The following is a 131604-nucleotide window of genomic DNA, read 5'->3' as shown; positions in this document are numbered from 1 at the left end:
ATTATTCAATTTACTTAATACAAAATCAATTCTTTAAATTGAAATGGGCTTTTGGGCGGGGGCGAAGTGATGGAAAAATCATGATACCATCATCATCGTCGCTTCATCATCATAACAATCAAAGAGCGCCATGTGGGTGAGTGTATTACACAATAAACATCATCATTAAATATAATTGCATGTAACAGTTACTCAGTTTCAGTTTGTATCGAAATTCTGCCGTCTAAGAGATGGGGAGTGGGCGTCCTGTGGTTTTTTCTGGGTGGTATTTCTCTGGTTGAACGAATGTGGAAAACCGCATTTGTTATGCAAACGCTCATTAAAATGTTTGCCGCGTTACGCATACGCATTGTTGGACGAAATGAAATCGCATACAGTTTACTTTTTCTCCCCGTTCAAATTCCATTCGATTTGTACGATTTTCATTTTCAGTTTTCCCTCTTTTGTCCCCTCCACTCCACAGCATGACCACTTTTCGTTTTAACTTTTCACAGTCCTAAAGAAGACATTTTCACCTGCTGTTCTGCACTTTCCACTTCAACTGCAGCAAGGCCAAGGAAGGTTGAGTTGTTGTGCACTGACACTCTGAATATTTCAGGAATTTCTTAATTGTTTAACTGGCAGCCGGAAAAAAACAAAACAATCCTTCCATGGCCACTTTTTCTGCAATCCTTGTGTCCATTTAATAATTCAAAATATAATCGTTTGTTTGCTTGCACTCAGGGAAAATATTGTTTATGTATTATTTTCGGCATACTAAATTTAAATATAATTTCGGGGAAATTGTTTTATTCTATTTTGCATTTGATCTTTTTTGCAAGTTGAGCTTATATATTTACAAGTGATATTATTGTACGCACTATACAGAATCTGTTTCAGTGTGCGCGTGCCTGTGCTTATATTTTATATTTGAAAAACAATTTTCCAGCAACGACAATGAAAATGTCGGCCAAGTTTGAACGGGGTGGTCCTGTTCTTGGTCCAGTTGACCGGGACAACTCAGCATGTGGCTCAAAGTGCCCGAAAAAAACTTGAAACGAAGCACTAGATGAAGCATAAGCAACACAGCGCGGAAAAAACCATAGAAGGCAAAAAGAAACACAGAGAAATAATAAAAGAAATTGGACAATAAAATACAACAATTTATGGCGTAGAGCAATCCTTTTTGGTGGCACTTCTTGGGGAAAAGGCGGAGGTGGCACCAAAAGTCGGGATAAGGCGGCAACATTGTTTGCGGTGGTGGTGGGTGGCAGGGTGGTTCAGTGGGTGGGTCAGCAAACCGTCATTGGAAACTAAACGAAAATGTTTAGTATGATTTTTTTATTTCACTTTGCTATTTTTCTTTCCGGCCCCACCCTCACTCACATCCTTCTTTTTTATATTTATTTATTATTGCTGAGGTTTTTTGCTTTCATATTTTTGGTACTTTCGGGGTTGGCAAGTCCAGATTTATTTTAAGAGGATTTCGAGTGGAACTAGTGCGCCAAGTATTTCGGGATGTCAAATCAAAATTAATGCCATAATAATTTAACAGGGTTGCCATTGTGTGTGGAAATTTAACTGAAAACAAAGTATTTGTAGAAAAGGGTAAGAGAATGAATAAAAAATATTTTCATAAACTATTGAGTGGAATAAAAAATCCATTTTAGCTTCAGTAAGTATCTGTATTTAACAGATTATTTTAAATATTTTTTTATGTAAGAGGACTTATCCCACTTCATCCACAGCCATAATACGTACTTGGCTTTCGTTTCGCTTCACTCTGGTTCGATTTATCCGCACTCGGTTTTTATTACTTTTATTAGTTTCCACTGGTAAGTGATGGCTGTTGGGGCTGCTGCCAGTGGTATGGCTGCTGCTGCTGCTGGTAACAAATGTTTAACAAAAGTTGTTGCCACCAGCTGCCAGCGAGATGATTTAAACGAGACGTGCGCTGCCAGCCCTCCGGCAATCGGGTCCTTTTAGTGCCAAGGACGAGTCCCGAAAACCGAAACTTTATTTCATTTAATTGAAATTTTATGTAAAACACACATTTCGTTTCGTTTGATGCATAGTTTTTTAACGCTCGCAGCGCACCCCCAACCCCCAATCACCCACCCCCAACTGCCTCGACCAGAAATGAAACAAATGTGAAATATTTGCAAGTTTTACGAGCATTGAGTTATGTGGTTTTGCGGCTAGCGGGATTCCAGCTGCTTGACCTTCGCCCCGAATAAAATAAAAAACCGAAAATGGAGATAAATTCCATGATTTCTCACTGTTTGAACTGTTTTGGCCACCAAAGCGCAAATAAATTACATTGGCAAGCACGGGAGTTTTATCTACCCCAGCTTAGGGCGTATAAAATGCGCTGATATAAACAAACTGGAACTGCAAATCCTTTTATTTTTACGTTCGAATTGACAAGCCAACCCCTGACAGAATTCAGACAGATAAATGGTTGGGGCAAGGACGAGGAATCCGAGTGCTGGCAGGATGTGTGTTTCGAGTGCTATCATCGCAATAAGAATATAACAAAAAACAATGGGAAGTGGAAGTGTGCTGGAAGTGTTGATGGTCGTTGAAGAGCTTCACTTACATCCACTGATTTCCTTAAGGGGAATGTGCGTTTTGCTTACCCAAAATATTCCAACAAGAATACATATTCCCTTGGTTAGTTTTATAATTTTTATGAATTTATTTATATTCCGTTTTGGTATTTTTCTGCCGGCCACTTACGACATCTTCCAATTTACACATATGAATTAATTTATTTATCCTTTGTTTGTTTTTGGTTATTTTCCAATTCACAACTTTCCATACAATTACAATTACTATTTGATCATTATTCATACAAATATTTACAGGGTGTTTAAACACTGTTCACGAAGTCAGCATTTTTCAAGTAATTTCCTATACGGTTACAGTTAAGTTTCTCACTTTATTTTAGGCTAATTTTAATCGATAAGTTGTAGTTGGTTTTCAATTTCCATCAGCAGTAAAAATGGTTGAATTTGTTTGTGATTTCGTTCTTGTCAGTTTTTGTATGTTGTTAAACATTAAATAATTATAGTTATATATAAGTAGTAATAATATAGATCTGTAATTTAATTTTAGTTTTGATCACATGTGTTATTCTTTGCCTTTTTGTTTTGTCCACCCCTCGCCCGGTTTATTCATTAAATATGTTTTGGATTTGGATCTATTTTTTCAACGTTTTCGCTTTTTATTTTCTAACAAAACATTTTAATTTAATTTATAAGTTGAGCTGCAAAAAGTTGGAGTTGGCCCTCTTTTTGTCTATGCAAATTTGATGACTAAATTAAAACAAAATATTTAAAGATACATATCTATACATGAGTGTGTGTGTGATATAGGTATGTGTAGGTATATGAGAGTTAAATGGTTCTTGAACAAACGCGCTTACAGGGTTTCCCATTTGCCTTCTATACAATTGCTATTTAATATTATTTCTCGCTTAATTGGTTTGCTTGTGAACTTATTTGCAATTTTGGCGGGTTGAATTTTGTATGGATCTATTAATTATACAATATGTTTACCGTTTCGCTGCTTTTTATTTTCATTTTCATTTGCAATTGCATCGCTTTACTTGAATATTGATTAAAAGATTGGTATTTAAGCCTTACAAATGATGCAAAAATGTGGTTATTTTCAATTCGTGCATTGAATTACATTCCTTTTTTCGGTTGTCCTCGATTTCGCATTAAACCTTGGCTAATTAAATGTTTAATGTTAATTAACTAATTAAATGGGAATTTCATTTAGGTTAATAACGAAATTAAAAACTCTTTAAACGCATAATGTATTATAATTCAATCGTTTTGCTGTGCGTGTGCCGGCTAATGAATTCAGATTAACGAACTGCATTCGCTATCTGATCCGCAAAGCCCAGCAAAAATCGCACATATGAATTCAACATTTACTTCATTAACTATTAGCTATATTCTTTGTAAACTTCAATAACTTTTTCATAGAAAAAATACACGATGAAAAATTAGATTTTCCCTCTGTACTAACATTGAGCTTGACTTTTGTGATTAGCCTCGGCTTTCCACTTCCTTGTCGCTTTATTAATTTCAGGCTAAATGTGCTTTACTTTCGCTATTATAGGCTTTACTTTCCCTAGCTTTTTGTGTGCTATGGTTTTTCCTGTTTCTCGTTCTTAATCTTCCGCTTGTCCTCCTTTCTTTTTCTCTCTTTTTTTGCCTGACTTAGAGCTAGAGCTAGAGATAAAAATAAACATGGCAATGATATTTACACAATGTTGGCCAGTTCGGGAATGTGGTGAAGAAGGGGGAAGAAGGGGTCTTTGGGGGGTTTTGTGGGTGGGTGGCGGTCTCCTCTTGCCACTTTGTATTTGTTTATGGGCAATGCCAGCTGTGCAAAAAGTTGTATGCACTGAGGAAAAACGTTTACAGAAGATTGGTACTCCAAAAAAATTATTTTAGTAATAAATATAAATGAATGAAAATTTTAGAGTTTTTTAAACTTAAAAAAATATTTTTAAAGACCGGATTGGACAACAACAAAATTTAAAAATATTTTCTTTAATATAATTTTGTGTTGGTAAGACCCTAAAAATAGTTTAATTATAATAACATTTAATAATATTTTTTCTCAGTGCTGCAACAGCAGTTGCCCAGCTGCTCGACGCTGAGCGATTGCAAAATGTCGGCGTTTTTTCCTCCGAATGTGTGCGTGTGGGCATGTGTTTGTGCAGCATCATGCCACACACACAAACGCACTCACAGGCACACAAACAATAACAAAAACAACAACAACAACAGTAGCAGGGAGGAGGAAAACTTTGTCAATTAACCTAAAACAAGTTTCACTTTACAACACGTACGCTTGACATAATTTTTTGCCATTTTCGCCACGGGGCTGCGATGAATGAAACGCTATGCTGATGGGGTGAAGGTGAACTTTACAAATGGAGAAATTATCACGTTCTTGGTCCTTGATAACGACAATAGGATCGGCCCATAATGTCTTCGGCTGGAATTGACTGATCAATGGGTGCCACTCGCAGGAGTTCCATCTGATCGCGCACCTGTAAGTGGATTGCAAGTATATTTTGATTTGATTAAAATACCATTAGCCATTAAATAATTATTTATGCATGCGTGGGTGAGTCAGTGGGTGAGTGGGTGTGTGTGGGAGTGACGACAGCTGCATTTGATTGATGAAAATTGATTGCATCGCGCCATTGCCAAGCTGGCACAACTTACAAAAGTTATTTAGCGTAATTGCCAAAGTTTTGTTTGAATTTTCAAATGCAGAAATCATTTCTTCGGAACTTCTCGTGTACTCTTCATATGGCATTAATATTGTTCGCAAGTTTTAGCGCGGCGCTTAGGCAACAAAATTGGACTTGGATATTAGTTGGGGTAAATACTCGCGGGGAAATTACCAAATGGATTTTACAGAATTTATTACGCGCTCTGTTGGGACTTTAAATCTGATTTATATTGATGTTTGAAAATTTAATTGTTGGGTTTTTGTTTATAAAATTCCTTACGACTTTAATCTAAAGGAGAGATGAGCAATATGAGCTTTTTTTAAACGCAATACATTTTTCTTCACTACAAAAATTAAGGAAATACTATTTTTTAATCAGGTTTCATATGTTTTTCAGCCAACCACTTAATGTCACAAACACATTTAGTCTTTTTGAAATATGTGACGACTTTAAAAACTTCCTGCAATTGACTCTCTTTAAGTGCTTGGGGAAATGCCGTCACCCGACACGAGAAACAGGAATACAAAGAGTCAAATGTTCATAGAGAAACCCCTTCCGCATGTCTAACTCACACTAGCACACATGGCATACGCACACAAGCGCCCTGAATCCTTAAAGAGAGGCCGAAATCTGAATGCCAAACAGGCAGCTCTTATTCCTGGCAAAAGTTGAAGCACATTTAATGCCACAAACACATAAAAAAGCGGCCAGAAAAGAGAGGAGGGTGGAAAAACGAAATAAAATGAGAGAAAATGTTTTGTTTTCAACACCAAACACCTTTTGAAGGGGGAGGTTCAGGGGGTTCGGAGGGCTTCGGTGAGGCCTAGGTCGGCTGGTCCCAATTCCTGGGTTTTGTTTGCCATACAACAATCGAATTTACGACTTTTTTATGAGGCTTTATGTGCGCCCTGCCACACAAACAACAATAAAACGTCAGCTTTGGCTCAGTCATTGCACTTTGTGTGCATGACCCACTCACACAATCACACAAACACACAAACAGTCCAAAACACAACAACTATGGAAACTTTGAGCCATTTGCCTTTTGGCTAGACTCTTCCGGCCTTTGAGCTGGATTTCCCCCACTCGTACCCCTCCATTCAGTGAAAATGAAAAGCCCAGTTTCACAGTTACAGTTTGAGTGAAGAGCTCAAAGCGGAAAATGAATTCCCACACCACCACAACGCAACGCATTTCCCAGCTAAAAGAACCCAAAGCCAAATCAATTGTAAGAAGGTCAGCGCCAACACTTTCACAATTTTCAGCACGCACACAAAAATAGCACACGAAAAGTTGAGATTATTTGGCTGAGATGATTTAAAGATAATTTAGATGGGGCTTACAATATTTGAAAGAAAATGTTAAAAAAATATAGCAATGAATCTAAAACAATACATTTTTTATATATTAAAAAAAAATGTATATACGTTTTTAGGAAAAAGATGAAATAATCCAGAATTGTATAATCTTTTTCAATCTTTATTTTTTCAGATATATTTAAGATATATTTTTTTTCAGTGCTTCCAGTAATAATAATTATCTTATAAATCAGAGAATTTTCCCTCCTTATTTACAACAAGATCAGATTGACCCCCATTTCAAATCACTTTATTTTGCAGTGCACACAAGGCCTGCAAAAGATATTTAAATGAATTTGTCTCGCACAAATTGCTGCCATTTGCCGGGGACATTTGCCCATCCCGAAGCCTCCGTCGCCGCCACTTGGGCGATGTGTCGTGCCAAATGCCGTTCTTCGCTCTCGCATTAGATATAAAAGGCTAAAATAAAAGATACATTTACACAAACACACTGAACACACAAGGGGAAAAAGGGACCCGGGGAAGGGGTCTCTCTGAAATCCTTGGCTTTTCTTTGCCCCCGACGAAGCTGCCTTTGTGTAGATAAAAACTGGCGTCGAGAAAATTATCATGTTCATGGGCTATGGCTATGGCTCTCGGATCCACAGATCCACTGGCCACCGCCTCCCACGCCCACAAATTTGCGGCCATCCCTGTTGTCCCTAATGTCCTTGGAAATGTGTTCCCAGAAACGGTTACTTTTGCTAAATCTGATCGGAGCTGGCTAGTTTTCCTCTGCTGCCTTAGAGATTTGCTCTAAGTTTTGAAATGTTTTAAAATTTATGGGGTCATAAACTTACTGTGACATATAAAATCATTTTAAAGTGATGACAATCTTTAAAGAGCGGTTTAAGGTTTGCAAGCAGAATGCATTAAACAACAAAAGTCTGAAAGTCTCGGGAAATTTGTTAAAAAATTTAAGGGTAACTTTAAAAATATTATAAAAATTTATTATTTAAAAAAATATATAATTTTCTTAAATTACAATTAAAGCTTACAGAAATATCTTTCACACAATTTTAAGCAAAAATCCGTAAAAATTTGGTTGAAAATTTCATCTTGTAGCTCTCTAGAATACGAAAACAAAAATAAACCAATTTGCCAGCCATTTCGTAAATCTCTAGAAATCCCCTCGAAAGAGATTACAAGAACGCGCCGCTTTGAATTTTGAGCGAGTGCGTGTCCAGCCTAAAAGGGTATTATATATGTGCTGGTCCCGGGCATATATATGGTATACATGTTCTTTGGAGCGTTTGTGCGAGAGATGGCAATCATTAAAATGGCCTTTTGCCTAATTTCTATGACTTGCTTAATTATCACAGCCATGACCGACCGAGTCCTCCCCTGGGTACAGAAACACACACACTCACCCAACCCAAAACAGCATTAAGCTTCTAATAATTGAACATTTGACCCGCTTTTCGTTATTATTTAATTGCATTACGAGCCGAGCTCTTGGCGACGTCCATAAGTAGGCTATAACGTATTTTATTTCGCCGCTCGTCGGAATTGAAATGGGTGGATGGGGATTGGGATCGGGGACTTCGAGTTCGGTTCAATGAACTGGAGACTCTGTGGGCCGAATGCAAAACAAAAGCAAATGTCATTCGGATAAGTATATGTATATGGCCTGGCTTAATTTCCAATGCTCTCGGCTTTTTGGGCAAAGATAAAAGGCGTTGGGTAACATTTTTAATTACTTTTTACCGCAAACAGCTGAAAAAAAGACGGAGGGGGAAAGCGAAAAAAATACAGAAACAAACAGAAACGTATTAAAATACAATTCTTAATGAGCATTATGGCCATGTAATAAACAGCAGTAACAAAAAAGGAAAAGAGTATATATTGTATATATGGTTGGCTGTGCTGAGTGCAAAGCGCAATAAAAGCCCTGCGATTTTAATCAGTCGCAAGGACTGCAAAGTAGGCAATACTTTTGTGGCCTTATTTTTATGTTGTTACCATTATTACGCGGATGGGAATGGCATAAGAGCGGCCTGTAATAACGGACATTAAGTATTTCTATGTATTATATAGACGCCCTCAACTAAAACTAATTACAATGTAGAGACTGCGGAGATGGCGCGAGAATATGATTAAAGTTTGCCGGGTCGTCGTCTCTCAGTCAGCGAGAGACAAGGGCTAAATTAAAAAATGCTGCGGCATCTCTTTCTTAACTTGGTCAAAAGGGGTGGTAGAGGGTTGTAGGGGTTGGTAGGGGAGGAGGTTTCCAAATGGGCGCAACTTGAAGGAGGTTTTTATAATCAGCTAGAGCAATAAAATCTACGAGCACGGCCAGTGTTCAGGGGGCGTATGATTTATTTTTGATATTAAATCTTTAAATTGGTTCTGCCGAAAGGAGCAACTGGGCTGTTTCCAAGATGAAAGGGGCAATTATTCAACTATTTTGATTTAGAGAGCACCGAATAATCTTCATATAAATGGGACTATCTACAGAAACTTATTAAGATAGCTATCTACGAAATGGAAAAATCACTTTTTTCGCTGCTACCTTTTATTTAAAAACGGTTAAACATTTTTAAGCGTTATACTGGAGATTTCTGACCATTTAATTACCATTCCACTTTGCCTATCAGTTAATTTGAAGTACATTTTTTATTTCCCCATTCGAAAGCAGTAAACACACATCCTTTGATGAGCAGTTTGGAGTGCTGTCTGCGTCGTTTAGCCGTACATCTATCTGCCCATTCATGCATCCAACTATCCAGCCATCCAACCATTGGACTGAAAAACAAACCCACTTGCAGCCTTTGAATGGCACTAGCCGCCGCTCGAGTGCCGTTCAATGCCGAGGAGTAGCTTCCTCGAGAGGGGCTCCGGCCCATCCCGTATTGATCTAAATTGAATGCTGCTTGAGCTTGGAGTGCCCAGACATTCTGCTAGTGGAGCAGTAAAAAGAAATCCCCAAGCCAAGCCAAGCCAAATCCCAATCCCATTCGCAGGACTATAAGCTGTATATATCCGAGCAACGGAGAGCAGACGGCAAACAAGCTGACCGCATCCTGCAAACAAACTAGAGACTGAAAAGCTGTTGCTTCGGCTGCCTCGATGGTCAGGCTCGTGTATAAATATCGGAATAAGCATTTGAAAATCCTTTTAAAATTATTTCACAACTTGCGTCTTTTCGACGTCAAGCCAATGTCCTGCCAGAGGACAGTCTTCCAGAGTCCAGCTACCAGCTCCTGTTTCCCCATTATCCTTCCATTCCAAGTATGTGCAAATTCCATTGCAAAGCCACATTATTCCTTTTATCCTTGCGAAAGGAATTTTCCAACTGCAATAACAACCGAGAGAGGGACAGAGAGAGAGCGAGACGGCGAGGATACCATACCAATGTCCTTTTTCCAACTTCTTTGTTTGTTTGCTGTGAAATGTGTGTTCAGTTCTGGGCACTGGCTTCGACTTTAAGTCGGTCAGGTACGCGCCTAATGCCAAGAAAAAATATCAAAAAAATAACAAGGCCTGGACAAAATATTTAATACTCTTGCAGCGTACTCAAAAGTCTATTTTCGAGAGGCTTAGAACCAATACTTCGAGTTTAAAAAATATGTGATGAAATATGAAACCTTTAAATATTTTTCTGGCACAACTAACTTAGAATTTGAATTTTATGTGCTATTCTCGGCATAAATATTTTCTTTCTATTAAACAAAGACCGTTCTAAAACCTTTGGAACTTTGTTATAAAACCTATGGATCACTCAAAAACACTAAGGTATACGTTTCCCTCTCAATTGTTTTGCTGTTTTGAAACTGACAGGCTTGAGAAAAAAACAAATACCCTTTTGTCAGAGTATCGAGCATCCTTCGGGGGCAGAATGTTGAACAATAGAAAAATGCCAGAGAAAAGTGAGCAATTTCGATGTGTTTTTTGTGCTGTGGACTCACCGCTTCGACTTTCTTGAATACACGTATTAGATTCCTGCCAGCCAACTTGGCAATATCCTCCTCCGACCATTTATCAGACTCGAGCAGGGCGGCAAAAAGATGCGGATATTTGGACACATCCTCCAGTCCTTTGGGCACTCTTAAGTGGAAAGCGGAGAGCAGCAGAGAGAAAGCGGAGAAAGTCGGGAAAATAGAGAGAAAGGGACCATAATTTGGCAAATGAAATGAAATGTAATTGAAGCCGCAGTGCATCGCTGGGCAAAAGTTGCCGTACTTACAAGTTGACTCCGTCGTAGCCAGCTCCAATGCCCACATGATCGATGCCGGCCACCTCCCTTATGTGGTTGATATGCGCTAAAGGGGCGGGCGAACGGGAAAAGCACAAGTTTAAAGATTAATAGTGCAAAGGGGCCGGGAAAGCCCCGCATGGAAAACCACCACCTACCCACAACATCGTGCAGTGTCGCCTGTCCCGAGCAGCTGACGAAATGCGGATAAAAGGCGACCATAACCAGACCGTCGTTTAGTGCCTGCATTGGATATGGAATGGGAATCGCAATTGGGGTATATGGATTAATGTGAGTGAGCCCCCGAAAATTAATGTCGCCTTAATGGACTCACAATGCGTTGCAGGACATGATCGGGAACGTTGCGGGAACTGTTGCAGATGGCGTGCGCCGAGGAGTGCGAGAATATTAGCGGGGCGCTCGAGGCCGCCAGAGCGTCCAGCATCGTGGGCACCGACACGTGCGACAGATCAACAATCATGCCCAGTCGGTTCATCTCCTTGACCACCAGCTGTTCGATAAATAATTGGGCATTTTTTAGTATTTCATGAACTATACTATCTTGGGGTGAAACTCTCACCTTGCCGAACTGCGAGAGGCCGCCTATGTGCGGGTACTTTCCCGGTTCGTCAACTTTGCAGCAGTCCGCCCTGAAAACGGAAAATAATAAATAAATTTAAAAATAAAATTAATTTATTTTGAAGGTTAGCATACTGATTTTTTAAGACGAAAAATACGGATTAAAATTTTTGTAAAAAATATATATTTTAAAGGTTTTTCACTCGGTACTTGGTCAAATCAGGATCTAAAAAGATAGGAACTACTGTTTTGAGCAGCTTACAACCTAAACTAAAGAAAAATAAATTTTTTTTACCAATTTTCCCATTTTTTGTAAGGGGTTCACAATCACAATTTTTTTCAAAAAATGCCAATAGGTTGTGAATTTAGTTACGAGATCATCGAGGTTTGACAATCCCTAAACTGATCTTTTTTTCGAAAATTTTCGGCAAAAAATATAGATTTAGACTGGAAATTAAGGATCTTAACAAATATTTTAAAGTAATTTTTCGATATTAATTTTTGTAGATATTTAATGATTTATTTTTCAATATTCTGCTGCACTTACCAAGGTGTATTGCAGGTGTGAGTGAGAGTCAAGTATCTGGCGCCCAGTTGGTAGAACATTCGCAGGACACTCAGACTGGTGCCGATGGCATGTCCGCCCTCCACGCCAATCAGACTGGCGATCTTCCCTGTCCGATGGGTCTGTTCGATGCCCGAGGCCGTGGTGACCAGCGCCATGTGATGCGGATAGAGGTTGACCAGTCGCCGGATCAGGTCGATCTGCTCCAGCGTCAGCTGCACTGCATCCAGATGCTGCGACGAGCAGGGGGCGTAGGCGGACCAGAACTGGGCCGAGACCATGCCCTCCTTCAGCCGGCGCAGATCCGTGTGACTCCAGGCACTCGACGACCAGGGAGCCAACTCGCGCAGGTCGCCGCCAAAGTGAAAGTCCTTCAGCTGGTTCTTCAGGAACTTGCGGATATTCCACGGCAGATCGTTGTGCCCGTCGATAAGGGGCACTTCCTTCAGGACATTCCGCACCCGCTGCATCCGGTAGTCGAAGTCGTCGGCGGTCTTCGAGCCCCCCCCTCCACCGGCACCGGACGCCCCTGCTGCCGCTCCGGCCGAGCATCGCAGGATGGGCAGGACGAGCGGGAAGTAGACAAAGGTCAAACAGTTGAGGCCACAAAGCACGAAGCCCTTTGGCAGCTTCCGCGATTTCATTGCCCCCGAGCGGCACGGAGCTCTAGTGGAAGAGCACACAATCCGCAGCACTCACATTGATGATGTTTCGCCTTCTAGCTGGAAAAAAAAAATAAGTAACATTTTTTGTTATTCATTTTTAGAAGGAAAATATATGTTACAGAATTTATTTTCTGCTTTGCTTTATTAAATATTTTAAATTAAAGGTCTCTTAAAAAGTAATTTCAAAATAAACAGGAAAACAATTGTAAAATCTTCACAAAAAAGATTAAATTAATATTCTATCAACTCTTTCGTTATTCAAGCACAAAGAACTTGCTAAATAATATCCACAAGCCGCAGCGACACTATTGAAATATTATTTTTAACCTTAAGCAATCTTAAATCTGCAAACTTTCGTTCTTTGCTTTCTAGAAAGGGGGTTCCATTTCCCCATATCATCTGGTGCTCAAAGGCGGGGAATTGGTTTAGCCTATTGCATGTGCGGGTGGCGTGATTGAGCTATTGAAAGTTGTTGGCAAACAAATGTCATAAATATAACGCCCACGGCTGTGCTACCGAATAACCCCGGCTCCTGACCCCGAACACAAACCGAGCCCCAAAGCCACGCCCCCTTTTGCCTCTCGCCTGGCTTTGCCGCCCCCCCACAAACATAAATAAAACTTTTCATATTTATTTCAGAGCCCAACTTCAAATCGAAATCGCGCACAAAATGCATAAAATGCACAATAAAAATGCAAAATTATTTATAGCAAAGTTTCCTCTACATTTATTCGTTTTTTTCGCTTTTTTAGCCAGCATATCACCGAACCCCAAAAAAGAAATCATAGAAAATTTAAATAGTTTCCCCTGCAGTTCGGTAGAAAAGTTCGAGGAGAGAAATACTTTATCCGTACGATTTTATTTTGGTTGTTTTTTATTCGCATACGACATAAACTTTGGCTTGAGCCTGGCAGGTGGCGGAAAACTAAGCGAAGAAGCCAGGGGAAAATCGAGAGAGCGAAGTTCTAAATATTTCCCCAAGAAATTGAAGCCCTGTTTGGTTTGGCGAAACGGGCCAAGTGGGTAAATATTTATATATTCTTTGTCCCAGAAAGTGAAATTAAAGTTTTGCCCCGAAACAGGGAAACTAAGCTAAACTACTTTAATAGTTTTCAACGCAAAACTCGGCCAAGAAGTGGAGCAATGTAATGGCCAAAACGAAATGGTAAGCTGGGCAAATGGAAATGCTTTGCCAACTTGGCAAAGTCGCACAGGTTAGGTAAATAAGTATAGGTAAGGGATGTGTTTCCCTTTGTCAACAATACTAGTAGTAATTATGATTTAGAAAAGTGGGAAAAAATCTATAAATATACAATTTATATTTCAAAATTTAATATTGCGCTTAAAAATTATAAAAAATGCCGTTAATGTAAAAAGCATTTTCCATATAAATTCCCAATAGACTACTTTATTTAATTATTGTAACCATAAAGTGAGCTTTAAAATCCCCTTCGCTCAAAGATTAAACAAGAAATTGTATACTTCTTGTGATTATGTTAGCACTTGGTTCCATTTTGAACTTTTTCCATTTTTTTGTCCCCTTATTTTTCCATTTTCATGTGCCAACTGTTGGTGTGCACTCTGCAGGTCACAAGGAAATAGGAGAAGAATTGCGAGCGAGGGGCCAGTGGCATCCGCATGTTGATTTTCATGCTCTGATGCCTGCGAACAAAATGAAAACATTCCACTACGGAGGGAACTGGGCTGATATCTCTTATCTGCTTCTACATTTCCTCCCATTTCTGCAACTGATTATGGATTCGGTTTCTTCGAGCTTCGATTTTCCGCCTCAGCATATACACACTTTTTGCCTTGTTTGGCACAATCCTTAAGCTATCTGGCCAAAGCAGAAATTATGCAAAAATCAACAGAGTCAACGATGAGCAGGAAATGACAACATTGACAAGGGCAACGCGCCACGAATATTTTGCGACATGCAAAACGTGACTGAAACGCAACGCACGAATTATTAATACAACAACAGCGGAGAGGAAGCCAAATTAGACCCAGTTGGGTTAACAGGAAGCAAAGGACGAAGGACGTCGAAGGACGACAAACAAAAGTCGAGTCGAGTCGAGTCGGGTCTGTGAAATCGAAAACGTTTGGCGCTTCATTAAACATTGATGCCTTAAAACAAGCGGCATGCAAACCGAAATTAAGAGCCACAACATGGGATATTTAATTTAATTGAAGAGGTCCTGCTTACAGCTGGGGAAAAGTCAAGCGAAAGGCTGAAGTGAAAATGTAATGTAATCCTGGGATCAGGCATCACTTAAAGTGCATTAAATATTTTATAAACGGAAGTTCATCATCGAATGTCTATGGTCTTAATAATAATGAGTGTTTTGTCCTTGATTGTTAGAAATATGGAGGTTACATTTTCTAAATATTATTGATTGGATTTAATAACCTTAACCAAAAATAAATTTAAATATATTTTAACATAGTTTATTGTACTTAGTACAAATAAGTTATATCAACCGATTTCAGAAGAATCGATAAATTGGATTTAGACACAGCTCGGCAAATCAGGTAGTGTGTAATTTAAGCCCTATTGAGGAATATTAAATATGACTGGTAAGTTAATAAATTGTATTCCTTGCTGTTCAACAGTGAGCGGCATACAATTGCAGAAGGAGGACAAAATGGGCGCAAGGATAACTGCGTGCAACGCTGCGTATGAGCAATGTGTGCGCCTGCCTTTATTTCATATATGCATTTCTTTTTTGTTGTTGAGTGGCATGCATGGGCGTAGGGATAGCGAACGGAACGAACAGCGGGGGTTCGGGGGAAATGGCATATACGTATAAGGGACTGAATCGTACATTTATTGCAACAGGAAACATTATTTTGTATGGCCTCAAAAAAATAACGAACGTAGGAAAGAAAAGGAAGCGCGGCGAAAGGGAAGTATGGGAAAAATGGGGGTGGGCTGGTTGGCTAGAAGAAGAAACCGGAGTGCGCGCGTTGGAAAATTGCAGTAAGGAAATGCGATGTCCTCGTTGCAGTTGGAATTTCCATGCAAAGTGGCAAGCAAATAAATATAAAAATGCTTTTCTTTTCTACATTAGTGCACCATTTAAGGAAGTCGCCACGCCCCCTTCGCCACAGCAGATATTGCACGGCGAGTTTGTCGTCTTTCATTTTCATTTCCATTTTCCCCCACAACTCCAGAAGCCGAAGCGGCAAAAAATAAAGGAAACGTGCCCGTAAACTACGGCAGACAATCAAAATGCATTCATGTGCGCTTACTTTACGTTATTTATAATCAAAGCCCCTGCCCCTCTTCCCTGCCAAAGTCCCTTTTCATTCAGCTCTAAATTCCATTCACTAGCGAATTGTAGCAAACAGTCAATGCGAAAAACACCCAACCACCCAAACAATTTTTTCTTCTTCCGAGGATTGGGTGTTCCAAGGGGTCTGGGGATTTGTGAGTGTGATAAGGTTTCCCACCCATAATGCTCAAGTTGCTTGAGGCCATACTGGAATTCTCTCCGGTTTATGCTTATTCAATTTTACAAGGATAATAAAACGTATCATTAGAAGTCTCGGTAGTAGCAACGGATCACATGACCAGACAAAGCCCCTTAAAAAAGGAGGGGGAAAAACATATTAATTCCTAGAAGATTATTTTCCAGAACTATGAGCAAGAAAATTACTGTTTACGGATACGGGAAAAATGGGATTACGTCTCATTAATTTTAGTGAGTATATTCTTTAAACAATTTACTTTTATGATCGTTGGAAATTTAAACAGGTGGAGGAAACTCTGTATCATATTTTACCACCATAGCAATTTTTAAGCCTTTCAATACAATTGACCCATTTATAAAGAAACTTAAAATTTATATTTTTCGCCATTTTTTTCCCACAGCCGTTAAGAGCATCAAAATACCACACTGTTAAAATGTTCATGATATGGAAACTTTTCCACATGCATATTTGCATAAATTAATAGAACGGACGCTTGGAGGCAAAATGGGACTCATATGGCGAAATAAAATTAAATTAGAAATACAAAAGGAATATAATCAAACTTTAACAAGGATCTCTGTGTTTGTTTCGGTATATTGTGTTTCTCTCGTTCTACGCACATTCCGGTTGGTCCGTAAACAAGCGAAACTGAACAGGGAAAATTCAATGGGATTTTTTCGAGGACCGGAAAAGCGGCAACAACAAACCGCACAAATACCCGTGCCAACGGAATGACAACCGGCCCAGAGGCATGCGGAATGGCCTTAGAATGAATTGAAATTATTTTACAACATTTTCATGTTTCTTGCCATTTGTTTGATTTGCCTCGACCTTCGCTTTCAGGTCTCCCATTTATTGTTTTTATTTCTCCTTTTCCTTTTTGTGTGCATAATTTATGCTCGAGTTGAAGCCAATTGCAGGCGTAAGAATCAAATGAAGCCCTTAAAAAAAGTTCTGACCCGAAAATAAAACGACATATGTTGTGGAATGCCACAAGTAATCAGCCAACGAATCGCACAACAGATGTCCAAATAATGAGAGGTAGAGCAAAAAATTAAAGAGCGATTTCTGTATTAAAATACTTTAAAAGCTTGAAATATAAATATAAAAAAATATAAAATAGTTCAATTACTTATATTAACAATAAAATTAAATAATCTGTTTTTACATTCAAGGCAATACTTTTCCAAAATGAAATATAAAAATAAATATTGTGGTCGTTTTCCCCAAAAACATTTTTGCCGAAAATTCCAATCAAATATCTTAGGAAATTGTGTAGAAAGTAATTAATTTCCAATCGCAAAGTGCGTCATAGAAATTACGTTCAGCATTTAATTGAACTCATTCTCGGAATAGCTTTGCCAATCTGGACTGACAAATACTCGGAAAACGCAATTTGTACCATTTCAAGAGAGATTCTTGGTCCAAGCCACAAAATTCAAACTGCCAGAGACCATAAACACTTTGTCCCAAGACCAAGACTAAAAATGAGACGAGCCAAAGGTAAGAAGCATTTATAAATGCCACAACAAAAGCTAGAGAAATGTGAGCCGGAGTCTGGGTTAAATTTTGGGTTTACGGATAGCCGTAGCTGTAGCTCCAGGGGCGTGGCCAAAGGGGGCAGGGGGTGTAAAGAGGACGGATAAAGTTCAAAGCAAATTGTTGCGGAAGGCAGGAATCAACATTATCATCAGCAGCCAGGATGCTGCTCAGTCGGTTATAGGATACTCATTCTCATTCTCATTTCGGGGCAAATGCAGATGAGGACGAGACAAAACACAGACACAAATCCAGAGGAGGGGGAGGATTTTCCGAGTGTGTGTATTGGAGGGCGGGAGTGGCAAGGGGGTGTGTTTTGTGTCGCCTGCCGCATATTAATGAGCCAAATGCCACAAAGCCAAGCTAAACGCGCTCTCATCAATTGCTCAATATTATGACTCTGGAGGGCAGAAATCTGCATATGAAACCCATATTCGTATGTACACTGAATACTCAGCAAAAGCCGGAAAAACTATTTTGCATTCTTAGCTGCACACATTCTTTCGCTTTTTTTGGGTACTTTCTAGTTGAAGATAAAAGGATCCTACATTTCTACTTAAATTTTAGATAGAAAATTCTGCTATGTTCAAGCAGATTTAAAGAGAAGAGAAATAAATACTTCTAAAACAAAATTTGAGTAAATTATATGAAAAAACATGATATTAAGGTCTGGTAACCTGCCATAAAAATCAGTCATGTAAAATCTTTCCAAAATTAATTATTAAATTACTTTGGTTACAAAAATGTAAGTGATTATATTGATTAAAAAATTTAATTTATTTCTTTTTATTGGTTGTTATTATAAAAACCTAAATTATGTTCCATTTCATATATATTATACTTTATTTTTTTGGAACAACTAAATTCATCATTAAATACAAATCATATAAAATACATACCCTTAAATGTTTCTGCTTAAAAACATTACCTAATTGAACTTAAATTTTCCTACAATCCTTAATATTAATAAAATCCTAGTCGTATTGAGTTTCTTACCAAAACTGGGCAAACAATTTATCATTCTTATGGCCCACAAGTTCACTCTATTTTTCCGTACTTTTTTTCAACAATTTAATATGAGTTAAATCACTGCTGGTGCTTGTGAAATTCTGGCTTTTTAGGCACTCTCCACTCTCCGGCTCACATAACTATAATAATCAGATATTATTTCGCCTTTGGCTGCACCACAATGCGTAACGTAACGTATACGCCGCGGTGTACGCGGGGTGTGACGCGAAGGAGACGCGCAGCGCAAGTGGAACGCAACACGTGTTGTTGGCGACAGGTGCCGAGCGTTTGGCACACAACTCGACCGGCCGACGCACGAATTCGAACTGAAAGCTGAACCAGAATCAGAATCCCCAAACGAAACTGGGAAGCGAGTGAGGCAGGCACCAAAAACCGAAACCGAATAAGGACGAAGGACGAAGCCACGAGGTGCTGAGAGCAAGGACAGCGAAGAGCACTTGGGCCAAGATTTCATTATTAGGTAAGAGCAGTTTGGTTAATTTCCATTAAATATTTCTTTGATTTTAGTTTGGGAAACTCTTATATCAAGTATCTATAAACTATTTGGAAATTCTCTAAAAATATTCCAAGGAGAAACCCTGATTTTCAGTCAACATTTTCATTCAGAAATCTGTGCCAAGTGCTAACTAAATTCAGAGCAAGTCCTTTTAAAGAGCATTTCGTTCTCTTTCGTTCGATAGAGAAATAATGGGATTTTTTCTCTAAGCAGGCGCTCTCAATCAGCTGTTTCGAGTGCCAGGGGGTTGAGTCCTTTAACATTGCAGGAGGTCAGGCATGGCGTGAAAGTCGCTTATCCTAGCTGCTGCTTCTGCCACCCTTCGTTTTTGTTGCGCTGCCTTTGGAACGCCTGATGCTGATGGTCACGAAAAATTCATTGACCGCTCCAAGTAAAGCAGGTCGCTAGTAATTAAGCGAAAAATACACCAAATTAATTATTCCTCTTCATTTTAAACTAGTAAATCGTTATAAGGGGAGTAAAATGCGGTTGACAAGCTATTTTAGGAAATATTTTGTTTAGATTGCTGTATTTTAATTAAATTTGAGATATAGAATAGAGAATATAAATAGAATTTCGTCACAGGTATTGTCGATCAATCGAGTCGATGAGATTAACCCAATATTATTTAATGAGATTAATTGAAAGGATTTCTTAAAATCAGATAATCAGATTTGTTTTCTAATTCCCTCAGTTAAAGTGTATGTACTTAAGATACGAATCTAATTTTTACTATTCTAAAAATAGTTTCCAACTCATTGGGCTTCTTATCATGAATATAATTTCTAGTTTTAGACGATTATAATAATGCTTCCTTGAAGCATTTCCCCAAAATAAAAATTTTAAAATTAAAACCGCGCAATCTAAAGCTAAAGCAGTTCAAAGCTATCCCCAAGTTGTAGCTTCTTTTATCATCATCCATAAGGTTTCTTCACCCACTAAAAGCTCCCCTTGCGAGCTTTATTTTGGATGCCTTCCGTTTGGGGATCTGGGAATTTTTAGCGCTTGGCTCAGTCGGTTGCCCAACACCGCCGGCGACGACCTCTAAACAACCTTTTGGGGTCTCGCTCGCCATGTCTCGCTTATTTCGCTTTGGAATTTCACGTTGACGGCGCCGTCGCAGTCGCAGTCAGCGGTAGCAGAGCCATCGGCAGAGGCAGCAGCGACTCGATTCGAGCTGAAAATAAAAGCGTTAACCGCTCTCCTCCAGTGCAGCAGCAGCAGCGGACCCAGCCAGTAGCCAGCAGCTAAATCACCACATCCCAGATTCAGTTTCCAGTTCGGTGAGTGGGCGTGATAAAGTGGAAAAAAGAGTACAACCCCCTGAGAAAAAAATAATTCAGTTATATATCTAGAAAAAAGCCCCGAAGATCTGTTAGTGCAATTGAAAAGTCGCGTAATCGTTCCCATTTTTCTCTGGGCTGTTTCGTAATCCAAATTTACAGAATCTGTAAGCGTGTGAGTGAGTGCGTAGTTTCGAATTTATTTCCTCGTGCTCAAAACTCTTATGACAAGTTCTAGAACCTTGGGGTTTCCGAGTGTTGTTGACCTATGCACCGTAAAAAAAAAGAGTGGGGGCAACGGGAACTGCAGGCGATAAGAAACCTTATCGGGTGACTTTTGAGCTCTCGAAAGTAGTTTTTTCTCTACCGGCTCAACCGGCTCTCTCTCTTTTAATATTTTTCATCCTATCCCCACTCGCTCTTCCAATTGAGTTCATTTGCTTATTGGCAAAGTTTCAACTGCAATTTGTAGTCGCCGCTGCGGTTTTTCTTTATAAATAGTTGGCGCAAATGTTAAATGTATGTACTATGCATCGGGAAATACATACATTTTCGTATCTTTCCTAGAACTATTCAATTAGCCAACGTCATCGTAAATTCCTCGGTTTGTTGACGTCTTCTCTTCTTATTACACCTTAGTTTATCCGTCTTTATCCATTGCACTTTTCATTTACCTTTCAGTGAATGAGCAAGAGACGTAATACAATTCGGAATAGGTGGGGAATAAATACACACAAAGAGGGATTTACTCAGTAAAGAGAAAGAGAGGCACACGTTTAGGGGTTGTTTTGAATGGAACCTACAGATGTACAGAAAAACGAGTTCTGGAGTGGCAAGGACTTCTTTTGAAGGTCAACAGCAGATACCTGTTAAGGATACGCAAAAACAATATTTCATAAAAACAATAATCTATTACCATCACATATATATTTTCAAAAGCTTCTTTACTACTTGTAAATTACATGATAATCTCTCTGGGTTTCATAATTCAGTTTATAAGTTTTTATAAAAATTAAAAAACAATTTCACTGCGTAACACAGAGATGTAATAGATCGATAAAGCTTACTATCGTATAGAACTAGATAAGAACTTATTGGTATATCTCATAACTTGTATTTATAGCAGCGGTCGGCACACTCATACAATTACATTTTGTTTTATATTTGTGTGAGTAAATTGTACGGGTCAGCTTAACAGTGTATGTGCGCAGACCGCTGTTCTACAGTATACGTGAGAGGCACTGAGATGAGCAGAAAAATTTCCTATGCTCACTTAATAGGACGCTGCCGACCGCTGATTTATAGACCCGATAGTATAGCAGTTACCAAAGCTAAATTATTGGGGTCACATAAGAAGGGCGTATAGATAGAAAAAGAGGAGTACGTGCTCAATCCAAAGTTCCCTGCCACAAAAATTGTTTTTATATAAAATAGGTTTTACCACACATGTTTACCGTTAATCGCTTGACGTCAGTTCGTAGTTTTTACTTCAGTAGTAGTTTGTATTATCTCCCCATGTAGATGTTCTTTTGACCCACTGTCTGCCTTCGAGGAGGCCGGACCTAAAATCTCGTTATGATAATGCGAAACCTTTGGAACCGCCAGTGGGGGCTCGTTTTTTTCGGTCGGTTTCTATTCAAAATTTCCACTGATAGCAGATACAAAATGCGGCTACCAGTCGAACTTGTTTGTTCATCTTTCCGGAGCAACTTCTACCATATTCCATGACACTTATTCGACTCTCTATACATTTTGTTGGTCGATTTTTTTATCAGCTTGTTTTTGTACAAACACAACCACACATATAGACTGACATGTGTCGGTTTATTTTTATACACGGTTTCTTGATAGCAACGTAAATTTATTTTGATTGTTTTTTGTTGTCATGCGTTGCCTGTTGTGCTTTTCGTTCCTCTTTACTTTTTATTTTTTGTTCATCGTATATATTTCGCCTAGTTTTCGAAACTTTTTAGTCTTCGATTGATTGCCGGCAAGTGTAGGTGGGTGTTGTCTCTCTGAGTGAAGCCGAAATAGATATAGATAACTTGTCCTATAGATAAAAATGTGTATATAAAATAATTGAGTGATTTAGTGCCGTTCTGAGAAATTTTTACGAATATCTTGAATGAAATTATATAAAAATTTACTATAATATTTATAATATCTAATATAAATTGTTGATATAGGCTTAAAAAAAGTTATACACAAAAAAAATCACAAATTTAAATTATTTTATAAGTATCTGTCAGGTTATTATAAAGATATCTATTCAATCTCAATCGCAAGTTTTTCACGTGCATGCCAAGTGTTAAATATATGGCATGGGAAATCTAGGTGATGCGGTAAACAATATATTTTGTGATAAGTTGCGGTGGTCTAATCTATAGCCTGACATTTATGCCATTCCAGTCCTTGGCTCACTGTCAATGTCAAACAAGTAAAACCCGAGTTTTAGTCATCGCAGAATATTTCGCATTTGTATCTACATATTGCTAGATAGTCCTCGCTCTCATTCGCACTGGCTATAGCTATCTCTATCTTTCACACGCGCCACACGACTTTCGGTTTTCAACAATTTCTATTCGCGTTTCGTAAGGCAACAAAATTTCGCTGGCAACATGTGTTGCTCACAGCCATTGCAACATTGTTGCTTGACCTTGTTCAATGTCAAACAGAAATTCATGCGCCCTCCGCTGACGTCGCTGCCGCCGGGGGCGTCGACTGAGGCAGCGCTGTGGCAGCGATAATAAAAGTGAAAGTTTCCACGTCACACATTATGCGGGTGTGAAAGAGAGAGGCACATGCGGTGAGAGCGAGAGGGAAGACTCCATGACTTTGATTACATCAGAGGGAATTATTTCCGAGGTTTCCGTGACTTTGCTCAGTTACTAAAAATTCATCGTCGAGGTTGGTTCGCTTTTTCCCAAGTGCTCTTAAGTTTAATCAGTAATTCGGTTTTAGCAAATAGTTGAAACAATTTAAAGAAATTCAGAAATTAGCAAACTAAAAACAGTGAAGTGAAATATTTTTTTAGAAAAAAACTTAAAAGGATTTTCTTTGAAAACAAATAAGTTTTATTGAAGGCTGTGGTAGTCTATTAAAAAGGAAACATTTTGTATGGAAATGTTGATAGTGGGAGGACAGGAAAAGTGAGAGAGAGGGCAATAGATATAGAGAAAAGCACGTTTTCGGTGCATGCGCCTTTAATCTGGTTCAATTCCTCGCTCTTCGCTATCAAATCAGCTGTGAAAAACACTAACATGCAAAACATTTATTATCTTCAATGGAAAAAATTTTTAAATTGGGAAAAATACGAGTGACATTGACCTGACACTGAACATGTGATGATATAATTTCGGAAGGTAATAGTCTAGAAGAGCGGCCTGAGCACCAAAAACCGCGAAAAAATTACCCTCGATGGACCGCGATTTCTTAGGAATTTACGTGCAGAAGATTATTTGCGGAAATGCATGGTTCTCTTGTAATTGCATTTCAAAGTTGCGTGTTTTGCTATAAAAACAAAGTAGGATTTTCTAGGATTTTGAGGTGTTTTATGTCATTTTGCTATAAAAAACATATGGGCTTTCCGTTTGTTGTCAAAATAATAAGCGTTCGAAAAAATTCGACAAAAATGTGAAATTGTTTTTATAGCAGGCCAGACCCCACAACCGCGCATTAATATCCTCGATGGACCGTGATTCCTTAAGAGCTTGGGCGACCATGGATGACCAACATATACATTTTTAAGATGAATCTTAAGAAATCGCAATCCGAGGAGGATCAACCTTAGTCTTTATCAAAGCCAATTACGAGAGTTTTTAGTTCAGTACCTCCTTATACTTGTAACTCATTTGTAATAGTAAATAAAATGCTATATTAAACTATGGTTAATGATTGGACAGTAAATATTTATTTATAAAAAATGCTGGTTAGTGGTACAGATTAAGCCTATTCCTTTTCATTGCCCGTATCGGTGGATTTAAAAAATGGGAAATGCTAAAAAAGCGCCGGAAGCAAAAAAATTAAAAAAAAAATCGCGCGATTTTTTTTTTTATTTTTTTTGCCTCCGGCGCTTTTTTAGCATTTCCCATCTCTTTTTAAATACTAACATCGCGTTCAGGATTAAACAATTCGCCCATTGCTGAGAAAATTGCATGGAATCTTGAGGTGTGGTTTGGGTGCCTTTTCAAAAAAGTGAATCGCGCTATGTACCCTTGGTAGTGCTCCGTTTTCCGGCCATAGTGGGGAATGTTCTCCTTTAGATCACGCAATAGTCTCTCTATTCGCTGTGTATTGGCTCCCGTTTCAGGGTCGACGAAGTTTACTGAGTGATGAACGATCATGTGAGAGTAGTTCGCATCCTTTAAACCATTGTATGACTTCCAGCAGTCGGATATAATTCTGGTTCCATTGGCGATGTTGGCCTCTATAATTGGAAGGAGTGTTTCCTGGCTACGGTCCTCCACAGGCACCAAAAAAAAGTCACCGGTTTCTCTGCAAATTCCTCCGAAAACCCACTGGCCATCCACCACGCGACCGCAATTATACTTGCGCCGGCCAATTTTGGTTTCGTCAATTTCGACGGTTAAACCGTCTCCACCTATTATTTGTTTTGCGTTCTTCTTCGTCCAGCTAAGATAAATTTCCCGAAGAAAATTACTCCAGTCAACCACCGTCTGTTGGGACCAGCCTAGTTCTTCCCGAAGGAATGAGATTGTTGAACCCTTCATCTCCCAAGCCACAAAATTACAGGCCTGTTCAATGCCAACGTGGGACTTGCTGAAGAATGTCCGTTTGATGGCGGATTCCTTACAAATATAATTTAAAGCAATATTTTGTTCAAATTAAACAATTGTTACCTTAAAGGAGCATTGAACTTTTCTTAATTTCCGTTTCTGTTGATGATTACTTATCATCCTGCGGCACCTCCAAAATGGCGTACTAATCGGTCTCTTCGCATTGAAAGACAATGTTGCGGGATTACTGCAGTTGGGACAGTCCTTGCTCTTTAGAACAACTCCATGTCTCTGCAGAAATGAAAACACTTCTTCTTCGTCCATGGCAAGAACGTCTTTATAAGAAATAGTGCACCCGTTGCAGGAATCCATAGTAAACAAAAATCAAAAGTGCAATTTCTGATTAAGCAACAAAAGCCTACTTGTTTTTTATAGCAAACCCATAAATTCATAGAAAATGCTCATTGTTTTTATAGCAAAATGACACAAAACACCTCAAAATCCTACTTTGTTTTTATAGCAAAACACGCAACTTTGAAATTCAATTACAAGAGAACCATGCATTTCCGCAAATAATCTTCTGCACGTAAATTCCTAAGAAATCGCGGTCCATCGAGGGTAATTTTTTCGCGGTTTTTGGTGCTCAGGCCGCTCTTCTAGACTATTACCTTTCGGAACAACAATGTGATATGATATCATATGAATGAAAAAAATTATTTTTTCATTAAATTTTAATAGGAATTTTTTAATTGAGGAAAATTATTTGTTGACAAATAATTATAAAATAATAATAAAAAGTGGGTCAATATCAAAAGGTAATCCTCTGATTAATAGCTGCCCCATTAGCCAGTGTTATCTATAAATTTTCCTTCAAAAAACATACAAGCCTTTGGGTTATTAGTCTTGGCCCGTCAAACTGTTTAGATACTTTTTAGAAAGTTCTCCCAAAATTCCTAGTTTCCTCTTCCCTAAAAAAGCTTCAAAATTCTTCGTTTAAGCAATGGATTTTTACTTTCAAAGCCGCTTTCATATCCCCTAGTCAAATTACTAACAAGCAATTTCCACTCTTCTTATTCTTCCACCAAAAATCCACCTTTGGCGATTGGAAAATGGATTCGCGTCCTGCAGAACTACACTCGAATCTCAAAAATGACCACCTACTTCAACTACCCCAGCAAGGAGCTGCAGGATGAGCTGAGGACCATCGCCCAGAAGATCGTGGCCCCCGGCAAGGGAATCCTCGCCGCCGACGAGTCGGGCCCCACCATGGGCAAGCGTCTGCAGGACATCGGCGTGGAGAACACCGAGGACAACCGCCGTGCCTACCGTCAGCTGTTGTTCAGCACCGACCCCAAGCTGGCCGAGAACATCTCCGGCGTGATCCTGTTCCACGAGACCCTCTACCAGAAGGACGACGCCGGCGTCCCCTTCGCCGACATCCTGAAGAAGAAGGGCATCATTCTGGGCATCAAGGTCGACAAGGGTGTCGTGCCACTGTTCGGCTCCGAGGATGAGGTGACCACCCAGGGCCTCGATGACCTGGCCGCCCGTTGCGCCCAGTACAAGAAGGACGGCTGCGACTTCGCCAAGTGGCGTTGCGTGCTGAAGATCGGCAAGAACACCCCGTCCTACCAGTCGATCCTCGAGAACGCCAACGTTCTGGCCCGCTACGCCTCCATCTGCCAGTCGCAGCGCATCGTGCCCATTGTGGAGCCCGAGATCCTGCCCGATGGCGACCACGATCTGGACCGCACCCAGAAGGTCACCGAGACCGTGCTGGCCGCCGTCTACAAGGCGCTGAGCGACCACCACGTCTACCTGGAGGGCACTCTGCTGAAGCCCAACATGGTCACCGCCGGTCAGTCGGCCAAGAAGAACACCCCCGAGGAGATCGCCCTGGCCACCGTGCAGGCCCTGCGCCGCACCGTCCCCGCCGCCGTCACCGGTGAGTCCTGATCCTGGTTTTGGGTGGGGAAAAGGTGTCTTTATAGTCTTTGGAGATTAGTAGATTTTGTAAGAATTTTTTAGAGTTTACCTTATATAAGGAAACTGATTTATAGGTGAATGCTAAGTCATTATTATATTAGTAATTTATATAGATTTATTTCTAAAGATTATTTTGACACCTCTTCTAGACTGAAATTAATTTTCCCCTATATCCTCCTATGCAAACACTTTCTAATCGATTTTCCCCCGCAGGCATTACCTTCCTGTCCGGAGGTCAGTCCGAGGAGGAGGCCACCGTCAACCTGAGCGCCATCAACCAGGTGCCCCTGCTCCGCCCATGGGCCCTGACCTTCTCCTACGGCCGTGCCCTCCAGGCCTCCGTCCTGCGTGCCTGGGGTGGCAAGAAGGAGAACATCGCCGCCGGCCAGAACGAGCTGCTTAAGCGTGCTAAGGTGAGTCTTTGGATAGTGCTTTCTATATAGAATTTGGTAATAGTTAGTCATTTAAGTGGTGAAGTTTCTTATGCTTCGAAAGGAATGTATGGCCGGGGTTTATTGGTTAAAGGAATATTAATATTAAGGCTGTATAAACTGCTATCCCAACCATCGATCCCATTACCAAAACCTAACCCTAAAAGTATTCCTTACCTGAACCATCTATCGATATCATTATCAAAGCTTAATCTCTTTCAAATTCTTTTCCATTGAAATTTATCTCTAATCTTTTTACGATGCTTAATTGATTAACTCCTTATCGAGCTCTTACTCATTTTACAATCTAACTTATTCATCATGAAAATTTCAGTTTTTCAAATTTTTAATCTAAATAACCATTTATATATATTTTCCTGCTTTAACCCATAATTTCATTATTTTATTATCACCTAACCCCTCATAATTAGGCAAATACACAGGCTGCTCTTGGTTGTTATGAGCCTGGATCTGTTAAAGGGTTCGATAGTGACGAGACTTTGCATGTGGACGACCACAAGTATTAAACAAAAAGCAATCAAGATTAAAATGCCAAAGAACGAGCTTTAATTTGGGTAAATTAAATAACTGGACTAGCTTTGAACTCACTATCGCATTTAACATACCGCTCTCACTTCACTCATGCTTCGCTTGCTCTATACCTAATCTTACCTAATCCTCGAAAACCCCAAATCTGATTAATCCCAACCACAATCCCGCTCTCCTCCCGCTTCCACAGGCCAATTCCCAGGCCTGCCAGGGCAAATATGTGCCCGGCTCCATTCCGTCGTTTGCCGGCAATGCCAACCTCTTTGTTGCCCAGCACAAGTACTAAGTACCAAGTACCAAGTCCTCCATAAATGCCACGCACTAATCCCGAGTCAGATTCGAGCCATGCTTTATCCCAAGCCGAAGCTAAAGCCAGCTGCATAACGCAAAAGATACTGACCAAGGCCCAAAAGCTGGACTGAGACATTCCTCCAACAACGGAACTGCAAATATATTCCTTTTAGCCTATCGTATACTTTTTACCACATAAACTTTTATGATAAACTGACAACTGAAATAAATTATACATTTTATTTTGATACCTGATTTGTGAACCTTGATTTTATTTTATTTAGTTTACTATTTATTTTAAGTGTTTTTATATATTATATTTTATAAGTTTGTTTAATTTTTAGATCGCCAAAGTTTAATCGTTTACTTTAACAATCCAAAAGGTTTTGTACCTAGAACGCTTAGTATAACTTTATTTATGATAAGAAAACTTTTTGAAAGGCCCTCGCTAACTTTCCAGTGTTTATTAGTTAAAGTTTCGAATGTCTGTAGCCGACAGTTGAGCTGAAATTATATGGTAAACAAAAGCGCCCGTGCAATGAAAAATATGGTCAACTTTACGCCTGCCCCTCTACCGATTCCCAGCGCTATTATATGTAATCGAATCATAATTTTCCTGCAGAAGAACTTGCAAAATGAAATTTTCCAAAACTTTTTAGCGCTGTACGTAACATGTATTCCTGCGCTTGGATGCGTAAAAAGTTTCCCATAAAACTGCCGCAGGTGGCTGGGAAAAGTTTTTCGGTGTGCAGCAAAAATCAGTGCGAAAACTTTTCAAGCTGGGCGAAAAACTTTTCTGCTGCGGCTCGCCGAAGTTATAACTAAGTAATAATTAAGAGCAAGCGTTTGTAATTAGGACTAGTATTTGCCAGGATATTTCCCCGAATCTAAATTAACCAATTTTCCCCGATTTTCCTCTACCCTCGCAGGCCAACGGTGATGCTGCTCAGGGCAAGTACGTTGCCGGAAGCGCTGGTGCCGGATCCGGATCCCTGTTCGTGGCCAACCACGCCTACTAAGGCGTTTGGCAGGACCTTGTCTACACACAAACAAGCAGAAACGCAACTACATACAACTAACTACGAAGCAGATTGCTGGAAACGTTTGGCAGTTTTCTTTATTTTTTTGTCTTAGTCTCGAGAGCTAAGCAAAGCAAGCATTAAAAAAAACCAAAAAAAAAAAACAAAGAAGGATAACAATTTCAAAACATGTTATATATATGTAGTACGTCAAAATCTTTCAATTTAATTATATGCTAAAAATATTTTAGAGAACAACTAAATGATGAGTGCAGAAGAAGAAAGGAATGATTATGTTTGATGGAGAAGCAATTTTATCTTTAGTTTTAAGCACATGAACCTATTATTGTTGAAGTTATGAAATTTCTATTTTATTATTACTATGATTATGAAAGATTTCAATGTGAACAAGCTAAATATGTCGTAAATCGTTAAGTTAAAAACACATTTTATAGTGAAAACAACAGCAATCCACTATCAGCAACATCGAAAAATGTAAAAGTCTTGAGACATTGAAATCGCCCAACGTTTTATGAAATTTTTTAATATTTTATAAAAAGATCCTCTATGAAAACCAATGTTTTACCATTATTATTATTATTAAACTTTATATTTATGATCGATAAGTATAAGTGAAACAAATGACGCAAATAAACAAACACATTACAATAAACCCGAAAAGCCCCCAAAACAACTCAATTAACCATATATACTTATATATACACTGTTTAAAAACAATATGTTGTTACAAAAAACTAAAAAAAAAAGAAAATATTTTAAGCTGAACTTCAGCGTCCATTGGCTGTCAAACTGTGCAGGGGCACAGTGCTTGTTACACGATTGTTCAATTCCATCTGAGATCCTCTATCCAAAATCGATAGAAAGTAACAAGTTGCAGCAACGTCATTATCACAGTACATATTCACATACTGAAATATGGCTAACACACATATTTATCAAACACGTTTTAATTTATATGTTATTCAAGTTGCAAATTCTGCATATCGTTGTTAATCGCATACTTGTTTGAAGTGCAATGTGAAAATATTACAGACACAAACGAAGGATATATTATACTAACTGGAAGGATTAAGCTTAAAATAGTTTATTGTGAAATAAAAATGAAAAGTCACCACCACGAAACAGCAACAACAACCAGCTGTACAACCAATATACAAGAAATAAAACACAACAAAAAAAAGTAACCTCTGCAAAAAGGGTGTTGAGCTAACATCTTTCAATAAAGAACCTAAAGAGCAAAAAAACAAGAGTTGGTTATACTTTTATTGTCTTTTTTCAAATAGCTTTGCATATCCTGAGGCGTAAGTTACAGTTTAAAAAGCATTGAGTGCTTAAGTCAGAGATACTAAATAGTAAAACGTATATGGTCTTTTTATAAAGTATTTTAAATAAAGATTATTCGGTGCTTTTAAATCATAAATAAATTAATTTTTATTAGTTTTAGATTAAAAATGGCAATGGCTTTTTATATTTTCCATATATTTTTCCTTTTTCTGTACTTTATAATATTTATTCTAAAATCATTTTAAAAACTTTATAAACATTTTATTCAAAATCAAATTTAGCATTGCCTTGAGCATTTTTTATTGTCAAAAGTAGGGGACGGTAAACCTTAAGGTCAACGCAGAATCTGTATCCCACATTTCGAGCGTTTCGCGTAATTTAAATTTACAATTTCCTCCATTACTAATGCAAATGTAAGCACGGCGTGCAACAAGCGACGTAATCTGCACCGTGATCCCTTTCCAATTCAATTTGTGGCATTCGCGGAGTGCAAAGTTCGTTTAATCGCACCCAAATCAAATGCACAATGGCCCAGACAGAGAGACTCGATGATAAGATGACGCGGGCGTTTTTTAAAACCGGAGAGTTGAATACAAGTACACAGAAAAAATATATTGTATATTTAGTTTTAATATTTACAGCTCCTTTGTTTTATAAAAGGTTTGATCTTATTTATACATGGAGAAGTTTATGCGTACATTTTTAAAATACTATTATATTTCATTATTTTCTCATTGCATTTTTATTCAGTTGATTTTTCCTCAGTGCAAAATTGATTGTTCGATTATGGTCAATTTAATTACGATTGTTTTTCGGTGAAAGATAGGAATGCCAATATTTATAACGCTGGGATGAACGTATTGTTTACACCATTGCGTCATTGGTTGTCTTCGATTGAAGACAATAAGGAAATTTTGAAATGTTTGTGCGGGTGCAGTGGCTCTGAAACTGTGCCGGAAATGTACCGCCCAGTTCTCGGGGTTAACTGCCACAAAGGGGGAGACCGGCAGGAAAATCCAACAAAGGTGCTGGCATTTGGCATCCTGATCCACAATGCCCGTGGCAGTGTCAACATTTCCTATGTCACGCTCACACTCTGGTACTCCCACCGACCTGCTGGCACAAAGATTGTCCACAAAAGTGGAATTAATTGTATTTGCATAGGATGTAAACATCATCACGTTGCCGGCAGGATCTCGTCCTGCAACGTTACTAAACTGGATTCTCTTTGGCTCGCAGCCTTTCGCCACCTTCCTGACACCCCAAACACTAAGGGAAACTGGGCTGTAGAATTTATGAGTCTAGATTTATGGGTCAAAAGAAGTGCTATTATTAAGTAAAATAAATAAGGTATGGGTTTTAAAAATTAAAAATAATATTTTATCGAAAGCCTGGTATTTTAGTTAGAATTTTATCCTGAAATTGAAATCTACTTTCTTTTAAATTATTTATTATTTATTCAACAGTTTCTGTGTAGGCAAGACTTTCAGTGCATTGAACATTCATTGTATCCTTCGGCTTCCTGCGGTGCAATTGTGATTTTACCTTACCCTGGCACGTTGCTGATTACGCTCAAAGGAGAATCGAGTCCTGTGTCCTGCGTCCTGAATCCTGAGGAAGGGGACTGGGGCTCCGAGAATCGAGACGACAATGGCGACGACATAAATATCAACGGCACGTCATGTGGCGCCGAGAAGGAAGTGGATGTGAATGCGAATGTGGACGGTGGATGTGGATGGTGGCACACAACGTGTTCGGGCGGAAATTGACACACCGTGAGAGACGTGGAGGTGGCCCAAAGATCTGGCAGTGAAGTAGAGGGGATTTGCAGGTCTGCGAAATGCAGTTGATTGAGCTTTGCATAATTTAAGCCACGCTCCATTAATTACATGCCTGTGCCGTTCCGTTCGGAAAGCCGAAAGCCGAATCGATTGGCAGTCATTTCGCACATGTCCTGAGACATGTCGACATCCGCCGACCAGGACCTTCCGTTCCCACGAGGACCTGCCTCTGCCCAGCCAACTGTAATTGCAGATTGCTTTTGCTTTTGCTGGCCAACCAGCCAAATGTGAGGGTGTGTGAGCCGTTTCTAATTAGCTGCAAACATCACTCGGGGGCCCAATAACAAAACCAAATGCGTGACACCAACACGCCAACGCAGCAGAAATAGCTCAAAACGAGCACTGGATCCACCGGACAGTCAGCCCAATGCCCACCGTCCACCGTTCACCATCAAAGCCAAACCTCCAAGGCACCGGAATCCACGTCGGACTACTCCCAAATGCATTACGCTGACCGCACGGTGGAAAGGATCAATTAAGATAGGAGCCCTATCTGCGTGATTTATAGGAAGCGAAGGAAACACATATTTATGGATGATAATGAAACATAATGATTGAATAATAACTCACTTTTGAACTCGAAAGTCAGGTGGATAAAAAAAGGTTAAACAATAATATATATTGTACATATCCATTAAAAACATTTCTTAAAATTATAAAATGTTTAATTATTTATTGAGTTTGAACTACTTATTTTTGATTTCATTTAAAATTTATGTGCCAGGATTTTTACTTGAAAAATTAAAAAAATTTGATGATATAAGGGTGAAACGGAAGTTAACCCACTTCCCACTCATAATCTCCGATTTAATTACGTTACCTGTTAAAACCAATCTTAAAACTCCTTAGCCTGTCCCATTGTAGACCACTTGGCTGGTCAGTACAAAGTCCTGTCACTTCTCTAAATCCCACTCGCTTTTTGGCCGTGTTTGTGTGCATTTTGGGCCATGTGCGTTGTCGCCGTCGTCGACGTCGTCATGGCGGCCAATGTGAAGGCCGATCGATCCGTTAGCGCCGCCCAGCCATTGTCCACCGCCCCTTTTCCCTTCGCCATTTTCCATCCCCTGCAATCCCAGCAGCTCGTCTTGGCAATTTATGTTCATTGAGTTGATGTTGATTTGTGCGCCGCGGCATGATTTTTTAATGGAATGTAATTTATAGTTGTGACGGGGAGAGGGGTTCGGGATAGATGTGCGGAGTCGGTTGGAAACGAAATCGCAGGCCGGCAGACGGGCGTGCACTCGATTGCATTTTGGCCAACTGCACTGGCCGTGTGCCAAATGAGACGGCAAAAACGACACAAATTGCTTGGCTATGGGGTACCCCCCCCTCCCGCTGCTCATCCATTTGGGCCCACTCGCTGTCTGGCGGTACGAAAGTATTTCAAACTCAAATGGCATATCTAAGAGCCGTGGATTCTTAAACTATTCAAATTTGAAAACAAATTTTAAATCCATTTTAAAATGCAATATTTTTTAAAATCATTTTTAATTTCCAATTTATTTATAGTTTAATACACACTTTTGCTGAAGGTACTACTTTCCTAGGTCAAACAATATTTTTAAGAATTTTAACTTAAGGTACTACTTTCTTAGTTCAAACAATATTTTTAAGAATTATAACTTAAATTTAAAAAAAAATGTTTATACCTATTTTGGTAAGTGTAAGAAAGGTAACCGGAAATAACCCGTAATTTCCACTAATTTATTGCAATTTAAAAATCGATAATAAACTAAAATGGCCAATTTTAAGAGCTAATAAAAGTAAACCTTCCGTTTTAAGCGCCTAATGCCTCACAAACTGCATTGAAATTTTAAAATCTTATAAAATATATTTATTACTTAAAGATTTTGTAAATTTGTAACTGCCAAATAGCTTGTAAAACTTTTGAAACTTGTTGTACTTTATTCAACTTACTTTTCAATCGAGTTACACATCTAAAACTATTGCTGGTGTAATTTAAAATGTATGCAACAAGAAGACGAGAGCAAACTTTTCCATCTGGACCGGAAATTGATTTTGGGCTGGGGGAAAATGAGTCGGTTTCAGTTGAATATCAGCATGAATAACTTACTGATCTCGGAACTCTTAATTAATGGCAGCATTTTTCTGTGCGCTCTTTAAGGAGTTGAAAAACACAGTGCTGACAGTAACATGACAATGAGGCAATCACAACAATTTTGACAATTCCATTTATCTTATTTGCACGATTTCGCTGCCATAATCGACAGAACAAATAAATCGCCAGCGGGGCTCGAAGTTCTAAAGGGGGCAAATTACTGCGAATATTACGCGATGCTCGTGCACGGTATGTGCACAGAAAAAAATATATATTAAAAACCATTTTTTAATTATTAAAAACATTTTTTTTATAATATCTAAGTACATTTTTTAAGGTATTTTTGATATTTATATAAATACTGACCAAATATTTAAACCAATTTTTTATTTTTTAAAACTTCTTCATTTTTTTTAGTTATTAAAAAAATTAAAAATTACCAATTTTTATTTTTGTTTAAAAATTTTTGGTAATTTTTTCTGTGTACTCGTACAAAAATGGAGCCGCAAAGTAGCCGCCGGCTGCTGTTTAAATCGAATCAAACTGAGCAAGTCCGTGGGGTGCAGAGATTCAGGTGAACGAACTAATGAGACTTTGGAAGTTCCATTGCCTCCGACTTTCACTCTGCCATTGCATCATAGAACTTTCCCAACGCCTTGACATTCTCCCCCACCCGTCTTTCCAGCCTTTCACTCACGTGCAATTAAAATGCCTTTGAAATGCAATCTGCGACGCGTTGCGTTGATTTGATTTGAGCCCGCGACATCGCGTGAGTTGAGCTGTGAGCTTGCATAATACGCCTGTGCCTGTGTTCGTGGGAAGATATCGGAAGACTCGTCAGGGGGCACGGAAAATGCAAGTAATTATATGTGCAAATATTTTCTAATGAGCAAGTGCAATGAGTACCATTTAATTCAAATGGGCAGAGCCGCAGAGCAAACGTTTTGCTGCCGCGAATGTGTAATGAGAGGGAACTTAATATAGTTTATATATTCTTAATCATCCCTTTCGCTGCCAGCTGGAAAATGGAACATGCAAAGCCTTTTAGCAGCTGGCAGGGGAATCCCTGGCACTTCGCAGAGCAAACTAAATTAAATCAGAAATTTATCACTCGGAGAAAGTCGCCGGCTGACAAGTAGAGTAAATTAATCAGTGCGGAATTCTTGAATTCCTATTTTTATATTTACTTTGCCATGAATGACAATGTTGACTCAATTAAATATCTTATCTTGGGGAAATGCCCATTCATTGAAGACCCAGACTAAATTAAGTACATTGGGAAATGAATATGATAAATTAGTTGATAAAGCAGAAGATTCCCAGAATTTAGTCTATTATTACACAATTGGGTCACTTGAATGATAAATTTAAAATATCAGATATACATTTTATTTTATTTTTTATTGCATGGTACATAGTTTCCTTGTGCTATAAATAAACCTTATCAAATCGCTGACTACGTCATTTGCAGTTTAACAACTGTAAAGCCTAACAAAAACAGAACATAAAAACAAATAAATAAAGGAATAAAAAAGCCATTTTTACGACAACAGGCGGCGCTAATTCATTGACCCACATGGCGTATACGCAATCCGCCGACCTTAAGTCGCCGACATTGCGTATACATCAGGATGAGAGCTCAACTGCTGAGCGGCGGCAGGATCAAGGACAAAGCCGGCGGCCAAAGGAAGTTCTGATTTCACAGGCAGAGAGCTACAAAGCCAGCTAATGTCCTTTTGTCAGCGGCAAATTCCCCTCGTGCCACGTGAAGCTGACAAAATAATTTGGCATAATTAACCCTGCTCCTCCAAGGACGACAAAGTGGGCGGTGGAAAGCTTGTGGCAGTCGTGCAATTAAAGTTTCTCGCATTGCGACGCAGCGCACAAAAGGTTTTCACCATTTAGATTTTCCATTACAGATTGCAAAAATGGAACAAAACTGTGGGAAACTGTTGAGTTTTCAACGCTTTTTTCCGGCTACTGCATTTCCAGCGCGAGTGAAGTGAGGCTGCCGGACTGGGAAATATGACTTGCGCTCAGTTGATTTTCGAAATTAATTGAAATTGTTGAAAGTGCTCGAGGAGTGGCAGAAGGGGCGGCTGAGTCGGCTTGAAGGATAAGGCTTAGGGCTCTGACGTCAATTTCAAATGCGCAGTTTTAAAGGCACTTTACGGGGCTCAAGTCCTTTTGATGAGTGGAATTTCGTCGGTGGAATGGAGAAAAGGGGCGAACGGCTTGGCATTGGGAAACTTTTTCGTAGATATTTAACCGGCTGAGAAAGCAATTTGAAAAGGTTTCCGCCTTGGCTGCCGGATTAGGTAAATTGTTAATTTCAAATGGAGAAGTTCGAGAACCGGGCAAGTGAAAGCCGACTCATCCTTCGGCTAAACTGCACCCACACGGCCGGCAATTGAGCTGGATGTCCACATTTCAATTGGATTCAATTCGCACCGAGAGCGCTGAAAGCCGGCTACCACATTCTCGGATTTACACCATACACTTTTTACACTTTACACTTTGCTCGCACTCGATAGCTGTGCGTATGCTTAGAGCGCTATTACGAAATCATTCTGTCAGCACGTGAAAGCAGAAAGACACTGGGCGTACAGTAATACCTCGATAGGTAGCCGACAATATTAATTATTTAATTTAAAAACTTATTTCACTTGACACATTTGAAAGCCTTTTTAGCTAATAATAATGAGTAATTAAATTGATAATACAAATTTTAACATTTAAAAAGAAAATACAAATTTTGGAAATACAAAAGAAATTTAAGGTTTGTTTTTAGTTTATTATTTGTATATTTTATAAGTTATTTCAATTAGACAAGGTAAATCCATTAGAGGCTTTATTTAGTAGTACGACATTAATTTAGCAACTAAACCTAATTATTAATTTAACATTTTCTTAAATACTAAAACACTGTCCGTAACCCATTTACGAGGGCCACTGTATCAGCTGGGCAGTGCAGAATTAGTAGAACAACGGCATTTCCGTTATGCACTAAAAAAAATCACAACGAAAATAAAACAACAGAGTTTCTGTTGCGTCAATGCCATTGTCAATGGCGGCGAGTGCCGAACAGTTTTGCATTCATTGTTCGTCTGGCCGACTGCATTTCGCATTTCGCCTTCAATCGATACTTTGAACCTTTGACTGGATGGCCGACTGGCCGATTGACTGACTGACTCGCCTGGCTGGCTGGGTCTTCGTTTTGATTGATTCGATTGCGCCGGTTTGTATTGCTTTGCATGCGACCCCCTTTAAATATTCGCATAAAGTGCGAAAATTTCCACGGGCGTGTGTGTGTTTCGGATGCCCCAAGTTCAGGCGCGGACGAGCAATTAAACTGCCAGCGAATCGAAGACTGAAAAATCAATCAGCGGCCAGCGACGCAAATCGATCAACTCGAATCGACAGACTGCGACTGAGACGTTGTCGCATAAATTTCATTAAATTGCCAGCTGTCGCTTGAACAGACTCAAGATTCAAGACTCAAGAAAGTCGCGGCTTTGGAATGGCTTCGATGTCTGAGAAATGTATTGTTTTACCCCATTAGCTATGCCGAAAGCGGGAATGCACTCTATTTATACATTTTTAAGCGGCTAATGACTCTAAATCCAGAACCGTTCTCTTCTTACACTTTCTAATGCCTCAGTCGTGACTTTCTCTGGCTTTAAAAATGTAATTCGTGGCTTTTCCCACGTGGCTTTTGACCTTAGCCAAGCGGAAATTGTTTCGACCGCAAGAAAGTATAAATTCATTACCCGAAAAGTTTTTCTTATCTATTTGCCAGCAGGAAGAAAGCAGAAAAATAAGGAAAACAAAATTAGACCCAAACAAAAAGAAAAATAGACAACTTAAAAAGTGGCAATAATGGCTAATTTATTGGCTATTACAACTTTTCGTTTTTGATTGAAGGAAACCCTTCCCTTAAAATATTTTAAAGTCGTTTGGGCTTGTAAAAGACACGCTGATCTCCTGAAAACTGTTATTACTTGGAATTTTTGGACATAACTAAATAATAGTATAACTTAATCGAACAAAAGTTACGATTATCAGAGTCTTGAGCTAAAAAAATAATAGAACGTCACAATGATAAGAAGCAAGGGGCTGGGGCGATTCCAAAGGCTTTTTTGCCCGTTACTTGATTTCAGACTAGATTTCTTAGATTTACATGGGCAGCCCTCGGGAAATACTTGTCCGGAAGTTACCTCCACAACGCATTTAGAGCATTCCGGCTGTTTGTGATTACTTGTTACAGCCTGGCATCCCAACCCAGGTGACCAAAAGCAGCATGTTTTGTGGACACTGGCTAAAAATAATTTTTTTTTTATACAAAAATCCAGTACTGTGTGGCTAACTTACTTATTTCGGTGAAATAATGACCCTTCGGTACACATTTGAGCAAATGTTCCGGCAAAATTTTGGATTCATTGTATGCAATAGCATTTGCGTCGTCAGGACTCTCGCAGTGAAATCCAATCTCATCAATTTCGCAATTTTCGTTGACCTTTTCACAATCGACGCACTGGATGTTTTCTAATGGAAACATCGGTGTGGTTAGTTTAAATGATATGCCGCCTTCTGTTAATATTAAAATAAATATACTAAGCCAAAAATAACGGTTCATTTTCGCGAGCAACTACAAATTTTGTCTAAAAAACTGATAAATTCAGTCATAATAATCATCTACAATTTCTGATTTTGTAAAAGGCCAAGCCTGTTAGGTTACAAATTTCAAGAGCATTTTTGAGCTGCATTTTAGATCACAATATTTTTAAAATTAAATTTACAAGAATATTTAAATATGCTTCAATTATTTTACCCTCACTAATTTATTTTTTCTTTCACTATTCGTTCAGCCGGTCTTATGTAATTCCCAGTTTTGTTGGCCGAAGCAAGTTGTTGAGAATATTTTTTATTGACGTGACATTTATGCATTTTCAATTTTCGTTGCTGTAATTGCTGTCACTCGTGTTTGCTGCCTGACTCAGTAAGCTTTTCAGTGTCTGCTGCAAAAGTTAAAAATAAGTTAGTAAGAATATAACAAGAAAGATCTAAAAATCACAACAAATTTTTAATTATTGTTTCGATTTTTTGTTTAATATTTTCTCTTTACTCCGGCTCATTTTGGATGACATAAGGCAGAAAAGTAACCATTTCTGCCTGGCGTTTTTCGTTTCACAAAGCTTAATTTGATTTGATGTGTACATTTTGCTTTTGCCTTTTGTGGGCCAGTCGCACAATTTTTTTGCCTGCACTTTGTCACTTTTTGTTTGCCATTTGCGTGGCTGCCATATAATTTAATCATAGCCATTGGGCGTGTCGCTGACGAAATGGGCAATTAAGCAGAGCAAGAGGAGAGTCGTCCATTGTGGATCAGCCGATCAGCCCGAGATCGATTGGCAATAGCCGAGACTCAGCTTTTCGAGACTCTCGGACTTTAACGGCATTTATGAATAATTTCCGTGGTCCCAGTTTGCCTTCAGCTGGTTGAGAGTTCTGTGCATAACCAGTTACCGAAACTGAGAAACTTCAAAGTCGGCTACTTGCGTCGCCGTCTTGTCTGGCAATCGAACTATCTGGATTTCGACTTTACGCTTAATTTGATTCGAGGCTTTATTTTTAGCAAATCTCATTATACAAGTTTTGCCCCCTCGTTCGATTTCATAAATATTTATTATGTCGTTTGGTTTTATTTTATGCAAACACATGTTTCCTTCAACGAGGGATGCCGCACAAAACACAAAGGCCCAAAACTCGCGATTTCACAACTTCGAAGAAGTGTCCAACTCTTGAACACTTTATCGCCCTTCCAGTGTTTGTTCCTTCGTTTCATCTTAATTGGCTGGCTTTTATGGAAATCCATTCCCCAAGGGAATATTCCACTTAATTTAGTCTGGTAATTTTCCCGCTAAGTCATGATGAAATAATATAACCTATGCGTATTGTAGCTACTTTTGGCGGAATTCTATAATGTTTATTTAAATGCTTCTAAACAATCTTCCAGCCCTGTCGATAGGCTAATTTCTTCAATATAAAGACAGGTCGGAGATAAATAGCCGGCGCATGGATCAGGCGTTAAAGAGCAGCAAACATGTTTCGACTTATTGCTGTTTCTTAACCGAATACATAAAGAAACACAATCAGTTATTGTGGCTCTGAATCGAAAATAAATTAGCATTTTAAATAATTAAAAACCGCACATAACCTGCCCCCGAAATGGCAATGTTTAAAAAGCTTCATAAACTCCGGTTCAAGTAGGTTTTTGTATACACTTCCTGAACTAAAATGGTTTTAAATGTTTTTAGTAACTCCTTAAAAATTAAAGGGAAACAGAATATTAAATTTCATTAATAAATTTTGGAAAATTAATGTAAAATGATATACAGATTTCTTTACAGCCATAAAATCCATTAGAAATTTTAAATAATATTTTTTGTTATTTTTAAGTCCAAAAAATGGTTTAAAAAATATCTAAGTTACTTTAAACTTATCACAAGTGTAGTATACCCCTTTAGAATCGTGAACTGTGCTCATTGACCTGCAAATACAGCCGATGCGTGACCAGCGACATGAAAATTGAAATGAAATCCCAAATCCGCATAAATAGACACGCCTAACAATGGCCATTCATTTCGCAAACAGTGCGTTAATCCATACGTACACTTCCACTTTCCGTGGGATTTGTAAAATCAAATGATATTGGCATTTATAGAGGGGCCCGTGGCCGAAAAGGGCTCAATGCTCCCAGCACGCGCGTCGCCTCATTTGGAATGCCAATCAGTTGTCGCGTTTATTGGCATCCCCATCCCTGATTCCCCGACTCGCCGACTTCCCCGATTCGGAAATGGATCAGAGCATTACGTGCAGCAGTAACAGCGGAAGTGGTTTTTAGGGCGCCTTGGCATTCTGCACAGCATTCGTGTGCCGGTCTCTATTGTTCGCATTGAACTCTTCTCCTTTATTTTCATTTGCGGCCGGCTGCAATGGAGATGTGGCATCGGCACCTCTTTTGCATTGCAATGAGCAAAATGCGGAAGCAAAACATTGCGTCACATCTGGAAAAAAAGGTAAAATGGTCCGAAGAAAGGCAAGAATTGTAAAGGCAATTTCGAAATACATTAAAAAAGAGCGGAAAACGGGCGCCGCGAAAGGAAAGTTATTCATTAATACCCCCGGCGAGCCCACAAATCATTCAAAACATTAATGTGAAATTGTTTTTCAATGAGTCTGGCACGTCTATTACTCATACGCCGTGAGTTATGATTGTTTTAACTGCCACAATTACCTCAATATTAACGACGCTAAATGCCCAACAGAATCATCCTTTACGGTCGTTACGAAAAGCGCAGCCATTAATATCAAAATGTCAAATGATGTACAAAATTTATCTGCGGCTTGCCCTTTACCCAGTTTTAGATCGCCAAATGAGTAGACAATTTTTGGGTTTTTTTCTAAAGCCAGAGGCAGTCGGGACCACATTAAACGCTTGACGACGGAAAAAAGACACCGCTATAAACAATTAACTATCGGTCTCCATCGCTTGGAGCCGGGCAGAGTCCAATGTGGTCAAGAGCGAGACACCTGGTCGCCGAGCCCATTCAAAGCTGAGCAAACAAAACCAGCAGTCATCATCCCCACTCAGCAGTAGCAATTGGCCAAAGTTCAACCCACTGATGACGATAGAGACATCTGCCAGACGTCAAGCACGAAAGGCACTTGAGTTTAAGGGCCAAGCGAAAGACAGGGCCGAGATGCATCGTCAAGTGCAGTGAACCCTGCCCGGTTAGATCATCTCCCAAAGAATTTGCTCATGCACTGGAAAAATAAGATCAACTAAATATTTACAGAATAAAATAAAATAAAACTAAAACAAATAAAAGTATTTAAAAATATTCAAAATATTTGATGTCTAATTCCATATAAACAGCTCAGGAATATTCTCTAAAATGTCTCTTCATATTAAAAAAAAAAAATATTAATGTATTAAATATTTGCAAATATTTAACAAAAAAGTTTACTTTCTCTGTATTTTAACGTAATTAATCTAAATAGCAGATAATTTTTTATCCATATAAATATTAAACGACATCCGTTTTGGGTTGCATTTTTTTCGCTGTTCAACCACCGGACGTTGGTTAGCCTATAAAAAGGTAATCGCAAGCCAATTTGTTTAACTGAAATTTATTTGGGTTCTGGACGTAATTAAAATCTATTTTCAATTGCGAACGTGAGTTCGAGATCCTGTCCCACCCACGCGAACCAGCCCAGCCAACCAACCAACCCGTTTTGGCGACAGTTGACCTGGCAAAGGGCAAAGGTCGCCGCTGAGTGACCCTCAATGGGCAGTGCATCGCCGCCGGAAGTGGAAGTCTACACTTGCGTTTAGTTTGGTCCCATTTGGCATGATTATTTGTTTGGGATTCGTTAGCTGTTCTTGCTCTTTTCTTTTTTGCTTTCTTTTCTTCTTTTGCCTGTGCAAAAATCGCCAATTGTTTAAACTTTTCTCGCCGGGGGAGCGAGAAACAAACAAAACTAAGTTGCCATCGACAACTCGGTGAACGATTTACAGCCCGTCGAATTTTTATTTCTTTTCCGTCCAAAGAGGCTATCGCTTTGTTACTTTAAGCGATCGAAGTAAAGCCAATTTGGCTTAGACCAAAATCCACACCCACTACACGCATTTGGCGTTTCCAAAAAGCCAAAGGCCGATGCAATCGCAGCCAGTTTGGCTGGGAAACCCACAATGGCAGTATGGAAATCTAAATTATTTAATCATGAGATATGCCACTACAAATAAATGGAATCACAAATTTATTATGAGCCAGCTTTTGTTGCTGCTGCCAACGGGCTTATTATACACATTTATTAATTCAACACAAGAAATTATTGTTATTGCTGGATTATTGTTTCCATTTTCCGCTTTTTTCAGCTCTGAATGCATGCGGTGCTTTGACCTAGAGGGCAAATTACTGTGGGACTAGGATGAGAGAGTTTAAAATTTGAATAAAACCTAAAAACCTGGAACGATATACTCTCACTCAATTTGGTTTAATAGCTAACATAAGAAACACTAAATACACAAAAAAATTTGAAATATAAATTTTAAATCAAAATTTATTCCATAGACCCACTGTAGTAGCAATTCCCATCAGAGCGGTCTTCCAAATGTTGTCCATTCAGAGCACTACAATATTTTTTTCATAGTTTTCATACTCTTTAGCTAGTAGACGAGTCATTGAATAATTCAAACAGCGAACTATTTAAAATTATACACATTCAAAAAAATTAACAAACATTTTGATTGAAAAAGAAAAGATTTACTGGATATTTGGAGTTTGGATTGGTAGAAACAAAATATTTAATAATAAATAACAATTATGTACCAAAAAAACATAAAATAAGAGTATTTGTAAACTCGTTATTCCAAAAATCCCCGCCGCACTGGTATTTCTAGCATACTAAAATAAGACGAAAAAATAAAAAATCCCAAACCAACAGCATGAACATAAACAAAACGCAGCGTCAATTGGAAATACCCAAAAAAAAAAGAAACAGCACAACAACAATCCGATTTTCGACTGTGAACTTTGCGTAAATAAAACAGACGCTCTTTTAATACGTGGAAAAACTCCAATGACTAGCGGCCACAAAAGGTACACACAAATGTTTGGCAATTGGCCGAATATTTTCAAATCAAGAGCAAAGTGTCAGTCAATGAGTGAACGCAGAGTGTCAGGAGTCTGACAGCTTTATGGAAGAATTACCATTAGGGAAATATCCAGCGGAAATTTCTGTCGGCAATTTGTCAGAACGCGGCCTGAACAGATCACCCATCCGCCCCGTTGGACCGCTGGCGAACATGAACAACATGGGAAACAAATGTGAGCACGTGTCGTGCGCTTGACCACAAAATGTTGCATGTTTTCCAGCTGCAACAGTATATTCAATTGCTGCTGCCACATGACAATGCAATAAAACAACGGCCTCCGACTCAAATGCAACCGCACGCAAACAGCTGCCAAAGTTGCCCGTGGTCCGACCTTGACTTTGGCTGGTCCGCTGCCAGCACTTTGTGGAAAATACCCTACACTCGACGGAAAATGTCAGTCAAAAATTAAGTGGCTACACGGAAAAAGAAAACCTCAAGGACATTTTAAAAATGAATTATTTTACAAACAATGTCTTCAAAGTTTTTTTTTTCTTTTTTAAATATGTTGAGTATTTATATTTATTTTCGTTGCCGAACCTAGTACACTGGTAAAAAAAAACGCATAGTAAAATCAAATATTTTTTTAGTTGATTTCATTTACTACTTTTCATAGTTAAATCAAATAAATAAATCATTGATTTTAATAAAAAGCATATTTAAACCTTCGTTCAAATATAAAAATAATTAAATCGAAGGGAATTATATTTGAAACGATAATACTGATGTTGAAACCCAAAGTCGCAATAGTAGTTTTTATAATTATAAATAGTTAGATATATACATAGTATAATCAATGTATTTTTATGATCCGATTAAATACTTTTGCAGCTTATCCGAAATATAAAAGATTTATTTTGAATAAAAAGTTTATTTGACACAATTATTTTGAAAGGCAAGATTCAAATAATATTAAATTAAATTTTCATAAAATGTATAAGTGAAAAGTCGCATTTTTAGTTTTAAAAAGTTATATGTGTTATGGATCGTGTTAACTTTACATTTAAATTGAACTTATCCACTCGCGCGTAACATGGTGCGATGGATCAATGGGTAAGGCATCTACCTCTGATGCGAGAGGACCCCGGTTCGAAAGCCGTCTCAGGCAGAGTGAGTAAAAAGTTTTTAAGAAGCATATTTTACATTTCCTTAACATTTCTTAAAGCAATATTGTATTAAAAAGTTTAAAGAATACTAATTACAAAAAAAAAAAAATAAGTTGTGGTGTCAGCGGGACTTGAACCTGGTACTCCCGAGCACAAAATAGTATCAGAACCTAGCCCTTGACCCCTGAGCCATGCCCATATTATTTCCTATCGAGGCAGAATGCTCTTTAAGTTCACAATAATATTTTTGATTGTAATGACAATAAATAACTCAATTCTCTTAATTAAGGTAAATATTTTAGGCGCTCATGCGAAAAAAAAAACAAATTTGTAAATTATAATTCTAAGATTCTGGGTAAAAAAAAGAGTCAAATCAAATACAAAAATCTTTGAATTTACTATAAAAATATTTAAAACATTATTAACTATGCGCCATATGCGATTTTACTATTTTCATGTTAGGATCTATTTCGCTGGGAAAAATAATTGAAACAATGGTAAAATAGTGACATTTACCATTTTTTTTTTACCAGTGTATGCTTAATATTCTTAAATTCCAATTAATATTTTCTTTATTATAAATAACTACTTTTAAAATGCCCAATAATAAAGACACGCTGCTAGCCTTTTTTTCCAATGTATTCGGTTAAATTTAGCAGTAGGTTTGTGGCACGTTATTGTTACCATCCTCCGTTACCCGGGATCCCTCCCCTGTGGAAATGGCCAAAAATAATAAGTCGAAAGCAGAACCACAGCTGCACTTCCGTATCGATTGCCATTCGAGTTGCGGTTGGGGGTGTCATTTCGATTTCGTTTGCGCTTTCAATCACAGGTGCACGCTTACACAGTTGCCATCTCGGTTGGTGCCATTTTTAAAACAATATTCCACTGCCACTGCCACCGCTTCATCACATCCACTGTGCGGGAAAATGGGAAATGGGGCTGGTAAGTGGGAGCTCGGTGCCCCGCAAGGAGATGGAAAGCGCCGTTGCATAATCGTTGTCGGTTTTCATTTCCCCACGACACCACGCAGCTGCGGATGGCAGAAGAAAAAGTGTCAACACTTGGAAATTTTCGCCGCACTTCGATGGCAACCGTTGGCAGTGAAGAGACTCCATGTCTTTTGCCATAAATAGCAAACTAGAAATGATTTGCAAGGGAAATAAAAATATAAAAACCAAGAAAATTACCTTAAAAAATATTACAACAAAAAATAGTTATCAAATTGCATTACTAATAACCCACATATTTCATTCTAATTAAATTAAACCCTCTAATTTTTCAGTTTCCGGAAATATGTTGAAGGTCTGACTTCTAAGGCCTACTAATGAATCACAAAAAACGATAAATATTTACCCACAAAGTTAATTTAAAGAACAAAACCTCGATGAATCATAATATAATAGTTATCTCCAATTATGAACGGTTTTTATCTAAATTTTTGATGTAGCAACTACCAGAATTTAATAACTGCTTAAAGAAGAAAAATCTAAGAAACTAATTAAATTTGCAAACCAATTTGGTTGGGCCTATGGCTTAGCTGGAATTCCACTCACCCTAGGAGAAACTATTTCAATTAGAATTTAGCTGTGGAAAATCCTTGGGGTCCTCAAAGAAATACTCGCCTAGTAGCAGTTTGCCGAACAACTCTTCACCTAATCACAGTGGAGCAGCGCAGTTTAGTCACTCCTTGAGTTTTGCCCCATTTCGCCGATGAAGTTGACGCTGACGATGCCTGGCATTCTGGCATTTCTGGGCAGGATGGCAAAGAAGCTGGCAGGATGGCTAGATGGAAAACTGGCATGCAGGCAGTCAGCAGGCAGGCAGGCAAAAACGCCATGAAGCATAAAGCAATGGCACTGAACATTCTGGGCCAGAGTGTTTTGGGCCGGGCCGAAGTGGGCGGTTCTGGTGGTGCGGTGGCTGGGCGGCTGGGTGGAACGGTGGCTGGCGGTTAACCCTAAGTGTTGTCACACCACTGCACTCCACACCACACCCCGCAGCACCACCCTGCAACACCAACGCCACTGCCACTTTCCGGTTTTCTGGCGTGAACGGCAAAAACCAGTAATTTTCAATAGCAAGGACGTCAGCTGCCGGGCTCGAAATGTTTAATAGTGGGCTCGGCATGTGAAAAGGATAGGGTAAGGAAAAGTATAATTTTTTCTTTAGTTTAGGTAGAATACCTACTCCCAAAAAAATGAACATCTAAAATTATTATTAAAGTTTTTACCAATTACTATAATAAATAATAGTTACATTTTTTTTAGGTTTAAGCACCTTAAAAAAAAATATTTAATAACTAATATGTTTAACAACAATAATAAGGTGTTAAATAAAAATCAAATTTAAATTTCACATAGCAAAATAAATATTTTTATAAATATTAAAAATTAAAATATCAAAATCATCGTGCAAGTTCCCCTATCTGTCTCCATTTTTAGCTACAACATTTTCCTTTTTAGGTTTCATTTCTGCACTTCTGGGTGCCGCAAATCGAGTTCGCTTCGGTCGACACTCTTGTGCAACTTTAATAAACAATTCAACCCGTTGTTGCCCCAATAGACTTGGAATTGCATGTAAATGCAAGTTCATCCGGGCGCCGCTTTCATTGTTTCTCGTTCTTTTTCCTCTGCCCCAAGAAGGCATACAAAATTCACGATTTGCTGCACTTGGCTCGGGAAATGAAGTCAGCAAACAAACAAGCTCGAAAAACTGAATTACGGCTAAGGGAAAAATGTCAGTCAATATTTTAGCTGCAGGCTGAGGAGAACGGGAGAACTACAATTTAGATGTCATGACTTTATTGATCCATTTTAGGTTTATCCGAATACGGTTGTTACTTTTTGTCTTAGAGGAACCGGGGTTACATTATTTTCCATTCTCGTCTTAAGTATTACAAGTGTATAAAAAGCAATCCACTCGCCTTAAGTTTCCTTCGCCTTCCTTGCGATTCAGATAAAATCAGTGGTTGCGCATTACGTATACGCCACCTGTGCCACGGCAGCTAGGCACGTACTGGCAATGTGTATTTCCATTTATTTTAAATCAGTTTCGCCACAAACTTTCTTCAATGAAAATCCGCACTCTCGTTCTTTTGCTGCCAAGCGTACTTCCCCCTCTAAAAAAACAGCTCTACTTACAATGCCGTCGTAGTGGCGCCCCAAAAAAAAGCTGAGGCAAAGAAGAAATATGAAAACAAACTTTCAGCAACTTGTAGAAATAAAAATGTTTTGGTATACGAGTGATAATATGCTTTTTATGGCTGCTGCCGATGCTGGCGAAGTTCGGTAGCTGGCTGAGCTGCTCTGAGCCGGGCTAATATTTGCTTAGCTGTGTTCAAGTTTGGTTCGACTCGGCTCGCTTTTGTGCAAACAGGCAAATCAAACAGCAGTTTGAGAGCCACAGTTATGATACAAGTATTCTAACCATGTTTCGGTAAAGTTTTCTCCTTTTTTTCTGTATTCTTTCTGGCTCCAGTTTTTTTGACATCTGCCAAAGTGCACGGCAAAAGTGCAGTCAACTGTTTGGCAATAAACGAAAAAGTGTTCGAGCCACTGGCGGCTAAACTGCCACAAATCAAATATTATTGCCCAACCGTTTTTCTCTTCGCCAGCCAACTGTTTATTTAACCATAAACCTTTTTGTTCGACCCTCTTGTTAATAAATATTTAAACGGCAGATACAGCCATGCGGAAATGAATTTATTTGCGAGCATGGGGGTGCCACAGCTGTGCTGTTTGGCTAAATCTAAATCTAGCCTGGGAACCCGTGTGCATCGTCGTCTTCTCTGGTGCGACTCTTTGTCTCTGCTTACTCATAGACGGGTTCGCAATTTGGCAGCAATAATGAAAACGAGACACATGTCACCGCCCCTGCAGAACCTTCTTCAGTCGATGCAGACATAAATTTAATTTAATTGAAAAATTGTACACACAGAGTACGGCGACAATTGCAGAGCATGCACGGCTTATTAGCGATGAATTTATTATAAGGAATCCATCGCACCCATTCAACTGTTAACAATCCGATTTTTGGCATCAAATATTCATATGAACAATAATAATTCAGAAAAATATGTTATTGTTATTCTTATGGTAGAAAAATGCATTTGATTTTTCTTTTTATTTTTTTAACAATTCATAATAATTGGCTTTCATTACCCAAATAAATATTTCTTTCTTTAAAAATAAATTTTTCTTCACCAGAACGCATTTATTTATAAATCCATAAATTTATTTATATTTTCCAGGAACAGAAAATTAAAAACATTGGAATTGGAATCCCCAAATGTAAGGCCAACCCTTTTCACTTTATTCTCTGCTTCACTCACATAGTTCAACCGGCTGACAAGCAGCTCGTCAATAAAATACCCCTTCAAATTGCGGGCCAGCACTTCCAGGAATCATTTGGCATTCCCTCCTTGGATTCGCAAATAATATCAACAGCATAGTCTAATATTTAGTGAGTGTCAGCTGGATGCTCCTGCTTGAACACGAATCCACACTTGACAGTTTCTGCGAAACGCAATAAAATATTCCTCATTTCCTCGCACTCACTAATAAATTCATTTTTGTCAGCCCGCCCAGAAATGCACTTGGCCATTTATTTCACAGTACTTAGTTGCACGTGCCAAAACAGAACTAAAAATAATTTATATGCTAATGGCGAAGAGGTACCGAAATTATTGGTAAGGTGTGGAAATTAATTTGAATTTGTTTCGCTTTCCTTTTCGAAGAAGGTCTGCCAAGTGAAGAGGCGCCTGATAAGCTGGAGTAAAAATATGAAACTTACAAACAACTACGGGGAGGACAGATTCAAGCCCCCAGCTCCAAGATTTCTGCTTGCTGTGCGACAATATTTGAATCGTGTCATGGAATATTCCATGAATCTGTGTTGAGAACTTGGCTGAATGTTGACGGGCCACAATAACACATCCCTTGGCCTCGGCTCTATACAAGTTCAAATATTCCGGGGGGAGGCACTGGGTGGGCTATACTACATTCGATGTGCCTACATATGCTTCTATTGCCATTGTGACGTCACCGGGACAGAGGGACTGCGAATCAGTGAATCGTGGAGAGTCGAGAGTTGCGACTTGCGAGCGGGTTAACTGTCAGCGATAAGTCGGAGGCAAAAACAGAGACAGCCAGCCCGACGGCATATTTATGGGCCCATTTCCCCAAACAAATCCCGGCCAGAAAATATATATAAGATATATATAGGAGATAGAAGATAAAGCCAGTGTAAGCTGCGTGAGAAAGGCACAGTTCTAGAGACTCTGGCCCAAGAACTTGACTCTACTTTTAAACTCACTGCTGGAAATTCGAGAAAGAACAGAACTCGCGTGTGTTTCTGTTGCTCTGTGCACAAGCAAATATATTAAATCATTTTGATTATGCTGTTAGATGTTCTAGTGGCCCATCAGCGATAACGAAAACAGGCTGATAAGGCCTGTCGTATATTTGCATATTATACGAGTAACATGGCCTGACTTTCCACTAAGTCTGCAGATTGAATTCGAGCAGCAGTAGTTTTGTGAAAAACAAAGCACTCAGACTGCAGCTGTTGCGAATACACGCGGAAAACGGCGATTCCCAAAAAATATTGAACATAACATAAATCCACAGCCGTATCTCAAAATCAGAGATACCCGTGTTGATTTTTCTACCCTCTCTGCGCTCTCAAGGGTGTGCAGCCGAGAGTCATTGCACTCGGATGATTCAAGTTCAAATGCAAATTGGATAAATCCAAAATCGTTTAGATTTATGGGCGTATTGATATTTAATTCTGGGCGAGCACCTATGATAGATTAAGCCCAGACTTCCGTGAGGTTCGTTGACACCACGGCGTTTAGATTATCTCAGTTCTCAGTTCAGCTCGTTAGTTTTCCGCTCTTTGACATCATATGCCGCACCAATGTGTCATATCTGGTGGATCGACTGGGGATACAAAAACACAATGTGTCGCAGCCGAAAAGTTTATTTCCTCTTGCCTAATCGACAAATTTGCTTAAGATGACAGCAGCTTGTCCACCCACACGCTCTTCTGTGCTCCTCACCTGACTTTCGACAGTTTTTAGCATTTAAATCCAATTTATTCGTTTCTCGTTCGGTTAGAAGAAACAAGAAAATATATCGAAATCTGTGCCTCTGTGCCAACTGCCAAAAATCTGTTCTAATGACATTTGGCATTCTTTTCCTCTGCGTCTCGTTACTCAGCGGGTTTACAAAAATGGTTTTTTAATGTTGTTTAAGTTTTATTTAATTATGCAGCTATTCAAATTAATACTTTTATGGCCTCACACCACGGAAGCAGGTTGACATTTTGGGTAATGTTTGCCGGGCTTAGCCAAATCGGAAGATATTAGTTGATTTTACGAGGGACTTATTTTTAGCACACATATTGAAAAGTGTTTTTTAATTTATGCAATTCTATTTTGTAGAGCTTTGCCTTTAATTACATGTATTGCCACTGAGCGTTGGTGTTTAGCTGCGTTTGAGTGTTTCGATGGCTCTTCTACGCGCTTCTCATAAATCCAAGTCAAGGGCCCTTCTCGGCGCTTCTCAATTATTTTAGTTAAGCGACTAGTTTGTTGCTTTTTGTTCATGCTCGTGTAAACGTTTCAGGTTTCATGTTTCACACAAAAAAGACCGTGTACCTAATTAAAAAAAGCTAATATAAATGCTAATTTAATCTGCGATATTTTAGTCAATTTGTTCGCACCGCCTGTCATGTTCGAAACTGGAAATTCTATTTTCAGACCACAATTGGCGAACAACAGAAGTCTTTTTTACGCCGAGTGATGGGTAGAAATGTCAGAGGCCTCAACGAAGGCATATTAAACGCACCATAGAGCGAGACGCGCAGTGAATCATAAAATAAATAAATAAGTGCGACGCTCTCGGTGACCGATTTGTTGAGGGACAGCAACGCATCCGCTAGATACTTTGCACTGGGGGTGTCCGAGAGATTGGTCTCTGCCTTCTGCCTTTCTGTTCCGAATACCTACTGCTTCGGTTTTGATTTTGTTTATGTGCCGCATTTTTCTGTTGAAAGACCAAACAGAGACGTTCCGTTGTCACCGCATTGCTGCAAAAATTAGCGTGCCTATATGGAATATCAGTCGTACTTATCACGTTTCTTGACTTGGACTTGCCCAGGGCGGCAGCGGGGTGAGTGAGTCAGGTGTTGAGGTAAGCCATGGCATGGCTCTTTGATATTTCGTTGAGACCGTTGCCAAACGATTAGTCACTGCACCGCCCATGTAGGCCCTCCTCTAATCCCCTAATGCCCAACATTTCGATTGGTTTGACCAAGTGTGTTTGTTTGATCTCCGTGGTCGGGTTCTAAGTAGCAAACCCGTACTCGTACCAATCACCGACTCCCATATACAGAAGACATCGTGACACCTCCCCAGTTGCTTTCCCCTTTCCTTTAAATGTGACAATCAAATGGGTTGTTTGACTTACGGAATGGGTACATAGAGAAAAACTCTGTTAAATATTTGGATTTATTTAAATTATTTATATTTCATAAATATTTTAAGTATATTATTTATGAAAATGTAACAGAGGGATTTGATGGCTCTTCTACGTGCTCCACATCAATCGAAATTAGGGGCCCTTCTCGGTGCTTCTCAACTATTTTAGTTAAGCGATAAGTTTATGTTTAGAGTTTAATACCCAGTGAGGTAACAAATAATTTATTATATTTTTTCCATTTTTACACCATATTCAATTATAACTAAAAGTCATTTTTTTTCCGTGTACCACTCGCTTTCATTTTGAAATGAAACACGCGTTTGCCACAATCAGACCGAAATAAGAAAAAATAAAGAATTAAATATTTATTGTGCTGTTTCTTTTCGGTTTATGAATCAATTAATACGGGCATGGGTGAATGTGAATGCTGAAATGCTGAATGAAACGGTTAAGTGTTTGTTCGTGTTCTAGAGCTCTTGTCGGCGAAGTTGACAGCAGGTTGGATCGATAAGTTCATTCGAATCGCTGTGGGTATCTGCTTTAATTGGTGGGAGAAATGCCATAGAGCTCAGAACTCTTGGTGCCAACCTCTCGGGGTCTGCAGATCTAAAGCCAGAAGACAGATCTGCGTGGGTAAGTTTGAACCGCTTTTGAAGCCCCCAATTGAACTGCCCCCAGTGAAAAAGTCATGATAATTAATTCTTTTAAGACACATAATCTTTTATTTGAATAGTTTCTTGCTCTTTTTGTGGTTTGGTATGGTTTGCTGTGTTTCAATTTCATTTTTTCGTTTTTGTTTTAATTTATTAGCAGCTTGGCTGGAAAATACCGGATTAGACTTGCATTAATTCATTTTCTTTTCGGATTAAAAGCTAATTTGTCACATTGAACTTTTGTTTCGTTTTACATTTGCTTTTTGCTTACATCGAATGGTTTATCGAATGACAGTTGAATAAATTTGAAAAAATATCACTATTTAGTAAAGGTATGTATACAGACACACACACATAAGCTTGTATATAGTATAACTATTAATACATGTTTTAAGTTATTTTCAATGCATTTCGAAATTACATTCTTGGTTGCCCCCTTGCTCAACATCACAATAATTGGTTTTGAAATATTTTCTTTGTCCGACACACATGCATGAATATTTATAGATATTTCCTATGCACACACTCTATATAAAATATAAACTTTAGAAATATAAATTCGAGGTTGTTTAGTGTTTAGTGTTGTGTGTGTTGTATCTTTTTCGTTTTTTTGTTGGATTTTGTGTGCAGCCGAGGGAAATCGAAGGCGGGAGAACTTAGGGTATAAAGCTTTCTGGCCTGGAGATACAAATGCCAGGGCCAATCGATCCCATTCCCATTATCCCATGCATTATTCATAATGCATTATGAATGGGCCGATTCGATGGCTCCGACCTTTGACCTATTGCCGCTGTCCATCTCGCACTTTAAATTAAATCTAATGAGGTATTTAGCTGCACGCAATGCCCGCGGAGTTCTAGAAAAAGCAAATTGACTTAATGGCCCGCTGGCCAAACTAACTGCTGACTGACTGACACTCTGGCCAGCTGGGAAAACTAACTTTGCACCGGCCAAAAGGCATTTTCAATATGAAAATGCCGCCTGCAAAGCTAGTCGGTCCCATTAGCCAGAAGTTCGATACAATATAATATATAGAAAAAGCACTGCTCGGCACTAGGTGCTCGGTCTAAGACTACTCGGCTCTACGAACTTAAACGCTACAATACACATATGCTTTGCACATTGACTTAATTAACTTATGAATTGAATGTTTGCGTCTCTTCTTGTTTTCTTTAGCCAGAATGTTGTTTGGAGTTAAAGCTTTGCGGTGTGTGGATGTCTAATAAATATTTACAATCGTTGTTATAATAAATAATAAATTAGTGGTAGGGAGCGAGAAAAAACTGTGCTGTCTTTGATATTTCGTTTGTTATTTGTTACTTGTGGTTTCTTTCAGTGTTGAGTAAAAACATTAAATGTTCATATGCTTGTTGCTTAGGTACATTGATTACGATCTCGACTTGGCTTGGCTTGGTTCCACTTTTCAGTTTGATATCCACCCTAAGATTATAACTCCTGTTTCTCTCTCTCTTTCTGTTAATTTGACTTGTACACAGTTTTTTGTTTTTATATTTGTTTAAAGGTACTTTGTTTTTTTTACGTGTTATACTACTTTGTAAAGCATCTCAAACTCTCAAGTTTGACTATCTTTGTGTTTGTTTTATGTGTTTTTTTGGCATGAGAAGCTTCTAGGACAGCATGATTCAAACAGTTGTCTCTGCTAATTGCTAAACTTACAAATTACGAATACTGTTTTTAGAATTCTTCAGCAAGCGCGAGTTTAGTGTTTGTCTAAGATCTACAATGTATAATGTATATTAAATATAGTTAAGAACCCCTTGTGTTTTAGACTTCTGTGGGCAAACTCTGGCTCTGGCAGCCCGCCTGCAGTTTCTTGGAGCTGCGGAAGAACATGTCGAAGAGCCTGGCCCCGCGATTCTGGAACTTCTGGGGCGTGGTTGGTGTTATAGCAATGTGCTCCACGATGGTGATGCCCCTTTGCAGTTTCGGTCGCTGGGGGCGAGTGGGCGGTGCTGGGGGTGGTGCGGTCAGCGCAGGGGGTGGTGTGGCCGGTGGTGGCTCATCGGATTCGGCAGAGCCCCTAGCTCCCCCGAAATTAATGATGGTGCTGCAACTGCTGTTGGGCCGCAGGGTCAAGGTCGTGTGCACTGGCACCTGACTGACCAGCGAGGTCTGTGGGGTCAAGTACCTGCAACTATTGCTGCTGTACTGCGACAACTTGCTGCTGTTGCGCTGCAACTGTGCTCCCGATGCCGCAGCTCCTCCAGGACCCGCTGTTCCATTGGTCTTCACACTGCTGCTGCAGTGACGCTGTAGTCCTGCCGAGGATTCCAGGCCAAACAAACGCTTCACCCCACGCCTCACCCTCTTGTTGCGGTAGGCGAAGATGAAGGGCGAACTCAGGTTGGCCAGCAGGATCATGAAGATGGCCAGCTGCGAGGATCCACCAAAGTTGGCGGCCGACAGTCGCGATTGCAGGAGCACCAGCAGGCCAAAAGGCAGATACGAGACCACAAACATCACCACCACCAAGATGCTGATCCTAGCAGCTCTCGACTCCTCCCTATACTTGAAAAGCGAACTGGCGTTGCTCAGGCGATGTCGCAGGGAGCTCATGTAACTCAGGGCCTTGGGGGAGGCGTGGATGGCGGGTATTTGGAGGGCGTGGCCGTGCTGCTGGTGCCGCGGCGAACTGAAGTGCGGGTGATGTTGCTGGTGGAGATGTTGCTGCTGCTGCTGCTGGTGTTGCAGGTGCAGCTGCTGCGATTGCTGCTGCTGCTGCCGCTGGGCGTGGCCCAAAAGATGCGGCGATCCGCACTCCTCGCTCAGCGAATCCTGCCGCAGTTCGGTGTACTTGTGCAGATTCGGTGAGCTGTGCACCTGGCGAATGCCCTGCAGGCGATGGGCTTCCCTCAGATCCTGCGAAGAGGTTCCCAGGAGAGGCAACTGCCTGGCGGAATAGTTCCTCTTGATCTCACCACTGGCCGTTTGCAGGGTCAGCATGATATTCTGATTCCTGTCGGAAAGGGAGTGCTCCTGCACCGTCATCAGTTGCACACCGGCTCCACTCTCCGCATCCGAGCCACCATCGTCGGAAATGGTGGGCAGCAGGACCTTGGCCGCCGAATCCCTGCGTAGACAACTCGGTGAATTCCTCGGCTGCGACCTCTGATCGATTTGCATCTGCAGACCACCGATTCCCAGGCCCAGACTGCTATTTCCGCCATGCGAACTGGCCGAGGAAATGGAGTGCCTATGGACACACAGGCTGTTCGAGAACTGATTCGCCTGAGCCGCCTGCTGGCCAGCCGTTAGATTCAAAGCGCTCTGGAGCAGCGGAGATGAGCCATTCTGGCGCATGCGCAGCCCATTGCCCCGCGCCTCACTGAAGATCCTCCAGTACATGCCGCACACAAAGCCAAAGGGCAGCAGGATGATCACTATGAAGTACACACTGGCGTAGATCACCCCGAAAATACTGTTTGTGCTGCCAATGTTGAAGTAGTTGACGGCCAGCCTGCGTTGCCGGCTGAACAAGGCATCGGCATCGAAGTCGAGGACTCGGAAGGCGGAAAGGGCGCCAAAGAGTATGCCCACCACCCAGGTGAGGGCTATGAAGATCCAGGTTTTCACGCCCGAAATGCGACTGTGGTAGCGCAGGGGATCCGTGACGGCACACCAGGTGTCTCCTACCACTAGTAAAACAGCCAGAGCTCCCAGGGCGGCAGTCATATCGATGGACCAACATCTTAGCTGCACCGGCGGCTGCAGAGGAGCCTCCGTGGGTAGCGAGAGATTCTCCTCGTGGGTCTCCGTCTCCGTGATAACAAATCCTCCATCTCCCCGCTCGTCAATAGTCAACTCGCGGCAGTAGGTGGCATTGCACTTGAGGAAGGACTCCACCACTTCTCCATTCTCACTCGCATTCTTGCTGGACACCACGCCATCTCGCTCCACCAGCTGTCCATTGCGACGGAAGATGATCTGATGATTGCCGGGCTTCGAGAAGATTTCCAGGGTCTCTCCGGCCGAAGATCTCTCCGTAGATTTGCCAGGCAGCCCCAGAAAAAGGGTGGGTGCCAAGATGCAGCAGCCAATGAGGTTGATGGCCAGCAGGTTGATCGTGAACCGATTGGCGGTGGTCCTTAAGCCCGGCGTTATCCAGAAGGCACACAGCGCCAGCAGGTTGATCAGGAACGAGACGAGCAGCAGGGCCAAAATCAGGAGGTCTATGGCCATTCTTTATGCTGTTTTTCGATTACCACACATCACTTTACAGTTTCACAGTCACTTTATGGCCACTACTTTTTCGGCTTTGGGCTCTTGGCTTTTTGTTTTGTTTTGGCTTTGCTTATGACACAAATTTCACTCGGAATATCCGCTGTTTCTCTCGTCTCAGCCAACAATTTTTTAATATCGTTTTTTGTATTATTATGTGTGTTTTGGTTTGTTTCTTGCGAACGCTTGCTAATTTACGTGCGAGATTTGTGGTATAAAAAACAATTTCTTTTTGCTCTGAACTTTTTTTTTTCACTTGTCTATATTTTTCGTGACTTGTGTCAATTGTTTTGGGATTTATTTCTTTTTTGCCGTGTATTTATTCACGCGCACCGATCGGACGAGCACGATCTTCACTCCGAAGCGTTCCAAGCACAACTGTCGTGAGCGGTCGCCGCAACGCCTCCAAATATACGCGACCGCCTGGGAGGGAGTGCGAGCGAGAGGGTGTTCCCCGGTGCGAGGGAGACGGAGCAACGCCAGCGGGAGAACGGCGAGCGAAAAGAGCAGCAGGGAGAGCGACGAGAGCGACGATGTTGCTGCCGTGCTGCGATGATTGTTGCTGTTGCTGCTGTTGCTGCCGTCGTGATTTGCGATTCCCACGCTCCGACTTTGAAATTATGTTGCTGCAAGTGGTCGCTTCTCTTTGTTGGTGTTGCTGTTGCTGTTGCTAGCCGGTCTTTATCAGTAGTTGTTGCTGCAAGTATTGCTGTTGTTGCTGCTGCCGCTTCAAGTGTTGCTGCTGCAATTGCTGTTGTTGCTGTGCTGTTGTCCTAGTTCACTCCAGCAGCAACACAACAAATTGTATAATCTGTTTCTTTTTTGCAATGCCAATTGCCGCTTCACTTTTGCTCTGTATTACATCACTTGCTCAATGCTATTGCTGCTGCTGCCCCGCGGACTTTTCCATTTTCCAAGACACATTTTCTTCTGGCTTCTGCACAATTTCCAATCTGCAATGCACAATGCAAGACGGCGGCCGCGCTCTATTTTCTTAACCATAAAAATTGCATTTTTATTAGGCCGACTGCTGTTGCTGCCGCTGCAAAATAAACAACAACAGCTGATGAAATTACCAGCGTTGGGCGCCAGCTGCAAAAAAAGGAGAGAGAGAAAGAGAGGTTAAATCAGAACTAGAGCGAGACAGAGCACCAGAGATATGTCCGTGAGATAAGGCAACTCTTAAAATGATTATTGTTGTTTTGATTGTGAAATTAAAAACAAATACAAATACATGCTGGACCAAGATGATACAGCAGTTTCGCTGAGACTACCCAAAAACCCGCTCGCCAGTGACTCAGAAAATAAAATAATTCCATTTCATTTACTTGAAAAAACGGCACGCTCCCGTTATGCACACATATCGAAATTCGTTATCGGTAGTTTGGGGGGTGATAAGGCATTAATCCAGCTATTCGGCCGGCGGGAACTGTCCAGAAGTCCGTCATAGATACTTGTAGTCAATTACCATTACCTTAAATCACCACACCCACTCATCACATGAGCCCCCTTGATTATAGGTAACTGTGTTTCTGCTTCTTTTTATAACTACGCATTATCCCCCGAAGTCGGTACACAAATCGGACGATCAGCCGCTTACAACATGACCGGAGAATCGACTTTAATGAGCTCATCGCAAATTCTCTTCGGTTCCCAGTAGTCATAAAAAAAAGTTGGAGGCATCTAGCCAAAAGTCATTGGCACAGGGGAAAAATTTCGAGTATTTTGTAGGGTTTTCTTGAAAATTTTCATGAATTTGTTTTATAAATATAAAATAAAGTAGAATATGATTAAAATGATATTTGATGATTAAAATAATATTTCCTTAATTCTTAGATAATAATAAAATTAAAAAAAAATGTTGTGAAACTATTTTTAAAATATTTGGTCCGCTATGACTTTATTTTTAGCAGTGCATTTCATCATCACTACAATTCTATGGAACGCACGAGCCGGACCGAATATTTTTTCTGTGAACACGCGACCGGAGACTGTGAAAAATCAACAGAAAAGCATTTTCTTCTGGGCAATTTTTTTTGGTGTCAGGTCTGAGCGGCGTTTGCATGCCCTACTTACGTTCAGAGATATATATTTATTAATAGCTGCGATGCCCGCCAACGAGTCGTAAAAATGCCAGAAGATGCGAAATGAATGATTACCGATAAAGATGGAGCATTTAATTGCTGATTTGGCCACAGAATCAACTGGGGGTGAATTATGGCGATTGTCACGAGAAGATTTGTGGAATTTAATTATGCAATGACTTTATTAATATTTAATTATAGATTGTGGTCTTTGTCTGGATTTTTGCATATTTATTTCCATTATTTAAAGTGCTTTTAAAGATCAAAATTAATTTATTCAGAACATGATGATTAATTAAATAATTCTGAGAGACTGTAATTGTGAAGTCATAAATAAATTATGGGTTACAGATATGCAAACTATTTTTAATTTACATTTATTAAAAAGCCATAATGATTAAATAATTTTATATATATTTTATTTGCACTGTTATTTTCTAGCTCCAAAGAATTTTATCGCAAACTAATCCCCTGCAAACTCAAACATCCGCCCCGTAGCTCAAAGTCTTATCAATTTGGAGCTCGATCAATGTCCACTGGCCATCGATCATATGGCAACATTCCCCGAACATTTACATTTAACTAAAACTAAAACCCATCCGAGCGGAACATCCATCCATCTACGGCGTGTGACGTTGAGTCAATAAGGCCCCCGACTAATTCATATTTACTTTGGGCCGATCTTTAGATCTCTCTGTGGACATTATCTATGGCATTTTAAAGTGTGAAAGCGATCTTTTAGCGGCATTTTAGGGGTGTGAATTTAACGCTCGTTTTAACGCTTCGCTCGTCAGTTGATAGAGCGGGTTGGGGAAACATCAACTTAGATTCAAATTCAAATTAATATCAAAGTGGCGGAGCTCTCATTTTCCTCAGAGGTTATCTAAGGAAGGAAGCACGGCTTTGATAGTCTTTGATTATTTATTGATAGTGGAACACAAAAGCCAATTTGCAGTTGATCAAATAAGACCGAAAGAACTGATAGTACCCATATATAGACAGTGATTGTTCGCTTTTCAAAGGGAAACGCAGTTGAATTCACTTTGTTCTCAAATTGAGAGTTTCCGCACGCGTCCAGACTCTCAGATTCTAAGAATTGTATTTACTTTATGGGTTTTATTTACTTTTATGAAAGTATTCGAGACTTAAGATCAAAGTCGTAAGACCGAACAGCTACTTGTAGCTTTTTTGTCTGGGTTCTTGAGTTTAATTGTCAGTTTGAATGTGCATGTCGACTGCAATTTTGATTGTTCACTGAATTCGTTATCTTGACAAGCCCAATATTAATTGTGCTTAATGGAAAAGTAACTATGACAAGTTAGAGAAATCTTAAACATTTATAACTTAAAATTTTAATTTATTTAATAAGAGTACTTAGGACTTCCCCTTGCTTCAGTTGACTTGGCTATCTGTTTTTTATGGCCATCGACAATTGCATCGAGATTTCTGTGGACAGGTGTTTGCATTCCGTCTGGGGGTGTGTATAACTTATACATATCTATATATATGTATCTATCTGATTGTGAGTATCTATAAGGCAGAGTTCCGAGTATCGAAGCTGCACTGTTTGCTGTCTGATGATCGGGTTAAGAATTTGCACCGACTGGATAATATGTGCTCATTTGCATGACTCGGCGCAAAGATAAACTTAAAGCGTGAGTAAACGCGAACGGCGGGTGTTAGATGGCTCCTCTGTAAACGCGAAAAAATACCCGGGAACAAAGTGCCAGAGCCAGTGATATTTATATGTTAATGTCCCATCGAACCTTTACACTTATTCACTCTGCTGACCAACTGAGGAGGCTGGTCTTTTGACCATCGACTGGGGGACTCACAGGGCACGTGATCTGGATTAATCGTATAGCATGAATAAGGCGGAGATAAAGCCAAAACAGAGTGATTCCCAGGTGAGCACAAAGAGTCGTCGATTCCAGTCTATGCTAAAGCCGGTTTTCAGTTGTACCGCTTTTGTCTCGGACTTTAAGTCTCGACTGTGACGTCACTCTTGACGTTGGCTCTTCGAGCACTCGAATGCTCGGCTCTGAAAATAAATTTAAATACAGTTTTTGCACTCACTCACGGACTTCAGACTTCAGACCAAGACAATGCACGTGTTTATCGGTGAAATTAAAGCACTTAAGCCCCACAAGACCGTAAAAAGTTCATATAAACGATATTTAACCCATATTTGTAGCCGTATCGATAATTTCATATGTCCACTCCAAATTGGGTGCGATTTTCTATAATGTGCAAGGCACAGAAAATTATTTCTTACAAAACAAATCGTTTTAATCGCTTAAAAATCAGAGTAATGGCAATTGGTGAACTCAACAAATTTGTGAATACTTAATTACAAAATGTATACAAAATTCGATATGCATTTTTGATCTCCACTTATAAGCTCGGTTTTTTTTTTTGGTGTGGCGCCTACACGTGTGTGCATTCCCCTCAAACTCAAAAACGGAAGATTATTCGATAGGGACAGGCCCTGGCTGAAAGCCATTAATTTCCAAGACCATATGCAGTCGAGTCGAATACTTTTGGTCATCATCATGAGGCCGAATGTCCTTGAGCTGGTTAAAGGCAAAGGCCCATCAAGTCCGGCTAATAATGAGTTGCCATATTGCCTCGACGGGCCCATGGAGTCATTTGATTGCATTGCCGAATGGGGAAATTATCTCGAACCAATTTCAGTTGAGCTATGGGGCTTTTGGGCGAGGTGAAGACCTGATAAGAACTTTGGGCCGAAGTCAGCTACATTTTAAGCACATTTTCGGGGCTTTAAGGTGGAATGCAATGGCAGCAATGCAGGTAATGCTGTCTTATAATTTGACAAAATGTCTGATAGCTGACTTTACTAGCATACGGTATTATTTTATAACTTTCTTGCTTATCAGAAATATAATAAGCTAGTGGAAGACCTGAAAATACTTTTACTTATTTAAGATTTTTGGGTTCAAAGTTTAAATCTATTTTCATAAATTCCCAACTATTGACTCAATCAACTTCCTCTATTTTCTCTTTGCTTACACAATCCGCCGATCGCCTTTCTGGCATATTGAAAAAACATTAGCTATTTTTACACTTATATATTTATTTTGTGATTTCCGCTTTAATGGGCGCTAATTTGTTTCACACTTAGCCAAAGTTTTTGAGTGCCTGCCATTTTGCCGCTAAGTAGACAGTTTTATAATAATTTTTTAGCCCTGGTAAATCTGCTAATTGACGGCAGCCCTTTAAAGAGGCGAACAGGTGAGACGGGCGGCATGACGAATCGCCTTTAAATACACATTATTTATTGTATAATGCAGCGAGATATTGACAGTTTCCGTTTACCTGATAAGATTACGTTCCGGGCAAACAGTTTTAATAGACAATCAGGGGGCTCAAGCTCGGCTCGGGCTCTCCTCTCGGTAAATCCAATTCAATTAGCTTTGACCAGCAGATCCTGATTTCCCTCGTCCTGATGCGATTATGCCAATATGGCAATACTGGTGTGTACGTATGTGCATATAGATATTCGCCTTCTTTTATCCGCTTATAATTGAATCAAATGCGGCCAAAGGGAATACGGCTATGGCGAAAGCGAAACCGAAAGCAAAAAAGCAAATATTGGCAGAACTTTTTATCTGCGGGATGTAGCTGAACAACTGAGTTTTCCCCCTCAGATTTTCCGAGGCTTTGCCCTGCATTACCCCGAGTATCAATGCCTATAAGTACGATAAACTTTCCGCCGCAAAAACACAGTTTCCATAACAAATTGAAGTAGCTCGCAAAGCGGGAAACTTTTTCATGTATCCCACTGACCATATAAATATATTGTTTTTTGCGGTCGGGGCTGGCGAAATGCAAATGAAAGAAGAATACGATTTAATTGTGAACATGACCAGCGCAAAAAAAAATACAAAAAAATGGGGAAAAAACAGAAGGCAAACAAACAGAACCATTATAGCCAAGTCAGTCACTCTCTTCATAAATGCTAGTAGGAAACTTTTCCATTAACTCGTTAACTCTCTGTGTAACAACAATAGGCCGATGGCAAAACAAGTTAACATCGTTTTCTCCACCGATGTGATGTCGTCTGGCTGTCATCAATTCAGCGTAGTCAGTCGTCTGGTGACGTTTTTCTCGAGTGGAAAAAATCTGGACGCCGTCTAGCTAAAGTCCACATAAATTAGGTATGCAAAATAGTATGTGGTTAATTCGACGCGAAATATAAGTAGTAACTGCGCAGCGTAACGGTTTAAATGCTCGGCTAATCCTGACCTCGAATCGAAAGCGTTTGTCCGATGTCAAATCGAGTGCAGAATTCAATCAGTATCGATTTCCCAGCAGAATCAGCAGCAGCAGCATCAGAAACCAGAACAAAGACCAGACAAATTGCGTTGAATTCAATTAAAAACTTATGAATTGGAGGGCGCTCTCTTGTCACTACTGCATGTTGTGGAGAATAAACGGAGAAAACCCTTCTCCTCGTGACCTCCAACTAATATAATCAATTACCAAGTTGTGTGCCAGTAGACAGCGTAATTAGTTAACTTGTCGGAGCTCCTTGTCTCGATTACAGCTTGTAAAGTTGCAAACTCCAAAGCCCGAAAGGTGAAAGATACAGCTGGCCTTAAAAATCCCCTCTTGTGGTGTGAAATGCCTGAATAATCGAGAAACTCAACCCAAACGAGCCCCTTTATTCCAGCGATTATAATTATTAGTGGCCTGCCTTTTGGGTGTTAACACCGCTGGTTCCGATAATTCCGATGTGGTAATGCCCCCTGCATGGCACTCGAATATTCATATGCAAAAGCTGGGACAGTTCAATGCACTTGGCGCCCTGTCGTCACATTTCAGATTCATAGCCCCTCAAACATCAAATTACCCGGCGAACAGTTCATCATAACAAGAGCACAGTGAGGGTTGACTAGAGAAAACTAGTTGGGTGTGAAATAAAAAATTTATAACTTTAGGGATGAGATAAACTATAAATAAATATAACACGATTGTTCAACAATCAATTTTATAATGGGTCTTTGATAATGCTCATAAAAACCCCTTCAAATGATGTTAGAAAAATTCATTAAAGTCTTAAAATATTTTTTATAAATATCCCGAAAATAAAATTCTATTAGGAATATTTATAAAATATTTAATAACTTATAAATAATTTTAGTTGTTACTAAAATAATTGCCATTCTGGTTGCTTTGGAATTATTTGCATACCTACATTTTTCTGGATTTCACTGTAAGGTCCAAAAAGCGACTGGATCACATGTATTCAGCACCCACGGCTACGACCACCATTAACCATATATAGTATATATCCCCCAAATATATATAGAGCTCTTGGCTCGCTTTCGTTTCGTCCTGGCTGTTGACATTTTAGTGGTCCTCGAACTTAAATTGAGTTTTGAGGTTTGCCTTTGTCACACAAGTTAATGGATGATGGGTTCCCAACTAATTGGCAGTTTTATTTGTCTTATCATGACCCAATTTTCTTTTTTTCCGAAGGCGAGGTCGCCTTTCAAACAGAATGAGGCCTACGATGGAAAACATCGCCATTGACATGGCCTCTTTTCGTTTCCCAGCGGACAGGAAAAGTATTTGGGTCTAGTTGATAATTTATTGGGAAATTCAAGTTGAAATACATAGTTTCCCTCGAATTTTTGTGTTTGGCCTTAGCCAAGACCCGCGACCATGTCAAGAAATCGCCATGATTGACACCTTTTGCGTATTGAACGCACAAACAAGCAAACAAGAGGCGGAAAAAAGAGCATTTCGTGTAGTTTTCATGCAAATGTGTCGAAATCGAAATCGAAAAGAGTTATTGAACGTTAATTATAAATTCCAATACCATCGATATGTGCGGAAACTAGCGAAAGAAAACGTCCTTGCCAATCTGCAGAGGCGGTTCACCTTAGATAAGACGAGTTCTTCGGTTCACGTGGCTGTGTGTTATCGTATTCAAATTTCCATTAGCTAGTTAAAGTTTTTGATTGATGAATATAGAGAGGCGGCTTGCCAAAATTATGCAGAAATTCAAATTTTACTGCTTTCCAAAAATAAATCCCCTAAATGCCAAATTGTTGACATACACTTATAAAACAGCTTACGGACTTTTATGATTAATAGTTTAAAGAACCTTTCTGGAAATCATATGGTAAGCATATGGAAATATAGCAACATGGTGAAATCTTGTAAGCTTTTTCTTCCACAAAAGAATCTCTTACAAATCTTATCTTTTTTATTATCGCTTTTGTATCTTGTCACGCAGCTGATAAGTATCTTTTTCTATGTGCAATGATATCATCTTGGTATTTTACATAGATTTAATTTCTTGGCCTAGGTTGAGAGGGTGAAAATGGAATATTTTCTAACCAAAATCAGTGCATATGATTATTTTATATTTTTATGCCTTTAGCAATCATTTGGTTTATGAGCCTGAACCTGACTTCACTGGTGACTTTCCACCATAAAGTAATAAAAGTTTAAGGCCCCTTAATAACCCACAAACCCGAATATTGTCAGTTTTACGTCTGCCAGTCACCTTGGATCATTCAGGAACTGATAGCCGAAGGCTGACAGTAATTTGGCGTTCGGTGCATTCGACTTGTCTGATAGCTTTATCTAGATACAAATGCAAACGATTCAAGAGCTTATCAGTCAAGTGATAAAGTCAAGCAGAAGGGCTGGAGAAATAGACAGTAAAGCTCTGAACTTTAAGCAAATATTTGCCGGACTCTATTTGGTTGCTACTCGTCTAGTCGGAGACTTTTGGGGTTCCGCCCTTCGCCAAGTCCACACATAATGACCTAGATGTCTGGGGCGCTAAATCGGGCAGAGATTACCATTTGAGTTTTTCTTTATCGGAATGGCATACATAGAACTGCCGACTCATTTCTGGGTATGGGGACTTATCTGAGCAGAGGGCGTGGCAGCCAAAGTCATTAATTTAACTTACAATTGCTGCACTCAAAGTAAGCCCATTTTGTAGACAAGAGTGGGTAAGTGTCCCTGGATTGGGCTGTGCGGTCTTTTCTTAATTAAAACTCATTTAAATTAACGAGTGTGTTCGGCTAACCGAACCGTTTAGTGTTATTGGCCCAAATAATATCGTTCAGTTTAACGCACAAGCGGCACGCTAGGCCGTCCACTTCCCCAGGCCCCTGATTTAATACATATACTTACTTACTTACAGTAGGGCAGCACAGCTGGCAAAAGGCCTTTTGTTCGACGAACTTCATACAAAATGATGCACAGGAAAAAATATATGAAAATAGTAAAGTATTCTGATTTTATCACAAAACAATATTAATTTTTTTATGCTGATGTGGTACAAAAATATTCCGGAATATTAAAACAATATTTTTAAACTTATATTTTACCTTCCTTTTTTTTTTTAAAGATTCACACTTGAAATGCCAGAAAAAATAAATCGCATTTACTGCGGTGTAAATAAATAAATACATTTGTTTAAACAGACTTAAATCGCACTGAGTAAAACAGTTGAACAAAAAGTATGTCTATATTTTATGATTTTATAATTGCTCGGCCTGCAGTTGGTGCGACCTCTTGGCGGTTTTTACCTCAGCTATTAATAGCTGCCCCTCTCGATTCCGCTGAACGATGAAGAAAAAAACCAGCACCACCTCAAGGCCATCGAGTGGCGTAAGTCTTGCATGGAAATCGTGTAAAAGAAAAGTTCCAGCCAGATAAGCAGGTTAATGCTCTACGCGAGATAGTCGTTCCTAGAAAATCATGGATTATTACACATGCAAATCGATTTCGTAATAACCAAGTCGGCCTGATATCAGCCGGCTAACCATATGAATTACATATTCCAAGTTTCCCCACAGCCCAGATGGCTGGAAACGGTAATTGGAATATGAATTGCATTTTGTTAATGAACCTTAATTACAACCAAGTCAATAAAAACTCGTTATTGGTCCAAAAGTTAAATGTTCTGGCCAAGAAATGGCCTGTCACATGCATATTCATAGGGTGATATAGATTTTTCCATAATTGAAGGAAATGCAGAAAGCGAAATTAATATGTTTTAATAGTTTTGTGACCTGTGAACACAAATCTGTTTTAATATTTTTCGCGTTGCTATTTATTTAATAGTCGGTGGGTACATAAATAAAATTGATTGCATTTTAACAGCAGTTCAATATTATTTATTTTATTATTTTGTCAAAATGTTTTCCACAGTTTTTCAGAACAAATAAATATTATTTGGACATTTAAGTGAAGTCATCATTCCATTTTCATTAGAATCTAATTCCCACTTTTTAAACAAATATTTAATGAATATTAAATTGAATTCCATTCCACATTCGGACTTCTCAGCTTTAAGTTTTTATTAGAAAGCCACTGAAAATGTCCATTGAGCTGCGCCCACAAGCTGCATAAAACCGAAAATAGAAGTTGAACTTGCAAGTCGTTAGTGAGTTGAACTTGTTTACAGGTAGTTAACTCGTTGTACTTGCTGTTATTTATAGTTTTGGGGCTTTTGGCTTGTGCATCGTTAAGCCAAAGTAACTTATTTACACGTGCGGTCTTGCACTTCGTTTGCACTTCGGCTGTAAAAACTTTAGCCTCTTGGAGGCAAAGCCAAACTGGCAACTACAAAATACCATGTTGCACAAATAATCGAACGTAATAATTGCCTTAATTATGGCCGCAGGTTAATGTAATCGCTTTTTGCGGTTGCCAGCGCTTCTAACGAAAGTTGAGGGTTCATTGAACCCGGGTTCTAAGCGAGCTGGTTGCCAGTTTGGCTTCAGGTTGCCCACCTGGCGACCCCTTTTCTCCACCCCTCCCCCTCCCCCTCCCCCGATAATTGCCATTGTTGCGGTCACAAAATGCAATCGTGTTGAAAATTGCAAGGTTGCAAAAAGCTACAAAAATACAAGCAGCCACTGAAACGCCATAGAAAATAATGTGCCCAACGAAATTATCTTAAACTGCTTGAATAAAGTTCCATTCGCAGACTTTGAGCCGTGACGTAGGTAGCATTTAATAGTACCCCCAGATCAAATACAATCGCTTGAGATCTATGCATATTCATATTGGTTCTGGGTTTCTAATGGACCCTAATGGGTGCTATTTACTCCGGATATTGGAAGGCGGATCTGATTCGACCAGAACATTCCAAATTGAACCTATCATTAGGTATTTATTAACCAGTTTCAATGAAAGGGGGAACAACCATAGAAAAGCCGAGAACTGGGCTAAGTAAATAGTTTTTTCAAATGGATTACACAATACTTGACGATTGTTAGAGGCCTTAAGATGATAACATTCCTGGTATTTATTGAACTGTATTAAAAGCTTAAACAAAGTCTTGTGAAATCCTTCGTTTTTACAACAAATTAAATGTTATTTCTTCTTTTCTTTTGAGTAAGTTTTCGAAATTCTTTTAAAAGAAATCAAATTTGTAACGCATTAGTCGCAATCCCCAGCGCCAAAACGACTTCAAGTCTCCAATTACTTGAATTCAACCGAATTATTCACTTCAATTGCTTTTGATACTTTGTTTTCGCTTATTTATTTATTTTCCTTTCTTTGTGTTTGTTGGCCCAATGTGGTACGTGCCAAAGCATATCGCAGGGGAATTTATATTTCATATTTTTCAATGAAAAACAAATTATATAAAACGGTTGAACCGAGGAGCGATGAATATCAAATGGCTTTTCATTCCGGCGAACAAGTGTTTGCATTGTAAATGAACAAAATACGGACAATTGCTGACCAGTGGGCCCGATAAAGTTAACACCTTTAAGCCAAAGGCGAAAACCAAAACCAACAAGAGGCAAAAGTACATGAAAAAGTAAAAAGCGAAAAGGAAAAAATGAAGAAAAAACCATTCGCAGACAAGATAATCGAACAATTTCGCAAACACGAGTTCCGTCAGTCAACTGACACTTTTTCGTGTCCAATTCGAAAGGGGGAAAGAACCTCAGAGGAAGGGGGTACGATGGCATGTGGCCTGGTGAAAATCGATATGACATCAAGGAATGAAGTATCAGGGACAAAAACATCCGCATCCGTGATAGATGAGGCCAACTTTGACACACCGGGAGCCCCAGAGGTAGTGCCAAATCACTTGGCCATGATTAGAAAGTGGCCAGTGGATTATCTAGCGATAAATACAAACGACCAACCGCAGAAAATCAACCAAAAACGTGAGATAAGTTCTCCTTCCCGCTTCGTTGGCTATTTGGCGGGCGGCCAAAAAAACGAAAACCCAATTTATTTTTTCTAATGAATGAACGGCTACAATAGCGAGTCTTTGAATGAGTGCTCGCTGGCAAAGGAGGAAATATTGCCTACGCACAGCGTGAGTTAGTACGCGGACGCATCGCACCGCACGGCGTATACGTAATTTGTGTATTGAAAAAGTTTTTCTGCGCCCGCACACACATTTTCATTCATTTATTTGTCGTAAATCAGGCAGGCTAAGAATAGCTGGGAAGTGACGTCTTCATATTGTAAAGGAAATATTAAAAATAATGTAGGAAAATATGATACTTAAATTTGGGCTAGAAATAGCCTAAAAGAGACGATTTCAAATATTTAAAAATGCTGTAAAATTAGTTCAGTATTTAAATCTAAGAAATTTAAAGAAAAGAAAATGTTACAACTCTTAAACTCAAGGTTATTCTACTTTTCTTTCAATTACATAAGGTAAAATGAAACCGAGATCCTAAGTCTTTCGCTAGCAGTTACCTAGACAAATTCCGCCACATTTCCCAAAATTAAATTTGTGCTTTAAGAAACGGGAGAACATTTAGCTTGAACTTTATGATGAAAACCGAACTCACTCCCGTTGACCCATTTTCAGCTCGTATTTCCGCTTTTCCCCCTTTTTTTCCTTCGCTGAAAGCCAGCGAACATGTGGATAAGTAAGTATGTTGGCCTAGCCATAAAGTAAAATATACGAAAAAAATATATATTGCCCATATATCGCACATTGTGTGTGCGTACTAAAACGTCTCTATAGCCACAGCATTTTGTTTATCGAACAAACACATAACGTCATTTGGAGGGAGAACTGAATGGCTGACTTTGTGTGCTCCTCCTCGCATGATTAGCAATTTCAAAAAGTTGACACTTAGCTGACGCATGAGGCGCCTCCTTCCTCCGGTTTTTCCACATAACCCGGAGTCCGAACACTATATAGATAGTCAGTGCTGCTGATTGGAAAAGCAATTATAACTGAAGCCATTCGAAAGGGGGCGGGGCATTGCAATGCAAAAAGGCAGCGGGATTAAACTGGAAGATTTATGGCCTGGGCAGCTTGACCATCAAAATTTATGGCAATGAAAATAAACAATTTTCGGTCTCGAGCGAAAATAAATGGGGGGAAGTGTTAAGTAGCACATAACTAAGCGTTTAATATATGCTTGGCATGTGGATCCCGAGAGCAGCAATCTCGATGGATCCCCCCAAACACCCAAACACCCTAAACACCGCAATCGAGTGGCTGGCGTGGCTTCAAGTGGCTTCGGTTTATGGCACCTCTTGGCTGGCGCATTAATATATCATCATAAACAGAGTCCAGCTAGGAAATATGAGCCATTGGCGTCTCCAGTTCTCAGCTGAAGCGAGTTGGGGCAAAGCAAAAGCTAAAGTACAGCGAGAGTGAGTCGCCATAAAATGTGCAAGCTGAGCGAAAAAGATTGCACTTCAAAAGGCGCTGCAATTGTTATTTTGACATTTATGAGCGGCGAACAGCGAGGGACCATGAAATGGGGGAGTGTCTATCTGCGTACTATCATATGGGGTAAAAACTGTTGGCCTTTGATAAGGGGGCAGCGTTACTCATCATCTGCGAAGAAGCAATCGACGATACGTGTATCTTTTAACCCTCTGCTAAACAGTGGTCATGAAATTAATAATTTATTATTTAATGGTTTTTACAACCTCTAATAAAATCAGGGAACTTAAAATAAAATATTTAAAAAGTAAATAGTGAATTTAGTAAATAATTATCAATTTATAAAGATTTTAAATAGATTAAGACACTTCTAAGAATTTTTAAATAATTATTTAAATCTATTATTATTATTTCAATTTCTTAAAGTAGTACATTTAAACCAGAAAGAACCCTGAAAATTCCAATAGCTTAAATGACCAACTACTCCTATCTTCTACTTATCTTCTACTTATCTTTAATATATAGAAGGGAATTCCCCCGTGGCAAATGAACAAAATGAATCCAGACATATTTCTTTATTAGCTGGGCGACCTTTACCCAACTGGAGCACTCTTAGCAATTACTTAGCGATGTAGTTCCTTAGACCCTCAGGCCCCCAATCCGCCTGGCAACAACAGCGAAATTCGCACGGAAAACGCTCGACTTGCGGAAAAACTTCAGATCAGAGACGTTGCGAATGTTTAGCCATTTAAACCGAAGACACTCACTCAATAGGCGCCACTCGACAATAGTGCTTGTTGTAATGTAGGAGGGGGTCAATAAATAAGCTCAAGTGCTCGATGGCATCTCCAGAGTCTGGCAGGCCAATAATAATAGTGCTCCGGCACTGGGGAACAAGGGAACCCTTCAATCAGTCAATAATATGTATTTATGTAAGCCCCTCACAATGCCAGGCTTACAGGAAATTCCACGGGTGGGCTGTGTACGCACACATATGGCCCAAAGTTGATTATTACATCAGAGTGCTAATCAAAAGTTGCAATTCCAGGCGAAACAATGAGGCTTTATGTAACTTTTTCGGATTCAGAGCTGTCAGGAGAAATTCATAAAATTTCGGAGGGCGAAAAGGAAGTGGTGGTTGTGTGTGCACGTGCCCCCAAAAAATAACTATGATTTCCGACAGCAACTCGCACAAACAAACCAACCAATATTGTTGGGGGCAGCACATGTGTGAGGAAAACTGATTGAAATTTCGGGCAGAACAAAGCTGGAAGCTGTTATTTTAGCACTGATGGCTAGGAAATGTGAGCTGAGCTGAAGTTTTAATACCCTTTTGGGGAATACAAATAAAGTATAATTAAAAAGAAAGTCTTTTAATATAGATTCCTAATGAGATATTTTTATTAAAAAGAATAATACATTATGCATATATTTTTTAGTATGCTAATATCTTTTAAGATAAAGGCTATAAAAATATTGTAAAAATATGTTTTAAATTAAATGGAAAATATATTTTAAGAACACTCGAATTAATGCCATATATTTCATATAACTTTTATTTAACTTTCATATAAAAGGGTATAAAAAATATTCGCAATACTCACCGAAACTAATAATAAAGTATTGGCCTTTATGGCCAATAATATCATTTACCTCACTCAGTCTTCAATGGGATTAAAATTCATATATTCCATTAGTTTGAGTATGGAAATTCATTCAAGGATGCTTTCAGAACACAATAGCCCAAAGTAAAACCAACTAGATTAAATAATGGAAGTGTATTTTCCATTTAAATTGAGCACTTCGCTTTAAATTAGAGTATCCATTGGCCTATTGCCTTTTTGCGCCATTCTATACCTACTATTTTCGTTTTCTATTGGGAATTGTTGGCAATTGCTTACCCTTCTGGCTGGATCCCCTCGTTTGCCTCCTCAATGAAATTAGCTTCGGCCGAGTGCCTGTGGATGTGGATGTGGCTGTGGAAGGCAACGACAATGCGACAACGTCCTTGACATTGCGGGCAGGAAAACTGCAAAATAAACAGGGGAAAATAACTATTTAATATGCAGGGAAAAATATGGAAAATACGGGCCAGGCATCGTCTTGTGCCTGGTCTTGACTTATTAACATTTTATGCGATCCCCAGCCACAGACAATGGAAAATAACAATAAACAATCATTTTGCTAAATAGTTGTGCCAATAAAATGGGGAAAATATTTTTCCTATCCCCTGTCCCCACAGGCAAACAATAATAATAGCTTTATTGTCAGTTGCAGCTTAAATGTATGTATATTTAGGTATCATTTTGGGGCGTGTCTTGGTCGGACCTAACTCAATATTTTGTTGGCATAATGAAGGTCGAAAGGTGTCTTGCTATACGAACTCTCGAGTGACAAAAGAAGTTGGCCAAAGTCGCAAAGGTTGCGGGCCATAAATCAATGGCTTTCGTCCTGAAAAGGACACTGATTACTCGACCTCTGGAACCCCTGGAGGGCGGAGTTCAAGTTATGTTAGCTAATATCCAATCGACCCATTGAACCCCGTGGATGATCAGTTTCTCTCCCCCTCTCGCTCTTTATTTGTCAATGGCAAATTGTGAAGTTCGAATTTCTTACCTGTCGACTTTCGAGAAAGCATTTTGAGTGCCTCCATTTAAGTCGATTAGTGAAATTGTTTGTTGCCCTTTGGCAGCTGACTGAATTTCTGGCCGTGGATGTGGATGTGTCTGTCTGCATCAGATGGCAACTCCGATCAATTGAGGCGAACTTCGATGCCAACGATGCCAAAGTTCAAAAAGTGCCACTCAAAGTTCCCCCGACTTCAGGCCCTTTTGCCCTCCGGCTATTCAGCGTTGCCAAAATATTTTCAGTCGCCTGACTTGTGTGTGAGTTTTTGTGTGCAGAATGAAGATTGACAGCTTAATGTATTTTCGCGCTTATAAGATCTCAAACACAGCCGCTTCTCTTTTGTTGACTAATTTCCCGTCGGAGGCACGCAAATTTCGCATTTCTCGGCCTTAAGTGCAACAATTAGCAAATTAAATAACAACTTTCGCATGAGCTTGACTCGAAGCTCACGCTCTCTAAACTTTCTGTGCCTTTTCGGCGACATTGAAAGTCAATTAAGAAAAGTTGCGCTGGTCCGAAGGGCCAATTCTTAAATGAAAAACTCCACTTTACAAATATAAATTTAACTATAATAAAATTGTAATTTTTCCATCCAACCAGAAAGACAACTCGTGTCGATTGGCATTACCTAATTCCCCAGCTGGCTAAACTTTTCCATTGACAACTTCTATTACCCGTCTTTTAAGTGACAAATCAAATCGACTGATATAATTTTTAATTGAGAATAGTTAAGGCCTTCGCTTCCATTGATTTACGAATGTCACAGGGCTGTGTTGCCATTTCAACGGATGCAATAAATTTCAAGTAAGTCAATTGGGGAATTCACTGGGCGGCCAGTCGATTGCGAAATTGATTAAATTTCGGGATGTTCTGAAATCATTTTTATGAGCACGCCGCCGAGGCATGATTTAAAAGTTCAGCACGAGCTTAAACCCCAGTCACGCATGTCAAATGATGTTTATATTTCTTGGCTTTACGATGTGCGAAACTGTGTGGTCCAATAAAAGTGGCGCAAGAGTGAAATCACTCGAATTTGTGTCTATAATATAACCCCTATATACTTTAAGTACAGTTAAGACTGGTAGGTGGTCACCCCTTCAAGGTGGATAAGGTTAAATAATAATTTATTGGATTTTCTTACTTTAGTTGTTGACCTGGCGAATAAGTAATATTCTATGTATTTTATTAAAATAAATTGCACTAAGTTAATAAAGTAACCATAACTTTTCGTGCGTCACCATTAATATGGAATACCAACTTAAGCTGTTTGCACAGTATTGTATGTATGCCATATATACCAATTTTATAAAAGCCTTCATTAGCAAATTGATAAATATTCATACACAATATATACGCCTTCACGCTATCTACTGAGTTAGTAGAGAGTATAGATTAGGCATGATATTTTTAGGAAGTCTACTGATTAGCCGCATAGTTTGTGCCAAGTGAAATTATAGTCGATGTCAAAAATAGGTGAAATATTTGTGCTGCAAATAGCCAACAAAGTGTGATTGACGTCCGAGCACTTATTAAACGCCAATATTGCTCTGAAAACATAACAGGTGCGACAGTTTCCAACATTTTCAATTACAAATTTTCCATTCCGTCAACAAGTCGATTTAGCGTCGCTTGTGAACGGTTGTGTTTACCTGTGCTCTGAGTTTTTGATTTATTTTTGTGATTTTTTACGCAAGTGTTTTGTGTTTAGCATACTAACAAAGTTTGCCTAACAATCGCGTTAGTGTTTTAAATAGATCTCCCTGTTTAACGGGTATGTGGTTTTAGTTATTTTAACAATTTCCATTAGATTTGTTTAATATCTTGGCTTTGTTGGTGTTATTTTGCACTCTCTAAATTTGCTCTTGTATTCTCTCTCTTTTTCTCTCTCTCTATTCCGCTCTATTTTAACTGTAATTTCGCTCTCTCGGAACCTGCCAAATTTCTTGTAGACTCTTGGGTGCTTTTCTCATAGTCTCTCTCTCTCGCTTTACATTGTAACTGTTCGTTCGTTTTGTTGTTGGTGCCCCACAAGCCACGCTCAGTCGATTGAACACTTTTTCTCTCGCGCTCTCTTGCTCTCGACTTAATTCGCGATCTCGCGCTCTTATACTTTTGTGTTTTGTGTTTTTTGCGGTTTTGGAATTTGATCCCAGTGCCAAATTTACTCGAGGTATATTTTCCACATTTTATTTTCTATTTCTTTGAATAATCTTTTTTTCCTATAAAATGGCCCTTATCTGTATGAAGAAAAGTTGTGCTCTTCCGATGTCAACCAAAGATTCTTTTATTATCTGCTGGCTCTGCGATTCGGTCATGCACGTCAAATGTGCAGGATTTACTGGCAGAGTTAAAGACTTCATTGAAATGCGTACCGGTCTCATGTGGGCATGTGAGTCCTGCAAGGAAATGACAGTCGAAATGAGCAGCTTTATGAGGCAGACCCGAGACGGACTATTAAACCTTTCACGAGTTTTCACACAGCTCAATGACGGGTTCAACTCAGTTTGCGACCAATTTAATAATAAGAAATTATTATTAACTGAGTCGCCTAAACGGAAAAAAGCCAGCTCAGGGGCGGTTAATAAGACCGTGAAACATAACAAAACATTGAACTCGGTAGCTGCAGCAGTTCCGGTCGGTACAGGGGTAAGCGAGCCACCTGTGCCTATGGTAACAGCCAGTTCCGAAGGTGACCCTGTTTCTGGATGCCAACCTGAGCTACAGAAGTCGGTGCTGACCGTAGGTACAGTAGGAACCGCTTCTGGGTCCCAGCCGAGTGAGGTTCAGACTGCTGCTGGGGGGCGTAAGAAACTTTCAGTTGTTCCACATAGGAAGCAATTGTTTGTTTCTAGATTTACCCCGGATACCAAATCTGAGGATGTTATGGAATTCATACGTGAAAAATTCCCATCCGAGGACATTGAAGTTGAACAATTTCGATTTTCGTACGCCCGTAGGATATCTTCTTTTAAAATATTTGCTCCGCCTGATGTGTTTAATGTACTACTTTCTGAAAGCTTTTGGCTTAATGATGATTTGGTAATAAAAGAATTTGTTCCCAATAAACCGAGAACAAATAACAGGCCTCCCACTGTGCCTAATAATCGGCTTTCCACTGTGCCTAATAATAGGCCTTCCACTGTGCCAAAAAACTAACAGGTTTATTTTTGGCTTATCAAAATGTTAGAGGACTAAATATGAAGCTACCAAAGCTTTATGCTGACTCCTCTGCATTTACTGAAGATATTTTGGCTTTTACGGAGACTTGGCTGAAACCAGAGATATCTGACTCTGAAGTTTTGTCAATGAACTTTAACACCTACAGGACCGATCGCTCCACGCGTAGGGGGGGTGGTGTTCTGATTGCCGTTACCTCTAGTTTAACATCGGAGAGGCTTAACATTCATATCCCTAACGATATTGAATTTGTTAGTGTCAAAGTTTCCATTCAATCCTTATCTATTTTTGTAACCTGCTCTTATATTCCTCCTGGCTCTGATTTAATAATTTATGAGCACCATCTGTCTGCTATTAAATCTGTTCTATCCTTTCTTTCTAACAGACATCGGAGAGGCTTAACATTCATATCCCTAACGATATTGAATTTGTTAGTGTCAAAGTTTCCATTCAATCCTTATCTATTTTTGTAACCTGCTCTTATATTCCTCCTGGCTCTGATTTAATAATTTATGAGCACCATCTGTCTGCTATTAAATCTGTTCTATCCTTTCTTTCTAACAGATTGATTGTTTTGGGTGACTTTAATATCCCAAATATCTCTTGGTCTCTTCCCACTGACTCACTTGTCGCTACTCCTTTATCCGCCCATGATTTTGTGGATGGCCTTTTAGAATTATCGTTACAGCAAGTAAGCTTTATACGAAATTCATTAAATAGACAATTAGATCTTGTCTTTGTGTTAGATCCGCATGAAGTCACTGTAGCTAGAATTGACGCACTTGTTGTACCTGAAGACCAATATCATCCAACTTTGGAATTGACAATTGGCCTCCCCTGTACTGATACCCTTTCTCCTTTAGTTCCTCAAACTAAAAGGAGATGCTTTCGTAAATGTGACTATAATAAACTAAACTACATGATTTCTCAATATAATTGGACTGATTTGTACAATTGCATGGATATTGACAGTGCAATTGAACTTTTCTATAGCGTTTTAAACACTTTCTTTGACGAATGCGTACCTGACAGTCTTCCTCCGAAGCTAAACAGGCCTCCTTGGTTCAACAATGAGCTTCAAAGACTTAAAAATCTTAAATCCAACACTTATAAAAAGTATAAAAAAACGGGAAAGCCATCTGATTTTGCGAAATATGTTGTGGCTCGTTCAGATTTTAATGTTCTCAACAGTCATTGCTATTCCATGTATTTAAATCGATGTAAACTCGAGTTTTCAAATGATCCGAAGCAGTTTTATAACTTCGTTAATGCCAAGCGTAAGTCTTCGGCATTGCCTTCATCGGTACGTTTAAACTCAAAAGAGGCATCGTCGGATTCTGAAATTGCGGACTTATTTGCCGAGTTTTTCCAAACTACTTATAGTTCGGCTGCTTGGTCAAACCCTACCTACCCTAACCACTTAAATAGGGCTAATTGTATTTTTACCCCTGTAATTACCGAAAGTTCTCTTTTAAAGGATTTAGCAACAACAACGCCAACGTATTCTCCCGGTCCTGATGGACTCCCTGGGAGTGTGCTTAAGTTTTGTGCTTCAACCATTTGTAAACCGATTCTTAAACTTTTTCATTTGTCTATTTCATCATCAGTTTTTCCAACTATCTGGAAGGACTCTTTCATTATTCCACTCCACAAAAAGGGTGCGAAGGCGGATGCCCAGAATTATAGAGGTATTTCTAAATTGTCGGCAATTCCTAAAGCATTTGAATGTATTATTACTTCTCATTTGCAGCACTTATGTTCCTCGCTAATATCACCGTGTCAGCATGGTTTTGTTAAGCGAAGATCGACCACCACCAACCTTCTTGAACTATCATCTATTGTAATAAATGGATATAAGAATAACATGCAGACTGACGTTATATATACAGATTTTAGTAAGGCCTTTGACTCTGTTAACCACTCTCTCCTTTTATTCAAATTAGATCAGCTTGGGTTCCCATGTAATCTATTAACTTGGATTTCAAGTTACTTGAATGGTAGGACTCAGAGGGTTATATTTAAGAGCGCTGTTTCTAAAATGATCAACGTGACATCTGGAGTTCCTCAAGGTAGTCATTTAGGCCCTTTGCTGTTTACTTTGTTTATTAACGATCTTCCCTCTATCGTAGCTCATTCTCGTGTACTAATGTACGCTGACGATGTTAAGCTTTGTTTATCATATAAAGATGTAAGGTCCGGTTTCAACTTACAGTCAGATATTGATTGTTTTCAGGGATGGTGTGAGTACAACCTTTTAAATCTGAACTGCCTTAAATGCAACGTTATGACTTTTTACAGGGGCACTCCTACGTTTGTTAGTTATTCTCTTCAAAATACACCACTCGACCGTATATATTCAATTAACGATTTAGGTGTTCTTCTCGACCCAAAACTTAAATTTGATTGCCACATAATGGCCACTGTCAATAAAGCTATGAGTGTTTTTGGGTTTATAAAGCGTTGGTCAAAGGAATTTGATGACCCTTATACAACCAGATTATTATTTACCTCCCTTGTCCGTCCTATTTTGGAATATTGTTCTTCAGTTTGGAGTCCACAATATCAAGTGCACATCGACCGTATTGAGTCGGTGCAAAAAAAATTTCTTCTTTTTGCCCTTCGTAGTTTGAACTGGGATCAAAACGTAAGGCTACCTTCCTACCAGAGTAGATTACTATTGCTTAATTTACCTACACTTGAAAACCGTAGAATAATGCTTGGTACTATTTTTATGCAAAATCTTATAAGAGGTTATATTGATTCCGTAGAACTGGTAATCAGTGCTGCCATCACTCAGCTTGAAAAACAGGACAGATAAGCCACAAAAAACAGGGAAAAAAAGGACAAAAAATTTAAGAAAAGGACAAAAAAAAAGGACAAAAGTAAATGTGCCTACATTTTTCTGGTTTTACCAATGGGTTATATATTTACTTAATATAAATGGATTTTAAATAAAATTTAATTATGTAATGATCTACTGCGCCCGACTCACAACCTTCTTTGTTTGATCATTTTACCATGGTAAATTTTTGTGCGTATACGTAATAATCTAAAATTATTATAATAATTAATGCATTTCAAGTAACTATACACTCAAAATAAAATTAACCCTAAAGTCAAGGAAATCGCCCTACTTTTGTCTTCAAGACAAGCTCGCCCTAAATTTTAGGGTCACATTTTTCTATATTTTTGATTTTTTTTGACGTCATATTTCTAAATTTAAGGGTAATTTTACTAAATTTAAGGGCAAAAATTTCTAAAAAGTAGGAAATTTTCCTAAAAAATAGAAATTAAAAACAAAACAAAAAAACATGTTCAATCATGATTTTTTTTGTATATACGTTTATATTATGTCCCTATATACATACATATGCAGGCGTTGTGTGTCTTGTATATTGTGAATGTTAAAGGTTATGTATTTATTATTATGTATTTGCGCTTGGATTTCTTATCTAACCAAAGCCAAATGTGGTTGTAAATGTGGACTACGGGACTGCGGAAGATTGGGAAATGTAGAAATTATGATTAGTTAATATTTTATCTTCATGAAAAAAACTTACATTTTTACTTGTCCGTCGTGAGAATCGAACCCGGGTCTCCCGCGCGAGGAGCGAATGGCCTACATACTGGGCCATTGTATCACTTAAATTTGATGTGGCAAACCGAGCATTGTATGTAAAGGGTCAAGCGGAGAATACATTTGAATACTAATTGCATAATTTTGACCATTCGCGTTTTACTTATTTACATACCCATATACACATGTATATATTTATGCTAACGCAATTTATATTATGTGTAGTATATAGTAAATAGCTGAATATAAACCAAATTATTTTCGGTTTACCGCTTGCCATCAATAAAAAAAAGGAATAAAAAAAAGAGTAAAAAAACAAATTTAAAAAAAAAAACATTAAAAAAAATAAAAAATAAAACTAAAAAAAAAACTTTAAAAAAAAGGTAAAAAATTGTTTGCTCTGGGACTCGAACCAGGGTCGTTTCGATTTCTAACCAAGCGCTTTAACCGTCTGCGCTACGAGTACAGCCGCCCGGCAGCTGACAAGTTCTGGCATTGAACATTTTGGTGTGCCAGAGCATGTGAAAACAACTATTTCTATTTTTAAGAAAAAATTTCCTACTTTTTAGAAAATGTTTCTATTATTCAGGGTTAGCTTAATTTTAGGGTTAGGGCACTCATTTTTAGAAAAGGTGCTGACAAAATATTTTATTATTTTCGTTTGCCTTTCTATTTTTCAGAAAATAAATTCTAATTTTAAGGGCATTTTTTCTAGATTTTAGGGTGATTTTAGTTCATGGTAACTATTTTCTTCATTTAAGAAAAACTTCCTGGATTTAAGGAAAACTTTCTTGACTTAAGAAAAATTTCCTTAGATTTAGAAATAACTTTCTTGTATTTAGAAAAAAGAAATTTTAATGGCGATTTTCTAAAATTTAGGGTTAAATTTATTTTGAGTGTATTCGTAATACAAAAAAATTAAATATCTGCGTCAAACCCGAAAAAGAGTCGTTCAAATCTGAATTTTTTTTCTGACAAAAAAGCAGAGAGTAAAAATTAAGAAATTTTAAAAGTGCTTTCCTCTTTTTTTTGCTACAGAAAAAATCGTACTATAAAGAAAATCCATCGACTGCTTTACGTCTCTTTGATAATTTGTAAAAAGAATTATTTTTTAAGTGCCGAACTGTAAGAATGATGGTTAAAAAGGCATTTTAGCAAATAAAAACAGGTTTATACACTTTCGGCTAGCAAAAATAATACTCAAAACCTTTTTTTTGAAAAAAGGATAGATTTCCGGATAGGGGATGTTTGAAATTTTTTCCGGATAAAGCCGTTAAAAAAAGGACAGATCTGTCCGGAAAAAGGACAAAATGGCAGCACTGCTGGTAATACCGTTTAACTTTTAATGTTCCCGTTAGACTAACACGAAATTATTACCCTCGTAATTTGCCTCGATGTACATCAAATTTTACTCTGCATGAGCCTTTTCGTGTTCTATGTAAAAATTATAACAATCTTTATCATTTAATTTGCACTTCAACATCTATCCCCGTATTAAAAACTAAAATTTTATCTCATTTGCTTCAATCTTAGTTGTAGTATTTGTAGTATCTGGTTTCATGTCTTTTCCTCGCGAACTCGCATTTTTGCCCTAATTGATAAGGGGTCCCGCGCGTAACAAGCACGTGCTTGGTATCGTTGGGCCACTTGTTTGTACTGCTCGTAGTGCATCAACGTCCATCATATATCATATATAAGTTGCAAGGTAACAGGCTGAGAAAAACAATTTCTTACACCCTCGATAGTTTCTAAGTAAATTAAAAATATTTTTGAACCTTTTGCAACTATTTTATAAATTTTCTAGCAAAAAAGTAGTTTCAGAGGAAGAAAAATCACATAAAAAGTATAAAAAACAATCAAAGCCCAGAACCATCTCCTCGTTTCATCTTACTGAGCCTTTTTAGCAAAACAAAGCATTCATATTTCCATAAGCCTAAATCACCCTGCTCGAAAGAAGAATCCCAAGAAAACAAAATAGCCATAAAAACGAAACCAAGTCAAAAGGCTGGCGAAAAGAGAGTCGGGGGACAGGAGGAGATGACTGGAGGTGTTAATGGCCTTAATAGCCAAACGTGATGAGCGTCAAGTGGACAAACAAGCCGCTCAGTGTGAGCCGGCCAAATAAATCAGCTCGGGAGTGAAGAAGCCAAAAAAAGCAGCACCTCATCGATATTTACTTGCGATCGTGGGCGGCGGGGAATGAAGAGGGGCCAAGGGATGCTGGCACGTGGCTAAAGGGAACTTAATACCTCAAGGCGATCTCCGCCGAGGATGCTGCCCAGCTAAAGGATTGAATTACTCTCGGCCGGCAGGTCAGCTGTGGGTTAATGTCCTGTCGTACTTTAACCTCAGCACGAACAAGTTTTAGCCCCTCCTCGGTGCACAGTTCTCAGTCCTCTCGGCCAAAAATAAACTGGGTTAGTAGCGCAAAACTATTGAGATTCTGTTGCCAAAGCCTCCTTTTGTCTATCGATCATTGGCGCTGGTTTTGTGTCGGGCCTTTTAGTTATTTTCTTTTCAGACCGACACATTATTGATTACAAATCCAATTATACACTTTTCGTACATCCATCATACGCCGCGTTGGCCAGCCCCACACACGGCGCAAAATGATATGCATACAAGGCTGGCTGATTGATTGCCCACCGGCCAAAAAGCCAGCTGCATCCTGACCTTAAAAGCATTTAAAATGCAATTATTGCCCAGCGCCAAATTCAATTGATGTGTAGCCACTCATTTACATATTACATTAACTTTCGCTCGCCGGGAAATTGAATTTATTTCGGCTCGCTTAATTTACTTTTATAAAAAAAAAGAATAAATATTGTATAAACTTTGCGGGTAAACAGCGAAAGCTCTCCGACTATTTGCTTCACTTCCCTTCCCCAAGAGGAAATAAGGGGCTGCATGCAGTTCATTAAACTCGTGCAAATAAATAATATATGCATTTTAAAATCTTGCAAATATCACGCCAAGAATTGCAGTCTCTTTCCAGTTTTTATTTTTCTGGAACCTGCGGTGCATTGGCTTTTGGGAATTTCGGGTTGAAGGGCGCTCACTTGAGTTCGGACATGATTTTCTTTTCCCTCCACTTATTTTCTTCTCCGCGGGCTTGTTATTGTCTGGCGACAATGGAGGCGACTTCACCCGGTGGCGGGTTCAAGGTGCACATGCCAATGAAAAAGCCGGCCGAGAATATTCAATATTCCCCCACGACATATTCACAGATGGGGCTTTTCCGCCGAGATAATATTCCAAAATGACTCGCAGCTGTGGAAAAACTCAATGAAAATTAATTTATTGTTTAAACAACATTTTCATAATTATTTTATTTACCGAAAACAACCATTACCGAGTAAACACTTGTGGCCAAAAGTACTAATTTGTGGTAACCACTTTAACGAAGTTCCTCTAGAAAAATCAACATTTACCTTTGCTCAACACTCCAAAAAGTCTGCGTACAGTTAGCGGCAAAAGGTGTTAGGCTTCAAGGTGAAATTCGCTAGTAGGCTAATGGCCCACATATAAAAAACCGAACTAAACCGATTCCAGTCCCAAAACCCAACCCGATTTCAGCCACGCGTCAAAGTTTGCCTTATTGATGAAAATTCGCGCAAAATAATTGAATGGGCTGCGGGTTGTATACTCGGACATGTGATTATTGTGGCCGCGATATAACCAATATTAGCGATAAATATTCATAGAGGCCAGCAAAACAGGCAGCGGGGCTGTAAAAATGTTTGCCTAGCCATTTAACAGGGCAACATTTTTTTATATTTTTTTATTGTTGTCACTACGCATGTTGCCACACTCTGAGCTACTCTCTCTGTGGGCGGTGGTGTGAGAAATATGGCAGCATTTTTTGTTGTTCGACTGGTGGCCAAAAATAGAATGCGTCAATTAAATGTGTAAATAGCTTTTTGCGCCACCCCCATCCTGATTTAATTGCAGTCACACGAGATTGGTGTTCGATTGGTCGAAATTTATCAGGCATCTGAGCTGCGAAATATATGGCATGAAATGAGAAACATTTTCCTCTCAAGATCGCAACCACAAACACTTTTTCCTTTGATTGATGCGCTGGCCTTGGAATAAACAAGTATACGCACTGTTGCGCACACAAACAGCTCAATTTTATTGCCAGCAGCCGGCCAATTGATTTGTCCCCTTAGCATTTTTTATTTTGCATATCCTTCAGCTTCAGGATATCCTGAAGAGTGAGTGGCTTTTGGCCTTGTTTGCCCGACACTTGAAAATGCTGGCGGGATTCCGTAATGAGTTTCTCTGTGGCCGCATTCGAATGTCAAAAGGTGAGCCCACACATTCAGAGCGAAACAAACTGACATTTGCACTGGTCATCCGATAAGCTAATGCCATTTCAAAATTTCAAATGTGCACATTTTCATATTTGATTAGCTCGGTTCGCTGGGGCGACAAACCGGATTTACGGGGCACTTTTAATATGACAATTTCCCCGGCGAAAAGCCAATCAGGAGGAGCGACCAACAATGGCTGCCGCCGACATCGGATCAACTGGAAACTGGAAAAAGGGCTGACATGAAGCCGCAGGACTCGGTGATGCGATTATATGGGGTCAGGGGTTCTGGGAACGGGGGATTGGGAAAGCTTTCAACTTTCGCCTTGGCCATCCTGACTGACTGCACAGTCGACTGACACAACAAAGTTGTCCGGCACAGAGCAAAAATGTCACCCAATGCGGTTGGTAGCCAGTTGAATTCAAAGTAAGCCATTTTGAGGTATTCTGAATAAAAATGTTTTGATTTTTTGGTTTTCAAGAATTTTAATTTCTGCTATTAATTAATTATTCTTGATTAATAAGTTCCTGCTTTTGGAATGATTTATGGAAAGGTATAATCAATTTTTTTCATAGCTCAAAAATTGTTGTATAGCAAAACTTTTTTTATGATTTTTGACCATAAACTAAACACTCTTTTAAAAAAATTTGTATGTCTTTTTACGAATTATATTTCTAAATTTTCAAGTAATATTTTTTAAAATCATTTTTTGATTTTATATTTACTCAAATTATTATTTAAGGTTCTAAACATTTTAACTTAAGCTCCTAGTTAAACTTTCATTTTTTAATTGCAGGATACATTTTTAAATACAAATATTTTATAATTGGTACCTAAGTATAACTCTATTTTTTCCTAGTTGATGTTGCATAAAATTATTATTTTTTTCCCTGTGCTACAATGTGTTTGTCTGGAGCCGTTGATGACAAATGCCAAGCTTCGGCTCGGGGGCAAACAAAGAATGCAGCGCAATTGGGCATCAATCATGCGCAAAATTGATTAGTTCAACTTTTATCACCCCGACCCAATCTGCTGCTCTGCTCTGCGAAATATTTGTGCGCATTTGACACGCTTCATCGTTATTAACGAGCCGGGGAAATGCGAGAGAATATGGCAGATATTCCAGCTGCAACTAGAGTGTTGGCTGTCAAAGCGAGTTGAAAAGCCGGGCTTTAAATTTCTGTGTCAATAGGTTGGGTCTGGCATTCTGTCAACTTAAATCTATAGCATACACTTGAGCGCGCCCCTTGGTCAATTCGATGGAAGACAGAAAAAAATCAGCCACTCACTGCCATTTCCGTTGCGATTTTCCGATTTCGATTCAGATTCAGTAAAAATGGCAATTTTCATCACGCTCACGGCTGTTCGTTAGATCTTTCGAAGCGGAAATGCACTTGAAAGTGCGCACGGATTTCCGGCTTACAACTATGGATTAATGAATGGAGAAGAAGGAGCGGCGGAAACTGCATTTCCTTTCAGCAATGCTAAATGAATGCAATTAGGCTGCGAATTTTCCCCTTGGCAGCCGGCTTAAGTTGCTTTTCCAGCACTTTACGGCTTTGTTTACATGAAGGAGCTGCAGGATGACAGGCTGCGGCTGCTTGGCCATATAATTTATGGGCCCGCAATCTGCGGCGGCATCTGACTCCGGATGCCTGGCCAAAAATTACTCAGCAAAGTGTGTGCGTTAAACTTTTATGTGTCACTCATACGCCATGGGGCACTCTCCGAACAATTTGGCAAAGTATTCTCCTCATTTTTTAGCATTTTCTGGGAAATATGTTTGGCCAAAGTCGACAGCAAATGCGCATATCAGGAAACAAACTTTGGCTTCGTTGTTGCCTTTTGTTAATTTAGTGGAAAATAGCTTTTTGGCATAGACAACTGAGCAGCAGGAATCTGTGAGATAAGTTCGGAGTTGTTTTGTGGGTTTGGTTTGTGCCAGGCAACTGATTAAAATGTCGCCACGGAACATGAAGAGTGCTTATAATTGCATTATTGTGGTGAGGTTAACAACGCGCCAAACATCTCAGCCAGAAAACCATGCTCAGGCCAAGTCTTACACGAATTAGCCCTAATTAACGCTAATGGGAGTAACTCTCACCGGTGTCTAGACTTGGAAATTGTTCTGTTCAGGTGTGTTTACATATTACTTGGCTGGGATAAACACCTCGTTTATTTGTCTTGCCAATAGCAGTGTGCGCAGTGATGATAAAGGTACAATATGAAAGAATTTACCAGGGAAAAGTAAAGGAAAAATAAAAGGCAAAAATAAAGTTTAGGTTTAAGCTAAGATCTCTTTCACAGAAATGACTATCCCAAAAATTCAATTTCAAATTGTATAATACCCTAAGATTTACGAATTCAAGTTCAAATACTTCAAACACAAAATTAATCATACATTGAATTAAGAGATAAATATCAAAACGTGATCGAGAATGTTATAAAATCGTTTCGATTATAAAACTACGAATAATTGCGGATTAAAGGAACGAACTATGGGGAACCTTTAGACAGAAATTACTGAAATTAGGTACCTAGACACACCGTGCTCATCACTTTGCACCGGTGGCCTGTTATTATTTGTGGCACATTGTAAATTATAACACCCATACGCCGCGTGGTCCCTGCTATCTGTCATTGACAGTCAGCCATCAGTAGAACGACCCCATGACGATTAGTTAGCACGTGCAGAGCGCAGAGTTCTTAAACTCTGACGAGCGTTTTCCATGTGATTATGCAGTTGCCTGCGGCAGGGTAAAAAATATTCACCCACGTGCCGCGGCTTCCTCTCATTTTTAACGGGCTTTTTGAAAAGCGCTACCCCCAGACACGTGAGATGGAATAACACGCTTAGCGCCGTTGACGTACGTACTCGCAAATAAATTGTTTATATACTTGCGTTCCGGCCGACACGGTGGGAAAAATAAATGAAATAAAAACGAAGCAAGGCAATGAAAATTAATGTGCATATTTTCATGACAGCCAACAATTTGCATATCAAGTGCCATCGGCAGTCAGCTTCTGCAATAATACATAAAAAGGAAAAATGTCACAGCGAATGCGTTCTCGTTTTACACAACGAAAATATTCAAAATGTTTTATTGTTTCTCATATATGCATATGAATGCTGATTGAGATTCTTAGAAACGGACGACAAACTTTTTCCTTTTGGCCGGCAAACAATCTCTAATCGAGTTGTGAATGGAAAGTAAATAGCGCATAAATTAAATATGATTTTGCGTTCCCCTCATTCTTTTTTGACCCAACCTGCTTCTCATCATCTTTGGGTAGAGGCATAAAAAAGCCAAAAGGCAGAGGAAAACACAACAGTTTCCTGTGGAAACACAAAACAGTTAAAAACAAAAATAATGCCCGCAGTCATGCAAAAATTTTATTGCCTTTGTGCTAAGTGGAGTAGGGTTCTCCAAAGAGCCCACTTTTCAGCGGGGAAACTTTGTTTATTCGGCATCAGGCAAGAGCAACAAACAAGCCAAGTTCGCCATAACAAGGAGCTCTGGCTTTTGGCCGTAAAAAAAGAACAGCCAAGCCACACCGCATCCTGTCCAGATTTTAGTTTTGCATTTCTGTTGAATCATTTTCTGTTTTCTCTCGCCTGACAGGGCACAAACTCAACTCCGAAATTCCAACGTTCCACTCTCCGAAAAAATAATGAAAAATAATAAAAATATACCTCACTTTCGCCCTAAAGTGGCAACGTCCTCGAACAAGCGAGACAAGCATTTTATTTAAGTAATTATGCATAGATAAAAAGTGAGTCCTGGGAAAACAAGACACGGAAATGTGTTTTACCTTTGTTACCGTTAACTCAGACAGCTCGAGCACATGAGTGTGAGTGTGTAGAAGTGTTCAGGTGTTTATGGATGTGTGGGTAAGGGGTTTTTAAGTGTTCGTTTGTTGGCCCACAGTGCTGCAGCCTTGGCTGTTTTTAGCAGGACCTAATGGCGGAAAGGATATGCTATTATCTAACCATTAAATAAGAGAGAGTTACGTTTGACATAAAAATTATATTTTCATTTTTAAAGCAATTGTGGAAAACAACTTAAAAGTGTTAAAAGAATTATTTAAGTATTAAAATATTTAAAATAAAAATAATATTTATACCTTTAACTATTTAAATATTTTGTATTGTAGTCATTTAAATTGAAAACCTCTTTGAGAAACATGGTTCAAGAAATACCTTAAAAACAAAAAAAGTTTTTCAACTCCTTTTGCAACATAGCAAAACACTTGTATGCAAGTTTATTGTAGAGAAACCTTTTATTTTAATAAAAACAAAATGTAACCACTCAGTCCATCGTGTTTTATTTTTTATTACTGTGTTTATACGATGCCGAATTCACGCTATCATTTCACGCTTTCGGCCGATTCGTGCTTGTATAAACGCCATTTCGTGAATTCAGCAACACACGAAAGTTGACTATGATTTCAGCCTAAAAGCGTGATTTGGTGATAGGCAGATCTGGTAACTCTTCAAAAAATGATCGGCGTTGCCACATCGCTAGAAATTGAAGGCCCTTCATAGGCTATTTCTCTAGAAATGATCACCTATTTTTATCGGTCCGGCATCCCTATCAGCTGAGAGTGAATAAAAGCATGAATTCTCGGCTGTCGTATAAACAATGGTTATTTCTAGATCGCGCTTTTAAGAAATCGTGAATCTCATCGTATAAACATAGTATATGTGCAAATAAAGCCGCCAGTAACCAGTGACCCCTGGGACTTTGAAGAAGCACGTATTCACACAAATTCAGATTCAAATATACTGTGTTTATACGATGCCGAATTCACGCTATCATTTCACGCTTTCGGCCGATTCGTGCTTGTATAAACGCCATTTCGTGAATTCGGCTACACACGAAAGTTGACTATGATTTCAGCCCAAAAGCGTGATTTGATGATATGCAATCTGGTAACTCTGTAAAAAATGATTGACGTTGCCAGATCGCTAGAAATTGAAGGCCTTTTATAGGCCATTTCTCTAATCAGTGGTATTAAAAATTATATATTTTTACCGGTCCGGCATCCCTATCAGCTGAGAGTGAATAAAAGCATGAATTCTCGGCTGTCGTATAAACAGGGGCAATTTCTATATCGCGCTTTCAAGAAATCGTGATTGCTATCGTATAAACATAGTAATAGAGGGACTCGCTCCCACATGCCTGCATTTATTTGTCTTTTGTGCAGTGCAGCGTGGAAATCGTGGCCAAAAAGAAGAGTAAAAGCATTTACCACCGACAAAGTGTCTGTGTAATGCTGTTAGAAGCTGGCCTTTCTCACAGGACCTCCTCCTCCCCCTCCTGGCAGCCCTTCCCTTTGAGTGACCCACCTTGCAGCTGTCACCTTCTGGCACTCAAAACCCCAACCTCGGAAACCTTCAGAGTTTGCCCTCAACGCACTTGTTTCAGTTTGCCGTGGCCGTTGCTGTTTCAGTTTCTATTCTGTTGCCATCTTTGTGCAGGGACAAAAGCGTTTTGGTCGAGTGTGACAGTGGCATATTCTTCCCTTCGTCATCATCGCCCTGAAATCACCCGAGCTGGGATATTAAAGCGGAAAAGCAGAGGTCTGCTCAGCAGTAGTTCACCTTCGCCGGAATGTTTGCGCTGGCATAAATGCCAGACGTGTCCGAGCTGAGCGCTCGGAATCCCTTCCTTTTCGGCTTTAAGGCTAAGGTCTAAGGATAAGAATAAGCTGGCCATAATTCCCTCATTTTTACACCTGTGATATAATTAAAGTTTATTTGTTAATTCACAATTTGCTAGCCTGCAGTTGGACTAAACGGTGGGAGTGATAGTAAGAGGGATACTGAAGACCCACAATTCACATTCAAGAAAAGTAATACATAAAATAAATAGGTAAATATATTAAAAATAGGGTATAATTATTTTGGTTGCAAGCTCTTTTAAACGGTATTTAAGTAGTTAAAACAAGTTACAAAAAAAACACAAAGAAAAAATACTGTTTTAGTCCAGATGCTGCTTTCCCACCCATAGAATTCAATATTTTGGACGAAACTAAAGAAATAATATTGCAAATATGAAATGTCATACCTCGTTGATCTCGAAATCGAATTCCTAATCGATTGGCATTTAAACCTGAAAATTTATTTTACAAATCAAAGTAAAAATGAAAAAAAAATGTTATTGTCCTAAAAGAAGGAATATAATTTGTTTTGGATTTATAGCTATCCTAAGTAGTACGTTCCTTTGACTTGGGACCATTTTTGGAAAAGCTGCAGAAAAAAATAGTCCGAAAAATTAAAATCTTTATTGATTTGATATAGATTTCTATTTTATTTTCTATTTTCTCGCAGTGCCTCGGATCTTTGGCCATGCAAATCTCGCTGATGGACTGAGGACAACTCGCCTTGCGTGAGTAATAAACAATTTGTGCCAGCGAGGTCTAATGCAATTTCTTCTGGCATTGGGCGGGGGTTTGGCGGGTGTCATGAGCTTGCACATAATTGCATTTCATTGCGAGTCGAGTCGGGTCGAGTCCCATTCCCAGCCTTGGGCAACCGGGGAGCTACACAGCCACCCAGCCCATCTTGTCCACCTCCCCCGTCCCCGTGCACTTAATCAAATTGAGCGCTTCACTCCAACAAATGTCAGTGAACCTTGAGGAGCTGTTGAAGTGCTGGAGTGTTGGCCCTGCAATTATTTGCCACAGTTGTCCGCACAGTTGGCATAAGCAAGGTTCAAGAACAGAGCTGCTCGGCATGAACTTGGCGATTGTCAGGACATTCGCCTGAACTGAACTGAGCTGCGCCATAAAAAGGAAATGGAAAAGCCGAGAAAAAACAGAGCGAGGAAAAACCAACAGGACAACATCACGTACCAAGTGCTCCGGGGTGCAAACTAGTTTAGTTTTGAAAATTGCATGCCCTTCTGGGGACTGCAGGCCCAGATCTTCGGCTAAGCCGGAGTTGCAGGTGCTTCGGATCCCCAGATCGGTCGCAATAGGATGGTAAGATACTATACCATACTATCCCGCACCCGAAGTGGTCGTGTCCGCGCTAAAATTTACATTTCCTGTGCCGCCGTTGCCCAGACCATAAAGTAATTTGTTTAATTCCATTAGTGCGAGCGTCTACGTGCCCGGCATTAAAATACCGCACAGCGGCCAATGCCCGTGGGGTGGGGTAGGAATTTGTTTCTTTTCTTTTTTTTGCATTCGAAGCGGCAAACACCCACCACCCACTGACCGTGGACAGGGCCTGATCACGCAGTCGGCACGGGGCGCATTGAAAATTTGTGCCAATTAGAGGCGCCTTGTTTCTGGTCTACAGGCTCCGTGGGGCGTCGTGACATCGCCAGACTCAGTAAATCAAATGTTTTTGTTTCCTCGGACACTTTTTTCCCACCACGGAGATAGTACACTCAAAGAAATGGTTGTTAAATATAAAATATTTCCCTTTAAAGTTCAGCAAAGATAATATTTGTACCAGGAAATGACCTTGCAAATCAAACTAATATTTACGAATGAAAGAATATAAAAGAATTCCTTTTGATTAAATGAACTAAATTTAATTGATTAATTTATTTAAACAAAATTACAAGATTATTTTTAACTTTCTGTTTCTCTATTAGAGTTTCTATATTATTTTATCTAAATATCTTGCTTAAACAAAATAACTTTACTTTCATAACATTATATTTTTTGAATTTTTTTTAAATATTTAAGCTCTTAAATGTTGTTCTTTTCTATTTTATTTATTTTCCGTGTACTTATTGGATGTTGGGGGCCCAGCGTACATATACATCTAATGAATTTTTAATGCACTCTCGCCTTGCACTTTCCATCGCTTCGCATCGCACTGTGTTTGCTTAGTTGTCGCGTTCGATTGATGTTCGCGGAGGTGGCTGGCTTTCAGGGGTTAAGGGTTGCGGGGTTGTGAGGTTGTGGCGGTGTTAGGGGTGTCGGGGGTTAAGCGAAGGGTCGCTGTGATAGGGTTGTTGTGTAAGCCAAAGTGACACAATTGGAAAGCGCGTGGACATGTCGCAGGTGCTGCCAGGATTAGCATTGAAAAATAACTGTGCTGTCAGTACGGAAAAAAAGGGATAACCTGGCAGGAATTGATTGTATAGAAAGGATAACGAAAGGACAACAAAGGGATGTATGTAAGCCAATCATTTGTAATAAGTACAAATAACAATCAGGTTGAGCAATTTATGACGATCTCTTACAGATGGTATTTGGAGTCATTAAAAATAAAGGAAAAAGGTCCTTGGATTTTTATTTATTATTTATAACTCCTTTTTCCTAAGGCACCTACATTCCCCCATTTTTCCCACATAATACTAACGCATATTTAGATTATCTAACTTAATTGATTACCAAGTTAAAGAACGGGTAGTTGGCCATTTGTTTCGCACGGAACGTGATCTATCCGAGCACTTTCATTAGCCATTCCCTGGCGACACATTAGCCGGCATTATTCATGCCCGATGACTGAGCGAAATCAACAGCCCGGCCTGCCTGAGTTATGGCCATAAATATATCTTGCCTCCCCGGACTTTAATTCGAGTTTGCTTCTCCGGCGTGCCAGCTAATCGTAGGAAATTGTCGGGTTGGTTTCTTTAATCCTCATGCAGTTGGCTCTTCTTCGTGTCTTAATTTCCGCTGTCTTTGGTACGATGCGCTGGTTATATCATCCCAGCGGGTTAAATATACCCCGTTGGCACACACGGGTATAATATCAATAATAATATGTGCAGGTGCCATACCCCGTTTTCTAAATGCGGATATTTCCCTGGTATCCCCAGTATCCTCAAGGTGATTCTCGGTTCTTCGCTGTGTGTGTGTGCTTGATAACTATAAAAATTGAATAAAACTGGGTGGAGTCGTGGCACACAGACCTACATATATAGTTATATGGTTCACCTGCATTCTTCTCCATTTCGCTATTCACGCCTTCTGCTCCTGTGACTCGGCTATCGATTTTCCAGTTAAACCGCCGCCATTTTTAATGGCTTTCATTACTTGCGCTTGTCTTGTCCTGTCCTATCCTGTCCTGTCCTGTCCCCTTTCCTTAACTCCACGCCCCTTCATTTCCGTTTCCGCTTTTGTTATCCCGACTCTGCCTTTCGCCGCGTGAGTTGATTGAGAAGCTAGATGGCGCTCTATGTATTTTTCGCGACCTTCATTCATCACCCAATTTAATTACGCGCCTCATAATAAAGTTAATAAATGTGTCACGTTCACATGCACCCACTAATGGAGTTTCCGTGGAGGGAGGAAAAGTGGAAATTACCGGACAAAGGCGAGTTAATAATGCATGCTGGCCATTTGCCCGTTTGGCTGGCAGGGAAGTAAAACTCAGACATTACGCATACGCCGCATGTAACGTTAAACCGCTAACGGGCCACAAAAGACCCGGTAGAGCCACAGCAGCCAATGCCCCGTTCTCCAGATGCACTAAGAGAAATGCACGGATTTTTATAGCAATTTCAGTTCATCTATAGACATTTTTTCATACAAGATTTTCTAATAATTTAGACCATCTTCGCTTAAAAATCTCTTCAAAATGTCAAAGAAATAAAGTGAACTTCAAGTTCAATTGGTTATTAAGCTATAAATTAGGGTTAAGAGTTTTTCTACGTGTACATATGTGGTACTAGATGTACCAATGTGTAAAGTATTTCCGGCTAGAACCGAGAACCTAGAGCAAAACAGCCGTGGAGAACCTGGTCGGTGAAATCTGACTATGAAACAGAGGGCATTCGTCATTAAATATTTACACTTTCATAAATGTGTGAGTGCATTCAGAGGTCCTTAAATATTTTATGGCCCAAACGCAACCGGTGAAGGTGAAGGCCCCGAAAACAAGGGGCACACGAAAGCCAAAAAGGAAAGGAGAAGGGCCTAAAAAAATAAACCATACAAGCGTGAAAATCGCAGCACCAACAACCAATGCAATGTTTGGCCAAGAGACTTTGGCTTTGGCCCATCATCTGCGCATTTCTTTTTCATATTTTCTGGGCTCATTAAAAGGCGGCCCGAGAGAAAAAAGGTACAAAGAAGTTCAGAGTCGTAATTGTTGCGAAGTGACAGTTTGACACAAAGCCAAAACTGACTGAAAGCCCTCAAATTTGAGCTGGGGTTTCGGATTCCGACGCATAAAGTAGGTCTGACTTATTATTCACAAGTTCATCTGGTCGGTTTCTGTCCTTTTCTTTGTCTGCGTCCCTTGGACTTTCAAGTTATTCCAGGCAGAAGAATGTTTTAATGTAATTATGCGGGAAACAAAGCGCACACAACTGCCAGGATAAAATATATATGCGATATTATTCGAGTTATTATTAACGAATCAAAGAGCCACATTGATTTAATTGATGAATGGCCTTTCACCCACTTTGTGGATAGTCTCGTTTATGGATAAATCATTTAATTGCCGGATTCCGAAGTCTCCATTGTGTTTTTGCGGCTGATGTAATGGATATATTTGCATACCGCCCTGTAAAGCGAATGCGCAACTTTTAGGGCCATTAAATGCAGCTTTAATTACTATTATTCCATGCGATGCCAGCTTATCACCTTCTCGGTTGGATAATTTCTCCCTCTGTCTCTGGTTTATAATGTGTTCACTTTCTGTCATTAAACGGCGACCGAGTAATGGGCCAATAAAAATACATGCGACAATTTTCGACTAATGTTAACCGTAAAAACGAGGCGGACCGAAGGCAAACAGCAGCCGAGAAACAAACAGATGGGTGTATTTTCTCAGGCGCTAATTAAAATATACAAGCCACACAAAACAGCAGCAGCCGACACAATGCCTCAAATGTGGCGTATACGTAATGTACAATTAAAGGCAAACGTAGTAAAAATGAGCGAAAGGACTTTGTATGTTTATCCACGGGGGACTCCCCCGTTTTCTCAGTTCGTGCCAACGCCTAATTGAATGTAAGCAACAAGCAAGGACAATAAACAAAAAAGCCGTCTGGCTTTGCTGATCTACGGATCCTGGCAAATCAGTCGAATTACCCACAATGGCGCCATAAAATTGCAATGTCCCTGCTTTTAGTTGGATGCCACGGCACGTAGCACGTTGATGTCGCCCGATGTTTGTTTGTGTCCTTTTGGACAAACATAAAAGCACCGGAATGCGTAGAAGGCAGTAAGTTAAATTAAAATTTCATGCCTTCCCGCGGAGTCTCACTTTCATCTCATTTGCTCCCTCTGCTCTTTGGTAATCAAATCAGCGACAGTTTCGGAATGAATGCCACGGAATGGAATGGAATCCGGGCGAATAAATCTGCTCAAGCGGATTGTCTGCTTTCCCAGGCTTTTCCTGCTTTCCCGGGGCTTAATGCAAGGTAGATCGGATTATCAAGTGAGCAAATTTCCCCACCGTGGTAATTGAACTCATTTAAATTTTATTGCAGGCATTTGACTTGCGTAAAATAATTACTATCGGTGGGGGAAAACGCATTAGCTAAGCCAAGGAAATGCGTTGGCTTGATGAATTATTGATGAGTGGCGGAAATTGAAAACCGAATTGTCAGAGCACAAACAAACGTTTATTTATTGCCATTTTATAATCCGATGACATTAAATGAGGCTTTGTAAGAACGATCTGGAGTAGTTAGTTTACACAGGTGATTTCGTTTTCATTCAATGCACTTAAATGCTTTAAAAAATGTTACTGCCAAGAAAATGTCATTATTAATGAAATTTAAATTATTAATAACAGCTTAGTCGAGCTAAATAATTAGCGTTTTCTGGGCGTTTTTCATACCAATTTGTGGGAAATCGGTTAAATAAAAAAAAAATTTATTAATAAACTCCTTAATCCAATCGACAAAAATAGCCATAATCACATTAAATAAAAAATATAAACCATTATCGATCGACTGCGATTAAAATTCAATGCAAGAGTTGTTCAGTTTTTTTTCAAACAGAATCACTAAGCCCATATTAATTAATGAGCAGCAACAAATCCCTACTGCTGCTTTGTATGCATAGTTAACTCTTCACAAATTAAACTTGACACAAAAGTACGAATTTTGCCAATTTCACGGGCGACCAAGTGGCACATTTTTTTCTAGACTAAATTAAAATTTCCTGCGGCACCAAAAACATTTATCGAAAAAGCCGACAAAGTAAAATACGAAATTTGTACTCACTCAGTTATTTAGTTATTTATTTATTTTTAAGGATATTACTAATTGATAACGCGACACTTGCTAATTGATCGTTAGTTTTAATTGAGTTTTTTATGTTATATATTTATGGGTTAACCAATTGTCGCACCGATCGATTTATATGCAAATGAGCCAACAAGTCGGCGGCAACTGATTCGAAACTTGGCCAGCGGAAACTTCAAAACTCTGCTGGCAGCAAGTGCAGTGCGTCGAAAGCCGAAACGACCGATAGCAGACCGAAAACCGAACCGAAAGCGCAGCCGAATCGCATCGGATCGACACGAAGTCCCGGAACGAGGACATCCCTGCCTCTCCTTTCCTTTTCTGTTGGCCTGGTTGCCATATCGACGACGCCTCGGGACTCAGAACTCGAGAATCGGGAATCGGTAGCCCAGTTTCAGAGTTTCAGACTGTTTTTCAGGACCGTTCGACTTCGACCGTTCTGCTGCGTTCAGAGTTCGTTGCGAAACTGCCTCGTCTCGTTTTGGCCACTTTTTTCGCCTTCTTGGCCTGGCCAACTTCCTGCACACACGTTCGAGTTGGATGCTCCTTCCGCTGGGCCACTGAAACTTGGGTGGTAAACACAACATAAATGACTGGCTTTTCGGCACTTTCCGTTCCGTGTGATGTAAGTTTTCGACACTTGTTGTTTGTATCTCTGCTCAAAAGAAAACTTTTCCCGGCCGGAACATGCTAATGAAAGTGCAAACTTGCTGCGAAGATTTTTGGCGAGGAAAACTTTTGGAGCTTGCTGGAAAATCCATTGATTTCTTGGCAGAAACAAAGGGGTACCTTCAGGACTTTTGGTGTCATTCAATGCCTAACCCTTTCTCGTATTTCATTTACACGTGGAGCAGACTGCCGCAACAACAAAGCAAAACACAACCCCCATCCCCTAGCTATCCCTTGACGACACGTTCGAGTTGACTTGCAACGGGTTGGATGTTGCATATATATATCGCTGGTTTCGATTGGGAGTAGAGTATTTGGGTAGAAAAGTGGGAGCCAGGGATTCAGTCGGTGGGTTAGGTAACGCTGCTCTTAATTGGGTTTGCGGGGCCCTGGAAGTGCAACTCGGTTTGTGGCACAATCGCTTGCTATCGCATGTCAGAGTTCATGGCGGTCATTAGCATCGGGGTTTTAGAGACCCTAAAAAGGTCAGTTGGTCACATTCGCACTCGCAACAGCATCGGGATGGCATAAAAGTCTCGATTTCAAGCGGTGCTTCCCCCTCGCATAAAAGTATCCCAACTTTTTATCCCAAACGAAGCTGGGTCAAGCACCTCTGTGCGGGAGAAGAAAGTATCGAGTTACCCAGTTACTAACCTGCATTTCATAGCGGAACTTTAAAGTAGATAGTTTGGGAGTCAGCCAGAAATTTAAAAGAACGGAAGAAAACATCTCAAAGGGGCAGAGAGCCTGTACAGTGAAACTCAAGATGGAAGGAAGATCATTACACTGATCAATGAACCCAGAGTCCCGTCGCCAATTCCGGATCCAGACATCAACGTCATCTCTGCTTCCGATCTGTCTGCCCTGGGAATCCAGAGATCCCTTTTTTTTTGGCTTCCTGAGGCGTCAATTACACATCGTATCTGCTGTATCTCCCGAGAGCAACAGATGTCCCTCTGGAAGATCACTAACCATCTCGGGTTTCCCCAGACAGAGTTCCTCTATTTATTTTTTCCCCATTTCTCCCTTTTTTCCATGTGCGTGCTGCATTTTGTGAAATAAAATTGCAGTACAAGGGTATCAGATGGGACATCCCAGCAAACCCCCCATTCTGGCAAACTCCCCCTGAGATAAGCAAGAATTATTGCTTACTCTGTCGGGGGCAAAAGTCCCTCTTATTGTTGTTCATGCCACTGGCAAAATGTAAAATGCCATTTCTATGGAAATCATTTAAAATGCGGCAGTTTCGGTTTCACCGAGAAACTACTGTCGTTTGCCATCACAAAAGAAGCGAAAATCCCGCTTTAAGAAGGAAGTTGTTGCCAATTGAAATCAAATCAAACAGCTAGAGCTTATGTTTTGAATAAAATCCCAAGTGATTTGTATGCAGACAGCAAAACGATTTTTGGCAGACATTTTAACACTACAAAAACAGAGGCATAATAAAATAGGTTTTAAGCTTACTGATTTGCTGGAAACCATATTAATTTTGGTATGGCCAATAAGTGGCAATTAATAGTAATGAAGCAACTAAAATGTGTTTTCCTAGAAGGCAGTAGTGAGTATTTATAGCAAATCAATTCTTGGAATAATGCATAGAAAGAGCATTTGTGAAGTGATGTTGAGTGCCCTCGTGTTTCTAATTAACCAACATTGATTATTAAGACCATTATTTGATTTCTGACTTTTGAACAAATAGTTGAAAAAAAAACGTTGTCCAAAAATAAATTTTCTTATTTTTAACAATTTCTGATAATAATAGAAAACCTTACTTTCATTCATTAATTACATTCCCATTTAAAAAGTAATTAAATTATTTTATTAAAATTGATTTTGTTTTGAAATACATTTATAGATAATATTTATCCCCTGGGGCTTTAGAGGGCTTTATGTTTTTGACTTGGCTAAATAGGCAAGTGGATAAATAGGCAATAACGTCAGAAGCGGGCCGCGCACGCGCTTTAGCCTCATTGGGCATGCGGACCAGATACCTCGATAAGACATTATGTTTATGAGGCTACGGGTACCGGGCGACGATGTGACTAAGTCGCTGGAACTGGGCGTGCGAACCGCCTTACCATATCCATATAATGGGCATTACAATCGCTCCAGTCGGTGCGCACTTTTTAGCGACAATTTCGTGGTCGGGTTGCCAATTTGGTAGAGTCTGTTTTTTTTTCTAACTCCCGGGGGAGACCATTTGTCCAGGGCCTACGTGATCCACCGGGCATTCACATTCACATGCCCATTCACCATTAGCCGGAAGAGGAAGATCGGAGCCCTACGATCAGGAAGTCCACCGATCGATGTCGTCAAGCGCGGGTTCAGTGTCCGGTTTTTGTACTTGAAACCCAAATTACGCAGTTCCCGAAATACCGAAATACCGCCCAGCCTCCCACAGTGGGTTGTTTTCGGGCTGTCTTGGGTTTATTTTTGGCTTTCAGCGAAAGTACCGCTAGGTCTTACGACGAGTGCGCAAGTGGGCCGAAAATCCCGAAAACCCGCCCGTGATGTCACTGCCGGTTCAGCTGGTTTTTTGTTTAAACAGTGAGAAATAATATATCAAGTCAAGGTTTTAATCAAAAATTAAAAAAAAAAATTTTTTTTTTTATTTGCAATATTCTGGACAAAAACAGGACAACTTTGGACTTTAAGAACTTCTAATATTAGATTAAACAGTATGTTTTTTAACTCAAGAACCGTATTCTCCAAGTGCACTTTAGTTGATTTTCGGGTAGCCCCTCGAAATCTGATGATTAACGCTGGCAGTTTGAACTTCGAATTGCTCACGTCAAAAGGTGTTGCATAAGAGGAGCACGCCGTTGACTGACCCTCTCTGACCGATTAGTCTCAATTTTGAATTTAAACAGATCTTGCCAAGATTTTGGACATGTGCCGATAGGGTTATAAAGAAATCATTAGCCGCTGACATTGTTTTTGATCCGTTTTATAACGCTTTGTTTTTCAGCTATATTAACGCTTTAGAGACCTGTTTTGTGCATTTTAAAAATATACCTACCATATAATGAATATTTCATTGACAAATAAATGTTATTTGTCAGAAACGTGAAAATAATAATCAAAATATAAATAATATAATAATATATATAAATAATATAAATAAAATCATTATATCAAAATGTATCAAATATGTCTTATATTGTCAACACAGGTTCTTCAAATATGATACTTGCAGTCTTAAATATAAATTCATGACAATCAACTAAAATATTATTTTGCTCTGATGACCTTACATATTCCCGAAAATTAATTAGCAATATCAATGTGCACATTACCAAAACGATTCCAAATAAGGGACAGTTGCTCGCGGAAAGTTTCCAGAGGAGAAGGAGCTGAGGCTAACCGAACCAGTTTCGTTTAAATTATGCTCGTTAATCATCTTCGATCAGCATTTAAAAATCAATAAAGCCCGCAATTTATTGTGCGAAAACTCGATTCGGGAGGAGACAATGACTGCCCCTTCGAATGACATCACACGGCACCTCTGACTTACTTCGAGCACTTACGCACTCGATCGTCTGAGGGGGCTTGAACCTAAAAATAATTCGGGTAATACAGTTTTTGGACATTCCGGTTTTCCCTCTGTTTTCTTAAAATATCAGATCGATCAAGTGTACGGGACTTGATGAGTGTCAAATATAATTGGAATGAACTTTGAAATTTATCAGCCCTTAAAAAGCATCACAGTGTTGTATTTATACACCTGTATTTCTTAAAAATCATTTAAGAATATTCCATAAAATTGGAAATCTACGTATTAGTTGTTTATACACACCACCCTATTGTATTGGATAAAAATTTTTTATTTAAATAAAAAAAATTCTATAATATTATTTATAAATTATTTTTTTATTTATTAATTTTTCAATCGAGTTTTTCACTCACTTTCATAAAGGCTTTTCTGAAGATCGGTACCAGCGTCACTCTGATCCTTCAATGTCTTCTCGGGGACCGATCTTCGTGTAGATTCCTGTATTATTGGCTAATTTTTAAATGAAGGAAATAGTTTTTTAGTGTTTAATTAATAACATTTTCCAATGGCTTTTTGATCCTTTGCTAAAATCATTACAATTAATTAAACAAATTCCTAGTGAAAAATATTGTAGAAAGTGGATTGTCCCAAATTTCTGATCCCCCCAACCTGCACACCTCTGGAATAGAAATGGAGGTAATTATATACATGCAGTTTTTAAATTACCATTTAAATTTTAATATGAAATTAGAATTCGCCATACAAAAATAACTAAACCTTCTTCTTTGCCCTCCTCCTGTAACTTTTTTTGAGATTGTGCTTCTGCTTGGTTCTGCGTATTTGCCTCCTCCATGTTCGCTTTGTATCCGTTTCCTTTCTAACTATGTTGGCTTTAATTTTCTTTTCAGTCTCCACGATGAAATCGGTTACCTTGTTGATGTTCGTGTAGAGCCCCGGCTGGTCGGTGTACCTGCATCGAGGTCCAATAGAGACCACTCCGCAGAGTTCCCTGCCGAAGGTTAGCGGGGATCCGGCGTCATAGCGGCACTTCTTCGGATCCCGCGGATGGGTCACACAGAAGGAGGTGCTCGAGAACCGGATGGGGGTGTCCGAGTACTTCTTGAGACACGACTTCGGGTCCTCGACGCGCACGGAACCATTCTTCACGTCCGTGTTCTGCGGCCCGTTCTCTATGGCGTCGAACCCCCAGCCGTAGGACGTCATATACATCCCGGGCACAATGGTCGTGTTGCAGAGCTTTATGAACTCGGTCGTCTTGCCCTTCACGTAGTCCCTCAGATAGATCACGGCAATGTCCATATACGGCTTGGAGGTTACGAATCGGGGCGGGGTATACACGTTATCGATCATCACGTAGATCTCGTCGTTGGTGAATGTGGGCTCAACGCTGGTGCCTTCCAGATCGTAGCGATACGGATGGATGCAGTTCGCCGAGGCAATCATCAAAAGAGGAGCGTAGTAGGATGCTCCGCAGATGGGTCCTAGTCCCGGATCGGCGTGCGATATGTAGAACAGCCAGCCGCCGAAGTTTCGGCCCGTGCTCGATCCCGGACCTTCCCACCAACGCCGCCACTTCTGGGTCTTACTATTGATCTGGTACTTGTAAATCTTGCTCCACGACGGGACTACAAGTAACGCCCAAAGAAACACCCGCCACATTGCTCTTTCATTTCGAACTAAGAGCTTAGATGATTTCAGATTCAGATCGCAAAGCGAGGAGAATTCCCGTGTCCAACAGCTTAGTTCTGCCCTAATCCGTAATCTCTAACTATAAAAGGCGACTCATTCTTAACGGGAAGTTGAAGCAGCAGCAAAAACAGTTGGATATAGAAAACTAAAATTAAAAACCGAAATTCGGAAATAATTCCAAGAAGTGCCCTAAAATGAATGTACTTGTTATTCATTTTTGTATAGCAACAAAGGAGAAGACTCAGGTATAATTGGTTTTTCTTTATTAATAAAATTAAATTTATTTTAGCGCAGATCCACGGGTGAAATGGGTGATATATCACCCTCCACTCGGTTGAAAAATGAAAGGAATTTTGGTATTCAAAGAGTCAATTCTACCAATCAAATAGTTACTTTCACAACAACAAATACACACAATTATCAAAGACATACACCTATTTAATTGGTAGAATTGACAATTTTTGAAGATGGGAACTGTTTGACAATTAACTTGGTTAATTTTACCAAGTTTTTGTTTTATGTGTATGCTTTTTTCTTCTGTGCCTCCGACGATTTTTATATTTATTGTAAAATCTTCTACGATTTGACCTATCGGGTGCCCTTATGTGCTTATGTTGGACTTTATGTTCGATACCCTTGATGAACCAGGCCACCTTGTTGATGTCCGTGTAGATTCCTGGCTGATTGGGGTAGCCGCACATTGGTCCGTGGGAGACCACTCCGCAGAGTTCCCTGCCGTAGGTTAGAGGACATCCTCCATCGTAGCGGCACTCCCTCGGATTCCGCGGATGCGTCACGCAGAAGGCAGTGCTCGATACTTCAAAGTCCGAGCCTCGAAACTTGGCCATGCACTTAATCCTGTTCTCGACGGGAACGATGGCAGCTTTCGTGTCCGAACTCTCCAATCCCACGTAATGTGAGTCAATGCCCCAGGCGTAGGCCGTCATCTTCATATCTTCTCTGATGGTTCTGTTGCAGAGCTTTATGAACTCGGCCTTGAACGACGAAAAGGGCTGCTCCAGTCGGATAATCGCTATATCCTCGTAACTCTTAAAGTATGAAAAGTGCTTGGGGATGTACACGTGGTCGATGGTGCCAAAGTAATTTTCATTGTCGAAGGCGGGCTCCACACTGGTTCCATGGAGATCGTAGCGATACGGTTGGATGCAGGTCGCCGAGGTGATCAGGAGATAGGGCGAGTAGTAGGACGCTCCGCAAATGGGTCCTATCGGCGACCCGTGATGAATCCGAAACAACCAGCCGCCAAGGTCGTGGCTCTTGTTGGGCATTGGACCTCTCCACCATCGCTTGTTGGGCTGGGTCATGCTGTTTATGGCGTTTTCGTATACGAAGCTCCGCGTGGGAAGGGGCCACAAGTCCGAAAGGAACAGAACAAACAGACAGATCTTCTTCATTGGGGTTTCATTTCGAACTGGGAGCTTTGGTATTCCAGGTTTAACTGGACAAAGCGGGCGTAATTCGCATGACCATCTGGTTTCGATGTGCCTAATCGCATTTACATTATTTAATTGAGGTATTCAAAATTGTTACAAACTAGTTACAAACTAGTTACAATAACTTCCTTTAAAATAAATTTAGTAAATACGTTATTTCCCAACAATGACAATCTTTTGTTTCACTGTATATTTTTTGTTTTTTCAATTAGAACTCTAATGTCCAAAGTATAAAACTTTTAACTTTAAGCTAAGACACCATATGGTCTTATGAGCGGTCTTAGTACATTCAAGTCGATCTTATTAAAGTCCGTGTACAGTCTTTATACTTTTCAATTATCACTACCGAGACGATCTCGTCATATCTGTCTGGAAGCCTCTAAAATACCCTCTTTAATTACAAGACTGCCAAAATACCTTTTAGTTCAGAGTTTTCAGTTTTTTTACTTTTTAGTTTGTTTTTTAATCTTAATAACAATTAATGGATATTGAAAGAACATTGTTGAGATTTTAGGAATTGAATTATCAAGATCAGATCAGTTTTGGAAAAGTATATGAAGTTCGGCTTAGATTTAGATAAAATAAACAATTTTCCACACTGATTTGGATTGGACATTTTCTACGCCCGCTTTATAGAGCAGCCTAAATTGCGTACAAGTAGCTTTCTACTTTCACTGCATTAAAATGGGATTATCGAAGTGCTGGCTTCTGCTGGGCCTTCTGCTGAACATCTCGGGAATCTCACTGGGAAAAGTCTACCCGAGGGACATTTTCCGAAAGATCCCCCGGTCTCGACGCCTCTGGGGCGGAGTGTCCTCGAACACGGGTCCCAATTTTGGAGGCTGGCTGCTGCGTATCCTGAACAGTGATGGGAACTTTGTGTGCGGGGGAGCCTACTACTCTCCGCTAATTGTGATCACCTCAGGCAACTGCATATATCCGTATCGGAATAGTATGGAAGGACTCACGGTGGAGGGCACCGCGTTTTCCAAGTGCGACAAGGAGAACATTGCTGAGATCGATACCATTCAGTTTCCCGAGAGATTTGTCTACCGGAAACTCTACATGGACGTGGCCCTGGTGAGGCTGAGGGATCCGATCAAGGGTCGACTCACGGAGTTTATAAGGCTGTGCAATAGGAAAATTCGACCGGGCATGCGGATGGTGGTCTTTGGCTGGGGTTACGACAGTGTAATCGTGCAGCCACCCTCTTCGGATCCCCGCAACTCCTCAGTCATGATTATATCGACAAAGGAATGCCGCAAAAGATTCAAAAAGGACCTGAGGCTATCGAGTACTTCGGTCTGTGTAAGGCAACCCAAGAATCCCAGGCAATGCCTTTACGACGGCGGCAGTCCGATGATCTACAACAGGGAACTTTGCGGAGTTGTGTCCTTTGGTTCCCACTGCCAGGACACCTCCAAGCCGGGCATGTTCACCAATATCAGGAGGGTGAAGAGGTTCATTACGGAAACCGAGGAGGGCATAAATGCCGGCTACATCTTCAGGACCGCCCAGCTCGAGAAAAAAGAACCTTTAAAAGACGACGAAGAGGAACCTCTAAAAGTCACGGAAAATACACCTCCAAAAGCTGACGAAAAAGAATCTCCAAAAGTCAACGAAAAGGAACCTCCAGATGTCACAGAAAATACATCTCCGAAAGTCAACGAAAGAGTAACTCCAAATGTCATGGAAAATACATCTCCGAAAGACAGCGAAAGTTTACCTCCAAATGTCAAAGAAATTACACCTGCAAAAGTCAAGAAAATTGTACGTCGCAGGCTCAAGAAGAAATTAGTAAAAGTAAAAAGAACGGATTCAAAACTCTTGCCAAGGACAACCACAATCGACCCGTTGGAAGCAATGGTGTGCTGAATAAATAATTTTAAAAATACAAAAATTACAAAACCGAGACTACTTTTATCTCTATTTTAAAGCCGCTTTTTATCTCGATTTCAAGAATGTTTCTTCTCAATTCCTCAATAATATCTTTAAGAATTAAAAACATTTAATCTTTTCTTTTTTTCGTTCTCATTTATTTTGGTTTAACTAATCAAATGGGCAGTTTTTTATACAAATGTTGTAATATTTGTATTCTAAATAGCTAAATGACCTTAATTCCTATAACAATATGATTATAACAATATCAAATCGATCTGTAATGGCAATTACCTCTTCGATTGAGTGTGAAATTAAATTTGCGCTGCTTTGGATAATTTTTCTGCATTTCTAGCCAGCGCAGTAAGTCTAAAGCATCGAGTAAGGCCACTTGCGGTGATGAATTTCCTCCACGAAGTCCTCCTGATACCCCTGATCCTGGGAAATGTGGAAATAGCAGCTGCCAAGTGGTGGAATTCCTCTGCCAGGTATCTGCATGCCAGGCCGCCAGTGAAAACGGTGATCAACAATGGATTACGCTTGACCGAGGGTGGACATGTGGGCTCCTGGCTGCTGAGGATCATGGATGGGAATAAGTTTGCCTGCGGAGCCTCCTACTACAGTGCTCTGTACGCAATCACCTCGGCGAACTGCATGCACAGCTATCGGTCGAAGGTTCAGTCCCTCAGCGTGGAGTTCCTAACGCCGGATGAGCAGCAGGAGGCTCCGGGAGATTCGGGTGATGCCTCCTTCGCCCTCATCCGCACTATTTTCACACCAAAAGATTGGCATTGGCCGGATACCTACATGGATGTTGCCGTGCTAAAACTGAGCCACCGCCTGCGTGGCAATCTGAAAGACTTTGTGACGCTCTGCAGCAAGCCGCTGAGTTCGTACGACCTTCTGTCGGTGGTCTCCTGTGGCGCAGGACCCACCGAGAGTGTGGGAACCGAGGGGGTAACCGTGCTGAATCGCATGGACTGCGAGTTGCAGTACGGCGGCGTCGTCCTGGGCGAAACAATCGCGTGTGCCAAGGAATTCAAGCAGAAACCGGGCTGCATGTTCAGACCAGGCTGTCCGGTGACCTCGGGCGATCAGCTCTGCGGCATCGTCGCCTGGGGTCCTGCGTGCAAGAGGCCCGGAATGCCGGGCATCTTCACCGACATCGATCAGGTGCGCCAGTTCATCCTCAGGGCGATCAGTGGCAAGGGCAGGGTCACTGGTGGCAGTCAGCACGGAAAATCCGAGGCGGACGACATCCCCGAGTGGCACTCCGGCTTCTGGTTGAGCCGATAAACTTCTGTTTCTTAAATAAAATTTCTGTCATTTCAAAATAAAAAAAAAAAATTTTTTTTTAATGCTAAACAAATTTTAATATTTTGTACATTTTTGAAAAATTAATTTAAAAAATTGTAATCCAAATGTATTAAACATAAAATTTTGTAATTATTTTTTTAAGAGATAAAAAGACACTTTGTAATTATTTGTTTCATTTTTAAGAGATAAAGAGATAAATTGTCTGCTGGGTTATTCAAAGGCTCAGTGTCAAAAGCAAAATGCTACGTACATTTTTGGTTCGTGGCAAAATAAATAACGGTTTGAGTCTTGTCTCATTTTTAGAAGCATCATCATTTAGGGTATTGACGTAATTCAAAAATCTGAATATCTTTGACATTTCTTAGCTTTATTGAAAAGGAAATATTTAATTAAAAATAAACTTTTTTTATATACTTATATTTTATCACAATTATTTTATTTTTTAAAAATTGGCGCCAAGCAAGAGAGGAGAAACCCCCAATCTTATTCGATAGCGCGATACCAAACATCGGCATGTTTAATAAAACTTTGAAGTATGTTGCAATTAATTATTATTTAAAATTAAACTTTAAACTTTAACTTTAAGAAATGCATAGAATTTATCTGAAGGGAATCCCGTATATATTAATATTCTTTATTTTTTTCAAAAATATCGATATTTTTATATTTGGATATATTTTACACATCTCTAATCTCACACAAGCCCAAGGCCCAAAAACAAAAAACTAATTTCCTCGCGAAATTCAATTTAAATAAATAAAGACAACTAAAATGGACACTGTAAGGGAGCTGGTGCAATTCATGCAGCCCAATCAACGCCTGGACCTGAAGGCAGTGGCCTTAACCCATGTTTTAGGTGAGTTTCGGGGAAAATTCAAACTCCACGGCTGCACGTGCGTTTGTTTTGGGCAACTGTGACGTCACGCCACCGCTGTTTTATTTATTTATTTAAATTTTTCGGTTTTTCTAGGCTTAACCGGGAGTTCGGAGGGCAAATCGGCTATTCTATCGCTGGACGAAATGCTAATGGCCATTTTCGGACTGACCTACGATGAAAACCAAACAGTGGCCAAGGATGCAGTCCTCAGTTTGATTAATTTAACGGCCGAGGAGGAGGCTGCCGTTAAGGTTTTCCAGCTGGCCAAGCAATTGCAGCCCGTAGGTGGTTATAAAACAGGTGAAACCCTCAATTAATCTATTTACTTGGCCACCCCCAGACCTTTGCCATCGTGGAGGTGGCTGCCAAGCACATAAGCGACGAGCAATCCGATCTGGCCGATCCCTGGAGCATGGTTTTGAGCAACCTGACGCGGGTGGAGTCGCTGGTCCACGAGATTCTGGACACCCTGGAGAAGGACGAGAAGACCCTGCCCCGGCTGGCGAAGGCCTTTGCCCAGCTGGACTACAACAAGAAGAAGGGGAAGCTCCACTACCTGGCGCCCATCTTCTGCAATCTTACCCAGGTGCCGCGCGGCAGGGAGCTATGCTGCCACCGGAAGTACCAGTTGCTGGAGAAGCTGCTGCCCTTCGCCTCCTTCGAGGGCAGTGTGGTGCGGCGTGGCGGCACCATTGGCATCCTCAAGAACGTCTGCTTCGACACGGTCTACCACGAGGTGATCCTCAACGAGCAGAGCAGCATCCTGGTGGCCATCCTGCAGCCGCTCTGCGGTCCCGAGGAGTTCAGCGACGAGGACAACGAGCTGCTGCCCATCGAACTGCAGGTTAGATCTTACCTTACTAAATATTTGAATGTATTTCAATGGCTTTCCTTTGCAGTACCTTCCTGAGAGCAAAACGCGCGAAGAGGATCCGGATCTGCGGAAGATGCTGCTGGAGTGCCTGCTGCAGCTCTGCTCCACGCGTCGCAGCCGCGAGATCCTGCGCTCGAGGGGCGTTTATGAGATCCTCAGGGAATACCACAAGTGGGAGGCCAAGGTGGCCAAGGACAGCGACTGTCTGCTGGCCTGCGAGAACGTAGTGGACATCCTGATCAAGTTGGTGATATAAAACAGCCATAAATGAGTCATTTCTTAACCAATTTGCTAACCATTCCAGAAAAGAGGAGGAGATTGGCTTGGACAACTACAAAACCGAGGTGGAAGTGCCCTCCGAGCAGGCCGAGAAGTTCGTCCAGGAAGATGCCGCCTATGTGAAGAGTTTGCTGGATTAAATCAACCAAATCCGCCGCCGTTTGTAAATATGTGTGTAGTGTTAGTGAAACTCATAGACGATATCGAACATTCAATATATGTATGCAGTTTTTTATTCAGAAATGCTGATAGTTTAGTTGGTAATGCTTCAGTTGCCCAAAAATGTTGCTCTAGAAAAAGTTGTACGCATTCAAATGCAAGGGAAACAATTTCAATTTCAATTTAGATCTTTAATTTTCAATTTGATTAGTTCAAGTAGCGTCGTTATCTAGTTTATCTAATTATCGTTAATCCTTCCCGCCGCCGCCTCAATTGTATATGTATAAAGTTCTCCTTAAGTGCTAGATACATTTGCATTCAAAAATGTTTGGCAACTGCCTTGCCATGAAACGTTTAATGTACTCTTGTGTATTTTTACAAACTTTGCTTGGTCGTTCATTGTGTGTAGAAGAGTTGAGGGCTTCGAGGGCCCCCAAAGCCAATAAGGTGCGTATTGTGTGTTACTTTTGATTAGTTTGCGTTTAGTTGCGTGGCAAGCAAGCGATTTCGGCAGAGAGAAAAACGCGAATTATCTGTTATCCGTTTCGTTCTATCGAAACCCATCCACTTGTTTATACATAGTTGTTGATTTTTCATTTGCGGAAACCATTGCAAGCTCGCTTAGTCCGAAAAACTTAGGTACCAACAATACGAAGTTCCAAACAATTTCAACTGAAAATCGTTTGCCCTTACTTCGACCCTAGCATTTAGTATTTGTTTCATTTAGTTTGGTCCTATTGGTTCTGCATATGTGAAAATTTAGTTTCGACTTTACAACTAAGTATTTAGGCTACGCGTAATTTAGAGGGTTTTCAACTTAGTTGTTAGTGAGTGGCTTAACTTGGATAATATTCGGTTTTGTTAACTTAGAACTCTTTCCTGCATAAAGGGGCGATATACGAAAACTGCGAGTACAAATGGAAAGCCTTTAGTTTTAAATAATAAATTGAACTTATTTTTCCAGCCATCAACTTTAGTAATGATTAAAAATAACCACCGAGATAAGGAAGCTTTATGGCCAGCCAAAAATCCGATTACAAAAAGTGTCGAATTTATTTGTGATTAACAAAGAGTAAGTGAAAATAGAGCACCTATCTCGCCTCCATGCGACGGGACAGCACCTCGTAGGCGAAGATCTTGACCTCCTCGGAATCGTAGGGGATGTACAGGCAGCCGTGCGAGGGATGCACCTTGCCCACCGTCAGACTGCCGGCATGATAGCCCCTTCCGGCGTACAAAGTCTCCCCATCGACATTCTGGCCCACCTTCACGGCTCCGGGAGGCACCTCGCCGTTCTCCGCCGACAGCCACTCGTAGTTGTGGCCACTCAGCACCTCGTAGTTCTCCAGCTCCACCTCCTGGTTGGCGTAGGCCACGTAGGCCTTGCCCTTGTTCGGGATGATCTTGGCCGGCAGCATGTCGTTGCAGTAGAAGGCGCGCCCGATGAAGATGGTGTCGCCATCGGAATCGTGGCCAGCGACCACGGCTGCCTGGGGAATTGCTCCGTGGCTGTAGTGAAGCCAAGTGTTGCCTGAAAGCCAGGGGAATTGTTACTGGAGTAACTGAAGAATTGAAGAGTGAGATGCCTTTCTTACCGTCCATTTCGATTGAGCTGCTAGAATGTACTGAACAGTTCCAATCGAAGACGGTATTTCTTTTCTCGGCGATACCTTATCGGGTTATCTGGGTGAGATAACCAATCTGCCGGTGAATCAACCGCACCAGACCGGCGGTAATTTTAGTAGTTGGGTGTCTACATTCAGAAGTCCATATAGCAACGAATTGTGTCATTTATGACCCATGTTTATGACTTGATTTAAGACTTAGCAGGGCCGGAATGGCTGGATGTTTGAAATGAATAATAAGAAAATAGTTTAACCAATTCCAAGTAAGGCGATTAATCTATTTGTTGGTTGATAATGACTGAAGAAATATAAATAAATATTTGTAGCTCGCAGTTTTCGTTGCTAAGTGTACCCACTAATTCATTTACACATAATTACTTTTAATTTGCCTAAAATTCAGCATTCGTTTAACAAATAGTTAAATTTTCGTTTCGTTTATGTACAATACTCATCTAGAGAGGTGAAAAATACTTATTATGTTAAGGTAAAACTCATCGCATATAAATCGTAAACCATTCCTGCCTTCCCTTAATAGAAACTCAGCAGCGACAGCATTTAAATTTAGAGTCTAGTTTCCTTTTTTAGGAGCTATAAATAATTGCAATTAGAATTTTAATTTGGGTTGCAGTGTTTCCTTTGATTTTCGCCACTCGAATGCTTAGCATCTAAATAGTTTCCGTTTCCGTTCGAGTTCATCAGTTATTGTTTGATAGTTGTCAAGTATTCGCTTATAAATCACATAATTGCTTGATGAATTCCATAATGTGTTTGGGTGTAAGAGAGAGAGTGTGTTTGCAGCTGCTCGAGTGCGTTTACATTTGGGTGCGATCCTAGACACAGAGAGAGATTCGAAGGAAAATAAAAGGACTTCAACGCGCAGCCGAAGAAGTTTTTCCCGCCGCCTCACTTCCTTTCCTGCGATATTTCCGCCTGTTCCTCCTGCTCCGGATACTTCAGTTACAGGTATCGCTGCTGCTACCTGGTGGCAGCCACCAGGAGCACCGCCAGGCTGAGCAGGTGCCTCATCAGCGACTCCGGGTCCGCGGGACTCGCTCCCTGCCTCCTGCTTGAGTTGCAGGCGTCCGCATCACTGCAGCTCTGCAAACAACCGTGCACGTACCTGTAAGGTAATAACAGAAAAGTAGATTAGAGAAAAATATTTTTAAAAATCAATAACGTATTCAAAAACAGAATGTTTAAAAATGCCCTTTTTAGGTTTTTTTTAGGGGTAGAAACATCTTGAAATAAACATTTCCTACTTGAAAAATGTTCTCTCTTTTATAATAGATTATTTTTTAGCGTTTAAATAATTTAATGTCGTTGATTTAATCAGAACTAAGGGGTTATAAAAATATTTAAGATATGAATCGAACCTTTTTTGACACTACAATAAATTCTTATAAAATCAAAAGAAAGTAAGGAATTAAAACTAATTTTTTTAATTACATTTCAAAGCCATTTTTGCAGTATACATGTTCTTAATTACATTTACTTTTAAAACTGTAAAATAATGCATTAATTTGTAATCCTTACTTGTCGTCGTAATAGAACTTTCCGCAATGCGACATTCTTATAATCTCGGTATCGGTGGTCAAAGTGCCGCTGTCGAGGGCGCATCCTCTCACCGTTATCGTCTCCCCGGTGCCATCTTTAAATGAAAAGCAAGTTATTTAGTGAATGATTCCTCTTCAGGGTCAGAAGGGCATTCACTTACCGTAGTAGCCGGCGATCTTGATGCAGGCGGTGGCCGGAAATAGGCCGTCACGCCCCTTCCGGCCGCCCATGCAGGGTGACTCCAAAATGGCCGTCGAGTAGTTGTTGTGGAACGGATCATCGCAGGCTTTGTTGGCTCCGTTGTAGGAGACGCACTTGAAACAGTCTATGCAGTAGCCTGAAATGGGATATTATTTTATTTTTATAAATTTATCATTTAAATTTACCTTTATTACGTTAATTAATGAATAGCCTCACATATCACTTACCACTTCGAATGAAAAGGCCAAGCAGCAGGGCCAAAATGGCGACGGTTTCCATAATTGAACTGAACACCGCCATCTTCGGAGCTCTCACGACACTCACACAGGATTCGCAGGACTCACAGGTTGACCAATTGCGGACATTCCTCGGGATTCATTTCACTTCAACTTCGACTGCTGCCACTGCAAAGGGAGAAGCGAAACATCCAAAGGGATTAAAATTAACAGGCGAATTGAAGGCTCTTAAAACTTTTTCGATTTTCCGCTGAAATCTCTGGCTCAGCGCTCGAGAAGTCATAAAAAAGTTGAAAACGAAACGAGATGAAGAGTATGAACGCAGGCAATGGTCATAAAAATTATTATCCACAATCCGCAGAAATGCAATTTCCTTGGAAGGAGGCAAGAAAAATTAAAGGTAATAAATTGCACAACGCATTTTTCGACACAATACCAACGCCCCCCTGTCTGTTCGGTTTTTTGTTTTGTGTTCCATATTTTTATTGCCGAAGTGTAAATAATTGCTTTTCAGTCGATTTTCGTGTCTCTTTTTTTTCCTGTTGCCTGTTTGTTGTTGGCACTTTTAATGGCCACTTCGATGGCCCAAGGTGCTGTTGGGTCAACTTTTTGGGGCCAGTGTTTTTCTTTGGTTTTTGTTTTATTTCGGGTTCCTCGAATTATGACAAATGATTCTGACTTTCGGACCGAAACTGTAGCTAAGCCGGAGAAACACAATTTATGAGGGGGCAAACGACAAAAAGCGTGTGGCTTTAAGCGATTTTGGGCGTGACTTTAAAGTATACAAAGTGGTCAAGTCAAAACCACCACCCCATTTACTATATATATTTCTATGCTTTCCACTTTCCCTGGCCGGCAATCAATTCAAGCGAATCTGTCATCTTGACAGATAAATATTATCATTGCATGGCTCGTGGCTGTGTTGGCCGGGCCAAATAGATATAGCCATCTATCAGCTGGCCGCTTTCGGATCAATATTTATTGCAAATTATGGCTCGGCCACCGCACACTTTCCGTGTGGCCCACGGGGCGTATGTGCAACATTCCGGTTAGCCGCAAGTGCTGTGCATTAATTATGCGATTTTGAGTGTTTCTGGATTTCGGATTCTGGATGGGATGGCTGTGTGTCTCTCTGGGTGTTTGATTTGCGGTCGAAGCTGTCGAACGTTGAGTCGCTCAACTGTTCCCAGCTAATGTAATTAAGTTTCCTGATTAAAACGGCTGAAATTGCGTACGGCAAGAAAAGCACAATAAGGTGAGTTGGATGGAGGTGAAGAAATTTATAATTAAATCCCAAGGGCTCCCATCGACACATCGAACAGTCTACTGCCAGAGCTATAATTGTGTGGCGCATTTTCATCTATTTGCAAATTAGCCACTAAGCAGTCGAACGAGCTGCCAAACACATTTTCCCATCCCAGCCCATCCAGCAACCAATTTTCCTCTCTGGCTGAAAGCCAAGTTGGCCGGAAATGGCATTGTGTGCCAGTGTTGACGGAAACGGATGCTGCTTCCTCGAGTTCCCTCCCCTTTTCTTCTTCGCTCTTCTTGTCTTGGCCAAATGAAGTTTACCTTTTGTTCATTGTGTTTGCCAGCTTTCAATATGCGTCACTATACTGCCAGTGGGTGGCCCCATAAATACTACTGCACTGGGAGAAAGTTGTTTACAATTTGTAGTTTACGAATTTATTTCTTAGAATTTATTTATTTATTTTTTTAAAACACTATTGAAAAATTGAAGTTGAAAATACACAATTTCTTATTTATAAAAGGGTTAGTAATATTTCGAAATAAATATAGATATCAATGGGGACCATTAAATATATATATATATATAATAAAAATGTTAATCAAATAATTTCCAGTTCTGTTATTCTCCACACTACAATAATCTTAGCAACTGACAGAATTATGAGTTATCGATTTGGTCACATTATAATGATAAACACACCATAAAAAATAACTGTATAGTTTCTGTTTCTTTTATTGTTTTCCGTGCAGATAGAGCAATGTCACTCGCTTTCAACCAGGAGTCGAAGTGGCCATTGTGCCCGTTTAACGACCATCGGTTTGTGGGTGGTGCTGGAGGTGGAAACAGGAGCAGGAACCGAAGGAGTAGGAGCAGCCTTTGTGGCCTCTACTCTTTGGCCGTACTTACTTAATTTTGTCGCTTCGACTGGGCCACAATCGAATCAGCCACGAAGGCAGCCAAGCGGACAGCCCGTCAACTTCCGGTGCCAGCTGCTGCCACAAAACTTTTATGACACTGCCCAAGGGCGGCGGCCAATGAAGAGCTATGTTCTCTGGCCCGGCGAGCAATTAAAAGCCTTCAACGTGGCCATTCTCCTTGGCAGGACATTAAATTAGTCCTGCCCGGCGAAATTGAATGTGCTTTCGGATTGTCGGGGAATTTTTAATAAAGTTTGTGCAAGCTAATCGCGTATTCATGGACCCAACTTGGCCCGTGGCGAACATTAAAAATGAAAAATGAAGGCCAAGTTATCCCCCGAAAATCTTCTGCTCCCTTGACAAAGTAGCCCGCTCAATTGTAGGCCATTAATTTCATAATCTGCCTGTAAATGGCAACCCAAGGCGAATGGTTGGATGTTGGGGAATGGGCACCTCATTAGGCTCTTTGGGTCAGCTTTGATTGAGCGACAAACACCTAGGGGTGAATTTTTGGGAAATACCAACCACTTATTTCGGGGGCTCCTGCATTTCGTATGGTCCACTTTTTGTCTCAACTCCAAGTGATTTATTATGATTTCGGCTTTGAGTAAGAGCTTGCCATTTGCGATTAGACCATTATCAATCGATGTAGGGGTCCAACATATTCCGCCCACCGAAGCTGATGAGGGTGCGGAATTTATGCAGATTTTTTAGGTCTCGGTGATTTAATATTTTAGAGATTACAGAATGTCATGTCATTAAAATGGGGAAAGCTAAGTCATGACCCTATTTTTTGACCAGCATTTATAAATAATTTTATAAGAATTTTATTGGTTTTAAATTGTGTATACTTTTAAAGAGTTTAAGTAGATTTTAAATAATTTCCTAATTTTAATAATACTGGTAGTAATATTACAGAAAAAAACCGTATTACTCCTTTAAGTTCCCTGTAAATTCCCTGTAAAATCCAGCCCGAAATTTTCATTTTCCTGACAATGACTTTGTACTGCAGTTGCATACTTTACTGCGCCCCCTGACCTAAACACCCAAACTCACCCACCTAAAAGGTGGCTTACCTTTAATTTGCTCGCACCTGGTTTTCTCGTGGGAGAAATTAATTTCACGCATGTGAGACTATACACACACACGTGCACTCGCTGGCAGACACAAACACACATACACACAGGCGCACGGAAAGTCTCATTTGAGTTGAATTTGCATAACTGCAGCGTTAGTGCAATTTTCTCGGGAAATGGAAAACTGCGAATCGCATTTACAATTCGCCACTGCAGTTAGCTGAAATGGTGTTCCACAGCTCCAACTGCATGTCGCAACCATAACTATAAGGCCATGTTATAAACCAGAAAAATAAATGTAAAAACCTAATCAGCTAAAAAATAAAATAAAATATCTCTAATAAATAACCCTGTTAATTTTACACAACAGCCAAGAGTGAAAACTCATCAGAGGGTAAATTTTTCTATTGCTTCCCCCAGGAAATTTCATCAACATTTGTTGACTTGTTTGCTTGATGGCGTTTTTGGCTTTATAATAGCCCTGGCCAGAAACAACTCAGCATGCAAATTGAATCAATTAAGTGGGACAAATATTTGCCAGCGCTGACCAAGATGATGGCAGCATTTAAGTTTTATGCTGCTTGTAACTCATAATTCCAGGGAAAGTGCCTTCAAGGCCAATTAACTCCTAACGACCTCCACTATTTATGGGCCAAAACTCTCGCTCTCTCTAGTTTTTGAGTGGGAACCTTTTAACAGAGCAGCCAAAATGTCCTGAAAGCACGCAAAGCGATGGGAAATTGGTCACCGGAATGAAGGTCGATTTATGTCCGGGTCAGAAAGAGCTTACCATTATATGGGTCCCACATGCGTGACACAAAGTGAGGCTATTGGCCAATGTGGAGACATTTGTAGTGGGGCTTATGGCCATTCCCTCTGTTGGCTAAGTGTTTAAGCATTTTTCCTGTTTTAAGCTTTTCAATCAATGAAATTCTGGGTAGCCCCAGCCAATTTAAATATTTTCGCTGCGCCAATTTTGGCTATTAAAGCGTGTAATCCTGTAACACGTGAGCATGAGCTATATATAAAATATATGGCGACAGGAAGTCTGAATGTGAAGCCACAAATGCGGATCGATTTAATTACCAAGGGGATGACAGCAATCAGCTCAATCGAAATGATTTTATTTGAGAAATGGTTTTAATAGCCTTCGATTTTTGTTTTTATATTTAACTTTTGGAATCAGAAGAGTTCTGAAAACATTCAAAAAGGCGACCAAAGGTATGCAATAGTATATTGTAGTCCATTTAAAGAGGGCCTTCTTTTTGGTACAGCTTACTTTTAGACACATTTTAAAGTGATTTCGAAACTCCAGTGATTTATATAAAATTTTAATAAACTCAAACCTGTTGGAAATTAATAGTGCTTTCTTCATAAGCATATTATTTAAATAACTGTTGTTTTTTTGTGACATTTATTCCAGACTTGTCCCCGTTTTTACATTTTCAAGCCTCCGACTTGAGGGCAATGGCCACTCAAAAAGCAAAAACTCAAGATAAGAGCAAAAGGCCACCGACTGCATTCAAGAGGCTTTCTTAGATTGCGAACTTTTTGAATTTCATGCAAAATAGCTGAGCTCAGTGCCAATGCTCTGTTTTCCCCTCTTCTGTTCTTCCTTGGCGAATTGTGAATGCACGATGGTGTTGTCATACGAAATGTGTGCCACCTTCCAAAGTCGTTGACATCGATTTGAGGAATATATACTCGTGGTGAAAGGTGTGTGTCTATGCAGTGTTCAATGACTCTCGACCGCAATTGATTGAGCAGCCAACAACGATACGGTGCGATGCTCTTCTATATCCTCTGTTATCTGACACTTTTTTGTTTGGCTCTCGATGATTCCGATGCTCACACGCTCCAGTGGTCAAAGGGAGCAGTCAACAGGTGCAAATCCCATCCAGTTGGTTGAGGTTACTCGGCTTCTAACTCATTTGACCTTTTCGCAGTTAATTGTTGGGTTTTTTGCTGGGTTCCAGGGAGCTCCATTTAAGATTTTCAAATACAAAGCTAGCTTTGTAGCTTTTCAATTGACCACACACATAATCCCCTTAAAGTCGAAACAAATAGCGAAATCGGAATTTATAAGTTTCCAGGCAATCTAAATTTTTAAGCAATTCCATGAATAACAAAATAGCAATCAACACATTGTGCAAAGCGACCAGGGGCAAAGGGAAAAGTTCTCTCTATTTGTATCTTCTGCTCTTCGGTTTTTCATGAAAACTTCTGCTCAAGAAACTCAATTTAAAGTTGGGCGGTGTGTTTGTACTGGCATGACTGAATGACTGAATGACATATTGAATAACTGAGTGAGCTGTCTCTCACGAAGGGAAACTCTCGACGAAAGCGAAAACTTTTAGAGCGAGAAACAGAAAGTAATTCGTGCTAACCAACCGGGCAATTCATTTTATGCAGACACCTCTGGGTTTTCAGACATTCCCTATGGAGTGCCCACATACCAAATACCATCGTGTTAAGTTCGGTTAATTAATGCGCCCCTAACCGGAAAAAACAATTCTGCAAATGGGTATATTTAAATTTTCTACAACGGCAGTGGAGCACTTAAATTGGCTTGTGGGCTGGGCGGTTTTGTGGTTTTTAGGTTGAAATTAATGGCTATTCTACGAATATATTCTGCCTATTAAACCGCATAGCTTTCGAGACTCTTTTTCCTTTAAATAACATTAAAATATATTTTTTATAAAGTATGAACAAGCAAATTTAAAGTTCACAAAAGGCATCCTACAACTAAGTCTGTTAATTAAAATTCTATAAACAGCTTAGCTTTCTGTAAATTCCGTAAACCAATTACAAGCATTTTAAAAAGTCTATTCATAAATGTCAAAAGAAGGAATTTAATTTCAAGCTGAAGTTATCAGCTTATCACAAAGGTATATTTGTATTGCATGTGAGTAGCCACAATATGTCCTCTGTAAATAAATGGAAAATGCCAATTGGGATCGAGATTTTGTGGCCAACAAGGCAATTTCAGGAAAATCCTAGCTTAAAATTTCCTCTTATGCAATTTACCTCAGCTATTTTCATAGAAAATAATGGCAATTGGAAATCTAAAACTTCTGTTGGTTGAGAAATTTCATTTATTTTTATTTAAGTAAAGTTACATTTTCTGCGTAATAATGTCTAACGAGTTCTGTAATTGCTCTTGTTTAATTCATGAATTTAAGAATGGATGCCAGTTAATGTGCCTTGAAGGGAAAACGTAACTATCGCATAAAAGGCTTTCTCATCAGACAAAGTGCATTCAGTGCAACTAAACTGGAAACTGCAAACATTTTGTGGCAACGAGTTTGAGGAGCAGAAGAACAAGCAGAACCACAAAGTAAGCCGCAAGAGTTCCCTTCTTTTTTTAGCTGTTCTCAGGATTTTTCCCATTTTATTTTAATTTGAACCAGCCAAGCGGCACAACAAATTCCTTATTTTTCCTTTATTTTTTCTGCAAATAAAACTTTAAGGAATGCCGCAAAGTATGCAACTGTAAACTCTGAATAGTAGTGAGTTCCCTTCATCAATGTGGAAAATCTTTCGCTATTGAGTTGCCTTTTTCCAGTTATGGAGTTTGAGTCCTTTATAATAGTTAAAACCAACTTTGATTTTTATAAGCCTTTTTTCGGCCAGCTTAAACCAGTCGGACAGTAATAAGTAAGCAAAATAATAAATAACAGATTCTTGAAACAAACAAATATTCCATTAATTAACATTCCTTATTCAAACTTTTAACTATCATCTTCAGAAAGGTGAGCAACCGGAAAATCTTCGTGCTGAATAAATGCATAATAAACTTGCAAACAAAATGAAAAACACAATTCAATTTGTCTTCGTGCGAAAATGCAAAAATAATTAAGACACGCTCCTCACAAATAATGAACTTGCTCAACATTTTTCCTTCTGCTACAGAAAGACAAGGTGAAAACAGCATAAAATTACGAAACGCCGTTGAAAATGCAAAAAGTTGTTGCCATTTAAGAAGAAGTTTTGACTTAAGAACTTGTTCCGGCGATGGTGGGGCAAAGTTTTTCAATAAGCGGTCTTGCCAAAAACAAGTCAAAGTGGATTCAGTCAAACGCAGGATGAACAAGTGGAAAAACTACACAAATGTGGCCAGTTTGGGTTTAGGTGGGGGAAAAATATAAAAAAGTATATAAAGAGCTCCCTCAAGCAAGTAATCACGAAAAATGGCTGCCAAGGCACCACCACCATACATTATAACTTAAGTCAATAAAAATAATTGAAAATCAACAGCAGCGGAACTTGGAGTAATGAACAACCCAACCAAGTCGGGAAGTGTAAGGCAAGTCCACAAAATCGAAATAAAATCGAAGCCACCGCAAACAAAAGGTATGAGTTGGAGTTTATTGACGGATTGACGGCACGCAATAAAAACCGGGTCGAGGCATAAAGAAAAACGCAGCGGAAAACGCAAGGAAAAACCGGAAGTTGTCGTTGGTGGCGGAAACTTGAGGCCTTCGGCTGAGCGAAAGGTTTGAAATAAATAAAACATCAGTTGGCGTTGTCAGCTTTGCGGCTGAAATAAAAAAAGTAAGTATGGTACAGCCGATTGATGTTTTGACTTCCGATACTTAAGGGGTTACGACTCTAAATTTGTTTTTCTCCAGCTTCAATGTATGGATTTTCTGAGTGTCGATGGGTTAATATTTTTTGTGTATAGGATCAAATTGAATTGATAGCAGTTTTGATTGTCATGCTGAAATTAACCACATTACAGGCGATTTAATGCAAACAACAAAATATTTCAGCCGCATCATCAAAAATGTGTTAAATTAATAAATTCCACATCATTTTTATACACAAAGCTGTTTGCTGAATAATTTCAATATTCAGTGTAGAAAAAGCGATTCGAACAAAAGGCTGGATGGTTTTTTTTTGCCCGCTTTTGTGTCTGCATTATGCAAAACCCATCAGAGGCGAAACGCACACACTTTAGTTAATAAAAGCCACCGCACGGTTATTTAATTTTCGTTATGCAGAGCGAACAAAAGCCGGTAAGAGAAAGAGCCATCGGTTGATTGGCATTGTTGTTAAACGTTTCCATTAAAATATGGCTTTAATCGTTGCAGAGTGGCCTCTTTAACTCGTGTTTTTTTTTGCCCGGAAGTCGACCTGACCTGCTGTCATTTTGGGCTGATTGTTCACCTCTTTCGTCGTTGGGAGGGAGAGTCCTGTCGTAGACAAGGCAAGTTGTGGAAAAAAGTTTGTGGCTTTGGCAAAATCCGAGACTTTTTTCCAAGTTTGATGAAAAGGCCCCAACGGAGAAAAGCCCAAACTGCAAACTGCAGATTTGAGACAGGTAGGAAATTGGGTTTGTTTTGGGCCAAGAGAAACTTGATATATGAGCCACACAAGAAAAATCTGGCCTGAAGTAAAGTTTAAAATCATACGTAATACATTTTTATAAATAAGATTTTCCACTAAAACCGACACATTTTATTTTCATATTCAAAAAACTTTACATAACTAAACGTAATTATCAGGAAAATAGGTTGTATAAACAGGCAAGCTAGCGAGCTCTCGGAAAAATAAAACAAAAAGGAAAACTGCAAATACTAAACAGAAACGGACAGCGGAAAAATACAATGGTGGCTACAACAAAAAGCGAGCGGAATAAATTAAATGGGCAGCCAATAAAAACAGCATTTTGCATAATTATTCAAGCTTAAATTAATTAAAGCTCTGACTGTTCACTTGAAACAAGAAAAGGGGATTGTACCATTAGCTTATTTTCTTCTCATAAATATTTCTTAATCCCCTTATGCAAAATTTAGCAAGAAGTAGAAGGATCTATTAGGCGAAAAGCCGTTTACACTGAAACACAAATCATATCCTCTCCAAAACGGAAGTAATCTGCACAGTGCAAATTTGCAAATCAACTTCCTGTTTGCTCTTTCTCCTGAAAGCTTTTCTTGACCTTTAGTTAGCGGAGCAGAAAACTGAAGGCAGTAGCCATATTTCATTTTGCTTTCTTTCCGGGCAAATTGGCTATAGTTCTCGTTGTCTAATGGAATTTTAGGCAACTTTAAAGCCTCAGAGCTTCTTAAATCCCTAAGTCGAGGCAAATGAAAGCATTCGCTACTGTTTACCTGCCAGTTAATTTGCATAATGCTCGGCCGTGGACAACGAGCCTCGCTACTTATTTGCCGAACGCTCCTGCCTGGCACTTGATTTTCCTGTAAACTCTTCATTTGTCAACAATTTTTCATCTCTAATGAGCCACTTCCACTGCCCACACGCAAATGAGGGAGGAAAATGAATGTCAAATACTTTATTTAAATGACGGACAACCGTGTTCGGAGCGACATTAATGTTCGCAACTTAAGGCACCATTTTTTCTTGTGTTTTGCAAACATTTCTTGTCGGGGAGTGGAAATTAAGTTGTCACCAAATTAAATTAATGTGCATCAGGTTCTTAAGGGGAAATAAATATTTTAGATTTAAGGAACTTAAAAAAATATCGGAATATAGTTTTCTACCATTTCAGGATATACGAAAAATTCGATTTATTCACATAAGTAAAGATAAATTCATGTTTCAACAAGTAAAAAAATTTAAAGCTGTAACTAGCCGATGATTGAATGAAATACAAACATGATGATTCGTCCTTAGAAGCTATCATTGGCAGTCAAACAAACACTGAAAGGATCAGGCGCAGAATAAAAGGGTCTGAAATTGTCGATTGGGTCGCACTTGTGGACATTGATTGGGTGAAAATCGATAGCATTACATAGAAACTGGGTCGTCGGCGAGAAGCCCCGGCTTGTAATCGAAAAGCTTATACCACATTCTCAATATTCAATTACCAGTGTCCTGTTAAAGGTCCTTCTCGCCACCCATGCCACGCAGTTGGCCAACTTCTCTCTGCGCCCGGTTGTGAATGCTAGACAGGCAAAAAAAGAGTGAAGGGATGGGGTTTCTGGAGGGCAGTTGGTCCTGCTTCTGTCTGCTTTTGGCCTCTTTGTTGTCGCTGGCACGCACAATTACGCGGAAAATCGGAGAATTGGCGGGAGGAGTGAGCGAAAAAGAGCAGCGGGAAAATGGGGCGTATACGTGATGTTTGCCTTCGGGGCCAAAAGCCGGCGAAATCGAGGATTTGCAGATGAGAGCTTTATCGGCTGCAGGTCAGTCACTCACTGAATTCCCACGAATTCCCATCCCATCGCGACTGATTTTAGCACAGAGAGAATAAATCTAGTGGGAACTGTAGACTCGTTTTTTATTCTAACCCTTTTTAATACAAAATTCATAAAGCATCTGGCATAACTCGAAAGAACTTTACTTTATTAAATGGAAAGCCTCAAAGAAAAGTCTCATGACTATAAGAAGGCAATGTAAAAATCTCTCTCAAATAACTATTGTCAAAGCCAAAGAAAACAAAGCAAAGAAAAACAATAGATAAAGACTTTGGAGAAAAACATCAGCAGAGCAGAGAAAACAAGAAAAATACTGTACGAATGCATAAGGGAAAAGAATATGTAGCTAAGTAACTAACAATCTCAAAGCCACGTCTGTGATTTATGGTAATGAAATGATATTTGGTCTGCAGGAAATATATACTGTTTTAATCCAGCCAAAAATGTACGGCATTTTTGGGAAACAATTGTTCTCGATTTGAAGGTCGTGTCGATTGCATCATTAATAATGGCAATGCGCCAACTGTTATCCTGCCATTCCGATTCCTGATGTCTGCACATATCACGTACCAAATGTCTCTAACGAGAAAACAAGGATTCCAAGTGCGTGTTTGTTTTTTGAGTAATAGCTCGCACTCACATCAAGAGATTTACAGACAATAAACTGGAGAAAAAAAATAAATGCGGTATAGACTGACCACAAAATATTTGGCGAGAAATGGCTGTTTATTTTGTTTTCTGTTCCTAACAGTGCACTCAGAAAATGAATCGCCCTGAATTTTAGAAAATCGCCTATGGATTTGCTTCACTGGCGATTTTTTTCTTTAAAATAAAAAAATTTTCTACTGGTAAAGAAAATTTTCTTCCAATTAATCAAAATTCATTAAATTCAAGAAATATTCCAGAAATATAGAAAAAAATCGCCAGTAAAGCAAATCCATAGGCGATTTTCTAAAATTTTTTTTTGAGTGTGTTGAAGTAAAAGCGTGTTTTGATTTGTATATATTTAGATAATTCAACAAGATCTAAGCAACCAAAGAATTTTCTTAAAGCAACGTTTCAAATTTAAAAGAAATTGTACCATGGCTTATAATTCCTCCATGAGATTCTAGTTCTTTGTGCTTTGGATTGCTCTCCTGTTGACCAGAAATTGTCGCTTTAGCAGGCAATAAGGCGTACCTCGAGTACTATAGCATATGTAGAGGCAATAACTGTGTGTTGCAGACTGGGGACCTTTATTGCAATTTGTGATTGTTGCAACAGCGTGTGTGGCAACCTGGAACGGTAATTGTGGTGAAAATAGCAGAGTCCGAGTGTAAAAGTGAATTTGTTTGGCCCACATTCTCTTGGCTTGTGTAAGCTTTCAAGTGGGATACCAAATAAAAGTCATGTCATGGAACCATTTTAATATTTAAAATATTATTCAAAGGAGCCCCAGGTCAACCAAAATATTTTTAAGTTCGAAAAAAATGGAAATTATAAGTAAGCTCAAATATTTTGCATATTTTTAGCATTTTAAATACCAATCTTGATATTATTTCAGCCGAAGTCATTAACGTCGTGGCAGTAAAGAATAGGACTTGCTAATTCTGCCTTTTCCACGAATTAAATTTGTATGAAAACACTTTCATCAAAGGAAAAAAATACGTTTGTTGCGCATACGTCGCGTGTGCCCAAGGACGAAACAACATAAGCCGCCGACTTCAGCGTCTCATGCATGTTTTGTGTTTTGTGTGAAACCAATAGCCATAAATTTTCCTAGCCAGCACGAAATTCCTATTTACTTTCTGTACACAGAAAAAAACAGCAAGAGAAAGAGATAGAAGTCCACCAAGCTCCTCTGACTGTTTGTTTTCCTTTCCGGCTTTATGAAATTCAAATTTTATTATGGCCAAGATGAAAACTTGAATTGAGTTTCACAATGAAATATAACAAAACAAAATTATATGCATGAGTTTTTCTCCAGGAGTATGCAAACAAGTTTTGCTCCTTAGCCGCCGGCCCTTTGAAACATGGGTTCTTACATAAAAATGAAGAGAAAACTTGAGTGCAGAGTGACAGCTTTCGATTTGATTAAGTTGACTCGACTTAAAGTTGAAAGCAACCGAATTTGTGTTTTACAGGTCCTGAGAATTAATACCCATTTTATATGTAAAATTTTTCTTTTATTTCTTTTGAAGTGATTTACGGACAACAACTGCAATTCAGACAAGTTTTTGCTTTCCAGACTGACAAGGATCAATGATGTCAATTTCGGAAACAATCTGAAAAATGGAAATTCAATTGCTGGCACTTTCCAAAGTCACACATTTTGCATAAACCCAGAAGGGGATATTAAGAACACAAAAAGGGGGATTCTAAAATCCCAGACCTGTCCCTTGCCTTCAGTCACTTTTGTTTTGTGGCATTTCATGCAACTGTTGAGATGCGTTTAAAGCCGTAGCAAAACGCTTGGCACTTTAAAAGGATTTTTTTATCGGTTTTCTTTAATGGTTTATTTTGATAATATTTTACCTGACTTGTTTTTATATATTTCAATGATTAATTGTTGATGTCAGCATTTCACTAATGCATTTCTGTCACTGACTGATGTCTGACAGCCGAAAAAACTATATTTGATTTAATTGCTTTCAAATATCAATGTTTCCTCTCAGGCAACGTGCAATATACAATGCAAATTGAAATCTAAATAAAAAGCCAAACTTTTCTTGTTTCAAAATGTGCAATGAAAACTGACAACGAAAAACAAGGCATTTGGCAGGGGCCAGAATACAAAGTACACAAAATGCTGTAAATGTTTTGTGCTGTCATTTCAGTTGAACATTTCAACAAATTTGGTTTTTATGACAGCCAAATGTGTGTGTAATTATTCCTGTCGAATGTCGGAATGGACGCGAAGGGACCTTGGCCAGACTTGGCAGGAAAATTGCCCCGAACAATTATTATGATGGTTGATATGCCTCACGCACACTCCGACTTACAGTCACACACACGCTTAAACTTACACTTACACGCCCACAAGCACACGTGCACTCAGTCGTGTGTGTAGTAAAAGTGTGGAGTTGGAATTCGCTTTGCTACGTGACTGTTGGTAATTTTCGTGCACATTGCGTATACGTAATGTGACGCCGGTCCCAACTAAATGGCCCTGCTGCAGCACTAACGCACGACATTTGCGAGGGCTTTGGTGCCCCTTCAGGTTTCATACACAGAAAACTAAAATAAGTTCTTCCAATTAACTGCGAAAATCATCACGATTCCGATTAGCGATTCCCTCAAGCTTCTTTTGAATTTAATAAGTCCGGCTGCAAACAAAAAAGCTCATATATTGCTTTCTATTTTCTAATATATTTTTGTACCTTATCTTAGGATTTAAACTTAGTTTCTAAACATTTTTTTCTGTGTATGGATTTTTTTGTGTGCTTTATCCCAACCCCCGCTTATTGTCGCCTTTGCCCTCGTTATTTCGCCATTTATGCGACTACCTTTTCGCCCCAGCCTTTTTTTGACTGGTACGAGTACGATAATGTTGCCTGCTTTTCCACGCAATTTTGTTGAGTCTCTCGGTTTCTTTTATTGTTTTATTTTTATTGTTTATTACCGCATTATTTCTTTTTCTCGTGTGCGGTAATGCACTTTCCCTTATTTTCGGCACGAATTGCACTGTCAAAGGTAAACAAAGCCTGAGTAAAATCCCTGATGAATTGTCAGCTAATGAAATTTGCCATTGGGGGAAGAAGCAAGGCGTTAATATTGAATGAATAAAAACCAAGCTAATCCGGCGAACTTGGGTTAATTGATTTTGGGAAAAGTTTGAAAGCAAAATTACAGGCAATAACCAGAAAATCTTTTAATGGAAGCCAGAAAGTTTCCTTGGAGGCGTATAATAATTACTTCCTTGACAAGAATATATTTTCCTTTTACTCTAATGTAGCCGGGCTTAACCTAATTAAATAATTCCTGGCACGTTTCAAATCGAAATCTGTTTTATTTAATTACACACTTTCTGTGCAATCTCAGAGAATGCTTCACATAATTTTGCAACAAAGCTTCACCATTTCCCCAATCATCTTAGCCGGATGCCCATAAATACTCACTTCAATCTTTCGATTATGGTGATTAAATCAAATAATTGATGGGCATGCTTAATTTTTCTTTTTGCGCCAGCTGGTTTATATCAATGAGTACGAAACGGAGAGCTTGAATCCGCCTTTAAATCACATAACGCTGCGTGAAACGGAAATGCACGAAAAAAACTGTTGAATATAATTGGAGAGAAGCCACTTGACTTATTTCTTTTCCGAGCATCTCATTAAAATGTTTTCCTTTTTTAATATGGATTTTTTGAAATTAATTTTATCATGAAACTGTGTTGCACGAGCGTAATTGTGGGTAGTAATACTTTAAAAGTGCCCAGAAATACATAAGAGATTAATGTTACGTTTTGGTAGGAAAGTAGTTAAGTATAAATTAAGAAAAACTTATGAAAACAAGATTCACTAGAATTATAATAATTTTATACCATTTAACTATTTTTGATTCCGATATTTTTATAACTTATTTATTATTTCCACAAAACAGTTGTAATTTATAATTCCTTTTTTATACACCCACGTGTCGCTTTTAAGTCCGTTACGTAGTTTTCTATATATCTGTTTGGCGATATTCCGTTCCGATTTCATACGTTGCGGTTCAAATGAAAGCCGCATGAGAACTGAAATTTTTATCGGACGGATAGCGTCGACTGCGCTGCCGAATAAGTCGGACAGTTGCGGAGTCTGCGCAGAAAATACGCCGTGAAAATGAAAACAAACTTAACCCGTAGAATGGTTATGTGCCTAAAAAGACTTTCCCATAAAAATTAAAAATATTGTCAGAACATTTAAGAACCTTAAATTTTTTAGAAAATAATAAAATAGCACAGATGAAAAACTACTTTTAATATATTTTTATATAAAACTAAAAGCTTTAAAGTCTCATTTGCAATTGTAAGTATACTAAGTTTGTATATTAAATAAAAAATATATTAATAATACAAGGCCCTACCTACGGGAATCGATTAGAATATTTGTATATCGGTTCTGATTTACTTATAAGTAAGTATTGGCCAATGGCAAAAGCTTTAAATATATACACACTTGGCGCCCCATTGCGATTTTTATATAATCTTAGCCACTTCTGCGAAGAACAGAGGTGAAATATCCAATTCTATGGACTATAATCGAACTTAATTGAGTGCATTGTTTACATTTTTATTTTTCGTGCATTGTTTGGCCTGGAATTCGTTCATTGTCTGCTTGGTTTTCGCTCTTCTATTTTTGAATTTTGCTGTTTACATTGTAGTGGGTAAAACCAGAACAACTGAAATTCAAAGAAGCATCTAATGATCGAAAAAGGCAATTTTAGAATATATACATTTAAAGTCCTAAACCTACAGAAGTTATGTTAAAATAAACTGCTATCATTTTACCATAGAAATCCTTCGAAAGCTTGCAATTCACATGCAAAACACTTGAGCTAAAAAGGCTTTTCAGAGGATGGCACACTACATCCCTTGTAATATTATTGTCGCCCACTGAATTATTCATTGGATTTAATAAGTGAGAATGGAATGAAAATAGTTAAATATTAAAAAGTTATACCTCTTCACCAGATATTGCAAGAACATATATATGTTTTTTTATATAATTTTTTCTTTTAATAAATAACCATCAGTCTCAAGCCTATTATCGTTACTTATTTATTTATGAACAGGTCCTAAAAGCAGCCTCAATGGCCCAGTCAAACACATTATCTGTTATCAATTACTCTATAAATCACGAATAGCGGTGGGTATGTAATTTTACTGGAGGCTCTTGAAAAGATTTAGTATAAATCGAATTTGCTTTGACTAATTGGGCCTAGTTTAAGTTTGCCGTGTAACGTAAATAAATTCCAGCAGCTCATTTTAATGTACTGTAATATTAATCGGACTATAGTAAGAGATTTTTAATGTCTAGGTACTTTTTATTTTTTTAAATATTACAAAAATAATATTCACCTCTTTATTTAAAGTATGTATTTTTTTTGACACATTTATTTAAGCTGAACTGTGCAGTTTAATTTGCTCACTTGGGCTTCCAACGAGTCCATTTAATCCGGCTACTTGAATGCGAACAAAGAAATAGCCCTTTACTGCCGACTGTAAAACAGTGTGAAGTGGTAAGGTGGTTCACCAGTCTCATTAATTTTACTCAACCGGAGATGAATAATGAGTTGGTTTTAGGGGGCAGCTCGCACATAAAATATAAAACTCGTATGTGGTCAAGCCAGCAATCTGCATTTTAGGCCGCAAAAGGCTCGAATTCTCCCCTGTGTGCGAAAATGTGGCAGGACATTTTGAGTTTCCTGTGTTGTTCTTGTCGCCTTTTCCTGATTGCTGCCTTCTGGCTGGAGCATTTTCTTATTTTTTTTTGTTTTTTGGTGCACCCAAAATAAGAACAGAACTGTTGGAATTTTTCATTTTAAATTGTCTGGTTGACTTTCGCCTCAGAGTTTCTGTCTCTTTTCGCGTCTCGGCAGCTGTTTCTCTCGTCTCTAGCCAATTACAAAAGTTGGCAAATTGTTGCTGCTCTCGTTTTTGTTATTTTGTGTTTGTTTATGTCTCCTCGTGCATTTTATATGTCTCTTTTTTTATACCCCGGACCATATTGGCTGTCGTATGGAACTTAAACTTTTCACGGCAGAATTTTAGTGGACCGAGTGTGTGTGTCGTTTTCTTTCAGACCAGGAAAATTTATTCATGGCAGGAACTTTGTACTAGTGCCAGTTTTGAAAAAACTGATCAAAAAAGTTGAAAACATTTTAGATAAAATATCAAAGTTGTTTTTGGGTACGGAACATTTTTTCTTTCATTAAAATTTTATTCAAAACCTTTTAATAACTTACGATTTTTTAAAGAATTTTTCGTATCCTCTCACAATTCATTTTTCTTATTTTCTTTTAGTTTTTGTTTGTGTGCTGCGGATGAATCATATTGCCCAATCAGCAAAAGCAATTTGATTTTGATTTTAATTGTTTGGCCTGAGATTCCGTGCGTCTGTTTTTTGTTTGGTTTGAGTGGCTCTTGTTTAGTTATTGACCATTCACTTCAGTTGCGTACACAGAATGTTTACGTTTCCAGTTTTGTAGATCCATTATATCAATGTGTTTTTTTATGAAACCGAAAAGATTCCCATGGTCTTAGGCTAGACGAAAGAGGTGACGCCCACCTTGATATGCTCCCGTCCTTCCGTTTATAATTACTTTATTTATGTGAGAGTAAAAATACAATAGGAGCGGCATCTGCAAATAATATGCCATTAATTCTTAATTAATTTGATTCTGTCTGGAAATATTTATGAAGGCAGGTGCTAGGAACCAGGAGGTCTTATTGCGTTCTTTTTGA

At 39.5% G+C, this 131604-nt stretch overlaps 9 protein-coding genes and 2 long non-coding RNA genes across 20 annotated transcripts; 5 read left to right on the top strand and 6 right to left on the bottom strand.

The window, feature by feature from the left end:
• Positions 1–4517: 4517 nt before the first annotated feature.
• On the bottom strand, positions 4518–18734 carry LOC108067054 (dipeptidase 1). Its single transcript, XM_017155874.3, has 8 exons — positions 18614–18734; positions 11922–12661; positions 11376–11445; positions 11130–11306; positions 10954–11038; positions 10787–10862; positions 10509–10647; positions 4518–5053 (listed from the first exon to the last, which is right to left on the bottom strand). The coding sequence occupies exons 2-8, from the start codon at positions 12581–12583 to the stop codon at positions 4946–4948; spliced, it is 1317 nt and encodes a 438-aa protein (XP_017011363.3). The 5' UTR covers positions 12584–12661; positions 18614–18734; the 3' UTR covers positions 4518–4945.
• Positions 18735–20180: 1446 nt separating this feature from the next.
• Ald1 (fructose-bisphosphate aldolase) lies at positions 20181–30118 on the top strand. 6 transcript variants are annotated; one of them, XM_070216111.1, is made up of 5 exons: positions 20181–20425; positions 26290–27106; positions 27361–27560; positions 28318–28392; positions 29348–30118. In XM_070216111.1, exons 2-5 carry the CDS (start codon positions 26311–26313, stop codon positions 29435–29437), a joined length of 1161 nt encoding a protein of 386 aa, XP_070072212.1. In that variant the 5' UTR covers positions 20181–20425; positions 26290–26310; the 3' UTR covers positions 29438–30118. The 6 variants fall into 6 exon arrangements, with proteins under 6 accessions (XP_070072212.1, XP_070072209.1, XP_017011380.1 ...); XM_070216108.1 differs by lacking the exon at positions 29348–30118 and adding an exon at positions 28010–28153 and having other exon boundaries at positions 20184–20425; positions 28318–28673; XM_070216109.1 differs by lacking the exons at positions 20181–20425; positions 29348–30118 and adding exons at positions 22407–22425; positions 28010–28153 and having other exon boundaries at positions 28318–28673.
• On the bottom strand, positions 24499–25761 carry LOC138913443 (uncharacterized). The gene is made up of 2 exons (XM_070217198.1): positions 25285–25761; positions 24499–25233 (listed from the first exon to the last, which is right to left on the bottom strand). The coding sequence occupies exons 1-2, from the start codon at positions 25531–25533 to the stop codon at positions 24523–24525; spliced, it is 960 nt and encodes a 319-aa protein (XP_070073299.1). The 5' UTR covers positions 25534–25761; the 3' UTR covers positions 24499–24522.
• Positions 30119–38505: 8387 nt separating the features above from the next.
• Positions 38506–39388, bottom strand: LOC108067068 (uncharacterized). The gene is made up of 2 exons (XR_011419082.1): positions 39014–39388; positions 38506–38960 (listed from the first exon to the last, which is right to left on the bottom strand). It is a non-coding gene; the product is annotated as an uncharacterized lncRNA (long non-coding RNA).
• Positions 39389–53645: 14257 nt separating this feature from the next.
• On the bottom strand, positions 53646–58524 carry LOC108067077 (uncharacterized). The gene has a single exon (XM_044393395.2). It carries the CDS (start codon positions 57801–57803, stop codon positions 55389–55391), a length of 2415 nt encoding a protein of 804 aa, XP_044249330.2. The 5' UTR covers positions 57804–58524; the 3' UTR covers positions 53646–55388.
• Positions 58525–63287: 4763 nt separating this feature from the next.
• Positions 63288–80154, top strand: LOC138913543 (uncharacterized). 3 transcript variants are annotated; one of them, XR_011419314.1, is made up of 3 exons: positions 63288–63424; positions 78992–79072; positions 79135–80154. It is a non-coding gene; the product is annotated as an uncharacterized lncRNA (long non-coding RNA). The 3 variants fall into 3 exon arrangements; XR_011419315.1 differs by lacking the exon at positions 63288–63424 and having other exon boundaries at positions 78775–79072; positions 79135–79453; positions 79514–80154; XR_011419316.1 differs by lacking the exon at positions 63288–63424 and having other exon boundaries at positions 78775–79072; positions 79135–79624; positions 79683–80154.
• Positions 80155–105439: 25285 nt separating this feature from the next.
• Positions 105440–106791, top strand: LOC108067059 (seminase). Its single transcript, XM_017155880.3, has one exon. It carries the CDS (start codon positions 105458–105460, stop codon positions 106646–106648), a length of 1191 nt encoding a protein of 396 aa, XP_017011369.2. The 5' UTR covers positions 105440–105457; the 3' UTR covers positions 106649–106791.
• Positions 106792–107007: 216 nt separating this feature from the next.
• Positions 107008–108008, top strand: LOC108067060 (seminase). Its single transcript, XM_017155881.3, has one exon. It carries the CDS (start codon positions 107051–107053, stop codon positions 107945–107947), a length of 897 nt encoding a protein of 298 aa, XP_017011370.2. The 5' UTR covers positions 107008–107050; the 3' UTR covers positions 107948–108008.
• Positions 108009–108663: 655 nt separating this feature from the next.
• On the top strand, positions 108664–110774 carry LOC108067074 (protein HGH1 homolog). The gene is made up of 5 exons (XM_017155904.3): positions 108664–108824; positions 108939–109126; positions 109186–109689; positions 109745–109962; positions 110024–110774. Exons 1-5 carry the CDS (start codon positions 108740–108742, stop codon positions 110136–110138), a joined length of 1110 nt encoding a protein of 369 aa, XP_017011393.2. The 5' UTR covers positions 108664–108739; the 3' UTR covers positions 110139–110774.
• A 417-nt stretch (positions 110775–111191) lies between these two features.
• On the bottom strand, positions 111192–111890 carry LOC108067076 (natterin-3). Its single transcript, XM_017155907.3, has 2 exons — positions 111753–111890; positions 111192–111688 (listed from the first exon to the last, which is right to left on the bottom strand). The coding sequence occupies exons 1-2, from the start codon at positions 111757–111759 to the stop codon at positions 111249–111251; spliced, it is 447 nt and encodes a 148-aa protein (XP_017011396.2). The 5' UTR covers positions 111760–111890; the 3' UTR covers positions 111192–111248.
• A 189-nt stretch (positions 111891–112079) lies between these two features.
• On the bottom strand, positions 112080–128878 carry LOC108067075 (uncharacterized). Of its 3 annotated transcripts, XM_070216904.1 has the most exons (6): positions 128701–128878; positions 128276–128405; positions 113765–113941; positions 113497–113673; positions 113316–113430; positions 112080–112902 (listed from the first exon to the last, which is right to left on the bottom strand). In XM_070216904.1, exons 3-6 carry the CDS (start codon positions 113835–113837, stop codon positions 112758–112760), a joined length of 510 nt encoding a protein of 169 aa, XP_070073005.1. In that variant the 5' UTR covers positions 113838–113941; positions 128276–128405; positions 128701–128878; the 3' UTR covers positions 112080–112757. The 3 variants fall into 3 exon arrangements, with proteins under 3 accessions (XP_070073005.1, XP_017011394.2, XP_070073006.1); XM_017155905.3 differs by lacking the exon at positions 128276–128405; XM_070216905.1 differs by lacking the exon at positions 128276–128405 and having other exon boundaries at positions 113765–113935.
• Positions 128879–131604: the final 2726 nt, after the last annotated feature.

Source organism: Drosophila takahashii, chromosome 3R (genome assembly GCF_030179915.1).
Source record: "Drosophila takahashii strain IR98-3 E-12201 chromosome 3R, DtakHiC1v2, whole genome shotgun sequence".
Taxonomy (NCBI): domain Eukaryota; kingdom Metazoa; phylum Arthropoda; class Insecta; order Diptera; family Drosophilidae; genus Drosophila; species Drosophila takahashii.
Note: the sequence above shows the minus strand (reverse complement) of the source record. Positions and strands in the feature narration are given on the sequence as shown.

Bases quoted from the DNA above. Each gene is read 5' to 3' on its own strand.
- LOC108067054 (XM_017155874.3), bottom strand. From the start codon at position 12,583: ATGAAATCGCGGAAGCTGCCAAAGGGCTTCGTGCTTTGTGGCCTCAAC. The intron at 11,307-11,375 runs GTGAGAGTTTCA...TTTATCGAACAG, and splicing joins GCCTCTCGCAGTTCGGCAAG to CTGGTGGTCAAGGAGATGAA. The intron at 11,039-11,129 runs GTGAGTCCATTA...TATCCAATGCAG, and splicing joins ATCATGTCCTGCAACGCATT to GCACTAAACGACGGTCTGGT.
- LOC138913443 (XM_070217198.1), bottom strand. From the start codon at position 25,533: ATGGATTCCTGCAACGGGTGCACTATTTCTTATAAAGACGTTCTTGCC. The intron at 25,234-25,284 runs GTAACAATTGTT...TATATTTGTAAG, and splicing joins AAGTTCAATGCTCCTTTAAG to GAATCCGCCATCAAACGGAC.
- Ald1 (XM_070216111.1), top strand. From the start codon at position 26,311: ATGACCACCTACTTCAACTACCCCAGCAAGGAGCTGCAGGATGAGCTG. The intron at 27,107-27,360 runs GTGAGTCCTGAT...TTTCCCCCGCAG, and splicing joins CGTCCCCGCCGCCGTCACCG to GCATTACCTTCCTGTCCGGA. The intron at 27,561-28,317 runs GTGAGTCTTTGG...CCGCTTCCACAG, and splicing joins AGCTGCTTAAGCGTGCTAAG to GCCAATTCCCAGGCCTGCCA.
- LOC108067077 (XM_044393395.2), bottom strand. From the start codon at position 57,803: ATGGCCATAGACCTCCTGATTTTGGCCCTGCTGCTCGTCTCGTTCCTG.
- LOC108067059 (XM_017155880.3), top strand. From the start codon at position 105,458: ATGGGATTATCGAAGTGCTGGCTTCTGCTGGGCCTTCTGCTGAACATC.
- LOC108067060 (XM_017155881.3), top strand. From the start codon at position 107,051: ATGAATTTCCTCCACGAAGTCCTCCTGATACCCCTGATCCTGGGAAAT.
- LOC108067074 (XM_017155904.3), top strand. From the start codon at position 108,740: ATGGACACTGTAAGGGAGCTGGTGCAATTCATGCAGCCCAATCAACGC. The intron at 108,825-108,938 runs GTGAGTTTCGGG...CGGTTTTTCTAG, and splicing joins GGCCTTAACCCATGTTTTAG to GCTTAACCGGGAGTTCGGAG. The intron at 109,127-109,185 runs GTAGGTGGTTAT...GGCCACCCCCAG, and splicing joins TGGCCAAGCAATTGCAGCCC to ACCTTTGCCATCGTGGAGGT.
- LOC108067075 (XM_070216904.1), bottom strand. From the start codon at position 113,837: ATGGCGGTGTTCAGTTCAATTATGGAAACCGTCGCCATTTTGGCCCTG. The intron at 113,431-113,496 runs GTAAGTGAATGC...TTTCATTTAAAG, and splicing joins CAAGATCGCCGGCTACTACG to ATGGCACCGGGGAGACGATA. The intron at 112,903-113,315 runs GTAAGGATTACA...ATTACCTTACAG, and splicing joins AAGTTCTATTACGACGACAA to GTACGTGCACGGTTGTTTGC.